The sequence below is a fragment of the Daldinia caldariorum genome, assembly GCF_022478825.1.
Source record: "Daldinia caldariorum strain CBS 122874 unplaced genomic scaffold F4812scaffold_15, whole genome shotgun sequence".
NCBI classification, from domain to species: Eukaryota; Fungi; Ascomycota; class Sordariomycetes; order Xylariales; family Hypoxylaceae; genus Daldinia; species Daldinia caldariorum.
Window position 1 is genome coordinate 348,995 of NW_025953051.1, and position 130,368 is coordinate 479,362.

The window sequence follows — 130,368 nt, forward strand, 5'->3', positions numbered from 1 at the left end:
GTAATAAAATGGGCCATATATTTAAAAATTATAAGGTACTTTATAAATAACTTAAAATATTAAAAGGACGGTCCGAGCCTTAAGTTATAAAAGTAATATCCTTAAAAGTATTTAATATTTAAATTTCTTAAATTGCCCCGAATATTGAGAATTATATTATTATTAATAATTATTATTTTTAAAAAAACATTTATAAGTGTAATAAATGGGACTATTTACATTACTTTAATAATAATAAAAAATAAATAAAAGATTAGCTAATGTTTCAATTATTTTTATTAATTATTAAGGTAAATGTTACGAACCAACAGAACGGGAACCATACCTTGTAGGGAAGCGGGGATCTTGAAACGTACGATCCCAAGAACGGATAAACCTCGGCAATCCTAATGGAGGGAAGTGATCTCAGTGATCTCAGTGATCTCAGTGAGATCACCAAGATCACCAAGATCACGAAGGCTTCAGGCCCAGAGTGGGAGAGCCTACGGGTATTTAAGACCATCATGTATCTAGACACTCATTTACGTTTCCTTAGCTATCAATCTAAGTCTTATATCTAACCCATATAAGGGGAAGGACTCCAAGCCTTCCTGACGAACACTTTCAACGTTTTATTGACACTTGACCCGTATCGCTACTGTTTACCTAAAATCAAGACCCCTGTTACTACACTCTAACGGACCTGAGTGTAGGTTCGTCACAGTAAAGAGGGAATAAAATATAAATGAAGATTGCTTATAAGGGATGCCTAATTACGTTAAAAGATAGTGTGATTATAATTTAAAGGAATAGATACTTATTATAATTATTAAGGATAATTTAAAGAACAAATTTTAGGTAATAACTTAGACGAATAATTATAATCCGGATAAATTTTATAAGATTATAGAACTTATTAATAAATAAGAAATTATAATAAGATAATAAGAATTTGAATAGCTTTTTTACGAACTTAATAAAATGAAATAATAAGTAATAAGTTAATAGATATATAATAATGGTATTATTAATACGGATTTAAAATAATTAATTAAAAATGACTGTGCTTAAATTTAAAAACGAATTACTAAATGAAAAAAAAAAAAGATTAAAAATTTTATATATTCCTAATGGATTAAGTAACCTTAATCCCTTTTATTATGACCTTTATTTAATTATGGAAATTAGAAATATAATGTTTTTCGGTCATTAAAGGATCGTAAGAACAATAAGTAGTATATGCTAAAGGAAAATCTATTGCTACTATTATTAACAAATATTTTAGGATATAAGGAAAAAAAGTACTAGCTATTTGAGCCAACCTTAGGGCTGCGGAAGTCAATATCCCCAGAATAATATATACTTTACGAAAAGCCACTAAGATTGAATGCTCTTTAGACATAAATGAATAGTTTTCCATTTTAAGCATTAGGAAACCCGATCCGAGATTAGAAACCCACGTATATAATTTTTAATAAAATCTAAGATATAAAAAGCATTACGAGTTGTTTTGGATATTATGTCCTTATAATTATTATTAAATATATAATTTAGTCAAAGAAAATATAAGATTTTAACCTAAATTAGTTAAAGGATATTTATTTGTATATTAATATAAAAATATTAGTAAAATTTAAATCAAGTTCAAATTAATTTCTTTAGGAAATATACAAGTAAATAATATGGTTTTTAACATTATTTTTTTAATAAAAAATAGATTTTAAACCTGTATATATTAAAGAAAAACGTAAGAAAATTATAATTAATATAAGTACAAAATATATATAATTTACAAATCTATTACTTTAAGAAAATATATGAATTGATATAAGGATTTAAAAGTATTTAATAAAGGTTTAATGAAATTTGTTAAAGAATAATAAAGGTAATTTAATAAAAAGGACATTAATAAAGAAAATATTCTGCCAAATTTTAATGCGGGTTAAACCATTAATAATTACTTATATATTATAATGGAATAAAAGAATTAAAAGTTTTAAGTATTAGTTAATTATAAATATTTAATAAATATTATTAACCTTAATATAATTAATAAATATTTAATTAATTATTAAGAGAAAGAATTACTGTACTAAGGATTAGCAATTAACGGACGATCGATTAAATATGATAAAAAATAAATTAAGCAAGAAGTTATAAATCTTTTAATCCGGATTTAATAAAAAGACCATTTAATTTCCTTTAATATTATGGATACCTAATATAATATGGTTCTAAGAAAACCTTGGCTAAAAGCTAATAACCCCAAAATAAACTAGTAGAAAAACATTATCGAGTAACTATTATCGGAGCCAAGTACGAAAGGTTATAGACCTGAGCATCGGAAAGAGGCTAACTTAAATAAACTTAATATAGCAGCAAAAAAGCATATATTTGCGGCTTTCGAAAAAGCTTATAAAGTAATACCTTTATACATATTATGATTTATAAAATTAATTAAGGAAATAAAATAATAAAAAATAATTAAAGGAAAAATTAAGGTAGTATATGATAGACTTATTAACGTATCTAAGAAATATCAGAGAAAATACCTGAAATTATTTACCGAAAAACTAAATATCGATATAAGAATCTTAAATTATGGATTTTATAATTATAAAATAGATTTTAAAGAAGAATAATTACCTAAGTTAAATAGGATATACTTATTAAGTGTAAATAAATAAAAGGTATTAATAAAAATTATTAAACAAAAACTCGAAAAAGGATATATACGGAAATTAGACTTATTGATAAAGAGTTTAATCTTTTTAATACTTAAGAAAAATAAAGATGGGATATTAAGATTAAACGATAATAGAAATATAATATATTAAGATATATATGATTATTAATATCTTAATTCTATTATTAAATAAAACAGCTATTTCTTATTTAATATTAATAATTTAATGGAAATAATAAAAAACGTAAAATGGTTTATAACGTTAAACCTTAAAAAAATATTTTATTTAATTTGGATAGTTAAAGGTAATAAATGGAAAATAGTAATATAAATCCTTTTTAGTTATTATAAATATCTGGTTATATTATTTGGATTTATAAATGCGTTAGTAATATTTTAAGGAATGATTGAAATTGTATTACGGAAATTTTTAGGAAAAACAGTTTTCGTTTATTTAAATGATATTTTAATCTTTTCTAAAACCTTTAATTAATACGAAAAACACGTGGATAAAGTGCTAGAAGCTTTAAATAAGGTTAATTTACTTATAAACTTAGAGAAAAGCAAATTTTATATGTAAAAGATTAATTATTTAAAATATACAATTATATTTAAATAAATTAAAATATAAGATTTAAAAATTATAATAGTATAAGATTAATTAACATTAGATAGTATTATTATTGTATAACAATTTTACAACTTTATTAATTATAGTAAATAATTAATAAAAGATTTTAGTAAAATTATAAATTTTATTATGGTTATTATATAAAGAAAAGAAAGAACTTTCCAATAGATGCTAAAAGTAAATAAAGTTTTTAAAGAAATATAAAAAGCTATTACCAGCAATTTAATAATGAGATTACCTAAGCTAGACCGGCCAAAACAAATTTATATAAATAGATTTAACGCAGCTATGGGCGCAATCTTAAAATAATTTAAAGATAATAAAATATAATATCCAGTAATATACTTATTTAAAACCTTTAAAGGAACTTAAATACGATATTAAACCTATAATAAAGAATTATTTATTATAGTTATAACATTTAAAGAATGGAGATATTAATTTAATGGAACTAAAGAACTAATTATAATATTATTTAATTACAATAACCTTAAAACGCTAATAATTACTTAGAAACTGAAATTAAAGGTTTAAAGATGGGTAAAGTACTTTAGCAATTTCAATTTTAAGATAGTTTATGTTATAAGAAAAGTAAATATATAAGTAAATGCGCTTAGCAAACTTAACGGCGTTAGTACAAAAGATATAATAAAGGAAAAAGTAGTATTTATATTAGACAAATAAGGAGCACTTATTTTATTAATATTATATCTTATAGAAAAAGATAATATTTGGATGATATGCATTTAAGAAGCATTATTAGCAGAAGAGTTACCCCCGGATATTAGAACAGGCAAAAGAGTAATTATTTATTTAAGTAAAGTATATATATTAAAGACCTTATAACATAAATTCGTTAAAGAATATTACGAATATTTATTATATAAATATCAAGGAATCTTTCGAATTATGTAATAAATTACGAGAGATTATAACTTCTTAAGCTTACCTAAAGTAGTTAAAGAAGTAATTAACGACTATAATATGTGCAATAAAATAAAAGCAGTTAAACATAAGCCATATGGGCTTACGCAACCTATAAAAATTCCGAATAAAGCTTGGAAAACTATTACATAAGATTTCATTATTAAATTACCGCCATTAAAAGAACTTATAATTAATATACCATATAATAGCATATGGGTAATAGTTAATAAATTAATTAAATATAGATATTTTATATTATATAAAGAGTTTAATACGGTTAAAGATTTAGTTTATGTATTTTTTAAGTACGTAATTAATAAATATGGATTATTAAAATGTATTATTTTAGATAAAGATAAATTATTTATATTTAAGTTTTGAATTAACTTAATAGTAAGAATAAGTATAAAATAGAAATTGTTAATAATATATTACTTATAATTAAACGGATAAATAAAGTATTTAAATTAGATATTAAAATAGTATTTTCGTACGTACATTAATAAAATATAAAATAATTAAGTAAAATTATTACTATAAATAGAAATTATATATAATAATTTTATAAATAAAAATATAAAAATATCCTTATTTAAGGTAAATATTAATTATAATTTTACTATTATAGAATTAATTAGTATAAAAGAAACATTTATCTTTAAGGTAAAGGCTATAACGGAACAAATTATTATTATGTAAAAGTATTTAATAAACGAGCTTAAATTCTTATAAATAAAAATAAAGAAATATAGTAATTAATATAAGATTAAAAGATTAATTTTTAAAAGAAAAGATAAAGTTTATTTATTATAATAAAATATTAAAATTAAAAGATTAAATAATAAATTAAATTATAAGAAATTTAAACTTTTTAAAATTGAAAAAGTTATATTAAAAATTAATTATAAATTATTATTATTAATAAAAATAAAGTTATATCTAATATTTTATATTTTTTTATTAAAAAAAGTATTTAAAAATGTGTTAATATAAATTACTTTAAACGTTAAAATTAATTAAAAATATAAAGTTGAAAAAGTATTAAACTTTAAATAATTTAAAAATTAAATTAAATATTTAATTAAATAAAAAAATTATTTATTAAAGGAAAATATTTGGGAATTAATTAAGTATTTTAAAAATATTTAAAAGTTTATAAAAATATTTTATTAAAAAAATCTTAATTGCTTATAAATAATAATAGATTTATCCTTAAGTTAAAACTATTTTAAAAAGCGGCGGCCCCGCCGGGGTCGTCCCCGGAAGAATTAAACGGTACGAATGGACCAACCTAATCAAAAACAGCCTAATCTTTATCCTCCTCTTTTTCTAAACGTTTAAGCTTAATTTCTTAACGTATAACTTTAATAACCTTAATCTTTAAAGTTTCTTTTTAAGTATAAAGTTAATTAAATTATTTAATATTTGTGGATATGTTATTTTAATATTAATAAATTTTATTAAAATAAGTTTTAATTAATAATTAATAATTTTTAATTTATTTATTTAATAAAAGTAATTCCTTTTTAACTTTATAACGCTTTTTCTATAAGTAAAAAAGTTTTAACAAAATATTATTTAAAGAATTTATTTTTATTACGTTATAATCCGAACAATGGTTATTTTTAATATAATAATAATAAATAAAGAAATCTTTAATTAAAAAATAAAAGGTTTTACTAGTACAAAAATAATAGGAATATGGAAGATTATGAAAATTAAATAACTTAATGAAAATAGCATAAGCTTTATAAGCAGCTTTTTAATTAAGTTAATAATAGGTTTTGGAAATCGCTTTCAATATACGTCCTAATATTATAAAGAAAGTTAATTTTATTAAGTCAAAATAAAATGAGAGGATAAAAAAAAGAATTTATTAGGATCTTTAAGGATAAAAAGACTTAGAAGGAAGGAAATGGTGTTACGAACTAACAGACAACGAAGCCATATTTAATATAAAAGTAAAAATATTAACTAATGCCTTTTCAGTTAAACTTCGGATAATTGGATCTTAAGATTCTTATAAATCTTATGGATCTTATGAGATCCTTTGGATCAATAAGATCCATAAGATCCATAATGCCCTTAAAAGAATATTAAGTAAAAAGGAAATTTATAAGATATTTAAAACTATTATATATTTAAATATTTATTTATATTTTTTTAATTATTAATCTAAATCTTATATCTAACTTATATAAAAAAAAGGACTTTAAGCTTTCTTAATAAATATTTTTAATATTTTATTAACATTTAACCTATATTGCTACTATTAACCTAAAATCAAAACCCCTGTTATTACACTTTAACGGACCTAAGTGTAAGTTCGTTACAATATTAAACATTTTATTATAAAAAATTAAAATTAATTAAAAAGTTAAAATTAAAAATTAAATAAATATTAAAATTAATAAATATAATATAAATAAAATAAAATAAAAAAATAATTTTTATAAAAATAATACATATATATTTATTTTAATTATAAAATATTATAAATTAATATATTAATAAAATTATAATTAAAATATAAAAATAAAGTTATAATTAATAAATAATATAATTAAATATTAAATTAATAAATGCTATTAAAATTTAATAAAATAAAATAATATAATAAAAAAATATTTTATATATTTATTAAATATTTTCTTATATATTTAATTTATGTAAAAAAAAACTTTAAACTTTTTTAATATTTAATTTATATTATTATTATTTATTTAAAAATTAAAATTTATTAATATTATATTTTAATGTATTTAAATATAAATTCGTCATAAGTTTTTAAAAATAATTTTAACATTAAAAAATGCATTTAATAAAATATTTTTTTTATAATACACTTAATAAAAACACTTCAAACGTTACACACGGCCGAGTTGCTTAATCCGGACGAGCTGGGTTAATACAATATCCCGAACAAGTTCGAGCATCATATCGCTACAGTTTTCAAAAGTAGCTCCAAACGGAATGTATACGTATTTTCGAAAAAACTCTCGAAAGACAATTCTAACGCTAAAAGATGTATCTAATGAAACATTTCTTCCTCTGCAATGCACCCAATAAAAACGCTTAAAACGTTGCGCACGGCCGAGTTACTTGATTCGGACGAGCTGGGTCAATACAATATCCCGAACAAGTTCGGGCACAAGTTCGGGCACTTGCTTGCACAATCTCGGTATCATATCATATCACGACGCCGTCCCGCCAGTCCATATTACTTTATCTACCCGCAAAGTAATAACATCCGTACTCCGTACTTATACATGTATCCCTGATACCTACCTCCCCTTTTTTTGCAGACCTCACGACCAAGCCAGCTTAGATAGTTGTAAAGCTTTTTTTCACGTTTACGAAACTAAACCATTCGTTCCGTTGAATCAATTCCCTAGAATACGATGAATGAAATTGCCAGCCTGCTATGTTAGAATCAAATTGTTTGAACAGGTCTTTCCACTGAGCATAACGAAAATAGACAATTCATATTCGTAGCAAGACAACAGATAGAGGGGTATCAAATTGAAGGAGGGCAGCTACGCGGCCGAGCCGTAGCCAGAACCATTGCCGTTCGCACCACTTCCTCGCTTCGGACGGCCCGTAATATCTTGCCAGGTAGCGTTGAGGCGTCGCCCAGTAGTTGCCAGCAGGCCTTCTTCTTCGTCTGCCTCAGCCTCTTCGTCGATCTCGCTGAAATCAAGTCTTGGGGTGCGGAAGAGGCTCGTGAGGAATACAAGCAGAAAGACGCCGAGGAAGGCGAATTGCGCCCAGAAGTCAATGGCGCCGAACACGGGCCAGTTGAGTGTGATGCGGTTGAGGAATGTGGACATGACGGTCGGCGTGCATACAGACTGCGGCTCCGTCGACCACCGCCCGCGCGACGCGCTCCCAGCCCATTCCGAGCACGGCTTAACAGCCTCGGGGACATCCGTACAGTCGGGTCGTCCAAGAGGGTGTTTCGGAGGCAGGTCGCAGAAGGTTTGGGTACCATAGCTCGCGTATTGCGGTGCCACCATCATGACTACGGCATAATTGATGCCTAGCATGATAAGTGCCAGTATAACCGTCGCAATGAGTAAGGCCTGAGGCGATGTGCGACCCTTGCTGATCCGGAAAACGCGTACCCATAAGAACCGGATACCAATGACGGCCAGGCCCGACACGGAGCTACCGAAGAACAGCAGGATCAGGAGCACCATGAGCACGTAGTCTACGGGGAAAGCACGAGCAGTCTGTAAAAAGATCCAGTTGATGGGTTGGAAGACGTTGATGTGCGCCAGGATGTATCCGCAGCGTTCCTTGCAGACCGAGTTGGCGGCCTTGTCGATACCCGTGATTAGCATAGAGACCCAGATGAGTAACGCGAGCACCACAAGGAGCATGCCTCCGACGAGCTTGAGGGGCCTGAATACTGCACAAATCTTCGACCACGCCCTCACGATGAAACCCTTGCCCTCGCCCTGTGCTTCCGCAGCCAATCTCTCGCGCCGCACCAGGGTTCGCTCCTCGCGAACGAGAGCCTCCAGCTCGCGCCTGTCTTTAACCGGTATCCCGTCCGCACGGCCAGCATTGCGCATCTCCAGCTGCCTCTGGCGTTCCCTGTTCTGCTGCAGCTGGGACGCGGTGTTTTCGGAGAGCTCCGGCGCGGAGACGGAGGGGGCAGACTTGATGAAGGAGACGGGGAAAAGAGCCAGACCGGCGCCGGTATATGGGATGTAGAGAAGAGTCCCCAGCGTGACCAGCAAGCCGACGCCAAACGTCAGCGCTTTCTCTCCGTGGTTCTCATCGAGCAGCTTCTTGAAGAAGTCGAGATCGAGGTGTTTGCCGTCGTCGCGGGCGCCGGCAGCGGGCACGAAGAAGCCGACGAGGAATAAGATGACGACCAGGAGTATGAAGGCGATGGTGTACTTGAGGGCTCCCCATAGGCGCGAACCGAAGGTCTGGTTGCCTTCCTGCTCCTCGACCTCGTCGTACTCCTCGTACCAGAAGTACGCAAAGGGGATTACGAGGAGGCAGAGCAGAGCGTCGAAGCTGTAGAGGAAATAATAAACGATCTTAAGCGTAAGGAGGATATTGTTGACGCGTTGGGGGGAAGCCCAGTCCTTCTTGGCTCCGAGGGCCGTGGAGGTGGTGGAGGAGACGAGGGCGATGTCGACGGGAAGGAGGAAGACGGTCGCGAGAAGAGAGGTTAAGCTGACGATGGCGACGGTGGTAACGATCGCGGATCGTTCACGTGGGGTCTGCCATATAAATGTGGTGATACTAGCAGCGACTAGAGCTAATACGACTGCAACGACGTAAGTCACCCAGATTAGGGACGTCTGAACGTAACCTTGGGCAGCCATTTTTCGACGATGCTCGATGGTGCTCGACGGTGCAGAAACAGAACGAAGCTTTTTGTGTATAGTTACCTGTACCTAGTCTTAAAAAGCTGCTAACAAATAGATTGGAATTAGAATGGAAGGTAAAAATAAAGCATTGAAGAAAGGGAAGACAAACGCAGGTAAATTTACCCCGCGTTCCTAGGAGTTTTTAAGGGTTTGGAAATTGGAATGTCGACGTTGTTGATGCTTTAAGTAGAAACTTTACTCTCAAGCTTTCGTCGGAATGACGTACAGTAAAACCCTACCATAACGAATGGGAAAAAACAGCGAATCAGATTCGTTATGGTGTAAATTCGCTCTAGAGAGTAAAATGGAGCTAGTACCAAAAGGGTAAAGGGTAGTAGGTACGTACCTAACGAACTTAATAAGCTTGAAAAAGTTAAAAAGTCTAGCGAAATTAAGGATAATTTTTCCAAAAATAGCTTAGTGTTTATTTTAAAACGGTATAACATTACTTATTTTATAACGAATTTAGTGGTAACTAAGCATAAAATCTAACGAAATTCATTAATAAAAAATATTCGTTAAATTACATATAAAATTCAAGAAGCAGCTATATTAATTCGTTAAGATATAAATTCGCTATATATTAGATTCGTTATGGTACGGTTTTACTGTATTCCCTTTAGGTAAGTTTCGTTGCTCCTCCCTGTTTTTCTGCATAAAGGTTGTAATAATCTGCATAAGTGTCACATGACAACGATGTATATACTCCCACTCAGTGGATCTCAAGTATCGTAACCTTTACATAAAACAACCATTACTATGATTCTTCTTCTGACAATAAGGGTTGTGACAAGGGCTACATTATACCGTTTAATTAACACACCTTTTGACTTTTACATATGTTCAGACAATATCTCAATAAGCACAGTACCTATCGCTACGGATAGTTGCATATAATAGAGTATAACTATAGTCTGAGCACGCACCCAAACTCATCCTAGGTATCGAAGGCGATAGTTACATTTTATTAACTTTAATGCTTTTTGAATTACTCTATAAAATGAGTGTGGTACCCAGTGGTTCAGAAATCCATGTAAAAATGTTCTATGCTATTAATTCAAGTTCCTTTCCTAAAGTCCGTAGACTTTTCCCCTACTCCGTCGTGGTCAACATCTCATCTATTTCAGATGTACTGACAGACTTACACCAACCAGTTTTTCATCATATTATGCTGTTTCTTGCCAATTGGAAATGTCTGACAGCCTTATTCGACAGCGGTCTGGGGACCGTGTTAACCCACAATGTACATCCCTACTATTAAACCAGCCGCGCGACGTATTACTTGAGATACTGGATTACCTTCCACCCGCGGATGCTATATCCTTAGCCCTCACCTGCAAACCGGCATTCCATACACTTTTCGAGGTGGCAACAAAACACCTTGATCACCAGAATAAAAAAAAACCTTCTAATAAAGTTAGAAAGGGACCTTAGCGGAGAGTTTTTCTTTTGCCATAGATGTACGCAGTTACATCGATATTCGCAGTCTTGGGCACCCGGCCTTATAATGCAGAGCCGCCTGGGACCACCATGTAGGTCTAGGATCATAGGCTTGGGGGGTCTGTACATAGGTTTCCACCACGCTCGCCTTGTTATGAACGCGCATTTGTTTGGCCCTGGGCGAGGGCTCAACCTTGAAAAGCTCCAATTCAACTCGTTACGACTTGAAAACAGCTGGGTAACTAGTTCCGCCGCTCGAATCATCGACGGTCAACTGTTCCTGCGTCTCACGCACCAGCTTGTATTAAAACAGCTTAAAAGTGACAATTACCACCCCTTCCGACAACTGCGGCATAACCATTACATCTGTTGTCATTTTTCCACACATCAGCAATCACAACTTTCCTGGATTATGCCGGGCGCGCTACCACCTCGACACGTATATTTTTTACCTGCCATAATCGAGTATAGTCGTTCCAGACCCGCCCCGGAGACTTACGATGAAGTGTCCGGCTCTTGTGAAACTTGCCTGTCAGATTTTGCTGGAATTGTCAAATTGTACAAGTGTGACAATGGGCAAGAGCTGTTGGACGTTAAAATCGAGTCTTACCATCAACTTGGGGATTGCCGCTCACCGTCAGACTGGGAATGGGCCACGTTTTCCCCACGAGTTTCACCACGACCATTACCAGGATTTGTACGTTTACATTTCCTGGCCAATGACCATCCCATCGGCGCGGTCAAGAAGCGGTGGGATATGGCTGGTTCCTGTAGGGCTAGGCGCCGAACTATTTAGAAGGGTAGATCGTGACGATAATAGGAGCAACTAATATTCGATACCTACCTGGTAAAATAGCATACTTATAGCTCAGGTTGCCTGCTTCTTATGCTAGGGATATGTGGGGATACGGATGTTATGGAATTATTTTTATTATGATTGTTGTTGTTTCTATTGGGAGGGGACGGGAGGCTAGCTGTTATTTTAGTTCAAACTACCTAATATATAATATTTGCTAAGGGCATAATTGCATGTACTAGTGCTGTCTACGTAAACTCGACGACGCACCCCAAAGGGGTGCTGCGCTTTAATTAAGGAAACGGGCAAGATTAGGGATTCGATCCGAAATACTTCCGAACAAATGTAATTCCTACGCGTTTTGAAGTATTTCCCAACATTCATAAAATTTCATAAAATGTCATTATTCTTCTTCCGCTTTTAGCAGGTAACAGAGATCGGAATAACCTCTTACTGGTGCTTGAAGTCTGGTACGCTAGCTTAATTACTGCCCGATTTCCTAATTAAAGCGCAGCACCCCTATGGGGTGCGGCGTCGAGTTATACGTAGACAGCACTAGTAAATATTCTCGACTTCCCTTTACAGATGAATAGGGGTACGTATCACGTGACGCCCATCTCCTGGAACTTTTGTTCGACGAAATTGTATTGTTACGAGTTCAAGCTGTATTTTTCTGCCCCTTGGTGTCCATCGCAGCCCCGCTATTAAGCAACCATGTGTCGCTTACCTCGGCGTAATCAACCATACTCCTGAAACTCTTTTGCTTCTGGTTTGGTGGTACGTCACGTCCGGTACGTGGATGATTGGGGTTTTGCCAGGAGTTCGATAGGCCACGTCGGCCATTCAGGCTACTACTGGCTCCTAAAGTCGAGCGGAGGGCATTGAAGATACGCAACTCCAAGATGTGGTGACGCACGAAGCGGACAAATGCAGTCGCGGAGCATATTATGAGCGTCACATTCATTTGAATGAGACTGAGGAAGTTATTGGTAATGCCTTAGCATCTTTGTCTCTTTCCAAATGTAATACAATGGAAGGTAAACAGGACGCTTACCTGCATATCAGCACAACTGCAGTATTATATGTGCTATCATTGTTGTCACTCTGGACTGCCTCGACTCTGTAGACAAGTGACAAGATACTGGCGGCGATGGCCCTGGAGGGTATCAGCTAAGCATACAATTGAAGCAGGCATGTTTTTTCGACGTCGATTGTCTTACAGTAGCGCTATAAAGAATATAGCCGAGACCTGCAACTTTTTCTTCTTGGAGAGGTTTAGCTTAGAGATAATAGGCAATGGCAGTATGAAGATGTAGATGTCGATCAAAGTGTCTAATGCGGCCCCTGCAATCGACAACTGGAACATCCAAAAAGTAATGGTGCCATTAGCATCGCCGGATTGATCTCCGATTCCCACAGCATAGCTATATGTCAAGACTCCCAAGCATCCCACCGTGATTACAATACTAATAACCATACCTATCCATATAGCTATACTCATCGGTCGCGAGACAATAAAGAGCTGATGGAATAATAGTAGAGTGGCTGCTCTGGCGGGGAATATACTGAATGTTACAAGCATCTCCAATATATATGTTATCTGGGGGTTTAGGTATACACATGCATTAGTACCTGGTCTCATGGGCATTTGTTAAGAAATAACTACTCACCTTCCTGTACTGATCATCGATCCAGCATAAAGGTAGATTCCATATGTGCCGGAAGTATTTGGCGTCTGGAGATGGGAAGATGAACAATCCATTGAGTAGGAACGCATGATATGATATTGCATACACATAACCATCAAAACCACTGTGATAACATTCGATATAACGGCGATAAATACAAAAACTGGCAGACATTTATTGGTATCCAGATGAGCTTGTGCGTAGGTATATGATGGATAACTCACAATCGCCCATTGTCAACTTCCGAATATTGACGTAGAGTCTTCCAAGGCCAAATATGACCGCAATCGTCGCCAGTATAACACTCAGGGAAATCGTCAGGGATTTCAGGTCACTGCTGGTAAGGTCGGATGATTGCCCCGGGGGAGGATTACCGGTCGGCAATTGGCAGAGATCTGTCCCAGGCGGTAAGGCATCCAACGGTGAACCCATTTTCAATTTGATATAAAAGGCAAGGATGAGTTAGGTTCCTAAGGCAGCAACGTGCATGGATTCGAAGTAAACGGTTAGGTAATTAAGGGGTTTGGATCGAACTGGAACTCGAAATGCGACACTTAGCGAATATATATCAGACCTCTTACAAGAGCCTTCTATACGCTCCATCACTTTCTAGATTGATGTTGCAAGCATGGAACCCTACGTTATGTATTTTTATTTTTATTTTTTTTTAAAAAAAATCAGCCCCATGAGCATCCAGATCATGCCCCTCCAATAAATCAGGTATCCTTAAATAGCAGCCCCCAATGGAGTATCATATTGCGAGTTACAACGGGATGGGGGGTAGCTTTTGACCTATCAATGGAGGTTCAACGGATAGGATCTTCAAATGTGCGGCTGCAACAAGCGAACGAGTTTTGATGGCCAAGACCACCATAGAATCCTACTACGACTCATAGACGTCTTTTTTGACACAATGTCACTCGATGTGTTGTAGGGATGAATCCTACCTAGGTAGACAGCAGAAAGGTTGTAGGCTTTACACTCATAGGAGGTAATCAACTAGGAGTAATTGATCTTTTCAATTACGTACTGGCTGCAATACCCTATACTCTACCTACCAGGTAGATACATACCTGACGGTAATTATACTAGGGGTAGGCATATGATAGTTGGCTTACTTTGTACGGGACACTAGCCAACGATGCTTTCCATCATAATGACCTAGGTACCTAGCTACCTAGGTAATGGGCGACTTGCTTATAACTTATCAAGTATTGCCAAGCTCTTTCCTCCAATAGAGTCACCAAATTCATCGGGCTTACTTGGAGGTTACGGCCATTACATGGTATATACACGTTAGAGGCAATGGCCTAAACAAGGCTAAGAAGATATCAAAGAAATAGATGCCCCTTATTTAGAGAAAATACCACATACAATCACCAGAAATATCGAGAATGCTAAGACCACTATAATTATCCTGCTACCAGTCTTACATTGTTGTATTGACAGCCCTTGAACGCTCCCAGTTACCAACACTAGCCCAGCCCTCACTAACACCCAAATCTTACGTCGTTCAATCTCTCCCTACTTTCAGGTATATATAGTAATATTCTCACTATCATATTTAGTGAGAGACAAAGGTGTGCCCTTATGAGGACCGGTCCGACGTGCTAGATGCTTTGGCAAAGTTTCAGACAGATCCTAAGAAGGACCCCCATGCGTAATTGAACATCAAGTTTAATGTGACTAAACGACTCTTGGAGTTGTTATTGGCCTCACATACCTCGAGCCTGGGAAAGACCCTGGGGCATTCGCCCCTTTTCTCCGGCTTGACAAAAGATGGACCCCATCGCTTGATACGACTGGCCTTAGAACAATTCATAGCTTAATCAGCAAATATCCCATTCCTTCGGTCCCACGGTATATGCAAGCTTGCTTATAGGAATAATTTGAATTGAATGAGGACTAACAATAACTTCAGAATCGAATGGACCACAACAAGTTTCCAGCCTAGTCGGAGAATCTAATGAGATATTCACCAGATCTTCATGAACGCAGCAAGCATGGATCAGGATGTTCTCAGACGATATGGCGAGGAAAATGTAAAAAGGCTGAGACATGTGCAGCAGAAATATGACAAGGGCGCGGTATTTCAACGACTAAGACCGGGCGGGTTTGAGATACCTCGCCCATGATAAAGTTTCAGTTACCTTTAGGTACTTACAATGATGGAAAATATCGAGCAAAGCCGACAGCCCTATTAAAGAATTGACAAGTGTGTGTGTATTGTCTATGTAAAAGAAAAGATTTTTATTTTTTTTATTATTTTTTTTTTACAAACAATCACTCAACACTGAAGAAGAGCAGAAGGAGCCACGTTCGTGGCTCATGTGTGGCACACTCACAAGAATCATCTCCAGAGATGATCCACGGCCGAGCTTCAAGTCATTTCGTAAAACTATCTTGAGTGCAGAAAAGTCCTTGAAGATCGTCGTCAAAACAAGCTCGTCCCGCATCCTCAGGATTCCTATATCTACCGACATGAGTTACATATCGGTGTGCTTAGCATCCTTGGCAGGCCGGGCTGGACAAGAGATTTCGCTTGGCAATTTGCATTGTCGTGAATCCTGCCAATGCGGCACCCGGCATACAAGGTACATACAATACCACCTTTGGAGGTAGGCACTTGCTCTCTAAGAAGGCATGGTCTCATGTTCAAAAAAAAAAAAAAAAAAAAAGGAAAGTTTCCATGTCAAGTTGTATGGGCATTGTTTATTATTGTAATATGTGACACAGGTATTCAGCTGGTTTATATCGACTTCCTAGCACCATTCTTTTAACTGTTATTAATCTCAATAACCGGCCCGGAATACACTTTCCGCGCCCACACGGCGTAGTATACCACGGACCAGATAAGCGTCGCTCCAACCATCAAAGCACTCATGTTCATACTTTCGGCCGTGGGGTTGACGTGAGTAGGCCAGAAGCTGAAGAACAACATGACCAGGAGGAATGCGCAGCCAAATGCGTTGACGATAGTTCCGAATGGCTCCGGGATCTTCATAGGTCCCCACGACAGGTTCTCGTGGTTCGTGTTGGTCAATGCCCTGTTTTCCCGGTTGTACGGACGGATACCGCCTGTCAATCGGCGCCAGAGGAGAAGACCGTTTCCGATAAGGTACGCGCCGTCCAAACCGTTCACAGTCAAGGAAACGATGTCGTTGAACGCTACCGAGGACCCTAGGGTGATGAGGGCGAGGAGGTAAGAGATGATCGTGGTGAGAACAATTGCAATTACCGGAATAGACGTCTTAGGCTCGACCTAGGAATTCACGTCAGTCTTGCAATGAGTTTGATCGATACCAATGAGGACACCTACCTTGCTAATATAGAACCAACCCGGTAAGCCCCTATCTCGAGCGAAAGACCAAGTCATTCGGGAAGCCGTAGCCATCAGAGAGACCATCGCAAAGAGGTTCAAGACTACAAGGATCGAGGCCATGGTTTGGGCGCCCTTTTGAGACCCCACACCCTGTTGGAATATCTCCATAAAGGGGTATTTAGTGGGCGAGTTGAGAGCCGCATCAATGTCGCCAATGCAGAATAGTAAAGCAAGTAGACTGCCAAACCCTAGAACACCGTTCAGGAGAACCGTGAAAATCATTGCTCGTGGGACGATCACGGACGCGTTCTGAATCTCTTCGGACATCTATAGAAAATCATTAGCGGGTCTGAATTAGGAGGGGATTTCTCTATAAGTGTGCTTACGTGCACAGCACCATCAGCGCCTATCTCTTATTAGCCATGTCATATCTCAGCAGCAAATGAGGTGCGGTAAGAGGTAGGTACATACCAAGAAAGTTGAACACAGCAGCTATCATCCCAAGCATGAAAGAAAGGCCTTGCGTCGGCCACCCTCCTCCGTTCGAGAACTGGGTGAAAACCTCTTCGGCGCTTTTATGCGGGCTCAGATAGACCAGCGGCACGAGGATCGCGAAGAAACCGAGGATGTGAAGGATCAGGACGAGACCTTCCACCTTCGGCAGGGCGCTGCTCACGATCGTGTTGACGAATACCGCCCACGCGACGGACGCGTACAGCAGCAGGAGTTTCTGCCATGGTAGCGGGACGTACTCCGGATTCCCCATCACGGCGACACCTTGGATCAATCCGGCGGCAAGATAGCCCAGACTCGCGACGGCGGCTTGCCACCCGATGACCGTCAACCAGCCTTGTATAAATTCTTAGCCCGAGCCCAAGCCTTTCGGGGAAACAAGAACGTAGGAGGTAGCTATCGAGACGTACCGATGAAGTAACTCATGAACTTGCGCCAATTGTTCGGCGCTAACATGTACACCCAATGGTACTGGCCTCCTGAAGTCGGCGCCCTGTACGTGAAAGTGATGTTAGCTTTTTTGCGCCCCTTGCTATGGGAAGGGGCCGGGACAGCGCGCTGCTCACTCACATGGATGCTAGCTCCCCCATCGTTGCGAAGACACAGAGGGTGCCGATCCAAACGATTATAAACCCATATATAGACCCTGCAGAACCGCCATTCTCGTACGCTTGAAGGAAAAGCCTATAGTTGCATATTGTCAATTTTTGGTATATATATAAAAAACAAGTATGCGCACGGTGAGGGAGGAAAAAAACGTACACCAGCTCTCCCTCCCAGGTGTTCATAACCGTGCAGCTGAAACCGAGAATGGACATGAGGGCAAAATTGCGCTATTATAAGGCAATGTGTTAGTCCCGCTCTCCAGTAGATATTAACAATAGATAGATCGATATCACTCGTTACCTTGAGTACGGGGACTTTGCCGAGGCGAGTAAGAGTCTCATTGTCGCGATCGATAATCGACTTCTTCCCTCCTCCCGTCGTTTCCGTCGGCTCGATATTGAGCTCGGTAGACATCGCCTTATTGTCGTCGCGCTTCGTCGACTTGAGCTCGTAGTCGTTCGACATCTTAACTTAGGGGGCGCTATTGCTTCCTTCACGTCCTACCCGGAGGGCGAGAAGGCTTCGCGGTGGCTCTGAGTTCTTTGCGATTTACGTCCAATGGCAAGAATTAGAGAGCATGGTAATCTACAGCGAGTGGGTAGTAGTATGTAGGAGTAGGAGTAGGAGTAGTAGCAAGTAATAGTAGGATATAATCCAGAAAGATCTACGAGCTTGAGGAGAAGCGAGCCTACATGCATACATATTTCTGTTAGTGGACGGTTTCAGCCCCGAGCTGAAACCGAGGGATTGAAATTATTGAAGCCTTCGAGCAGGGTGCACCCATTACCAGCATGCTTCCAACGTCCTGTTCTAGAATATTTTCGCGAAGTCGGGGGGCCGACGTACCTACATATCACGCAACGCACTCACCCTTTGGTAACGGGTGAAAAGCCAGTGTTTCTCTCTTCAAACAACGCGGATGAGCAAGGGGGGAGGGTTGCGAGATAAGGGATACAACGTCGTTTTTTGAGCAACCTGCCTGCCTGCTAGATTGGTTAAGCTGGTCAAGTAGCGATACATTCGGCCATTAGCCGGAAATACTCCCCGTCGTGGCCCCAGACGAGCTACCAATGTTGATGACCGTGCATTGCATGGAAGGATTTCTTTAGGCATGCTAATCTATTCGACGAACCACAGCCCAAGGACGGCACGCAATACATAGTACACCGCATCCTATCTTAGGTACCTATCATAGGTAATCATATACCTAGCTCGACGTAAACGGGAATGATTTACTCTAGCATATAACTGAGAGACATATTTCTCTCTCGTACTATTTGAGGCATAGGTCGTTAATTCTTTCCAGCTACGGACATCTAAATAACCAGTTATAATTGCACTGAAGAAAATCTTTCATTTGTACAACGGTCCAGTGGCAAATATATATAGAATGTAGTATAGAGGTAGTTTAGGTATAATAAACCGTGAACCTCGCCGCACACAGGCATCGGCATTGACATGGGAATTAAGCCACTTACCGCGGCGGATTTGGCGGGATGTCCCGCCGCTACTGCAGAACAAGAAAACAAAAAAGAAAAAAAAAGGCATTATCATAAAGAAAGACATTACTGCGCAAAGTATCTACGGATTTGTAACCCCTAATATGAAATAACTACTCGGCAGGCGGGGTCGGTGAACTCGTAACTCCCCAGCTCTTGACTTGCTTGATAAGCTTTGTTTGGCTAGAGCGGCTGCTAGCATCCCATTCTGGCGGATTATGTGCTGTCCCAACGGTAACGGAAGTAATTACCTCAGCGTTGGCCATTCCGAGGTTTCCCAGCTCGTGCGACGCAGAATTTGTAGATTTCGATGCGCCGGAGCCGTCTTGTTTCCGCCAGTATCCGTACGATGACTTCCCCGTGGCATTCCCGCGACGACGGAGATCATCGCTTCGGATCATTCCGGATTCCAGACTGTCGAGAAATGGCTTGAGATATGGAGCGCTAGCAGTCATGATACCGAGGTTTTGAGCCAGTGTCATCGCGACACCAATAAGCCAGTATGCGAATGTAGCGTCTTGGTGGTTCGATACCTTTTGCGACTCTATCATCTGCCAAATAAGTGCAGCAATAGTCCTAGAGCATTAGGTATGCATTAGTATACAGGTAGCTTAGGTCGAGGTAGTTATGAACCGCCACTCCGTCGGAGACTTACAAGATTCGAGTCGCAAAACATGATATGACCGCAATCTTGCGCTTTAGATGGGTCTGTAACTTCCACACGACTACGAATGGCAACCATATTAGACAGAAATCAAGTACGATGTCGACGGTGTTGATATAATTCCACATCGCGTTTTGATTTATGCAATTGTCTCCAAGAATTCTCCAGGTCCCCGGCGTATCGCATTGGAATATCAACATCAACACCGAGGACGACGCCCAAGCGAGGGTGGCTACGGTAAGGATCAAGGTCAGAATTCTGTGAAAATCGATGGGCGATATCACTCTTATGAAAAAGATGACGGAGAGTTTAGAGAAGGCCTGGCTCGCCACGAAAAGGACATTCGCGGCATAATAAGACTGGCTAGATTGTTAGCGATTGTAATTGCCAATCTGACATGCGGACGGGCACAGCGGACCTTTTGAAAGAATATGATGTTGTCGTCAGACAGAATATTTTGGTGTCGCCCCAACCCATTTCCAACCGCGATAGACGCCGCTATCGTCTGCGCAATACTAAACACCTATCAAAATTAGAACGCCGTATTAATCAAATGCGATATTGCCAGAGGCGGCTTACAAGCGACACAACAATCATAGTGTCGTCCACATGGAACGACTTGGAGACTCCCCATTTCGTCACGAGCCTAGTGCAAACCAGGAGAAAGCTGCAAATGCCAAGAAACCATGATACCACGTTAACCACCGACCCGTGGTTGTCGGGACTGTCGTGCAGGGAGACGTTTGTGTCGGAGGAGTTCATCGAGCCGTGATCATGGTTTTCCAATGTCGTCTTTCACCTGCTCGACACTAGTAATACTACCATACGGCGGTGGGACCAGATTAGAAAAGAATATATCAGAAAAAAAAATTGGCCGAGGTAGCTATGACTGATATTCGGTGGGCTGGGCGTTGTAATTAACTTGGCGATCTGCCAAGTGAGCGCTGTGCAGGGCGTTGCTACAGAAGGATTCAGGCGATTCCAAAGATGGCGAGCGACCCAAATAGCCTGCCAAATAGTCTGCTAACGCGAGCTGCGGCGTCAGCTCCCGTACCAGAAGCAGATCATATTAGACCTAGGTAGGTAGCTGACATTTCAGAACTACCTATAATACTGGTGGCTTATGTGTGTACGGCTCTATTACAAGAAGAAGGTCCAATCCCGGGAGCAGAGGGGGGGGAAGGACAAAAAGTGTTGCATTGAACACACGTTTTTTTCAATATGCACGCGTGAACAAAATATTACGAGAGGAAGGTTGACTGTTACCTTGTCGTCTTGGCTGCTACCGAAACACAAGCTGAGGGCGCCCGTATAGGCTGCGCTGGGTGCTAAGCATTGTGCTAAGCATTGAACCAAGCATTGAGGATACAACGCTTACCGACTTCTATTTCCCACTGTAATGAGATAATGGTTACCATGTGCCCATGTAGGTACCTCAAGATGTAACCATTCATTAGCCATTCACAACTTTGGACGCAGGTGCTAAGCTTCCCTACTGGTCACATTTGGACCATAACGCTTGACCATTCAACCCATCTCCAAATTCAATTGGACAGCCCGGTCTTAAATCTGTCCGGGTACCTGTACATACATCGCAAACGGAATTACTTGGATACACGTGATAGTATCCTACATCGGATCAACCGTCATTGTGCTCGTTGGAAGGGAGATACACGAGAGATAGCTAGGCTTTGTTCCGAACGTTTGATCTTCAGCTTCAACTAATCCTATCTTTGGTTCTTCGCTCCAAGTCTTCTTGTTGCTTTTCGTTCGCAATGTCTTTGAAGCTCCACGAACTCACCAACGATGAGGACTTCAAGGCGGTAAACGCCGTAGCGCACGAAGCCTACGATAACCCCTTCAATGGCGTCTGGCAACTCACCAAAGGTACCTCGCCGGAGGAAGCTTGTGCCCGCCAATTGGTCTGGCATAAGATGCAGCCTGGTAGTCATTGGGTTTATGCTACCGACGAGGGTACTGGCGAAGTGATCGGTGGCACGCGGTATATCATTTACGAGACAAATCCATACGCCGTAGAACAGCTTCCGCGCAAGGCTTCCTGGTTGCCAGAAGGTCCCCTAAGACAAGTCGGAGATCATCTCCTCGCTTCCTTAGGAAAACATCGCCCAGCCCTTATGAATAAGCCGCACATACGTAGGTCTCACTTTACCCCTCTTAGCTTCGTGCGCCACTTACCAGTCAGAAATACCATATACAGTCGTATCGCTATGTTTTGTGCATTCGGCACACAGGAAGCGGGGAGCCGCAAACTTAATGTTGGAATGGGTGGCTCGAAAAGCGGATGAGCTTGGCCTAGAATCTTTTGTTGAATCTACGGAGATGGCTCGTCGCGCATACGAAAAACAAGGGTACTACATTATCGGCGAATTTAATCTTGACGCGCAGGAGGAGAATCCCAGTAAAGAATTCACGGCGGAGAGAGAAAGGCTCGGGTGTCCGATCCATGGGTTCATTATGAAGCGAGATCCGAGCAGCGCAAGGGATGTAAAATCTACCCAATAGATACAGTTTATACTATGTAAAATATTAGGTCAAGGTACCTATTACCTACATGGATAAACTGGATCCATGTTATGAGGCGCGTCAGCAACTCCCCCAACATCTCGCACATTGAAGGGTCTTGGGAAAATCAAACTACGGAGAATGACCAATCAGAACCCGAGCCGGGTTTAGTGTATACCCCTTTCGGAATGCGACATGACGCATCAGCCAATCAGAGTTCCGCATCGTAAATAAGCAGCCTATCTACTATGTAGAGCCATCAAACATTCTAAAAGCTTACCCTAGGTACCTAGGTATCTATCTACTTGTTAAAGGATACCCTGGTTCGTTTGTTTGAAGATCATTCATTCAACTTCTTTTTTTTTTTTAAAAAAAAAAAACTCGGGTGGCAAGTAAAAGATCGTGAAGACCTTAGGTACCTGTCTTAGCGTTTTGAAACCTCGTTCCGGAGCATCGGGCTCAGTTAGTTTCAGCCATACAATGCTTAGCACCTGGAAGTTCAGTTTCTTATACAATGACCAAAGCCAGAAACTCTACTATATACTTGAATTATAATTTTTAATTCAGTAATAAGACTAGAGTCGCCATGAAGTCCACGGGCTAAAGTAAATGCCTTTGGCGCTGTTTTCAGAGGGGACGAAACGAACAAAAGCGCCATGTAAGGGAGGTTGCGGGGGTCTACGCGGGGTGCTGGAAAGCTGTAAATTCCCGCTGGTTTTGAAGCTTACAGCACAAATATAGAATATTGGGTTATGTCTTCTCGAACTCTACGCTCCAGTTGAGAAGTCTTGCAGTAAATATAACAATTTTTAAATATTCACTTGGAAGCCACTTTAGGTACCTGTTATTAAAAAGGAATAGATTAAGCTACCTCCTAGAAGGTTAGGTACCTTTTAGGTATATACGGTATTTTTGATTTCATCAATCTAACCTTGAAAGTCGTCCCCTTGTATTATTGGCTTTGTCCAAGGTTAGAAATCCTTCATCATCAACAACAGTTTCTCCTACTGAAACTCGACACTCAATCTTTCCTCTTGAGCATATTGATACCTAGGGTACCTACCTAACTTAATGCCAACTTCACTCATTTTATAATGGCCGAATCCAGCGACATATCCCCTGACAATCTTAAATCAACCAATTTCATAGAGGCATCTGACGAAATAGAAAAGGCCCCCTGCCCGCCAATTTTGGCTCGGCCGATGGATAAGGATCGAATAGAATCAGAAACAGCTGTGCAAGGGGGCCTTGTTGACTTTGGCGATGAGACAGATTCATCCAATCCCCAAAATTGGTCCCCGAAGCTCAAATGGACCTTGATTGCTCTGGGCTCCTTGTTGGATTTCACAGTGCGAGTCTTTTCCCGATCTCTGTGCTTTTTTTTCTGCGCTCTATTTTTCTGACATGCATTCATTTCTAAAGATCTCTGGCGACGATCATCTGCGCGCCCGTCGCGCCCCGGATCATGGCCGACTTCAACGAGACGGATGACTTCTACATAACTTTCATCGTCTCCGTCTGGGAGCTCGGCGAGATCTTCGGCCCGCTCATCGTCGCTCCGCTCTCCGAGCTCTACGGCCGGTTGTATATTTACCATGCCGGCAACGTCTTCTGCATCATCTTCTCGATGGCCTGCGCCCTGAGCACTAACATCCAGATGCTGGTAGCGTTCCGCTTCCTCAACGGCCTGGCGAACGTATCCCAGACGCTCAACCCCAGCATCGTCGGCGATCTATTTCGGGTTGAGCAGCGAGGAAGCGCGATGTCCATGGTAGGTCTTGCGACGATGCTAGGCCCCGTCGTCGGTCCTATCATAGGCGGTTATCTCGGCGACGCGATGGGGTGGCGGTGGTGCTTCTGGCTCATCATGATCCTGTCCGGCTTCCTCGAGATATGGTTTCTGTTCTTCTTGCGCGAGACCTATTCCGTGCAGATCCTCAAGAAGAAAGCAGAGCGGCTCCGCAAGGAGACCAATAACCCTAACATCAGGTCCAAGTACGAAACAGACCATACGGCGTCGCAGCTGTTCAAAAATGCTTGCGTACGGCCGATAGTGATGCTTTTCACATCCCCCGTTGTGTTCCTGTTGTCGCTATATGTTGCCGTGGTTTACGGATACTTCTACCTGGTCACGACAACCATCACCACTGTCTTTGAATCCACCTATCACTTCTCGACAAGCGTAGTTGGTCTTAGTTTCCTAGGAATTGGTAAGTGAACTTGGAACTACGTCGCTTTAACTATCCGCTAACTTCTCGGGTGTCAGGCATCGGTTGCGTGCTTGGCGTTTTTTTTTGTCGAGCGACCCTCGATATCTGGGTTCGCCGACAGGCTAAATCCGGACAAGCACGCCCCGAACAGCGTCTCCCGCCCGTGATATTCAGCGGGTTAGTTTTCCCCGTCGGCCTGTTTATGTACGGATGGACGGCCGAAGTTCATACGCATTTCTTGGCGCCAATCATCGCTACCGGGATCATGGGCGTGGCACTCGTTTCCACGACAATCCCGGTGCGAAGCTACCTCGTTGACGCATTCGGTATATACGCCGCAAGCGCAATTGCCGGGTGCGGCGTGTTGAGAAACCTTGGCGCAACATTTTTGCCGCTCGCAGGGCCACCGTTGTATCAGAGATTAGGTCTTGGCTGGGGTAATTCGGTGATGGGCTTTATTTCGCTAGCCTTTATACCCGTCCCATTACTCTTGATGAGATACGGTCAAGCACTAAGATCTAGGGATAAACGGAATTACGAAGCGTAGGAGAGACCATGATATTATTATGACTTTAGTTCAAGCTTTGGATATTTGAAAAAGTGCCTCGATATAGACAGGATCTCTTAGTTTAGTGACAGGTTTGTTAATACCACGAACTGCTATTGAAGATCAGGTATATTTGAGGTATCTAATATACATTTATCCGCCATATAAGTCTGCTTATGGGTTTCGAAAGCCTGCCTATAAGAGACTTAGCATCTAATATACTGCGGTAAATCAAGTCGAAAATCCCATTGCAATGGTTACTTCTAAGAGTCTTCAAACAGACAAGACAGCAAGCTCCAACATAGTCTAACAAAGGTTTGGTTTAACCATAGCATACCTTTCTATGTGCCGGCGCTATTCAATGTCAGGTAGCACATATCGTACATCAATTTCGATAAAAGGTGTCAGAGCATTCCTACAAGGCCTCTAACTGGGCTTCTAGCATGCAGTAAGAGTGGCGTCTGCGGATTACTACGGTGCTGACCTCCTCCCACAGTCAAAATGATTACCGATGTTGCGTTGCATCGCGCCTCTCTGTGGCACGGCCCGGAAGGATCGCGCACAGACATGGATTACATGTACGTACAATACATAGCTCTTCGAGAGGAGCATAGGCTATCACCACTACTTACTTTTTTTGCATAGACCATATGTGTTTTAACTTGCCTCCTGTAACGTCGGCAATTTAATATTTAAACCTGTTGTTAAGATGATTGGACTATTTACACGAGAGAAGATACCACCATACCGCTTCTTGTTACTCGATTAAGCTTATTTGTTTAACCTAGATCTTACTGTATTATTAAGCCTCGGTTCCATTGGGTCAATCAAGAAAAAAAAGAAGATCCCTAACTAGGACAACGATTTGGATTCGTCTTTTAGGAGAACGAACGCGATAGAAAAGAATGATACATCCTACAACATCCCACAATCATGAGAGAAAGTCTTTCCACTCCGACCTGAATGATCGGTGGTATCTCCTCGGTGTTTCCTCGTTGGATGAGTGGCACCTACTGTGGATGCCACAACTAAGAGACAACAACGTATTTCAAGAACTTTAACTACCTGAGATAAAGTTGGTGTAGATACCGAAGAGGTGTTATTCTTCGATGATGTCTTAGACAATATGCCGTACTACCCAACTCAGACGTAGAGCTTAACAGGCTTCGACAAAAGTCCTATGATCGTGCCACTCATGGGTCAGATAGACTGTAATAAGCAATTGTGCCAACAATAAATTTTAGGTAGGTACACTTTTAGTCCAGAACTTTGTTCCCTCACGGCTGAGGTCGCACGGCAGGTTACCATCACAAACTGCGTAGGTATTCAAGTATATGAAATTTATCAACTTTGGAGCAACTTCAAAGTTAGTTACCTGCCATTAGCTTGTTTGAAAGAAGTCTCGAGAAGCGTTCAAACGCCTTGGTTAAATTAATTTAGTGAACATATTCCAGTTAACAACCCCTAACTATATCCAGGCATGCTTATGCTTGCTTAACCCCAATCAACCCAGCTGAACTTCTTCTCCTCAGTCGGCTTCCAGTCCGTTCCCTTTCCGAAATACTTCCGCGCCTTTTCCCACTCGGGGGTGCCCTCCTGGCAGAACCGAAATCTCGGAAGCTGGCTGGGCTGATTATCCTCGAACGTGCCATTTCCGTACCGGTAGCAGCTCGGATAAGTCTGCGTCCACTTCTCCAGGGCGTCCCAGTTGCGACATTTGTGCGTCTGGTATACCGCCGAATTGTGAGGTGTCGAGACATTGGTGGCGCGGAGCGTGTCGTCTGCCTGGCACTTGATATCTGCAAGTAGCTGGTCAAGGCAGTGGACTACGTGCCCGTTCGATATCGACGGTAGGTTCCCCATCCGGTAGTCCCTGAAAGCCCGGTAAACTTGCTTCTGCGATAAATCTTAGCATGTGATTGGTCGGAAAGATCTGGGTAACCCATACGATGCAATGCAGGCTGTGGTAAGCGTTCACAAAGTAGAGGGATTTACTGGAATCCCAGGGAAACGTCGCCGCTTCGTCTAAGCCTTTCTCTGCCGCCCATGACTTAGGTACCGCGACAACACCCGGATCGAAATCTAGGCTATCCCAAAGGCGATCCCGCACTTCATCGTTGGGGTCGGCGTAAGCGCCTTTCTGATTCCAGAACACATCTATTTCTCCTTCTTTCAGTCCAGCTAGAGTAAGATGTGAGTAAGGGTTCTAAAGTGCTCAAGGCAGGTATCAAGCATACCATATTTCGTTCGATATGTCGTAGACTCGCTCTGGGTGGTATGTGACAATAGCACCTTGTAGAGGCTGATCTGTAAGATGTTTAAGGAGAGTAAGAGGGAAACGAGGATTATCAGAACTATATTCAACCGCTGAAGCCGTTTGTTATTTCTTTCTTCTTTTGCGGAATGTGAGATTCTGAGGCCTCGGATGTCTTCGCCTATCTCTTCGCCCATTAAGGGCTTATACTCGTGTTTTTCGGACATTGGAGTTAGAAGAGCACTGGCCTGGACAGTGTTTTTGTTCGATATACCAAACCACGACGAATTCAAGAGAGTGGAGGAGAGTTTTGAACGTGGAGAAAGGGCGACAGAAATGTGTAAAGTCGGTTAGTCCTCTCATGCGAGTATAGACGTGAAGAATCGCCCAATTCAATGGCTATGGATGATCATTCCGTATAAGGCATCCAGGGTGCCATCGGCACTGGACTTGCATAAGGCGGGATCCAGATCTTCGAGGTGTTGAGGAATCACATGGTAGCACAGATATGCGCCGTCGTCACATTAGAAAACAAAATACATAATAATCTCCAACCATAATCCAAGAAAAGGCTCTATCTGTCTACTGAAGATTCCTTTCGATGTGACGGCGGGATTTTCCTCGTAGCGCCTTAGTGTTGCATAAACACGTCTATTCGCCCGAATTCGTCGCAGCCAATAGCTCGATCCAGATGAGAGACGCCCGTGGTTAGAGGAGAAGTTGGCCCGCCTTCGTGGGGACAGCCACATATCACCCTACTTTTGTCCTTTTGGGTCCTACTTTGCGAGATTCTTCAGCATATATTGGCATCCTCCCAAACCAACGGTAGGCCAAGAACTCCAGGGCCACGGATATAGAGACAAGCTTCCACTATAAAGTCATCATCCTAACATAACTTGATTATCATCTTTTCGCCTACACATTGTGTTCGACATCAATATGCTTCTGAGCAAGCCTTTCTTGTTGGCATTTGCCATCATATCAACTGCTACAGCGCTTCCGCGCAGTAAGTAAAACACCTAGCATCTGGGAGAGCAGCGGTCATATTCAACGTACGGAACTAACTCTTCTATAGAAGCGGCCATAGCTGAGGGTTCTCTGTCTACCAGAGGGGAGATGATAGTAAACGAGCCCCCAGTTATTGCAAGGCGAGAAGAAAACATTTTCGACGAGCCGCCTTCCATTGCTAGGCGACATGAAGACGTCGTTAATGAACCTCCATCCATCGCCAAGAGGGAAGATATTGTCAACGAGCCTCCGAGCATAGCTAAGAAGGACGACGTGGTCAACGAACCCCCAAGCATTGCTTAACGGGACATTGTGGCCGGAAGCTCGGTTTAATTCGACAGGTGGGATCTGATAAGGAGGACATGGATATGAATTCTATTTATTGGTACTAAGGTTATGTCTGCCTGAGGTGTTTGCGTTGGGATAGCATATAGAAATGAATGGAAATGAAAACAAGCTATCTCCATGCATGCATGATATCCAATAATAAAATCAAGCTCTATGTGAATTTGGTTCGCTCTGTAAATATAAGCTTTTACATGTTTCCGCTTAAGCCGCGTGGCCACACAGATAATCAGATCCAATATCCTCTCTGATAAACCCGCTCGCGATGGAACCTAAACTACCTAGGTATTTGGGCTTTATAAGGGGTTCAGTCCAGTTCGATGTATACGTATGTTATCTGCTTTTGGTTCAAAGGGTCCGATCATTTCCTTCCAAGAGGATGAAAAGGATAGGAAGGAACGCCTTCAGTTGAGTTGTTCTCCTTTTTATACTGACACGTGGTCCCAACAGGATGGGAGGATCATCCTTTTGCTTGACTAGATTTTAAATGTGAATTGCGACAAGGAGGTGGGCCAAACGAGATAGTTATACACACCGCTACTGGTTAGCAGGGGCACTAGAGCTTACATAGTAACGTATGCTGAAAGATGCATCGTCCCTAATATGGTCAAGCGTGAACCAGATTCGAAGAAACCTCTCGAGCGCCTGTAAATGCTACCTTACTAGTGAGCGGCGAGTAGTATAAGCTAGAACATTGCTCTCAGATGCAGATTCAACATACTATAATGCCATATTTAAGGCAAAATACCACATGTACGATGGTTGCAATAACCCCTCCGAATTAAGTGTCTACCGCACCAAGCTAGGACTAAGATTGGACTACTACAGAGACTCCTTCAGAATAGGCGGTTTCGACTCTGCGTGGAATCTACTATAACTAGCACACCTTAAGCCCGGGTCCAATATTAACTTGCTGAAGTTAGAAGTAGTCTCTAAGCCCGGAGACACATATACTATTAACAGGTACCTATTCTCTAGGTACATATAATGTTTCCCTCCACGCTCGGTTGATCGCCGTCATCAGTCTTAATACCAGACAGAAGCGAGCACCTTAAGACCCTGGGGGTAAAATCGATCGGGAATCTTAGCGCTATCCCTCTCCTTAAACGTACTATAAAATCGTTTGAGATTCATCAGTTCCGGACCCGCCAGCACATCAACTCCATACAGTTCCTTGACGAACTGCAGAAGCGAACACAGGACGCAGTCTGCGATGGTAACCCTCTCAGCATCAAGAGGATCGCCTCCTCTAAACCGGCCTTCGTAATACGCCTCGAAAAGTCTCCTGTTTCTCTCCACAAAGCCCATAGCCAGGCTTGCCGCAACATGATTCGCAGGCTCCATTGGTTGGAAGAGCTTGCTGCCTTTACGACAAGCAAATCCGAACATGGATGCAGCCTCCTCTGTTAGCGCCAGAATCTCTCTTGTTGTTGCCCCCTCGCGCGCATCGCTACCTCGCATATATCCTCGAAGTAGTCCAGAACGCGACGGATTGCTTGATGGAAGTTCCATCTGGCAAGGCTAAAATCGGTACGGTACCCTTTGGCTTTCCCGGAGCTATCATCTCAACAGTAGGAGATATGGTCGCCGGTATAATTTTGATGTGTTGGGAATTAAGGAGCCCCTTTTCGTGAAGATAGATGAGTACGCGGCGAGGATAAATACCCCATGTAAGGACAAAAAGTTCTAGATACGCCATTTCTTTCTTCTGACGTTCAATGCTCGATAGTGTTATATAACTAGATTCTGTACTTCCTTGTAGTCATGTTCCATAAAGTTTTTCTTTTTTTTAAAAAAAAAAGAAAATTTACATCTCTGCTGACCCTTGCTTGGGCCAAAATGCCCGGAAAGTTTCCGAGAGAAGTTTCCGCAAAACACTACCTACCCGGTACCTAGGTAGGTATAAATAAACGCTCAGTCATTTCTATAAACCTTGTTAGCAGTTAAGATGTTCCCGGCACTATACCAAAGACAAAATAGCAGTTTCTAGGCAGCTGAATGCAGTTGGTTCTTGATTCTTCATTCGCGGTTACTATATACCGGAATAGCATCGCTCGACGACATAGCGGGTTCTTATGGGCATGCTAACGGAAATAATATGACGAGTATATACACAATAAAAAAAATCCCACTAACAGGGACGGAATAGGTATGGCCTTAAAAGGGGTGCCTCCTACTATTCATTGGAAGCGGAGAACCTCGGCATAGCTCCGCTCCGTTGGAGTCATCTCGGCTACGGCACCGAGTCCGAGGTCGGATGAAGCTACCTATCTTCCGAATAAGTCAATGCACGGGGTTGGCATACTCGACACCTTAACTTATCTTGGCTACCTGTTATCATCATCACACATTTAATCGTTCTGAATTACCTAGCAATTGACTGATTTCCCACCCTATAACCCTTATTATTATCAACGTACCTACTTGAGGTAACATGGCTGAAACTTCAACAACTCAACCTCCCGCCGACGATAAGATCCTAGTCGAAGCTTCCGAGGCGCGCAAGTTCGTCGAGAACATCCTCGAAGGCAACGGCGTACCAAAGCCCAACGCCGCCATCGTAGCGCGGTGTCTCGTAGCGGCGGACCTGCGGGGCGTCGACACGCATGGCATCAACCGGATCCCGTCGTACATGGCGCGCGTGCGCAGCGGGGTGCTAGACGCGGCCGCGTCCCCGGACGTCGCCAAGGTCACCCCGGCGGTCGCGCGGGTCGACGGGCGCAACGGCTTCGGGTTCCTGGCGGCGGAGGCCGGGATGCGCGCGGCGTGCGAGATGGCGCGCGAGCTCGGCGTCGGGATGGCCGGCGTCCGGCGCTCGAACCACTTCGGCATGAGCGCCTGGGTTGTCCAGCAGGCGATCGACGCCGGCATGATTAGCCTCGTGTTCACCAACTCGAGCCCCGCGCTCCCCGCGTTCGGCGGCCGCAGCAAGCTCCTGGGCGTGTCGCCCATCGCGTGCGGCGCCCCCGGCGGCAATCCGGGGAAGCCGTTTATCCTGGACATGGCGCCGTCGGTGGCGGCGCGGGGCAAGATTTACAAGGCGAAGAGGAGAGGCGAGAAGATACCCCTAGATTGGGCTCTGGATGCGGAAGGGAGACCGACGGATGATCCGGCTGCGGCTTTGGAGGGGGTTATGCTGCCCATGGGAGGGCCTAAAGGGTCGGCGCTGGCGATCATGATGGATGTGTTCTCAGGGGTACTATCAGGTGAGAACTCTCCCACAACCAAAGCTACGTGATGTCGGTCTCTTCTAATCCTAGGTATGTAATACACACAGGCTCTGCATTCGCAGGCGGAGTTACCGGCCCGTACGACCCCAGCAAAGCATCGGATGTCGGCCATTTCCTAGTGGCTATCAAGCCGGACCTATTTATGAGCCTCGACGAGTTCCGGGAGCGCATGGACATTTTGTATCAACGCGTCGTGGGCTCGGATAAGGCCGCTGGGGTCGAGCGTATATACTTCCCGGGAGAGATCGAGCAGCTGACGCAGGAGCAGAGGGAAAAGACAGGAATTCCGTTCGTGCAGGCCGAAATTGATGCGTTGAATGAGGAGGCGAAGAAAGTCGGAAAGCCTCTTCTCGTTGTTAAGGGTCAGTGAAGAGAGTACTAGATGGATGACAAGACGTGGTATTCCAATTACTTATATGTATGTCGTTTTAATCCAAGCCAAAACATAATATATGCGAAGTAGTCTTAGGTAAGGTTAGGTACCTGTCATCCCCTGCCCTAGGGTGAAAAAATATACCATCACGCCGGCCCCTCAGCACGCAAAAAGTCGAAATCCGCCCCCTGATCTGCCTGATTAACTGACCTCATATACAAGCCTCTATACCCTCTCATCTTCTCCCTCGCCTTCCACGGGTATTTCGACAAACCATCCCCCTCCTCCTCCTTCTCCTCCTTCTCCATCTCTTCCCGCCTAGCCTCCCTCCTCCTCTCAATCTCCTCGTCGCTAATCTCCACCTGCAAAAGCCTCCTCTCGACATCGCACGTAACCACGTCCCCGTCCCTCACGATCCCCAGCACGGACCCCGGGCTCGCCGCCTCCGGCGCCACGTGCAGGACGACGGTGCCCCCCGCCGTCCCGCTCATCCGCCCGTCCGACACCCGCAGCATGTCCGCGACCCCGCGCGCCGCCAGCGCCCGCGGTATCGGCACCAGCCCGGCCTCCGGCATCCCCGGGTGGCCCACAGGCCCGATGTTCTGCAGCACGAGCACGCTGTCGGGCGTCGCCGCCAGCTCCTCGCCGTCGATGCGCGCCGCCAGGTCCGCCGCCCCCGCGAAGACTACCGCCGGTCCCGAGTGCTTCAGCAGCCGCCGATCCTTGGACGCGCTCGCCTTCAGGACGGCGCCTCCCGGCGCGAGGTTCCCGCGCAGCACGACGAGCGACGAGGCCGGGTAGAGAGGAGCGTCGAAGGGCTGGATGCAGCGGAGGGCTTGCGGCACCGGCATGGCGCGCTCGCTATCTAGCGCTTCTCCGAGAGTCTTCCCGGAGATTGTCAGCGCGTCGAGGTGTAAGATCGGCCTGAGTTCCCGCAGCAGCGCGGCCATGCCGCCCGAGTTGTGGAAATCGGTCATGTAATTGGAGCCGCTAGGTTTTAGGTCGACGAGGAGAGGAGTGCGGCACCCGATCTCGTCGAAGGTATCGAGAGTGATTGTTCCCGCAACGGCGGGATGCCGGTTGATGATGGCCATTAGATGCACTACGGCATTGGTCGATCCGCCGATCGCCTGCAGCACAGTGATGGCGTTGATAAATGATTCACGCGTTAACAGGGACTGGGGTTTCAACTTGTCGCCGGCAGAGATAACCCTCACGGCGTTGGCACCGGTTTCCTCGGCGATTCGAAGACGAGCTGATGACACGGCTGGTGCTGTTGCCCCTTTAAATGGCATGAGGCCGAGTGCTACCAGGATACATGCCACTAGAGTCTTCAAGTTAATCAGTTGCCATTTAGGTTCGCTATGGGGTTGGATATAATAGTATCTTATCTTGTAATAGCGAGTGAAGCAGATAGCGAAAATGAGTAAATAACGACTCTGAGAAACAATTCTTACTCGTGCTCGCCGTGCCCATAACTCCGCAAGTACCAGCCTATATTTTAATCTTCAGCAAATCCCCAATACATACCTAAGGTACCTAATATCTCCCGGGAAAAGAGGTAGGGTTCCTTTGAAAGAACTTACCGTTGGCGCGAGCTCTTCATTCAGCGCCGCAATGTCTTCGATATCAGTAACGCCAGCACGGAAGTTCGCCCAATTATTCCGGCAGTCGGTGCACGCCCCGATCCGCACTCCCTTATGGCTACCCGGCATCATCGGCCCCGTGACGAGGTGTAGGATCGGCTTGTTCGCCGATATCCCACCCATGAGCTGCGCCGGGGTCGTCTTGTCGCATCCTATTTATTATGCGGTTCAGCATTATAAGAGATATATATATAGTAAGAGGTAGCTACCACGCACCGCCAATCAGCACCACCGCATCAACCGGCTGCGCCCTAATCATCTCCTCGGTGTCCATGCTCATCAGGTTCCTAAGGAACATGCTGGACGGCGCCGCGAACGACTCGTGGAGGCTTATGGTGGGGAAATCTACCGCGAGCCCCCCCGCGAGGTGCACGCCGCGCCGCACGGCGTCCAGCAGCTGCGGCGCGTTGGCGTGGCACGGGTTGAACCCGGACGACGTGTTGGCGATCCCGACGATCGGCCGCGACAGCGCGTCCTCCGAGTACCCCAGCGCCTTGATGAACACCTTCCGCAGGAACAGCGAGAAGTGCGCGTCCCCGTACGACGTCAGCCCCTGCCGCAAACCCCGCCGCGAGTCCATCGCCCGCGAGAGGTCGTAGTCCTTGTTGAGCTGCGCTTCCGCCTCGGCGGCCCCCGCTTCGGACTTGATGTTGTCGTTTGGCGCGCTCGATGACATTGTTCATAGGAATCGAAGGGCCAAAAGGAAATATTCGTAAACGAAATATGTATAAGTTGGAATCTGAATCCAATCCAATAACAGGTAGGGTAACTTGTATATACTACTACCACTAACACTACTATCTTCCCCCTCCCCCTCCTCTCCCTCCAGCAGGTACACTAATATGCGGGACCATGGACCTTGGAGAATCCCGTTAAATGCTACCAAGAACTGCGGGGGGACCACTAGGTTGCATCACGACATATTCTACGAAGCTTACCTAAAGGGCAACCAAGACGATTTAATACAAAATGACACCGACAGAAACAGAAAATCTCCTTAAAGACAGCAAGAATAACAAATGTGAGCATGAGAGACATTAAAATTCATTGAGCAATCATCCCTGTTGGGTCACCTTTTCCCTAGTCTACATGCAAATACGCCGCCAACCAACCGACGGTGGTTGTTTTTTTCGTGAGGGGAAGGGATATAGTGGGTAATAGGATCATGGTAAGTGCAAGACCATCCTGGAAGACTTTTTGTGTTTTCCCTCGTGTCTCGCTATGCCGAATGAACCATCAAGTCCTATTTTTCCCCCTCTGGATACCAATGTCAATCCAGCGCAGATGAGCATCAAAAACACCTATGGGAGACTCTAGGGACCCTAGCCAGCCGCCCATCTATAATCCATGACCTAATTCGCCAAATAATGAGAGACTCCTTTATCGGGAGGACATAGCCTTGGTCACAAGCCTCTTAAGGGCAAGCTCCTTCTTCTTCAGATCATCAGCGCTAGACTCCTCAATCTCAAGCTGAGCCATAGCGTCGCTGAGAGACTGCTCGATCTTATCCTTCTGGCCACGCTTGAACTTGAGGGACATAGTAGGGTCGGAGATGATCTCCTCGACGCGGCTGATGTACGACTCGAGTTGCTGCTTAGCCTCGAATCGCTTGCTGAAGGCCTCATCGCTGTTCTTGAACTTCTCGGCATCTGTAAAATAGGAAGTTTAGTTTAATTTTGCTTTGACGACTCAAGTAACACAGGAGTATAACTTACCGTTGATCATGCTCTCGATCTCAGTCGAAGAGAGCTTACCAACCGAGTTGGAGATGGTGATGTTGGCACTGCGACCAGAGGTCTTCTCGGTAGCAGTAACCTTCAGGATACCGTTAACGTCAACCTCAAAGACGACCTCCAGAACGGCCTCTCCAGCACGCATGGGGGGGATAGGAGCCAGAGTGAACTCTCCGAGGGAAGTGTTGTCTTCACAGTTGACACGTTCACCCTGGTAGACGGGGAACTGCACGGTCTGTTGGTTGTCGGCAACAGTGGTGAAAGTTCGCTTCTTGATCGTGGGGACGGTTTGACCACGGGTAACGACAGGAGCGAAGATGTTACCCTCCATGGCAACACCAAGGGACAGAGGAACGACATCCAGAAGGAGGAGGTCGGAGGTATCGGCAGAAGTTGCCTTGCCAGAGAGGATACCGGCCTGGACGGCGGCACCGTAGGCAACGGCCTCGTCGGGGTTGATGCTCTTCTCGAGCTTCTTGCCATCGAAGAAGTCGCTGAGGAGCTTCTGGATCTTGGGGATACGGGTAGAGCCACCAACAAGCACAATCTCGTCAACAGCGCTCTTCTCAACACCAGAATCCTTGAGGACCTGGGCAACAGGCTCCAAGGTGCCGTTGAAAGCCTTGGCGTTCAGGTCTTCGAAACGAGCACGGGTGATCTGGAGGAAGAAATCCTCGCCATCGAAAAGCGAGTCAATCTCGATGGTAGTTTGGGCACCGTTGGACAGGGTTCGCTTGGCACGCTCACAAGCAGTCCGGAGTCTTCGGAGAGCTCGCGGGTCACCAGAGATGTCCTTCTTGGTCTTGCGCTGGAACTCCTTCTTGCAGTGCTCGAGCAGGTTGGTATCGAAATCTTGTCCACCAAGATGGGTATCACCAGCAGTAGCCTTGACAGTGAAAACACCACCTTGGATGTTAAGGAGAGACACATCGAAAGTACCACCACCAAGATCGTAGATAAGGACGTTACGCTCCTTGTTGGACTTGTTGGAACCCAGGCCGTATGCGATAGCAGCGGCAGTAGGTTCGTTGATGATACGGAGCACGTTCAGTCCCGAAATGGAACCGGCATCCTTGGTGGCCTGACGTTGGTTGTCGTTGAAGTAGGCAGGGACAGTGACGACGGCCTTCTCAACCTTCTTTCCGAGCTTGACCTCGGCAATCTCCTTCATCTGTAAAAAATTTGTTAGTTTATGGCTCAGCAAGATATGCATGGCAGTGTTGGATAATTACCTTGGTGAGAACCATGGCAGAGATCTCCTGAGGGGAGAAAGTCTTGGTCTCTCCCAGGTACTCAACCTGGACAACAGGGTTGGTACCCTGCTCGACGACCTTGAAAGGCCATGATTCAATATCCTTCTTGACGATAGGGTCGTTGAAAGGTCGGCCAATCAGACGCCTGTCGCAAAAAAAAAAAAAAAAAAAAAAAAGAGATTAGCTTTACGGTCCCGCGGTAGAAAGAGAAATTCTAGGACTCGGGGTCAAAGGTCAAAACATACTTGACATCGAAAATGGTGTTTCGCGGGTTCATAGCAGCCTGGTTCTTGGCGGCTTCACCAATTAAACGCTCCTTCTCGTTGAAGGAGACGTAAGAAGGGGTAGTAAAGCTACCCTGCTCGTTGGCAATGATTTCGACATTGTTGCCCTCGTAGACAGCGACGCAGGAGTAGGTCGTACCTGTTATTCACACCAAGGTGATATATGTTAGCCGGTTGCCCATCACAACATGAAAATTTCCCAACGGGTCGCAATGCGCCAGGATGCGGGGTGAAATGTGAAGCGTGAAGTGGGATGTCAGAGAAAACATCGTATAGAATAACAACTCACCCAAATCAATGCCGATGGCACCATCGTAGACTTCTTCCGCCATTGTGAAGGTTCTTTTCAACTGAACAAGTTCACAGATACACTTGGTGATGCGGGAGAAATTGTTCGGGGACGATGGACCAGAAGGTATGGGAGGGAATGAATGTATGGAGGGGGGATTCCACGAATTTTTATGCGGGCGGTGAAAATAATTCCAATTCTCAATTTTTTTTCTTTTCCCCCCCATCCCACCTTTGCCGCCGGAACTAATATAATTCCGGTTTAGCTTCTTAGGGTACGTACTTGGAGGAATGGTTAAAGTTCAGGGTCCAGCCTTTTGGGTTGGTAGAATCCTGCATTATTACTGGACTGCCTAACTTATCTCCACCCCACCAAAAAAGGGTCCTCAAATAAGTTTTTTTTTCTTTCTTTTTTTTTGCCTTGAGCCAGAAAAAAAAAAAAAAAATATTGGTTTCAGCGCACATTCAACAATTTTCAACACTACCTCCTACTTAGGTAGCTCCACTGCCTAGTCGACGATACCTACCTACCTAATTTACCCAAGGTACCTCCTAAACTTGTATATAATTACCTAGGTACCCTCAGGTAAAACTTTTATCAATTTGTAGTAACTCATCAATTTGTAAGAATGGGATTGATTCTTATATCGAGGTAGCTTAAGTTGTTAATGCAACGCAACGCAATTAACTGGGGAATCAACCCCGTAATGCCCTCGGAGGAGCTCCTAGCAAAACTTCCACCGTAACGAATCTCTCTACAACATATAAATACCTAGGTATGTACCTGACTTGTCCCATTCGACAAAATGTACCTGGGTAATCGGATCCCATACCTTCAAGTTCCATCTCCATACAGTGCAACTCCTAAGGTCAACCGCAGAGACGCAAACTAATAAATCCATATAAGACAACATCATACCTAGCTAATTTGTGTTGGTTATTTATACTGTCACTTGAAAAGCCTGCCATCAGTGTCTGAGCACGTTTAAGTGCACCACGAACTTCTCCATTTCCATGGTTAACCCATTCGGTGCCTTCTGGCCTTTCGGAAGGGCTGCCACTAAAGACACTTCGATTCGGTTGAGACCGAACTGTAGAGTAACGTCGAAAACCAATTCACCTGGCTTGTTAGGCTGAATTTGGGGAGGGTATAAGCGCGCACCATTGTGTATCACATTCAACTTCCATTCACGCTGCTCAGCCTCCAAAAAGGATGCCACCTCTGGCTTAAGTCGGAGACGATAGTAGCTGGTGGGAGCATTCAGAACCAATTCCTGCTGGGTTTCAGTTGGACTAGCCGGAATGGTGATTAACATTCGATTCTCAATCTGAAGCTCAGGATGAGACATGATGACGAGACTGGGCATAATAGCTTCAGATTGTTCTGCGGTTTGATCAGTAAATATCCAAGTATACCTTAGGTAGGTAGCAGTCAAGGAGAAAAAAAAGAAGAAAAAAAAAAAACTCTTACTGATTGGACGCGGCCGATACTTCTGAGCTTCGAGGATTTCAGCAGCTGATAACTTTGGAGCTGGTGGCGGCGTAGGAATGTCACCATTTGGCACAACGTTAGGCAGAGTGTTTGGCAGGGCGTTTGGTACAGCATTTGACGCAGGCGGTATCACCGGTGGTGCAAAATGCTGATGAGTTGTAAACGCCGGTGACGGTCGAACGGCGTCCTCAGATTTCGTTAGCGCTGCGGCCGACGGACTAGGAGGGCCTGCAGACGCTGACATGCTTCTGGCCTTCTCAAGTTGACTTAAGCTGACTGGAGTTGCTGTCGAACCACCAAACGGGTTTCTACTAACGGGTGTGCCATTGCGGGTGACCTCTTCTTCTCCAGATTGGCCTGTCGCCGGGGCTGGCGATCCCGTGGCACTGTTTTTACCGCCAACATGGATAGTAATCTTCTTAGGATGTACGGGAGTCTCTGAGTTGGGTGGCATCTTTAACTTAATCTTCGGCTGTGGCTGAGGCGGCTCTGGAACATGCAGCTTAGCTTCTTTCAATTGCTCTTGAAATAGTTTCTGCAACAGTTAGTCAGTGAAATTAGCCATATAGGATAAAAACACTTACCTCAAGCTCCTGGGCCATGAGTGAGATCTCGCTTCCATCTTCGTTGTAATGGTAGGCATTCTTCCAGATTAAGCTGGCCTGATCCTCAAAAGCAAGCCAGCTCTTGAAATCTGTCACGTATGTTGCCCCTCCTCTACCATGCTGACCTCGGACTTGTTTCTGCAGAGCCTTGAGCGATAGAGGCTCCTTGATGATCTCGTAATAGTCTTTAAGCGATCGAGGCGGCAAGTAAATGAACGGCTCGAAGTACGGATATTCGCCACTCCAGGGGTTGTTAGTTGACTGTAGTTTGACGATGTAAAGGATAGACCTACGTATCATCTTTCTTTCGGAGTAATTCCTCTACAATCTTTTCCTGCGCTTGCTGAAACGTCAAGCCCTTGTACGGTACACCTTCATAGTGAGTATCGGCTTTGCCTGGCGTCGGTCCACGATTTGCAATTTTTCGAGCGTGTGCAACAGGATTCTTAGGCGGTCGGCCGGGTCGTCGTCGTTTTCGGACTGCCGGGCTTGGTTCGCCGCCATCTTCTCCATCTTCGTCCTCTTCATCCTCGTTGTCCTCGTCAGCTTCCTCATCCTCGTCATCAATTCCATCAATTTCGTCTTCTTCCTCACCATCCTCACCTTCAGCTTCGTTATTCTCAGCTTCTTCATCCTCTTCTTCTTGATCTTCATCTTCTTGACCTGCTTCATCCGCATCGGTTTCCCGGCTGGCTTGTACATTCTCTACGCTAGCCTCCTTTTCTTTGTCTCCCTCGTCCTCGGCATCTTCATCTCCTTCGTCTCCTCCCCCTTCTCCTTCTTCCTCTTCGTCTCCTTCTGCTTCTCCTTCCTCTCCTTCATCTTCTTCATCTTCTCCTCCTTCTTCTTCATCTTCTGCTTCATCTTCTGCCTCTCCTTCTTCTCCTCCATTATCTTCTTCTCCTTCATTATCTTCGGGCTCGGGCGTCGGGGGTAGTGGAGTAGCAACAGCCGTATAGCTGCCAGTCTTATACGCAGGGTTGTGCTTCGTCATCAAGTTGCTAACAGCTTTACGTACTCGTTCGGCATCGCCAAAAGTTGTCGAATTGCGCTCGCTGACCTCTTTCGAATTTTGAACCATACGCTTGAGGTCACCCTCTAGAGCAGATAGATTGGTATATTCGCCCTTTTTCAGCTTTTGCTCGATCGATTCAAGGGAAAGGGGGAGCCGTATTTTCTTGTAGTATTCTGGGTCCTTGCTTCGAGAAGGTAGTTTCTCGAAATAAGGAGAAACTGGACGGCCACTATAACAGATAAAGAGTCAATTATTTTGTTTGCGAGTTGCATTTTCCCTTGATAGGAAAGACGTAGGGGAAAGAGTAAAAGGGGAACAAAAGGGGTGTGAAGGGGGGGTACATCGCATGCAAACAATAATAGAAAAGACCTGCACATACTTTTTGTCGGTAGTAGCTCTGATTGATTCTAAAATGCTTAATCCGTACGCGGTAGTTGATTCAGTAGTCTCGCCATTCGAAAGGTCACCGAATTCCTAGATTAGCAACAAAATTAGAAATAAATAAATAAGTAAGTAAGTAAATAAGGGGGTATAAGGGAAAATAGGGGGGGAATAGGGGGACAGGATGCCTAATGCTGGAAAATTTGGAGGGTTGATGTTGTGAGCATGCGGATGGACAGGGTGTTGTTTAGAGGACAAGGCGTTGCATCTGAATAGCTGTTTTCGTAGCTTTTGTAGCTTTTGTAGCTTTTGTCATAAACCACCCCCGCCTTCTTCCTCTAGCTTCAACTTCTATCTCTCAAAATAGTCCACACAATAGGCTCACATCGCATCGCATGGCAGCGCATCGCATCACATCGCGGCTGCAATGCACGACCAATGTAAGTAAGCAAGGCAGCCGTGTTGCGGCGAGGCTTACGCGCAATGCTGTGGAATGTAAATAGCGATTCGGAGCAGATGACGCACCTCAACTAGTTTGCGACGCTTAGCAGCTCGGTCATTAGGATCATTTGCCGAGGATTCGATGCCATTTGCACCGGTAGCCTTTCTCTTATTTTCCATTGCTGCGGTAGAAAAAAGATGGCAGACGCATCTGGAAGCGGACCGAGGCGTCACGGCTTAATAGCCTGCTGTATTGCGAAACCAATGGAGAAAGTCAATAAACTTTTAGCTCCTGAGATAATGGGGTTGCAGGGCCTTTGACGCGATGCGATGGTGGTGATGATTTGTGGATTGTCCGACGCGGATTGTTGGTACCGCTACTAACGTAAGACGGGATAAGGGATGGGAACCTTTTTCGATCCTCTTCGGCTACCTTTTTTTAGTCAATTAAATCGTCGAATTTGTCGAATTAGTCAAATTGATCGAATTAACTTAAGCAGACAAGCATCTCTACATTAAAAAAAAGAAAAAGATACGCCAAGAAGAATGGAGGATTGCCGCAATGCAAATAGTTGATATGCTAACTTATGTCAAGTCTTCCTGCGAAAGGCGTCGATGCACACAACGATATTATGGGGAAAGCTTTCTTGCGCAAAAAAAAGGTTGGTTGAAGGTAACGGGGCCACGAGCTGCCAGCTGGCTGGCTTTTGTTATCACGCGACCTTGCCGGCCTTGCCAGTTCGGTCAGTCGGCAAGTCCAGCCCACTTAGCAGGCTAGGTACAAAGTTACCTAATGTAGGTACATAGCACCTGGGAAGCAACCAAAAAAGAAGCCTGGACCCAATCTCTCCTTCCTCTATTACCTCTAGCCGCACGGGCCTAAATATGTCATACCAGGTCGCTAGGTAGGTACCTAGTTGTTCATTCTCAGTCTCCGCAGTTCTGTCAGTGTCGTCCTGCCAAGCCCCCCCTGCCCCTCAGATAAGCTACGGATTTGCTACACAATGTGGCTTATCCTCTACCAAAAAGCCCCCACTTCAAGCACTGTTTACTTCCACCCTGCGCAACCAAAATTTAGGGACCGCAACTTTGACCTTTTAAGAATCGCGCTCTTATCCTCCCAAAATACTTAATAAGCCTACAACCTTCAACCTTCAAGTCGCAACTTCTTTTTCTTTTACGTTTAGGCTACTTTAAAGTTTGCCTGCAAGCCTTCAAAACAATCTACTGTTTGATAAGTCTGTTTCACCTGCGCGCAAAGCCTTACATAATTATTAGAGCACCCATTATCCGTTCCGACAAGCAACAAGCAACCAGAAGCATCTTTTGCTTTTCCTTCTTCCTCACGCGACAGCATAGATTTTTTTCGCCGGTCGACACCTAGTCTCGCGTTCCTTCTTCCTTTCTTCCCAATACGAAGAACCGTCTGAAGTCTGCGCAAGCTCGCGTATTTAATAAGCTGCACGATTGGAAGAAAGCTATCACTTCTTACCTCTACCCTCTACCCTCTACCATAGGAACTTCATCACTTCGTTAGCCACAATGCCGATGGACATTGATATCACTCGTCGCAACAAGACGCCTCGCCCCCTTACCGACGACGAGCGCGCGCGCCTCGAAGAATACATCGACTCGATCCACTACTCTGCTCGGTATGGCTTCACAAGACAATCTAGCGATGCGAAGGGGTTCCATAGTAATTTACTAACAAAAGGGAATAGCTATTCGGACAGCGAATACGAATACCGTCACGTCCAATTGCCGAAAGCCATGTTGAAGGCCATCCCCAAGGACTACCATGACCCGTCTAAAGGCACACTGAAGCTTCTATGGGAAGATGAGTGGCGCGCGATCGGTATTACTCAGGTAGGTCGCCATATGCCATTGATTATAGAAGTAGTCAAGTAAGCTAATAAGGTGTGAAAATCTATAGAGTCTAGGATGGGAGCATTACGAAGTCCATGAACCAGAGCCGCACATCCTGCTTTTCAAGTAAGATCTTCAACCCAAGTTCTAGCCGGCCGAAGAATACTAACCTTGCCAAGGCGACCTCTCAATTATCAAGCTCCTCAGTGATTTTACCAGCAACGCAAAAAAAACTAGAAAAAAAAAAAAAAAAGAAAAACAAAGTGAACGCTGACCTCTCACCGCTTGGGAAAATCGACTATCGTTGTAAACTACTCTTGGTGCGCCCGTCCACTGCATAGCGACATCTGCATTTGTTAGGGGATAATACTTCGCGACGATTTATGGCCGTTCTTAATCAAATCCAACTCTATTCACTCATCTGATTTGGAGCTCGACCCCACCTCGGCGCAAATGGGGCTGTTCTTCCCCGTGGACGGCGTTTATAACAGTAATAAGGTCAAATCATACGGCAGTTCTCGGCGTGGAATACATACGGATGATAATGGTGGTTATTGGTATCTACTCGGAACACGAAGGGAATCTGAGCAGCTCGGTTGTGAAGATAACGGATACTCTAGAATAATAAGGGACTAACCTAGATTCTCTACGAGCCCGCGCTCTGTTCCTATCGGGATATGAATAGCCACACATTGGTCAATTACCTTTGGGTTATTAGAGATCCATAGGGACTAAATGAATAGAGAGAGAGTATCATGACATTTGAAAAGTATTGGGAATTGTGATTTAATTAAAACAAACTGTTGAAGCATACGGCATAAAAAATGCTACCTAGATCTTGGACCTGTCAACTTTATTTACCCTTGATGACTTTGGATATTTTAGCTGCACTTAATATATTGAACATACGACTAATGCTTGCCGAGCCAATAAGTTTGGCATGTATGGTGGTAAATCACGTACGAATATTGAAGTGACAAGCTATCTCAGAGGACATCGAAAATGACGATGTTAGGTAAATGCCCCTGTATGAGTAATGTACTTACGTACTGCGGTGTGCCGAGATGCAAACCAATAAATGTCATCACTCCACTCCGCTCTCTCTTCTGTGCAACCAGGTACGAGGTATCGGCAGGTTACAGACGACGAGTGGAAGCTTCCGGGCTACCGTTTCTAGAACGTCCTTTAATAGATTAGCACATGCAAGGCCGCTTAGGTACACGCTATATGCTACATGTAGGTAAGTATCCAATACATATATGTACTTAAGGTATCAGTACGTAAATGAATTATCATTGCTGAGGGGATGCAAGCTGGCAACATTCCATTATCCGTACCTAACCTAAGGTAAAAAAAGAAAAAGTAAATACGGAATGTTTACAGACCACCATCGTATGACATGTAAAAGTGAACACGTTGACAGGTTTATTGATGAAATATACTTGGCTATAATAAATATATTGAGTCTTGATTTCCCACCTAATACCTCTTGAAGTTTGAACAGCGAGAAATAAAAAGGTTTTAAAAAGATTCAAAAAGGTTAGGTGGCTCTAACTTTACATCATTTACTTACCTAGGTACTATCTGTACTTTATACATCTGATATACCTTAGGTACATAATAATATGTACATATCCCTAGTCGCTACTGGAATTTAACCGCTGCAGCGTATCAGAGCTGCTCTCCTCCAAGTTCCGTTCCTTACAACCTTTATACTACCTACATCATACGTATCCTTTATTTATTTTTATTAATTTAAAACCGAAAGGGGAAGAAAGACCCCAGGCCTTGTCCTGTCTTCTCCTCACACCTCACAATCTAATAATAATTAGGGTGTCCGACCATCCCACCACCTATATACCCGGCACCAGTCCGCCGCTATGAAGTCCGCCAAACTCTTTTACCTATCACTATTTGCGCTTTGGGGGACACCTGGGCAATGTAAGAGCAGAGACGCTCCAGATGATTCATGCGCAGTATGTCGCCTTCGTTGAGAAACGTAGCTACCTATCTATGTCTCGCCGCCGGTTCACTGGCGGCGACGACATCGCAATACCAATTACTTATGTCTAACGAAAATGAAACCGTCCAGATCTCACCCCGCGCCATCGTATCAGATGCTTGTGCTTCTTTTTCCACACTCGAGAAACTCAACCGCAAAGTCAAGCCGGCCTTAGACGAGCTAACTAAAGACACCGACTTCTTCTCCCATTATCGCCTAAACCTATTCCATAAGAAATGTCCCTTCTGGAACGACGAGAATGGCATGTGTGGCAATATAGCCTGTGCCGTGAACACCATAGATAACGAGGAAGACATACCCAAGATATGGAGGGCAAGCGAACTCAGCAAGCTGGAGGGGCCGTCGGCAAAGCATCCCGGGAAGAAGATCCAAAAAGAACGGCCAAAGAAGCCACTACAAGGTCTATTGGGAGAGAACGTGGGCGAGAGCTGTGTAGTAGAGTATGACGATGAATGCGACGAACGAGACTACTGCGTACCAGAAGACGAAAGCGGGAGCGGCAAAGGCGACTACGTCAGTTTGGTCCACAATCCTGAGCGTTTTACTGGGTACGCCGGCGAAGGCGCTAAGATGGTATGGGATGCCATCTACAGGGAGAACTGCTTCCAAAGGTCTTCTTTCCCGCAATCCGCCTCCCTTGGGATCAGCCCTGTGGCTAAGGGACCTGCCGCACAAGATTTCCGCAACGTCCTCCAAGATGCAGAACGGCAGCAGATACTGCAAAAACACCAACAAAACCCGAGCATTAGCTTCGCGCAGACCGGATTAGAGAATGGGGGAGAGTGTCTCGAGAAGCGCGTCTTCTACCGTGTCGTCTCTGGTATGCACGCAAGTATCAGTACACATCTTTGTTGGGATTTCCTAAACCAGACAACCGGCGAGTGGCAGCCCAATCTTGGATGCTACAAGGCTCGGTTGCACAACTACCCCGAACGGATTTCCAACTTGTATTTTAACTATGCTCTTGTCACCCGTGCTGTCGCCAAGATAGGCCCGCACTTACAAAACTACACGTTCTGCACTGGTGACGAGGACCAGGACGCAGCTACGAAATCCAAGGTTCTCGCTGTAACTCAGAGCGCAGCCTCGGTACCTCAGATTTTCGACGAGGGCCTCATGTTTAAGAACGGTGAGGGTCCGTCTTTAAAGGAGGATTTCAAGAATCGATTCCGGAACGTCAGCCGCGTGATGGACTGCGTGGGTTGCGACAAGTGCAGGCTTTGGGGCAAGTTGCAGACGGCAGGGTACGGCGCGGCGTTGAAAATCCTATTCGAGTTCGATAACGACAGCGAGGATATCCCGGAGTTAAAGCGAACCGAACTCGTGGCACTCTTTAACACCTACGCCAGATTGAGCAGCTCTATGAATGCTCTTGTTGGATTCAGGGCCATGGTCGAGGGTGAGGAGAAAGCCACTCAGGGAATACCCGACCGGGCCAAGAAGCCGCACGCGGTAGGTATTTCAAAGAGCACGCCCGAAGCAACATCGGCAGAGGCGGATCTAGAAGAGGAGTGGGATAAGGAAGAGGACGACGTACCACCAAAAAGAGAACGTCGCAAACCAGAAACCGTCAGCGAAATGTTCGATGAAGAATTTTCCAAGGTATTCAAGGCATTTAAGATCGTAATGAAGTCTTGGATAACCTTTCCGAGGACGCTGTAAGTTAAAGAGACACATCTACTATTTCCCCACTGCTGGAATGCTAACATGCGTGTGATAGATTCTATATCGTGATCTCGGAGTTATCACGCCTCTGGGAGTTCTACGTCGGCTTGCCCGTCTCGCCCCGTACCTGGGGGTTTGAACGGCCTAGCCTCGACGAGTTGTAGAATATATACTTTTGTATATTGGAGGATTCACATTAAGGATACCTACCTAACCTAACCTAATGCATAGTGCATAAGGTCAGGCTCACCAGGCGATTTTGTGTAGTGCGCCTAACGTTACTGGCGATAGCATTCCAGATAGCATGCATGCATCCATTGGAGGAGTTTTGGGCGTTTTGTCTTGTGGATAAGGACGGTATACTAGACCGCAGAAAATAAGACGGGTTTTTGTCATCATGTGTAGCATTTCAATCCTTATTGACGTTCGTGAAGGTAAAATGTTATATGTATGTTACATTACTTATTAACCTAGTAGATACATTCACCTCCTTATTATCCCATTGTCCTACTAAAAAAAAGAAAAAAAAAAGCTTAGCAGCCTATCTCTACTCTTCCATGTCTTCCCTGTGCGTAACTAGATTCTACTAAACAACTGGGACTTCGGCATTACATTACCATGACATGACATACAATAGTCATTCGTTCATCCATTCATTTCTCTCAGCCCAAGCATACGCCACCATTCACTCACCTCACCCACCCACACCACCACCCCTCTTCCCGCGCACCGGCAGCTCGACAAACGTGACGGCGTTCCCGATCTTGGCCTTGACGCCGCGCACGGGGACCCGCATGGCGAGTACCTCGGCGCGCGGGCCGGCGGCGGCGGCGAACACGCGCTGCGTGCGCTGCGCGACGTCCGGCGTGGGCGGGGCGAAGGTCCATGCTAGGGAGATGTGGAAGGCGTCGCCGGTGCTGCTGCTACTACTGCTGTTGTTGGTGTTGGTGTTGCTGGAGAAGGCGTAGAGAGGCGGTTGGTCGTGTTCTTGCACCAGGGCGTTGCATCGTTGGAGGAGGGCGGAAAGTTCGCGGTTATGTTGCTGCTGCTGGTGGGTTGGAGGTGGGTTATTGGAGGTAGGTGCATGTTTAGATACCTCCTTTGGACTACTTTCTCCCCCTCCCCCTCCCCCTTTCCCTTTTCCTTTCCTTTTCTTGGTTTCCCCTCCACCTGGCGCAGGAGCAGAAGCCGAAGCCGAAGCAGAATCAGAATCAGCAGTTCCCACCCTAAGCACCAGGAACGAGCGCTCGGACTCGCTCGTGCGGTGCCACTCCAAGCCGCGCGGCGCGAGGTCGAACGGCGCGACGCCGCTGCTCCCGATCCGCGCGACCAGCTGCTCCAGGAAGCGGTCCTTCTCCGCGGTGCTCAGCACGACGGGCCGCGACAGGCTGATGTGCAGCGGCTGCGGAGCGCCCAGGTCCGACGTCAGGAAGGACGTGACGTCTACAGACAGGGGAGTCAGCGCTGTCTGGAGATCCGAGAGCAGTGTGGACAGGATGGTGCGCTGCGAGGCCGTGGGGTGCCCTGGGGTTCTGTCAGCAGCGAGCGTCTGGTGTTGGTGTATGGTTTGGTTTGGAAGACTTACACTCGATGTACAAGTGGCTCGGCCAACTGCCGGCTCGGTGGGGATTCACGCGCTTCCGGCCCTGGTGCAGCGCGGGATCGTCCGATGTGCTTACCCGCACGGTGGACGCGTATAAGTCATGGAAAGAATCAGGGAGAGGCGGGAGTGTAATGGAATCCGTTGATGGCTTTTCGTGAGATTTCTTTTGCCTTTTTGCTGTCAGCAGTAGTAGTGCTGCTGCACTTGCCGACACCGTTTCCCCAGCTCCAGAGTCCGAGTCGGAAGAATAATCTACTAACGCCATTTATATGCTTATAAGCAAGCTGTAGGTATCGCAAGTATTAGTTATTATAACATGTCTTTATTCTTATTATAGCTATTCTTATTATTATGTTTTTGTTGCGGGAGAAGAGAGAAATGTTATCGAGAACGCGTATGGCTGTGAAACTTCGATAGATGCAACCAACGGATATCTGATATATATTTTGATATATCGGGTGGCCCTCGATATTAGACCCTGCTTTGGTGTTACTCGACCCGCATTAGCGCCGCGGCCTGCAGGGCTGAAAGGAAGCATTAGATACCTCTTACATGTATGCAGGTAGCCAGGGTATCCCATAACTCTTAAACATGTCTTTATTCTATAACCCCACCTCATTGATATGGAATACTTGTAAGCGTACACTTACTCCAAAACGCAACAAATTACCTAAATACCTAATGCTACGTAAAAAGCTTTTATATCATTCTCAGCAATAAAACATAGTAGTATTCCTGATTTACCAAACCATATGTAGTTGTTATATCTGTTGCATGTAATCTCTTTTCGGATGATAACCCCTTCTATACTCGAGGTCATCATGGACAGCAGTGTGGAACTCGAGGTGGCAAATACTCGTAGTGTTCGTGATGGACAGTATAGATGTGGCACAAGATGTTTCTATCCATAATCTAGTGCTAAGAACGCTGGGTTATAACTTACTTGGATTAGCAAAAGAATATGCCTACTTATAAGATTGGAAAGAAATTGGAGTGTTTAAGTTAAAGGGTGTTTAATAGGAGATAAGAGCAAGGTAAACAGTCTTGAGGTCAAGGGACTAGCCTAGTAAAGTAGCAATAGAAAACTTGTTTATTTAGGGCTAGAGATGTTAACAGGTACTCAACTGAAGTAGATAAACTATAGGTAGGTAGATAACCTTAGAGACCCTTCCCTTGAGAGTGTGTTAGTACTTCAATGGTATCTACTAACTCTATGTCACTTGCTCTTATTAGGCATTCTCTTCTCATTTTAACACCATAGTATTACACTGCTATACCCGTGCTATACCATTTTGATATGCTATTTATACCGCTAATCATCATCGCCGACCGTTTGCGGTGTCACTTTGGAGCTACCCCTGTCATCTACGTCATGTCTTACGCTAGCATCGGTTAGTGGGACGGGCAGGGGTATGCTCCCATGCAAGAACGAGAGACAAGCTTTAGCTACCCAGGTACACTTTGGATGTACCGGGTCGGCTCTTACCGTTACATCATAATCATGGGTTGAACGCGTGTGTTGCAGGAAGTTGCGGGAGCAGGACTTTCTGAGTTGGCAGTCAGGGCAATTACCTATTAACTAATCTTTCCAAAATATGTAATAGACCAGTTACCTGATTTTTGGTTCCCAGTTTGGACCTAAACCTTACCAACAATTTACTACTACACCAAGAGCCGCACCCAAACCACCTTCACAACCTTCTCACGCAGAAGCTACTTCAAAAGATTAATATTAAACTCGAGTCTCTTAAGAAGGAAAACCTAGTCAAAGATTACAACTCTCCTGCCTCGCCTTCAAACAACCTTATCTCATAGAAAGAGACCCCAAGTCCAAAGCTTAAGCCAAAGTTACGACGACCATTCATTGTTGAAAGGCTAAAGCTTCGCATCGAAACTACCTTTTCACGAATTCTCATTAATTAAAAAACCAAAAAAAGAAAAAAATGTCTGAACGCCCTTTAGACGCCATCAAGCGGGCCACGAAGGCCGCCGATCGTGCTCCTCATCTTCGCAAGAAGAACCGCACGAGTGCCGACATAGTTGACGCCCTAGACACAACCGGCTTCGGCGGCATCTATCACCACGACGGCCCCTATGACGCCACGCTTGCCGCCCGAAACAGAGATAAGAGATACGCTCCCATAGAGGCTGTCAAGTACGGCAATATGGAAGCTCTCAAGGCCACGCCCCGAGAGAATGTCATCGATTCCTTGGAACGTCACGTCCCATTGCAAGGCACAGCCACAATCCCGCCTGGAGGGCTGGACTACAGCGGCCACGTCATGCAGTACGAAGAAGGCCCCGATCTCATGCGGGAAGAGGATGCTCCCGGTGGTCCGTACAAGCGGTGGGATCACATTGTAAGTCTCTAACCTACCTAAAAAACCTACCTAACCTCCTACTATTACCTTCGATTACGGCGATGCTAACCATAGACGCACACGTAATTAGAAGTACCACCCCAACGACCTAAAGGGCAAGGGCGAACCATCCTACACCGTCCAGGAAGACCTCAAGCGCCAGAAGCATCTACAACGCAAATCCCTCAACCGCCGGACCGATGGCGCCTTTGAGATGCAACCCACTACAACTGGTCGCAGCACCGCCGTTGCTGGTAAATCGGGTGGCGTCGCTGCCGTCCGGCCGCGTAGCGCCAGCCTGGAACCTACTGCGGGTCCGTCCGGCAGTAGTCCTAGGGGAAAGCGCCTTGGTGACGGCATCAAGAGACGCATCGGTAGCATTCGGCGAAAGCATGACGACGTCTAGATGCTTCCGTCCTATGTGGGGGCGGGGTGCTCTTGCCGTCGCCGATATCTCACATACTGGCCGTTCGATGGGATTACCCAAAAAGGGTTTTTCTCTTTCTTTTGTCATTATTATCTTGAGGCGTTAGGGTGATATAGAGACAGGATTGCACCGCGACGGACTAGGAATTATCGTGCTCATGTGTGGTTTATTAAGGAGTCCAGATTCTGAAAGTTTTATTGGTGCAGATTGCGGGTGGAACAGACCCGAAGGGCAGGATAGATAGGTATGGCGAGGTCGGGATAGTTACCTACCTCCTGAGTACTGGGTCGGATTTATAAATCTGGGATGCTACGGGGGAAAATATAAGAAAGGCTGTGCCCATATTTCACTGGTACATGGTATTTAAGCCTCAGGGGATATGAACGGTGGATTAGGTTTGGCTTGGTTTAATTTCTCTTCAATTTTTTCTCATGCGTAGCAAGGCCAACGATATCTAATGATTATGAGTTTGGTAGAGATGCATAGCATGGATTAGGATGAGGTCTTACTGGTATAGTGAGAACCTGATTCAAAAGAAAGAGTCGATAGAAGAGGGTCCAAAAAGCTATTCTTTATGCCAATGAAGAAATATAACATCACCTCACGGACAAGCAAGTAATTTATCAGTCACCTAAACAACAAGCACATACTTTAATTCCGCATCAGGGGTTAAAATTCATCGTCCTCTGCCCTACTCATATCGAAAAATGCAAAGCGGATCGATTCTAAGCCAACTTAATTAATAGCCATACATTATCGTAAGATAGAACCGCCACACCGCCTCGAACTTCCGCAAAGGTTGTCTAGGTATCTAACCTAAGGTACCTAACTAAGGTTAAATAGGATATAGGTATGTACCTAAAGTAGGTAGTATCACACGACCAATAAGTACCTAACCTAGGTTCCCTAGTTATACCTACTTGAGTACCCTAAGAGGTACCTACGTAGGTAAGTAAGATTACCTCTCAAAGATATCCCAATCCGTTTGCGCCCAAAACCTCCCTCAAGACATCCCTCACCTCGTCGACGCCGGCGAACCCGACGCGTCCCGCGATCTCGGAGCGGCGGCCGGCGGGGAGCTCGTTCCAGCGGGCGAGCAGGGCGCCGTCGACGACGTTGCGGCCCATGCCCGCGTCGACGCCGGGGGGCAGTCGGCCGACCACGCCCGTGGAGGCGGGGGCGCGGTAGTCCTTGGGGTTGAGGCCGGCGTAGTGCGGCAGGGAGGAGAGGACTTGTCCCGTTAGGAAGGATAGGCGACGGTACTGGGGCTCGGAGAGGGGCGCGAGGGTTGCTAGGGCGCCGGTGGGGGAGGCGAGGAGGAGGATGGAGGGGGGTGGTGCTGGGGAGGAGGAAGAAGGGTCGTTGTTGTAATTGTTGGCCGAGGTACTGTTGACGTGTTGGGAGAGGTAGTCCGAGTCGGGCGGGAGGGTACGGGGGAGGAGCATGCTGCGCGTAGGAGGATTTGCGCCGGCGGAGAACGTGGTTCGGTGAAGGAGGAGGTGGCCTTGTAGAGACTTTGGATCTGTTTCTTCCTGTTAGCGTTTTTGTTTACGACACGGTTAAAAGGATACGAGGGGACGGCCTACGATCGGGATCAAACTGGAGGATGTGAATACCACCATCTGAATCGCAGGCCACTATCAGAAGCTCATCCCCATCGGGTAGGAAGTCTACCGTCAAGACTTCCAGCTTAGTGGAGCTTTTACCAAAGAGAACCATTTTATAAGGCTCCTCCGTATATCCCGTAAACCAGACCCCCTTGACAGCATCAGCCATAAGGCAGAGACCAGTTCCTTTGAGCTCGCGAACTGCGGTTACGTAGCAGCTCATATCCATGAACGCAACGGGTAGAAGTGTGCCGTCCTCCTTCAGACCACGCACCATGCACTTCTGCCCTTGCGCAACAAGCATCAAGCCTTGCGTTCCTATTTCAGAGATAGCTGTGACAGCACCCCTAGGGATGTCCTCGTTGGCTACAAATTTTAGCTTCTTGTTGGTTTCGGGCTTTCCTGGCTCTGGAATAACCGTGACCACATCATAAACAAGAACTCTGCCTCTTATGGGGAGATCTTCTCCGCGGGACACGGCCGTTCCGATGGCAATAAGATGTTTTCGCTCATTAGTCGCCTCGGAGACTTCGAGATTGAGTGTTTCAATACACATTATCATCTCACATGGGTCCATCTCGATAGTATCAATGACGGTCCAGCTGCTAGGGTTTATTAGCTTGACCTGACCTCGCTCTACCACAGGTTTAAATGTGAGGTCTTTCTCATGCTGCCATTCTTTATGGTAGTCATCCTCTTTCGGCAGTTCAAACGGTTCTAAACTATCGCAACCAACAACGAAGGTGCCTGATGGAGGGTGGTAGGAGATGGAGTGTACATCAGCTTCTAAAGGTATTTTCTTGAGAGACATGCCTATCTCGGCGTAAGTGTTGTTGTGAGTTGGGATCTGACAAACACGTGCGATACCCTTCGAGTCTGCGTAGATGAAGCCACGCTCACAGCCCTCGGTATGAAACGGACTCATTCCTCGAACACCATCGCCATGTAGTCTCAGAACCTTGGGTAAGGTCTTTGATGATTTGAGAATAAAACTCGGAGAGCTACCAGGGAGGAAAATAGTTTTATATCCGGCAATGTTTTCACATCGTCTCATCGGCGGTGGTTTTCGCATTTCATCATCTTCATCGTCTACCGGCACAACCGGATCTTCTGCTATGACTGGGTTGGGTAATTTTTGAAAGTGAAGTGTCGCAGAAAGCTCCTGCGTAGTAGTCGAAGGTGTACGGAAGGGTTGATATATCGTCACGTCGTCGTTATCATGACGAACCTAGGCACACATAATAAGCAATGCGTAACAAGCTTTAGGGAACTATAGTTAACTTACAATCAAGTACGGGCTCGAGGAAGTCATGTCTCCAAGGTCAGCCACCAATATCTCCTTGATAATTTCCTTGGCAGTTCCTCGTCTAGCAGCATAATTTGCTGATAGAAGAGGCGGTACAAAGGGTAAGCCTTCTGCAACATATACGGGCTTGGAGAGATCAGGCAATGCATAAGCCTATAAATATTAGCAAAGATATCGAGAATATCCGCAGAGCACTTACATGCAGAGCGCCAGCCTTGCTAAGCAGGAACATTATAATATTTTCGCCAGATTTCGCGCCTTTATCGGTCTGACCTTCGGAGAATACGCCGGATTTGTCTTCGTATAAACAACCAGTTGCCCATTTAGTCGAAGTGAGCGCCGTATCTTCCTTTTCAAGCTCTTCGAGTTCCAAGTTCTTATCTATCTTTGCAATAAATGCGCTCGCATCGTCTCGAACCAGTAGTAGGAAAGGATCGGCTATGCTGGCAAAATCAACCCTCGGTTCCGCACCTGTCTCTTCATCGAGCATTGGCAGAATCTGGGTAAGTCCAAAGCCTGGTCCCGTATTAGTACCTAGATACTTAATTGAGGGTAGGAGATAGCCCTACCTCCGTCATAGCAGTGGACGGCAGTCTTAAGAACTTGAATAATCCTCCTATGATTGCCCATGGTACCGGCTTCGATGGTAAAGCCAGCTGCTGGTTCAAACTCCGTTCCAGTCAACGCCTCAAATCCAGCACCTGTTAAAGCATACACGTCTGAGGTCTCATATCCATCCAAATCTACCTTAGGAACAATCATGAAACGGTCGTATTGGGCAGAGGTCTCATATTCTGCGCCAATCGACGTAATTCCCTTATCACCTTGCAACGACTTTGGTATTGGCTTCTGTGCAGCCATGGTCCAAAATCCTCTTGCTTCTGGGAACTCGAAACGTCCAATAACTTTCGGTTGTATTTCTCGATTGATTATAGCAAGTGAGCCGGCACTGCCTCGGCCGCAGGCGCAAACAAAGCTGAGATCGCTAGTCACACCAACTTGGTTCTTCTGCTCTTCCCCATCAGACGGCATTGCCTGTCCAAGTGTGAAATCGTTAATAGGCGCGATGCTGATAAGGCGATCGTGTATACGGAAGACGAGTTCCCCGGACTTGCCGCCTGGGGTGTTAGTAGAATATGAGGGTTGGGCAGCCGACGCGGTATCTTCACCATATAAATCATCGTCGTCTTCTAAGTCCTCCATATCTTCGTCATCCAAGTCGAGGTCTATAGAGGGATCTTGTATACGAGATTTCCTCTTTCCAGTCTGCGCCTGCTTACGTGTCCAACCGATAACCAACGAGTCGGCGCCATCGCTACCCGCAAATAGAGAGGTCTTGTTCAGTTTGCTCAAAGTCGTAACACCGGTTGGTATGATAGTACCGCCATTCTCCGGTGCGATTAATCGAAGGCTTAGTCCCGACACTATCCTACCGTCGACTCTAAACGTAATGATCACCATTCGGCCATCGTTGAGGATCATCAAGAACTCTCCGTTTTCTGCGGATAAGACCTCGATTTCACATCCTTCGAGCTTTAAGCCGAGCTCGGTTTGATCAACCAAACTAAAAGAAGTAGTGTGCTTTGCAAACGGGTTGACACCCACACCATGTGACTTTCCAGACTGGTCGATATGTATGAGTTCATTGGTACCTACTAAGAGAGCGCCACCAACTGGAACAGGAAGCGCGATGACCCGGAATAAATCTTGTGGGAGGCCTGTCACTGATAGAATAGTGGTGGAAGCCTTTTGCTGGATATCCAAGGTGAATACCATGTACGACAACTGGTCTTTTCGGCCTAGAACCGATGATGGGGACACAGTTGAAGACAATATACCAAACGTTGGTTCTCTATATTCGTGAAGAAAGGCAAGGTGCACAGGGTGGATTAGGCTAGGATCAAGATTTGGCAGTCGAAGGACAAATGAGGTTGAATACGGTGTCTCTTCATTGCTGCTAGTTCCATTTAGTAGCGTAGTGGAAGGCTCTTTCACCGGCCGCGGTCCATCCAAGTCTTCATCCCAGTCCTCCATATCTATACCTTCTTCCTGAATCTTGAATTGGATGATAGCAAGGCTCCGCGCCCCGAACTTCAGAGCAGCACATCGACTACTCGGGTCCGCTGCTAGAAAATTGACATAGTGGCTCAGAGGTGCGGCCCACGGGCTGCCTTGGAGGTCTTCTTGTTCATAGTAATGTATTGAGGTGGTGTTTATCGAATTCTTCTCTGGATCCCACTCGACCATACTAAGCTTCGCATCCTTGAATGCCAACAACAGTGCTTCTCCACCCGACGCACTCGTTTCCGTCTTGATGCGCGCAAGGCCTATGATGGTCCCAGCCAGAGGGAATTCGGCAACGAGCACCAATTTCGTATAATTCGAACGGTCAGACCTGAGCAGAACGGAGTCACCGCCGAGGAAGGAGGCTTCAAGGCCATCATCGTCATTAATTCGGGCATCGTAATGGTCCGTTGGTCTCGAGGATTGCAATTGGCCGTTTTGGGCTTTATCAAGTTCAGCAGATACCGACTTGGTCGCGAAGATCTGAAGTAGAGAAGCTCTTGCGACAACAAGATTATTACTCTGCGCCGTGATGAATGGAAGGCATAAAGAATGTGTGACAGCCGTAGGCGGCGTCAGCTCCGTATAACACTGCATCTTCGACCCTTTTTCCTCATTTCAGACGCGTCTTTAAAAAGAGGTGACGTCGGCAGGGCGCAAAACGTTGGAAAATTGGCGACAATGAAGAATGATGAAAGGGAAAGTTGGAAGCTTCAAGCGCGCTACAAGGCCTAAGCTAGGTACCTAGGTACGGTCGTAAGTACACGACGTGCAGCTACCAGCTAGGTTAGTGATAAGATAGTACATTATGCTGTATATGCATATATACGTGAGCTCAGTCCGGTTGCTTCAGGTTGCTTACCTAACTTTATTTATTCGTATCTTGCATAACATTACGTAGTGTTTTAACCGTGCGCCTCTTCTCACTTAGCAGATAAGGTACAACATCGCTACGTTCACAGTGAACCTTCACCTCATAGGTCAATCACTTCACTTTGAAATTTATACCTTAGGTACCACCTATTGTTAGCATCGTTAGCAACTTCAGAAAGACCTCTACTTCATTCATATTGAATCTTTAATAACTACCACAAATTATAAGCTAATTCAAGATATCCTTTTTTTTTATTCTTAATAACATCTTCTCACCCCTTGTTGCATCGTCCCATTTGATGGATCACTGAAGACCAGAACAACCTTCAATCAGCTAACAGCCGGCCCTTACAATAATCTCATAAACAGTGAAGAGGCAACGGATATGTCTCGCTGTTGATATCGAAAATAAATTCCATACCGTAGTAAGAGGCTCCTCCTGAGTTGAACGGTATAGTCCGGTCATCCTTCGAAGATATCCCCTTATCCCCTTATTTTGACAAACGCCAAATATCGACGTCATCTACACGACATTCTTCACCATATTCAGCTTCAAAAGTGATTGAAGCAATGGCGGTAGAGAACCAAACTTTTCGTTTTCTCGACCTCCCGCCTGAGTTGAGGGATGCTATTCTCTCCCACCTTCTCGTTTCAGACTTCCCCATTATACTTCATAACACAACTCTCTTCGCTCCATCGGCATTAGTCTCCGGTTCTGCATATTTCCTGGACGTGTTCCTAGTTAATATGCAAATGTATCGAGAGGCATCTGCCATCTTCTACTCTCAAAACCGATTCACGCTGAACGCGCAAAGTCACCGACTACCCGTCCATCTCACCAGCCGGGGAGGATTTCTCAGCGAAGAGGGACAGGATGCCCGGAGACGAGTGCGAAACTTAACCCTCCATCTCACCCGGGTAGGTGGAGAGTTCGAGCGTGTCTTGGGACCCGCTCTCTCCGATATGGTTCTTAGCGGAAGCTTGCGAGAGCTTACGCTGCGCATGGGACCACCCAGTTGGCGTGGGGCAAACAGGATGCCCGACCCTGACATGGTGCAACGACCCCCTTTTCAAGCATTACTGAGGTTGCTAGCAGACCCCTATTTGGAAAAAGTCGAGCTGTTAGCCTGGAAGGTTCACCTTACCGTCTTCTGTCCATTTCACCGAAAGGCAACTTTGCCGATGAAGACTGAGATTAGGATGGAAATTAAACCGGACACCGAGTCGATAGATGATCAAGGGCTCGCCATTCTGAGGAATGGTCCCGATTGGGTTTCACTGGATTGGAGAGCTATGGTCGAGATGTATGGCGTTGGTCAGCAGATCGTGAGAGTTGGAGAACGAACCTATTGAGATGGCATCTAGTTGGAGTAAATGAATGCAAATCTCTTCCGCGTTAAGTGATAACATGTTTCTAAAGTCGGTGCTCTAACCTCTTATTGAGTTCCAACCGTGGAGTCACTAGGTAGCCAATAGACACTGGGTCAAGTTAAAGCGGTTTGCTTGTTCAACACCGTTGAATTACGATAGCTTAGGTATCTATTCGCATCAACCATAACATATATATAAGCTCATTTACACTATATTATACAGCTTAGCTAGTATCTGACCATCAGAGCTCAGCCCCTATCAAGTCTCGAGCTTCATTCTCAGTCACCCGTGGACGGGCAATGCGTATCACCATGACTATCTAACCTTAGGTAGGTATTGCCTATCAAGGCTTCGGACTTTCTATAACCTAAATCGTCAACGGAACGTGGCCCGTAAAATAGCGCACAACTGTATATTTCAAATTTGCCAAGCAGATTCGGCGCAGATAAAGGATGCAGCCAAGCTCGCCAAGCTATCGTCTAGTGTCGGTACTCCCTTTGGTAGAAGCTAGAGCAAAGGCCCTGTCGATCACCCGCGCTCAGTATCTGTGAAACCTCATCCTAGCCCTGCCCCGGCACGCCACCGTGCCATGTCTCATCTACTGCAGGACCTAGATGCTGACGGCTTCTCCTATGTGTCAGCTTTTGGGCACTCGGCCTGGCCAGATACATAAGTACCTCAGGCTGGCATGTCAGGACTGAGGGGATGACAAAAACAAACAGTTGATCGTAACGGAGCCTACCTCGTCAACCATCAAGATTTATTCTGAATCCAGGTCCTCAAATTCCCGGACTAGGTGAAGACAAATCGAGGCAAGTTACACAGACCAAAAGCAAAGTTTGTATGACTTGCACGAGCCCGTCTTGTGCGCTCTTGGTGTTCTTGGTATTCTTGGTAACTCTTGGTATCCAACTTGGCGTATTGCTTCCTCGAGCGGTGTATCGCGGGACTCCGCCCCGCCGAGAGAAAGCCTCCTGCCGCCAGCCTTTCTTGCCGCTGCGGTACATAGTATTTCTATCGGCAAGCCAGCCGTACATTAGATAGGAGGTATGTACCTCATATGAGCGGTAGGCATTCCTGATCCGTACCAAGATGTACTTTTTTTGGTGGCTCTCGCATCGCCCGTCGTGAGGACACGTAACACAACTGTCTACCTAAGCATCTCAAACAGAATCTCTGATTACAACAATACGGGCCTTTTAGCTATCGTAATGCTAGGCGGCGTTTGCGTAATCCAAGGTGTTTTTAAATACGTGTAATCGAAAAAGGGGGGTGTGGTGGGGGTATTAAGCCATCCCCATGGCACATTAGCATAACTTAAGAAATGTCACTTCTTGATGTTATTAGTAGATAACAGACATCGACATGTAGATCAGGCATCAAAGGTACCCATCCTGCTAGGTACCTAGATTCCATACATGTAGGTGGTACCTTAGGTACCGGTGACGATTCAGCTTTATTAATGATTACGAGTACAAAATAAAATAAAATAAATGCTTATCAGTAGTGTGCTTTTATTAGATTTGGGGTCTGGGGAATGCCTGCCAATAACGATTTATTAATAATCAGGACATCTACGTCATGTTCTTCCGCGCTATAGGCAAGTACCTAACCAGGTAGGTAGGGTAAGAGTTACCACAGCCTTGGGATTTCATTTCTTTGCCGGATTTGGCGACTTATCTCCATCTCTACATACCTAGTAGAAGCTAACGGTGGTCACACGAGCGCGGGTTTAAGCTTCTATAGGTCGTCTGATGACATACCTTACCTTAGGTTGGGTACCTATTTTACCTATTACTATTGTCCTTTCTTTCATCATAGGTATCTCGTGCGACAAGATCGAAGACCTACAAATCCCACAACCTTGACTCGAAACAAAGTAAAAAAAAAAAACAAAGTGAAGGGTTGGGATCGTCACGTTCCCATTCGCTAAGCTGACAAGCTGATTAAGTTCATGTTACCCTACGCTGCACTCATCTTACATCAATTCATATAAATCCCGCAGGGTCTCAACGAACAGATAGATGAGTGAGTTAGATCCCCCTCGGCCTCGCGCTACGCAGGCGTGTGGCCGGACTTAAGGTGGTTATCCGTATATAGTAATTCCATATATGTCATAGGTGGTGAGGCACAATATAAAGCCGCCCATTATGTGCCCATGGTCAAAGAACTGGATGGATATCGAAGGCAAATCGGAAAGGTAACAGTAACAACGACGAATAGATGTAAGGGACCTAACAATACCTATATGAGCTAGACTATCACGTCTTCCAAAAATTACGTAGGAACGGTTCAATCAATCAATCTATGCATTCGTAAGACAATGTCGCAACCCAGACAGGTCTCGACGCGCATCTCGCCCTCGAATTGCATCACCCGCACCCACGCCCTTACTCTCTCCTCGTCGCATTGATGGCGCACGTGCGAAGAATAATTATAAGAAGTTAAGACCTATCCAAGCCGCTCGCTGGCTCGGTAGGCAAGCCGAGGGGGAAACGTGCAACATAAGCAGCACTGATGGTAGGTGGGCGAAGTGACTTGAGGCTCGATTGGACGGATAGAGAGGAAAAGCAGAAGAAAAGGGTGGGGAGAGGCACAATCTATAATTGCATCAAGCCCCCTCGGATTGGACTTTATTTGTCACATTTCCCCTTCGCTTCTGCGAAAACTATCGTCATTGAAACCTAGAAGTGAGGTAATGGTGTAGAGTTATTGAAGTGGGGTGGCGAAGCGCGTCGACGCGGGGGATGTAAAAGAGAAAGATAAAAGAAAAAGAAAAAGAAAAAGAAAAAGAAAAAGAAAAAGAAAAAGAAAAAGAAAAAGAAAAGAGAGGATGGGCAAAGCGGAAAAGAGGGGGGATGAGGCGAGCAACACCAAGACCGTGGATAAGGTAGCGAGAGCGGGATATAGATGTATAGACCAAGCCGGCATTAATTGCACATGTGTACAATACACTATTATACTACCTAACTATTTTATGTACTACCTATGCTGCTACCATGGTAAGAACATAATATGTGCAGTAGTATTTGCATTAGCGCGTGGACTTGTGTCGTAGCTAAGTGAGTAGTGAGTAGCTGTATGAACGAGTAATAAGTGCATTGCATAGGGACTGCCTGATTGATAAGCTCGCTTGCACGTAGCTTTTGCGCATAGTACTATACTGTATTTATCGTTTATGGTCGTTTCGAAAGTCGGTAAAGTTCCAAGTTGTTATATATCTCAGCCTCTTATGACGATCGGGGACATGCTTTACTACACCGTGTACATCCCATTTATCCATACAACTTATATCAAAAACGGTATTATAAATTATATCATTACACACTATTATGGTATTACCTTATCCACCAAGGCCCTCCGCATAACATGCGGTATACTGGTAACAGTAAGAATAGAAACGAAAGTTTACTATGATAACTTGTTGAAACATTTCGCCCCGTTTCTTCGGCCTTCCGGAAACACAAAGAAACCAGAGACGTCGCAAAGAGGCGCTCGGTAATCTTGGCAGCTTCGGGATATTAGATTATTTTAGATTGCAGATTGCAGATTCGGTTTCGAAGCTTAAAGCATTGTCTATCTTGTCTATACCTTACCTATCAGAATCAAGTCCACACTTATAGGTACTACCTACTCCTGAGTCCTGAGCGAACCTATCCGGCTCTTTTATGTCCGAGCTTCTTTCTCAGCCAAGCAAAGCCAAGATAGCCACCCAGCCACCATCTCATGCCCAGGCTGCCAGGGTTTGAAGCTTACCTAGGTACTTATCTCGGGCCTAAACTAGGATTGGTAATCTCGAAGCTGGCTGGCTGGCTTGGTCAAAAAGGCATTCATTATCAGATCGACGGTGGGGTTTCTAGTCAGTGCTTTAGCGGGTAAGGGGTCCGTCAAGATACGGTATGAGATCGACAAAGATCAACTCCGTATGCCGTCCCCTAAAATGCTACTCATACTACATACTACCTGACTACATTAGGTAGTATGGAACACACTTACATAGTACGCTGCTAATAATACCTATGACATATTGCCTTGGCCCACGGATCCGTACCTTAGCTTACCCACCTAATAAGTGTAAGTGTATCTCTCTCCCACCCTTCCCCCTCTGCCCCTTCACCCTCCCCTTCGCAAATCCCGCCTTGGTTTTCGCTTTGCCGTGGCGTTTGTAAATTATCTTGTTAGTAAGGGGGAAAAGGAAGATCAGTGACCTGAGAATGCGGTCATCGTCGGGTATAGAAATGGGTGCTTGCGTTCTATGACTAGGTTCAATACATAGTGCCTACACCACATGATTTTCTAATTTTCTTTTTTTAAGTTTGTCTAGACTCTTAGAAGCCTTTTGAGCTTATTTCGAAAAGCAAGGGATGCACGCGGGCAAGGAAGCTTGGGTCAAGCTTTAACCAATCAAAGGTTCGCTAAGATTCTGTGGAGAAGCCAAAAAAAAAAATACTACCTAGCCTATGGTATATACGATAGGGAAAAATGGCCGACTTAATCCTCTTACTACTTGTGGATGTTGTATGCGGCCTTCGCCCCAAATCCCGCTATTCTATACAAAGCTAAAGCTAAGAACACGTCAACGGGGGTAAGGGGGCAATGTATGATTAGCTACATTAGGTACCTAACCTACCTAGTACCTACCTACGATGTGACTGATACCTCGGACATGCTCTAGCTAGCACTAGCGCACATGGCTTTCAAGTCCCCTGACTGGCTTAGTATGATACGTATTCGCGCAAATGGAAGTACGTACCTAGGTAGTATGCAGTAGGTTGGTAAAGGAAGCTAGATTTTCGGACATATGATGTTGTTTCCGACATGTGAAAAAAGTCAAAAAGAAAAAAAAATAAACCGTTTTATTTGGGGGTTTCAAAAATTTGCCATTCATAGGTATTAAGCACCAACTGCATACAAACAGTAATGCAAGCTATAAAGGTACCTAGGTACATAATGTATATAGGATGAGGTAGGCATCAATTTGCCGCAGATAACCGCCAAGATCTTCTTTTCTCAGATATTTGCAACCACCAGCAAGGTTTAGGTAGTTGTTTTTTAAGTGTGTGCCGTACCCGTTCGTAACACAACAGGTGTTATGCACTCCAGGAACTAAATTCTATCCAATCCATCCATGTTGATCCTTAACCCATCCCCATCCCCAATCCCCATCCGTCGGAATTCCCTATCCCACAGAACGCCAGCGAAGGAAAACAGAAGAGAAATCAAAACGGGCCAGACGCAACCCTCCTTAATACACCCCGCTCCCGTAGATTGTGCATGCTATGTGTAGATCGTAATGTTGTTTTTGGTTCATGTCGTAAACCTAAGCCATGATGTCGCAATCCGCGACTTTTCTCTAATTTGCGCGGGCAGAGGGGGGGAAAAAACCGAAAAAGATAAGTGATTTTTTTTTTACTCGTCGACAGCGACCTCATGGTAGTCCTCCTGCTGCTCGCCGTAGTGGACGGGGCCCAGCTTCAAGAAGCGCAGGCTGTTTGTGCTGGTGCTGCTGGCGCTGCTCTGGCTGGAGCTGCGGCGGGTGTGGGTGGCGGGCTTGATGCTCTCAGCGGTGGGGTAGGAAGCAGAGGTTGTGGGAACCAGAGATAGGAACATCTGAGGCTGGCTGTCGCGGACACGCTGGGCCATGGTCTGAGTGCCGGTGTTCTGGGCGCCGGTGTTCTGAGTGCTGGAAGACATCTCGATGGTTGTTATTGTTATTGTTGTTGCTGGTGTTGGTAGATTTTATGAAAGTAGTTGTGTTAAGATGGAAGATCCGGCTTGTCCGTAAGTGATATATATATGCTCAGCAAATATATAATTTATTTAAGTCGGTGATGACGATAGAGCTAGGTTTTGAGTAACTGGTGGGGGAAATGGTATTTCCTTTGAGATTCTGGCTTTGTTTGAGAGCTGTTAGTCTGTCTTGAAGAGAGAAAGAACAATTGTGTGAGATGGAGAGAGAGAGAGACAGAGAGATCGGGAGCCCTTGGGAGCATGGCATGCGTCCTTTATAGACCGTGGCCACCCCTTAGAAGAGGTAGGTACATACCTACATAGTAAGTTAGATAGGCAGAGCATTAACCGTAGTCCAACGATAGGTAAGTTCCAAGAGCTGCCAAGGTTTTGCAATTCCCCCCACACACGTTTATACAACCCAATGCCCAGACACATAACCCTCTGGTAGTCCGTAAACTATAATCTCTTGGTATGTCCGGGCGTTTTTAGTAATGAATCGCCAAGACTGGCCATAACTGTCCACTCAAGGTACCTAAACCTTTTATTATTTTTATATTTTCTTTTTCTTTTTCTTTCCCCCCCCCCCCTTATGCCGCAACGTGCCTACGGTTGGTTTCAGCAACGTCAGCACATCCCACTCCCACACCCTTGAAATCCTGAACATCGTACCCCGGTTAGACAAGAGTAATGTTGGCTGGGGTGACAGGCTGGCTAGTCCCTATCTTGCTCCTCCGTATTGCTGTGATTGGGCGCGGCCGGTCGTGTCCCGCGGACGTAAGGTGCGCACCTCCGCGCCATCAGCGCATAGTATGAGAGAAAACGCGCACGTAGCACGTGGGGTGCACAATTGGGCGACGAATTACCTAGGAAGTACCTAATCTAGTAGGTAGCCAAGCATTTTCATAAGGACGGTACCCAGGTAGGTAAGCCATAAAAGTAAAATATAAAAGAAAAATAAATATAGCCTTTTTGTTATCTTATATCCGAGGTCCAGAGGGGAAATGATCCGATTCCTATTGGAAACCAATACGGCTGGTACGCTGATACGCTGGTACGCCCTCGGTTCCACGCTGTTAGCGGGCGAGCGGGTGAGCAGGTGGCAAACGGCCGGTGGTGGTGTGCTCCGAGTCGTTCGAGCATCATCCTGAGGCTCAGATCTAGCCGACGACAATCTAATATTGACGAGAAAGGTGTGGAGAAGCGAGATGCGGCTCCTTTCGACTTTAAATCAACAGCAACTCACCCGGTCCCCCGGGGCATCACGGCGAGAGGGCACTGAGTTCGGGAGGTTAGGCAGACTGCGATTGGGCGGGCCAAGCCGCTAACGGGATTGTTCGGAGGAGGCCTCGAGAAGCCATCGCAGGGGATGGCCGGAGATATCGGGTTTCCCGAAGCGGGAGCTCAGGGACTCGTGAACGGCAACGGCAATTGCTATTGCTATTTCTACCTCATGACACATTTAAACAGTCGCTTCTATTATATCTGATTCCGAATTCCTACAGAATGGCTGCTTGAACCCCGGTGTTTACACACTGCAGGCTTTCATAGAATATAGATGACATACTCACATCACATCACATCAATACCAGGTAACTAATACTACGCTTATGCGCAATAAGAACGACACGAAATATAAGCTTGGTGAACATATTAATGATCATAATGATATAGACGTATGTCTTAATAATGGATGGTTGCCCTTTTTGAGTATCCGTTAAACAGCATATAGAATCTTAGCATTGGTTTACTGAATATTACGATAGTATTAACGAATAGTGAGCCAATCCCCCTTTACGGCCTGACATATAGCGTATAAAAGGTAGGTAGGTACCCGTGTAGTCTACGTAAATATCTCTTTCACACGAGATGTTCTAGCTATCATACGGACTCTAGCTTATTTATCACCCTCTCTGTATACCGAGTTAGGCTGTCACGTCGCAGAGCATGAGGTAGGTAAAACAACTTCGTTGTTCGTTGTTCCGCAAGGAACTCTAACTACAGTTGCTTTGAAGCCAAAGCTATATACAGATTAGCTCCTTTGTTCCGAGGACTCTCAAGTGAGACTCCTGATATAAGCTTTCGTATATGCATAATGGCCCTATTAAGCTTAGGTACGTTTGAAAATACTTAGGACTCTAATGACTATAGGCAGCGACTCTTTGCCCTATTTATATAAGTGGTTTAAGTATCTAACACGCGAGAAAGAAATCTAGTACCTCAAATATCCATGTGAGAAATACGTCGATCAAGTGGCTCGGATAATGTTGGATCTGCTTCGAAATATACCTCGCACGCGATAATAGTCTTTGCTTCATATTCCCCTCCAAGCTTCATGGTAATTATGGCAATGTTATCTCTTGAGTTTCACAAGTGCAAAGGGTCAGTCAGGTGCTTATATTGTATATTTAGACCCCAGACTCTCTACCAGTAAAAGGGGCAGTGCGACTTTATCGAAGCACACAAAGTCATTAATAGGCCAAACAAGACTCGGCTTCTTAAATAACTTAGGTACGAACATATATCCTAGACGTACCAACGGTGTAAAGGCATAGCATCATTCTTAACCATGGTGTTTCGAAGCTCAGAGAAGCTTTATATCACCCTCAAGCTTGAACTCACCTGTTTTCAACGCCTGGTGGTATCCGTTATATATAATGTACGTTACATCTCCTATAGTTTAGTAGAATAAGGGTACTGGGGAGCTAAACGCAGCCAACACTTGCTGCATTACCTAGGTACCTAGGTAGTGTATCCAATCTCTTTCTCTGATCAGCGGGGTTGCCGAAGTTTAGATAGTACCACGAGGTGGAACCAGAAGGTAAGGAAACATCATTCTAGTACCATTTTTCGCACATGTTTTACTTCTATTGTTTGTTTCGTAATGTTTGGCTCTAGTATAGGAACCATCCACACAGAGTCCATCCCAGCTATGGGATGAAAAAGCGTTATACTAGACACCCCAGACAAGTTAGAGATGTTTTTTTTTCCTTTTTTTTTTGAGGGGAGGGGGTTCTGTGGAACGGGGTGGAGAAGTTATCGAGATTGCATTACACAGGCTTGACTCGGGGGCAGTTTCTGAGCGAAACTACCTAAGTGCCTATTGATGCTTACATTGTAGAAGTTGAGTGTGATACCAGGTAATGTGTCAGAGACGTATAGGTCTAGCTGGGATATACTGACTGGAGTAAGAGTTTACTGGCTATATAGGGTAGAGGACCAGCCAGGCCTTATTAGTTCACCTCAATATACTGCATGTACAGCTCCAACACTCACTCTGTATACTATATCCTTCAAGGGCAATCTTTACCTGGCATAGTAAGTATCGTGGGCTTTGCTCATGAGCTTCAGCAATTTCTAAGTCTAATGATGCGAGGTCACGAGCGGATATGCCTTAGTTTCATCGATTTAAGTGTTAATAGTCGTAAAGGTAACCATAATGATGTTAGTTACGTTCAGGGGTCGTAACCAGCCAGGAGAAGGGGGTAATAGGGGTTAACATAGTAACTTCCTCATGCTAGTTGATATGTGTGGCAAATCTCCCCTTAGAGGAGCGAGGCAAGAGGTACTAAGAAAGATAGTGGCGCCGAGAGCAGCCATAGAATAACTTTCGCGGCAACGGGTCAACTTATATTTTCGACTCTCTATCTTTAGGACCTTACTAGATCTGCGCTACCGTTAATTTCATGTTCTCGGCAGTCTCGATACTAAGCTAGATATCTAGGTAGGTACCTAGGTAGGTGTTCTTCATATGTAACCATGTACTATCTTGGTGAAAAAGGCGTGTAGGTAGATTACTTGTCTTCAAGTGTATCGTCAAAGACCCAGGGTAGATCGTAAGCCGTTCGTACCTGGCTCGAGTTATCGACACCTAGCGTCACGGCTGCTATGAGTTCTTCGACCTCTATTCACCCCTTTTCTTCTCCCCTGAGTGTCGAGATAGTTGGTCTAGGAATCGGCCTGAGAAAAGATAGGGTTTATTACTAAAGTCAAGAAAGATTATGCTAGCGGCATTTCGTAGAGCTGAGCTAACTGAGGAAATATAAAGGGTGCTCGACCCGAGATCGATACTAAGGCATGGATGATTGGAGTGGTGGACTACTTCCCAGCTCACTGCAATCTTTAGATGTCGGGGTTAGGGGTTCTCTGATAGAGATCCCTAGATGACGCGAATATCTCTCACCTGATATGCCGTGATTACTTGCCTGTGACCCCTAGCTTTATCGCCCTAGCCTGCCCGGAACGGGGATCATTCGGGTAGAATAGGTAGGTAGGCGTGAAGCTCTGACATCTTGATAGCGTAAGGGGTGCGTGGGGTGCCATACTCCTTGGACGGTACCAGGCAATGAACTTGATTTGCCTCAGTTTGAAATGGAGTGGAGGTAGCTTCGGCCGTAGGTATTATTCAGGGGTGATCAAAAATAACCCCCAACGTCGGGTACCATGCTTGCCTATCACTCTACCCCCCATCCGTTGACCTGTTGACAAATCCTGTCGACATCAGCGTACGCCTTTCACAAACGCCATGCTATCATTAATACCGCAAATTAGGGGGGGCTACGCGTACCTCGGAGTTGTTAGCTTGGTTCCGGTTCATGGGTGACCGGTGTGATTCGCCGGATCAGCTTAAGGAGGTTAGACCGGAGAGAGAGGTAAGTTGGTAGCTTGTCACCTTTAAGGAATCTGCCAGGTGACATACATTATGTAGGTAGATGGCGTGTTCTTGGCCATGCAGGGCAACGAACAAGGACGTGACGACGAATTGGTGTTCACTCCTAAAGTAAGATGGATTTGCATCACATAGAGTTCTTTACGTACCAATCTTGGAGCTTTGGGGCTGTCATGGGTTGCTAGTTGTGTGAGGGTGGGAGCATCCGTAAAGGCGTAGGTGTATCTGAAGGAATAGTAGAGATGTTGGGGTGCTTGTCACGGTTAAGTGCTTATGCTTGCATATGAAGGGGTTAGGTGTGATCGAGATGATTTTATGAACCGAAGCTACACTTTACATATAACTAGTAACTAGGTACCTAGTCATAGGAGTGTTAAACCTCCGTCTTTGAGATAGTCCTTGTCACCGTGCTTCTTTCTCTTGGCATTCTGAAGCTTGTGTAAATCCAGTTGGCTCCGGCTTGACCCCTAGGTAGCAATCATCTATTAGGCATATCATCAAAATGGGCGCACATCGGGGACAAACTGGTATCCAACGCTTCGAAGCAGCGGTGGCGGGTCCAGTACTGTTAAGGTGGATGTGATGAGGATCAACTAACTGCATATAGGAGCATCAACCTTACGACGTGAAGCTGTAAGGTAATGATACTACGCTAGCTATTCATGGCTTTACCGTCGGTCTAAGTCTAATTTGGGTATCATCAGGTCCTAGTGCTCCTGGCGACTTCTTCTTTTGGATGGAGAACTTGTAAGCAAGACGTTATGGATATGTGAAAGGATCGGTCCGAGACCGGTATCAAGGTGATGATGGGCCCAATTTGTGTTAGAAAGAGAATGTAGGTTGGTGGCTAAAGTAACTAAACGAACTTTTGAAGTTATATCTCGGGATTCCTGACGCCACGGGTGACTTGCGCGAGCCGAATTCACACCCCTTTGACTCCACACCGATACCAAAGGGCTCCCAGAGATCCCATGAGGAATACATCCCTTACTGTCCGCCAGCAATAGAGTTAGTTGGAAGCCCGCATATTCACTACCCATGTTACATGTTCGAAAACAGACATAATGTCTTGCGCCGAGGGGCCAAGGGAGTAGGTAGTCTACCAACAATTCCAGGTAAGCTTAACGACACTACGCTTCGAAAAGTAGTAAAACAACCTAAGTTAGGTTAATCTCTCTTCGTATTTTGATCATTTGAGCTTATGATCAACACGTAGAAGGACGTGACCGTATTATCGGCGATGGTGATGACGGTGATAACTTGACCCGACACTCTGGCACGCTACGAGCAGGCGCTTATTTCTGTCAACAGAACAAATCGATTGGCTAGCTTTCCGCGCACAGCCGCCGAGAGCCTGGTTTTTCGACCCCGCCATGAATAGGAAATGTAATTAAAAAAACGTGTAGGTGTCGTGTAATATTTACGACGAGCAGTCTGGGGCGGCTCTTCGGTGTTACACTTATATAAGCGCGTCTAGTGTAAGCGCACGGGTGAAATCAGGGATTTCACTGCCTCCTCTTCAACTGTCAGCTCGAGCTGTATATGGGCAAGGCTTCTTTAGGACTCATATCGTGTCTTCAATAATTTCTGATCTTGCCTGTATGCATAATTAGCTTATAATCCATGACGCTCTTAACCAGGTAGGACATTAGTAGGATATTATAGTTTTGGAAATTACCCGCGATACCCTCTCGTAAACCATTGGATTCTAGGCGCGTAAGTTTACGGTCGTCGTTGGCCGGTTGTGAAGATATGAGGTAGGTATTTATCACCTAGTTGTCAGATTAGTAGTTTTTATTTAGTCTGTTTAGTACCTTACCTACCTTTATGTTAGGTTTGAAATCAATCTGTATGTAGGTCATGTTCAAGGTTTTACTATGTACATCATTGTTTCTTCTCATTTTTCGGTATGGAGGGCCGAGGCCACGGTCGCAGGTCTTCAACACTACAGAAAACTCAGCGCATTGGCAATGCGGCCAGATTTTCGGCAGTGACGTGAGCTATCATTCGAGGCCGTCTGGAGATTAAAGGGTTACTTGACTCAAGGTTTCTGTAAGTCAAACAAGAGCGTGCCATGGCATTGGAGGCGAGGTATGGGGTGAAATCGACTAGGAGAGGTTCATCTCTTGGCCGCAGCTCTGCAAGGCAACTGGGATGGAGTCTTAGATGAGGGATGGCCGCATAACTCGCGGGCCGTAAGGCTGTAATCTTACTATATGTTGGTTGGAACAAAAGTTACACCATCATCTACGCTAGACCTTTGAATTGTGCCTCACCCCCTATTTCTTGAACCGGGGCATCGTCGATATCGTAGAGTCTAAATCTTACCCGCTAGCGGACTTGATATTCGTAAGGTCCCACAACATCGACTGACGTATGTGGAATTAGGAATACCTTTACTTGTACTGTGACCAGGTGCTAGTAAGTGGGAAGCTGTAGAAGTTGACCAGTAGCATCCAGCTGGAATAAGACCGGCACCCGAGTAACACATCGGGTGGCAATAGCCATCACTAGAAAGCCTCGGGATAAGGAACATTCGGTTCATGGTTTAGCCAGGGGAGTGCACGAAATTGTACGTGCCGTAGATTCCCGCTCAACATGATGCTATCCCTTACTTTATGCAGGGCTCTTCTACATCTGGAGAGAAGTTAGAACACCTAGCGCAATGTTAGGCCATGTACCGTGAATCTGGCAGTATCAGTAGGTACGCACTTGTTCTGGAGAATGTCCGTTTTCTTTCTACAACAAGCCCGGCAGATTGAGCTAGCCGGCAGCCGGCCCGTTCCATTCGGCTAGTATAGTCACGGATCGGGATAAGGGACGATGTGAGTATTCCCATAGGTAATATACTTGTCACAGGTTGAAAGAATACATGTAGTTCTGATTCAAGCAGGTGACAATGGAAGTGTAAGTGGCACCCGCACATTCGCCCCTGAGGAAATTACCGACATGAATGCCAATGTGGTCTGTTCGCCTGGAGCGGCCATGTGGCAGTTGGGTCGAGAAGTCTTCTGGAACGAATTCTCTTGAATATGATTACCGTTCTTCTGCGAAGTCGGGCGAGAGAGAATGTTCTTTGCCTAGGACGTGGTGATGACTTGTATGCTGGATGGGGGCCGGGGATTGGGCAATTCAGTACCACGCATCGGGTAATTTTTTTTGTCCCTGACCCTTGATCTCCCGGCTTCTCCTGCAATCGACCTTTTTGGGTGCTACAAAGCGTGGGAAACCATTTGTTTGTATTATTTGCGGTGCAGGCATCATGCCCGGGTAGATGTGTTGGATAGCGTTTGTAGCGTTTGTAGCGTTGAAAAGGTTTGATAGACAACATTGCGATTTAAGCTTGGGGTTACAAGTTACGACTGAATGCGACTTGCTCTTTTTTCTAGGTTCTTAGGTACCTTAGGTAGGTACCTAATTGCCTAATTGCAGGTAGACTACATATCTAAACCTACCATAGTATGGTATTGTACCTGTTCGAAGGTGCATGGCTTAGCTAGGTAGGTACATGTAGTAAGGGTAGGTACCTAGCCAGGTGTTGTATGTACCTATATTAGGTACCTACATCTACTGTAGCGTACCAAATTCCCACGTTACATCTGTACTACCATGTACTGTACCTTAGAGGTAGGTAACTTCAATACCCTAGGTACCTAACCTCTTTCCTTAAGCCTCTCTGCCTCTTTTATTCCTTCCTTGCTATTTCGATGTTCTGAGAATGTCCAATGTTATCAAGGCAAGAGGTAAATAGGTAAGAGGTAATCATGTATGTATACGTACCGAAACTAAAAAAAAAACCTCCTTGCCCCCAGACTTTTCCGTTTTCCCCTCTCATTTATCTCACCTCTTACTTGTTATTTATTCTCATGTAAGTTAGGTCCCGTCAATAAAGCCACTCCGATTTTAAGTAGCACAAACATCACTTCTTTCACTCATGCCAGGGGTATCTATCTGGTGCCTCCTTCTTTGACACATGCCGCAGGCATGCTCGGTACCTACAGCTATGCACGTTGGTCCCAACGGGAAGGATTCAAAAAAAAAAAAAAAAAAAAAAAAAATACACCCGTCAATACAAATTATTATAATTGCCATCATATAAATTTTATTTTATTTTATTTATTTTTGTTATTTTTCCTCTCTTTTCCCTTTTCATCCTAGACGCATTTCCCACTCGACATCTAGAATCTCGCACTTTTTCCCTCTCTCTCAACTAACTTGGCCCACTTGGATGGACCCTTGGAGTTAGTTCAGGGCAAGCAATCAAGACGGGAAAAGATGTACGAACCAAGTACGTAACTCCTTCACCCCAAATAACACCGCAAACATCGAGCTCTGCCTTTGTGGCGCTCCTGGGCTAGCCCTAACACCTCGAACACGCCTCGGGGGCTTTTCGACTAGCCAAGTGCTCTTACGGGATCCTTCGACAGAGGTGACCTTTACTAACTACTATTGTTGGATATTCATGGGTCGTCCGGCCCTTAGCGGCGATGTGGTAACACATGATAGTAGCTTAGTATAATGATGAGATCAACGCAGCCAACGGTTACAATCAAAGGAACAAGCAAACGCAATAGCCCCAGGATCATTCGCGTCTCCTGCCAGACGCCTATTACTATACATGCTAGGGCAGACGTCGTCCATCCCTAATTGCCTAATCGGATCGTCTGAGTGGTGAAGAAGCCCTTGGACAACCTTACGTTTGAACTCCCACACTCGCCTTTCCTACTGGCCCAGCTCGGACTCAGCTCATTTCATATTCCTCTCCACCAGTTTCTATTTTATCTGCTTTCTTGATCGGAACGCCGCAACACCCCTGCTCCGTCCACGGGTAGTTCGACCCTTAGTGCGGGACTGAGCCTTCGACCTGCGTCGTGAAGGCCCTAGAGAGAGATAGACCGGTACTTTACCAGATGACGTTCACGGCCCAATGGTTCGTTCCAAAGTTGACTCCAAACCCTACTTTTTGACCGATCCCGCGGATGCATCGATCGTTGCCGCAGAACCGCGCGTGTCGGCGGCTGCATCCAGAGTTCCAACTGCATAAACTTCATATTCCATTTTCTACTTTCCCCTACAAGCCCTTCGATTGTATAGATACCTTTTCTGTTGGCCATAGGTGGGTGACCTCCATCATGGTCCGGTGACAGCCGCTAGGTAATTTACACACACACACCTGTTACTCTAGTCGAAGAAGATATTCTATCCCCAACAACAGGGGATTCTGTCGAACTTCTGCGGCGGCGAAGACTTCGACGCAGTCTGCCAACCTGAAGCTACCAGGAGCGCTTAATCCGCTTACAGCTCAGATTAGCCGGCTTCTTGTGACAAACAAGGGATCTGACATATATCCATTTTACTCATCCGAAGGTATCTCACGAACCTTCTACGTCTATAAAATCCACCCTTCCGCCCACTACGATGCTCATATCCTGTCCTTCACCATTCCACACATCCTCCAGTCAACAGATCTCAAACAGCTCAAGTCAACACTTAGTAACAGCTTCTATCGTGCTATACTAGATATCCGCTTCATAACGCCACGGTCATTCCATTGGGAAAGCATCTGCTACAAGTCCAACGTATTGGTTCGTATATAAGAAGCGGCATAGTATCGACCCTTATTAACAGAAAAGCTACCAGAGACAATCACTACCATTCCATACTATCAAATCGTTTCATCATGTGCAAGATTTACATCGTCAAGTACACGTGCGGCTGCACCGAGAGGCGCGAGACACCTTGCGCCGAGTCGCCAAATACACTTGGGGCATGCAGCAAGGGAGTCAAAGAAGAACCCGACTATAACCCCGGACCATGCGATAAACATACTTAACGAAAGGTAGGCGTTCGGCTTATACTTGAGCCATAATTATTACCGTTTTTGCTAACTTTTCCTCTTCCCAGGCATGATGATTATGGTTGTCTCAGAAACACAAAAGTATATGAATGGTTAGGGGGCGTGAATGGTACCTAGGATGGAAGAGCGATTTGCGAGCGATCGCATAGATACCTGAATTGTCCTATTTTGTTTCCCGATGTTGTTCAAGATCTGGCCTGGTGTCAGCGTTTGACAGTGCCACAGTCCCTCGAAGTTGTGGCATAGTGGGATTTTCTTTTGTCAACTCCTCTCGTTTTCCTGTTTAGAGATTCTTTGCTTCGAAATCTACGATGTTATGGTGCGGGTTATTAGGGGCCAGGTTTGAAAGGCTATCGGGGTGTTCTATGTGTAGGATAATTTCGGGCAGCCCTTGGTCTCCTTTTAATTAATCACCTTTACTTATATCTAACTGTCTTCTCCGTCCGTCATGGCTTTTTTTTACTGCTACTACTACTGCTACTACTACCACTACCACCACCACTAACTACTCTTTTACGATAGTTGTCTGTCCACCGAAATTTGCATCGAATGGCATGACAGATGGTATATGGGAGATGGCAGAGACGGCTAGCGGCATGCGGTCCAGTTGCGGCCGTAAAACGTGACACAGCTCAACCGAACATACGGAATGGAAGTATGACGGCCAATTCCGCGGTCAGAAGCATCTACCCGAAGGCACAAGTAATCAATGCAGGGTTAGAGTATGTGTCAGTATATTTAGGGAAGCAGAACAGCCTTGTAATGTCGGTTGGGTCGTAATGCGCGGGATCATTTGGTAACCAACAAATGGTGTTGGCGGCCAGCCCGGAACAGCATGAAAGAAAAAAAATAATAAGTCTGAAAAAAGTGATGAGATGGCAAAGCTGACGTTGTGAAGGTAATACGCCTCATTGGAAGAATCCTACGGTGACTATGGGACTGGAATGTAGAAATTGCAAATAATGAAGGACTACTCGCATCTATCTTGTATCATGTGATTAATGAGATGCTAGGGAAGAAGACCAACTAACGGTTTAATATTCTTAATATTCTGTAAAAAGGTAAATGTTTGGTTGATGGGGGGTGGTTTTCTTCTAAGAAGTTGCTGCAAGCTAGAGGAGCTAGACGTAGGCGATTAGTCGCCTAATCCGAATTAGGCATGTATCGCAGCTCTGGTGCTTTGTCCCTTGCGTTACCTTATCTGGCGGCAGCGGCAGTTACGTACGAGATACTTGAGTACATAACCTTAGGTACATGCTTACAACTTCCAATTGGATGCGTGGAATAGGAAAGGTAAATTGAAAAAGATGAATGAATGCATTTAGGAACTTCCTTCTTCTTCATCTTCCTCGGTTAAAACTTTAAAACTCTCTAAAATTGCAGCAAGTAAGGTAGCTACTTCATGGTTTGATTAGTAGGGACTTAAAGCACTCTACCAAGCAGGAACGATAGGGGGGATCTCAGGTACAATACCATATATTACAGCTAAGTAGCTGGTACGTAATGAAGACGCTAGCTTAGCAGGTGGGTCCCAGTTTGAGAATTCTAGAAATGTAATTAAACGAGACTATCAGATCTCACTTTATCCCCATGTCGTTCACATCTCTCTCTTCTTTTTGGGGGGGAGGGTGGAATTGACTTGACTTGCATCCCCCACATAATCAACCACATCCATGATATACACCATATACACATATCAAAATGCGGTCTTGGCCCCCTGGTGCCCAAGAGTATGCCTTGATTAGGTACATGACACTAATAAATCTAGACTTGCCCCGCCTATTTCGGATAAGTTGTTCATACACTATCATTTGACTTGTGGGTCGAAATTGGAATGACCTTCGTTTATTGCGGTTCGTCAACCAATAACGACCCTACACGGGGATTGTCCCTACACGGGGGTTGTCGGATCGGTTGCATCGCGCCTTTCAACATGACTCCGCCCGCACGTATACAGACCGGGCCGACAGCCAGCTGCTGAGTTGGGGTTTAAAGCCATAATCATTTCACATTGGCCATCTGGCGATAGACTCAAAGTTTAGAGCCTACTACCTACCTACCTGGTACTGCCTACAGCCTACATATAGTTACTAGGTTAGGTAGTCACTAACTAACCCTCCCCTTTTACACGGTCTAAGCCGCACGCATTCTCAGATGTGCGTTGGCCCGTTGGGGCGGCCCGGTCCCGGACAGATACGACATCGGATTACACAACGTCTTTACGAGCTTTTAGTCTTGCCCGAGGCAACCTACTTCCCCTTATTTTTCCCTTCCCCCATCTTATCCCATACTACTCTGTCCCGTTACAAGCATTGTGCAACTCAAACGAGCCCTTGCTACCCCCTATGCAACCTGTCGTCGCTACCTATTCGATGACCTTCGATACCAGCCTCAGAGAATGATGGAAAGCTGCGTTTCGGGGCCCAATTGGGAGAATCCCTTTGCCGAATAGAGCGGACAATATCAAATCAACAGTTCACTACCTATCTACCTAGACGGCTTGTCTGCCTAGCCTGGTCCCTAGCCTAGTCAACAATGGATCAGACCGACAAATCACCAGTTGGCCAATAATGATGACTTTTGTCTCCTTGATTCCTTAGCAATACATGATGGATCACATGGATTACACAACTAAGTCGTGCAGCATACGAGTCGGTCGCACTCCTTTTTCGTTATCACCTTCGGGAACAATCGATAATGGCAGACTCAATAAGAGGTAGTTGTATTACGCTAGCAGAGCAAGGGATGCGATATGGTCCATGGAGAACTAGACAACTCAACAACCCACGTAGCAACAGTACGGGTACCTTAGGAGGTATTCATCACTAACACCTATATCGTTACCGTCATAGATCGGCTAGAACGGATTCCTTCCCGTTAAACCTGGTAGGTCATCCCGAACGAGAGTTGTCACCACCCCCGCATCATTCATCGCCTCATGCACGACCTTGCAGCTCTAATGTAAGTCAAATGCATGGCGGTTATGGCGTGTCGGCAGCCAATAAGATTGCCTAGAGCGATTAAAAGCCTTCCAAGGCGTTTACGACTGTGCTAACGCCAAAAAGCGAAAGGGGAAATGGGCTGCCTTCTTCGTCACTAACGTTAGTCCAAGAAAATTAGATTCTCGTCATATAGATCAAACAGACATTTGGCACCCCTGAGTCGTTTTGATTTGATAGACGATCGGACGACTTCTCAGGCTTGGGATTGGCTATACTACAGAATATGAAGTCACATTAGGCTTATCCTATAAGATTAACTCTGTCGAAATCTGTCCTGTCAGCCTTGTGTCAAAATTATAGGGTGCCCAACCCGAAGAGAAGTTTGCGGGTTTCAACTCTAATGGCCCACTGAAGCAGGACCAGGTCACCGGGGAACTTCTTTTCTCGTGCAAGCTGTGCAGGGATCAGCCGAGCAAGGGGAAGTTCCACAATCGCGCGAAGTGCCGCCCCCAACTCTGTTCGCCAATCTTAAAGTGGTTTTAACTTGTGGAGTCAGACGCGATGCGATCAGCGGTTGTCAGTCTCGTTGTTTCGCCTATCAGTAATACTATTACTACTAGCAACGCTACCAAGAAACCATATATCAAATAATCAGATTTCCCGGATTGCTATGTACGAAATAGCATGTGGAAACGTGCAGTAGGATAGCATTGTACAGGGGCATCGCCTCCGACTAACGATTTCGACATCAAAAGCTATTGTGTGCCTACGCTAACCTCTAGAGTACCTACCTACCTAGGTAGTATACCATAGTATCACCTTCGAGGGTTGCCAGTCGCAATATCCTAGCGCGCAATCTGGCTATGCTGCTGTGGTGAAGCGCAAATGCAGGTTGACATCACTCACCGAGGTAATTAGCTCGGCGCAATGTTAGACGAATATAACAGAATCTTGCTTCCTGTCATACAAGACCCATTGGACAACTCTTGTTTTGCTTGACTCCTTTCCGAGGTCGCACTCTAAACTCAGACAGGGTCTTCCTGACAACTCTTTACTTGACTAAAGCTTGGCGAATACCTACCCTCTTCACAAGTTGCAATGTTCTTGTTGATGTGTGTGCGCTAAGCTCGGGAGTTTCCTCGTCGCCAAAAGTCCTTTAGCCAATTATCGAAATTCTCGCAGTTAGCATTGATGCCAGCGTTGGGTTTCGTGGTTTCATTCGTGGATTGTGCCTTTATCGGGCTGCTGAGCCCGAGGTCTACCTATCGTACATTAAAAGAGGTACTCATGTTGGACTACAACAAGACTCTTCAACGTATTGGCTAATTTTTCCTATTCTACCGTCGCTATAGCCAACTAGCGTATGGAAATAGCCGTGTATGCGCCGACCTATGCATAATTAATCTAGTTGGTAAGATTACGAAAACACATTCTGGAGCCTTCATGAAAACACATCCGTACCAGGTAGCCATTTGCTCATTGTTATCGTACTCTTATTGTTCAACTAATCTACTCCAACCAACCTTGGAGGCCGATTTGAACTCAAAAATTAAAAGGTAATTTCGCTAACGATCTTATAGTTCTGAAACTAGATAACTACCAACTACTAAATCCTGAACTAAGATGTTAAAATTACCTGAATGCTGAAACTTGATTTTATGATAATAGGTAGCAAGCCGGGGTCTCTTCAAGGTTTCGTCATAATCACCGTCCGCCAGCATCCGGTCGATTATTTCCAGATGAGAGGTTGAGTTGTCACGAACGAAGCAAATAAGAGGATTCGCATATAGGGTAGTCCTAAAATACACAGCAATCCTATAGCAAATTTAGAGTGAGCAGATCGGGTCTCATCTCGAACTACCTCTTGGATTCAGATAAATTAGACTGGTAACGTTAAAGAATGACTTCATCTATAGTCGCATGAAGATCTGGTGTTTTATAGGCAAGAAGGATTTCGAAAGGAATATCTCATTTTATTCCCGATTCTCTCCTCGGTGTTAACGGATGTAACTTAGGTAGCTAACATATTATTTTTCGAGCAGTCAAATCTATATACACACTCCGAACGCCCGGTAAGAGTTCCGTGCGCCAAATCCTTCGGCACGTGTACTACCGCTGTTGCACAGGTCGATCGGCTTTGCCTATGTGTCGGCCGCACGGGACACGGACACGCATTGGTCGGTTGAATGAAATTGCCCATGATCGGCAGAAAAACAAACCCGAGTCACAACCACCGGACCGGGCCAATATCCTGCATAATTCGGGCACCGTTAATCATGTAAAACAACACGGCAACGGAAACAGTCCCTTGAATAATTGATGGTCGTGGTCAACTTTCAGCGCTCTCTTCTCAACCACTATGATCGACTTGGGCGATACCCAAGACGTGAGTAAAGGAAGGGAGAAGTAAGACTGGGCCGGACGTTGTGCCTGGCGGCCAACAGCCAAAAATTTTACTGCTAAGAAAAGAAGTCTTTTCGTATTGGTAAACTTGCTTACCTAGGTCACGAGGCCCTTTTCACTCCAAATGTCATTCACTGGTAAACTCACCTAAGTCGAGTTGGTTCTTAAGTTCTATAATTACACTAACGTAAACCACAAGTCAGCGGTCCAACACTATATATAACTTAAAACTAACAATTTTCAAAAATTCATAACTTTACGAATTTTACATATTAAAGTCCCAAATTTAAATATATTATATCTAACTATAATTCTACAGCATAGAAAAATTAAAGAAAATTTCAAGTTATTATTATATAAGTTATAATAAAATATAAATATTATGAAATTTTTATTTAGTTTTTTAATTTTAATTAATTTAATAAAATAATATAAAAATTATAAAAAATATTTTTATTATATTAATATAAATAATTATTGAAATTTTAAAACCGAATTTTAATAGGAATTTTTTTTTAAAGTGCACGGTTACGCACAGACGTATTTTGTATGTATTTTCCGTGGACCGCTGACTTGTGGTTTACGTTAACATAAAAGTTGAGATGACTTTTTTACATAGTAAAAGCTCGCCTAATCCCGGGTCGTGGGAATTACGGTATACCTAGCTGGGTACGTGAATGAGGAAAAATGCATTTATGCCTCGTTCCCCCCTAAGCCACCATGCATAGCCCGCCGTAAAATGGGTATACCTACATGTATGTAGGTAGGTAAGTTGCCGTTGGCGGGACTTGGACCCCAAGCCACCCTCATCTCAGCCCTACGGTCCCCGAGATTGCTCCAATCGTATCAATCTTATCGTGTTGGGAAAAGCTTTCCTACGATCGTCCCCGGACCCCAACTAGAATCTTACTCATCTTCGAAAGGGTCATACATGCCATGCATGGTCATTCTTATTGTTTTCTATTCACTGGAGGGGCGGAGGATTCCCATTGTACACGTGGTTCTATACATCGTCTACGTGAGGGTTAGCACACTTACGCGCCGGCCGCCACCACCACCACCACCACCACCACCACCTACTACCACTACTTTCTGACATGTTGACCTGAGAAACATCCAGCAGGTCAATCGAAACTTGAAACAAGGACTTATACAGACGCAACGCAGTTTTACTCTTCACCGCATCCCTTCATCTGCCGGACTTAATGAGACCTTTACGGCTCAGCTGTAGGTGAGAGGCAAAGCTACACGTTCAAACAATCAAGGACGCCCCCATCGAAACCAAGACATGATGACATGGAATCAGCATCGATCTTCAATGTAAGACTGAAGTACCGTGAATTCGCTGCTGCATAGAAGCCGAAGAGACTCTGAAACCGCCCCCATCTCCCGTTCTTCGTCGACTCTTAGTGACCTCCTATACGTAGGTACCTAACCTAACTTAATCTTACCTTATGTAAATTATCCTAGAAACCCGAACCAACATGCTGGGATCTCGGGATGCGACCAACTTTATTAGCATACCCATATACATGCAGGATGTATGCATGCGTTAAGCACGTATAGATTAGGTACCTTGCCTTAGGTTAGGTGCTTGCAAAGGATATCGTAATTAGCAATAGGCAATTGGTGGATTCGCGAATAGCCTAGTTCGTGTTTCCAACGGAAACTAGGCAGATGGTTAACCAGAAGCGATTCGCAGTTCTGCCATGGTGAATACTTCATCATTACAGTTACCAGTTTACATAGATCAATCTAGGTAGGCACCTGGTAGGTATCTTAATTATCAATATAGAGGCATTTGCATTCACTATGGGGGGGTATGATGCTCTTAACTGCCTTATCAACCTTATGTTGGGTACTTAACCACCAGCCAGAAACCGCCACACCTCGTTGGCTCTCCTTCTTCTCATTTCATCGCCGTCGTTTGTTCTTGTTCTTGTTCTTGTTCTTCTTCTTTCCCCTCCCTAAGACAGTCCTTAAAAAAACTAAACTTCGGAATCGAACCTCATACTATTTGGCGGAGAAGGAAAAGAAAAAAAAGAAGCTCAATCTGCCGCCCAAAATCATCTGCCGCTAAGTGATGGCGGACGAGAAGGAGAAAAAGAAGAAAACGAGGAGTAACACAGACTAAATCAAATAATGCCACTTTTTCCCCTCGTGCTACTTGTACAAAAAAACATAGACCTCGAAAGGGGGAAGAGGGAAACCACCCTTTTCTCACCCTGTGTCTAAGGACAACTTTTTTTTGGGATTGATTTCTTTGCGTTTTCATCATTTGGGAGAACCTTTTCTCTTTTCACTCTCTAGTCTTGCAAGGATGTCTGAGATTTCGGTTTGGACGCCCAGAAAGGGAAATTATCTTTCCTCTATGGATATGTTATGATGCATTAGAGCTCGTAGTATCATCTACCAGAGCCGCCAAAAAAAGAATAGAACCGGCGAACAAGAGAACCCCCTAAAATGCAGATGTATAAAGATACGCAAGACGCCTTGGGTGTATATTATGCTTTAGTGACTTAATCACCCTTGGGGGAGGTGGGAGAACTAGAAAATTGGTTAACCTTCATCACGGACCTAGGGGGGAAGATTGTTGACACGTACTACTTGGGGCTGGTGTTCCCGCCGGCGCCAGGAGTTCTAGGAGAATACTGAGGAGACTAGAAAAAGGTTAGCGTGGAATTGAGTCCAGAGGTGAGAGGTAAATGACTAACCGTAGGCGAGTATTTGGGACTCGTTGGAGACTGCTGCGCTCCTGGAGCTCTATGAAGCGGGCTCGTCGGAGAATAACCTGTCGGGGACGTGGGCGAATAATTTGGCGACACCGGAGAATAGCTAGGTGAAGTAGTACCCGCATGATGAGGAGACGTAGGGCTATAAGCCGGACTTGTCGGCGAGTAACTCGGTGACGTGGGCGAGTTCATATTAGGCGAAGATGGAGAGTAATGTCTCGGAGATGTTGGTGACGTAGGAGAGTAGACAGGTGATGTAGGACTGTAGTTCGGGCTCGACGGGCTTGCACCTCTGAACTGCGGTGAACTGGGAGAAAAGGATGGAGACGATGGACTGAAACGTGGTGAGCTATTGTATTGGCCTCCAATCATTGGTGATGCTGGCGAATAGCTACCGCTAGGTGAGCTTGGCGAGTAACCTCCAGCACCATAGCTGCTGAACGGAGAAGATGGAGAAGCACCACCGGAGAACGGACTCGTAGCTCCAGCGCTTCGTCCTCCATACGGGCTTGCACTTCCAAATCCTCCGTATTCCGTTCCGAAGCCCGAAGGCGAGTCGGACCCAGCCCCAACAATCGGTGAGAAATTACCCATGCCCATGGATGGAGACGCAAGGGATATCCCGTAACCAGAATCTGCCATTGGCGAACCTGTATCGTATGGGGTTGCAGCTCCTTCGACCGAACCTCCCTTGACCGTCATTCCAGGCATCAAACCCATCCTGGAGTTATCTGAAATGACAGTTTCAAGCATCTTGGGATCTAGGAAAACGTCAAGGTGGCCTGTGCCCATAGGAGCAAGTTGACCAAGCATAACGTTTTGCGAGATACCCCTGCAGTCATCAACTTCGCCCATGGCAGCAGCCTCCAATAAAATCTCGACGGTCTCCTCAAAGGAACACCTCATCAATGCGCCGGTATCCGCCCTATTAATGCCGTGACGGGTAACCGCAGCAATGCTGCCTCTGTACGTCATTACATCGACTAATAGAGAAAGATGTCGTTCGTTGACATATGAACCGTCAAATGCCAGCACTCGTCGCAATTCGTTGAGAAGGGCAAGTCGAGCAGCCTCGATACCGAAGACTTCAACGGTCTGCCATAGGTCGTTGGTAATAGTACGCTTGGCGTCCACTCCAGGAACCGCCAAAACCTCTCGCAGAGCTGTACCAGTGGTGTCGAGGTACCATTCTTCGCACAAGGGGTTATCTTTGGATTGGATCAGGGCACCGCTCTTGTCAATGGCAATCTTGGTTCCCTTGTTCAAGAAAGCACGTTCAATACCCTTGATTCCGCGGAGCGTAAGATTTTCTAGAAGATGCTCGCCCAGCCGCTTCAGCATCACATCGTCTTCGATACTCTTGTCAGGATCATCCTTATCTTCCGGCATTGGACGAATACGGATCACTTGTTGATCTGCGTTATTGTCACTGCAAATGACAGCCAAGTCGGTAGGGTATTCCTCTCTAAGGCGGATAGCCACATCCTCCACAGTGAGACCCTTGTCTAGCATCTTCTGCCGATCCAAGACGAAACGGAGCAGCCACCGGGACTGCTTTTCAACAGGAGGCTGGCTGTCATCGGGTAGCATGAAGTACGATGTTATAAAATCGTCATCTTGCTCGATCTGTGTCGACTCGATATCCGGATCATAGTAGATCTCAGTCATTGCCGTGACAGAGCGGAGGTTAGTGTGCTCAACCGCGCTACGAAGTTTCTTTGCATGGTCCTGGGAGGTGTTGCCATCGAGATAGACCATCATCGAAGGCGTCTTGATATTGCTAGCAACATTGAGAATTTCCTTGAGACGAGGCACACCCAGTGTGACGTTCTTTGAGGAAATACCCGTGAAGTGGAAGGTGTTCAGGGTCATCTGCGTTGCAGGCTCACCAATTGATTGCGCAGCTAACACACCAACCATCTCACCAGGATTTACCATTGCCCTAGACCATCGGTTTTCTAATTCGCCAATGACGTGACGGAAGGCCAATTTATCTAGGCGGTGGTGCACCGCAAGACGTTTGTATGCCAATCGCGAACGGAGCAACGCCTTGAATAGTCTTGTCGAGTTTTCATCAGCTTCTCTGGACACGTCATCAGACCCGCGAACCACAACCATTCGGGCCAACAAATCCCTCACAGCAGGAATGACGTCCTGTGGAGAAAGATTGCTTCGTCGCGCGTCGTCAACTTTGAGTAGCTTCTTGGATGATTCAATGAGACGGCCAGTGTTCAACGGAAGCTGGAATGATTCTTCGAGCTTCTCAGAACCCTTCTTCAAATCTCGAAGGTACTCGCGGTCTTTGCAGATGGCTTCCCACTCCATATCTAAAAGTTCCTGAACATGTGCATCGCCGATAAGGTCTTGCCCATATTCCAGAGCATCGAGCACACGCGGCTGAAGACCCTCCATGACGTCAATACGATATCGCTCCTCAAAATCGGCGTCCCTGATGACCCAGTGATCCATTGGCTGCTTCTCAATGTGCATAGCATCAAGACCATCTTCGCCGTAAATAAACTGAATAATGTCGCCAAGAGAATTACGAACTGTGCCATCGTATCGGGCAGAAACATCTTCTAGGGCCTTGACGAGACGACGCTGGATATAACCGGTCTCAGCGGTTTTCACAGCGGTATCAATAAGACCTTCACGACCAGCCATGGCGTGGAAGAAAAACTCCGAAGGGGTCAGACCACGTAGATACGAGTTTTCAACGAATCCACGGGCTTCTGGAGAGTAGTCGTCCTTGGTGAAGTGCGGCAAAGTTCGATATTTGAAACCGAAGGGGATACGCTTTCCTTCAACGATCTGTTGACCGACAAGGGCAGTCATTTGTGAGATGTTGATGGAAGAACCCTTCGAACCAGAACGGGCCATGACGACAGCGTTGTTGATATCCTTAAGACTGTTCTCAGTGGTGGTACCCGCCTTATCACGGGCGGAGTTGAGGGCCTTAGAAACCTTGCTTTCGAAAGTTTCTCGGACGTTCATACCAGGAAGAGCTTCGAGCTCATTTGCTGTTGCTTGCGCTGTCAACTGGGCGACCTCCGCCTTCGACTCATCGATATGAACCTGAACCTTCTCGATGGTTGCTTTATCAGGGATTGTGTCACCAATACCGATACTGTGGCCGTTATGCAAGAGCCAGTAGTTCACAACGCGCTGGCACCCGTTAAGAAAAGCCATCGCACCTTCAGGACCAAGCTCATTGTAACAAAGGTGAATAATGCCACCGCTAGAGGCACCGACATTCTTCTTAGTAAGTAGACCAAAGAGCAATTGTCCAGATTGGACAAGCAGTCCATCATCTACTAATGGGAGCCACGGGCCACTTTGGGGCTTGGTATAAAGACTGATCTCTTTCGGGATGATCATGCTGACAATCTGCTTTCCCGTCCAGCGCGGCCTCGGCCTGAGAATCGCAGGCTGGGGAATAACTCCATCCCAGTCAGGCACCCATAACATGGTATTATAGACCTCCTCTTTTGTCAAGAACACGTCTCGGCGGCACATCTTGTATACACCAGCCAATGTGTCCTGGACAATACCCATCAATGGACCATTACGCTGGGGTGAAACAATGTTGAGGGGCACCATGCAAAGCTCGCGAATCTCAGCCCGCGTTTCCTCAGTTTGTGGGACGTGCAGATTCATCTCATCACCATCGAAATCGGCGTTGTAAGGTGAAGTGACGGACAGATTAAGACGGAAAGTGGAATAAGGCATGACCTTGACTCTGTGACCCATCATCGACTCCTTGTGCAGGGATGGTTGACGATTGAATATGATATAATCACCGTCCTGAAGATGCCGCTCAACTTTCCAACCATATTCGAGATTAATTTGACCGGCACGCTTATGATGTCGAAGGTCAATTCGTGACCCATCTGTCCGGACAACGTACTTGGCGCCAGGATGCTCGTTAGGTCCGTTTTGGACAAGCTTGTGGAGGCGAGAGATGTTGTACGGCGTGACAGTCTCGGGATATGTCAGCGTTCGCGCAATACTCTTCGGAACGCCCACTTCATCAAGTGAAATATTCGCGTCGCCGGTAATAACAGTACGGGCCGAGAAATCGACACGCTTTCCCATCAAGTTACCACGCAACCGACCTTCCTTTCCCTTTAAACGTGCTCGGATAGACTTGACTGGACGACCGCTCTTCTGGAGAGCTTGAGGCTGACCAGCTATGTCATTATCCATCATAGTAGCAACATGGTACTGAAGGAGTTGTTGAAATTCTTCGAGGATATGAGCAGGTGCAGCTGTCTGAATTGCCTGGCGGACGTTGCCGTTGGCACGGATAATATCACCCAGCTTGTAGGTCAAGTCATCTTCATTTCGTAGGCCCTGGCCGGTACCGTCCATAGAAATACTAGGACGAACTGGAGGTGGTGGGACAGGCAACACGGTAAGAATCATGTTTTCAGGACGGGCATACTCTGTGTTCAAGCCCATGTCCCAACAGTCTTCGTCGGTGATACGCTTTAGGATATTAAGAACCTCTGTAGCTTTGAGTTCCTTCTTCTCGTTGGCCTTGACGCCATCTTCGTTCACCGTCTTTTGGTGGGACCACAGCTGAAGAGCTGTTTGTCGAATTGCAGGCTGGAGACTTCCGCAACCACCGTGGCCTTCTGCCCTTGGTCTGGTACCTGGCTCGTATTCTTTGTCCTCATCTTTAGGCGTCTCATTACTGCAAATTCTCTTGCCTTTGCAGACGACCCAAACGGCCTGGAAGCGTTTCTTGGGGTCTCGAATATTCACTGCAGCCTGGAATTCTGGGTTGCTCTAGGTAGTGTCAGCATCAATAAAATTCTGGTCAGCCAGGAAGTAAGAAGATACTAACTCTGTCCTCCAGAACTTTACTACAGTATGGGCAGACAATCTCTAGTATCTTCTTGACTTTCTTGATATAACCCGGGTGATATACGGCCGTTGCCAATTCGATGTGGCCAAAATGCCCATTGCATTCGGCCATAGGCTCTAAACAAGTGGCACATTTAAACTGGCGGTCTACCGAGCCAAGGCGGGGGTCGTTTAGACCATTCATACGTGGCTTTGTCCGGGTTTCATCCATAGTCTCCGGGTAAGTGATTGCCGCCACACTCGCACCTTTGATCTCCTCGGGCGAGAGAAGACTGAATTGAATCTCCTTAATCTCCTTGAGAGGCGCATCGGAATGCGCGAAATGAAGATTTGCCATCTTGACTGATTTGTTGATGGAGTCGTTGATGGATAAAAATTAATTTTTGAAATGGTTATTTGATGAAAAATTTTGATGATCGCGTTGAAAGAGTGGTCCCTAGTTGATGCGCGAGGTATGCAAAGGCGTAAGTCGAAATGAAGGTATGGTGAATAGAAGGGGAAAAAAAAATCAAGTGAGTTTATATTATTCCGTCGGATCGTGACTCGTAAGCGGGATGGCAATGTCGGCGTAACAGGTGAATTATTTTACGACGGACGACAAAAGGCGAGATAGTATTGCTTGTTAATACAGAAAAAAAAAAAAGGAATGGCGCTGGAGGGCCGTTTTCCAACCAGGCCAGAGGCCAAAGGCCCGAGGAACACGATTAAAACCGTTCCAGCGCGCGCGCAGGTCAAAAGGACACCGCGATGGTCGAAAAATCACCGTGCGAACGCGATGGCTAGTTTCGGACAGTCGCAGGAAGGGGTATCATGCGATATCCGGAGCGCGTCGTGATGTTTCGTCAATCGTAAGATTGTTGTTGTGGTTTGCGAGAGAAGCCTTTCTTGGAAGGAGTTGAGAGGACTAAGGAATAATGAGGCAGAAGCCCGCCACGGGTATGCGCTAAGCCAAATATGGAACAATGGGGCTTCGGAAGCAAATTTCTCCATGCGGCTGATGGAGTGGGCTTCACTGACTTACAATCAGTTAAGTACATATCTACAGGTATCTACATTAGGTACGTACCCACCTACCTCAGGTACAGGTAACACCGTTAGGTACATACATACCACTTGAGACTGGAATTGCCCTGTCCAATCCCATTACCTAGGGTACCTAACTACTTCCCCCACACAGAACCTTACGTTAATGTAATCGACGCCAGAGGCTTGGTGTAGCTTCAAAGTCACAGGTGGTAACTAACCTAAAACTTTAAAACGTTCAGGTACGTTTCGTCCATACTTAGAATTTTGTTGAAGTTTTGGTTGTGTCACAGTACCAGCAAGAAAAATCGCAAGTGCCGGATGAGTCAGCTGGTCAAACAACTGCCAACAAGTACATGCATTCCATCAAGGATCAGTGCAACGTATTCGCTTTATCATTTGTCAATGCTAACCTACAAGATTCATTGAATGAGGAAGCCTAGTTACTTGAAGCTATCATTCATTATCTTATTTCTTCCTACCCCTTGTACCTTTCGCAGCCGTTTTCTTGCCTCCAGCTGCTTTCTCTTCGTCCGGAGCTTCACCTTCGTGACCTTCGCCCAAGCTTCTTCGTCGTACCGTCCCCGTTGATACCGCCACGAACTCTTCCTCGCTATCGCTCTCGCCAAGGTTAAACAGCACAGGCATCCGAAATTCCTCACCCTCTACATCGTCGTGGTACCCCTTGCTCGGGTCTGAAGTCAACACGTCAATATCCTCGTCCTCCCTGTCTAGCCTGCGCTTATTGATTTCCTCTTGCGGATGGATATCGAATTCGTCCTCCCTCTCTATGTACTCCACGTTCTCCTCGACCTCGACGAAATCCGGTGCAAGGGCCGACCAGCGCTGCGGGGTAGTTACCGACCAGATATAGATACGGCCGGTTTCGAGTCCACAGGCTGCTAGTAGGGCTCTGTGCGGATGCCACTCGATTACCCCTTGTTCCTCCTTCGGCCCCTCTAGCATTCGCACTAAGCTACCGTGATTTCGCTCCCATATATATAGTTCGTGATTGTTATACGTAGATGCCGCCACATATTCTCCGGTAGCACTGAATGTGACATGATTCCAAGAAAGTCTGTTAACAACATCTTGGAACTTATGCTCCAATGGCATCTGTATTGTATCGGGATCAAGGTCCTCTGCTACCAGATTTGGCACATGGAAGGTCCTGATAATGCGGTCCTGCGAATTTACGAGTAATTCGCGGCCGGATCCTGTCAGCCGTAGTGTAGTCACTACCGAACTGCATATCTTTTCTGACCATATTATTTCGCGGGTAGTCGCGTCTATGATGTTGAGACGACCCTTGTTTGTACCCGCTAGAATATGGTCACCCGAGGCTGTCCACACAGTAACGGTCGTCATCTGTTTCGCGTCCTCTTTAGCCTGTTTCTCCTTTGTTGCTGCATCGGCATCGGTATTAGTTCGTTTCGGCGCCGAGGGGAGTGTGTGTTTGACATCGCTCGGGCTAGTCACGTCAACGATACAGGGGGCCTCGTCGAATACGGACGCAACGAATAGGTTGCTATAATATTTCTACGGTCAGCATAGATAGATACTAAACGTAAATGTAGGTAAATGTAGGACAATCCTCACTGATTCCAAGGGTGTAAATCTGCCGTGTAGATGGGTGCTCGAAACCGAACCTCTCGATATCTCGTACCATCTTGAAGATCCCAAAGAACAGCTCTCCAACCTTGGCAAGCCGAGAGCAAATAGCGCCCACATCTGGACCAACTAAGGGAAGTAATTGCCGCTCTATGACCTCTTAACTTCCGTGCCACGCCCATCGTCTCGAGATCCCAAACGACTACGGTGCCATCGACGCGACCCGAGGCCAAATAGTCGCCTCTGCGATTGAAGCGAAGACATGTCGTATGACCGGACCGGATCGTATTCGTAATGTTCTCAGGATAGTCCTGGAGCAGGTAGTCGTCGGAAAGCAGTAGATTCATATCGGCGGGTGGTTCATATTTTGTAGCTCGAGGAAAGATGTTGGTTTGTGTTAATAATAAAAAAGTGTTGGCTGTATACGTGTCGAGGGACACACATGAAACCGCAAAACAATTGTTAAAGGGACATTTCAATTTAACGTTTTGGTTACATGTGATACTTTTTACTTTTTTACTGTTCACTTTTCACATGCTGCTTCACCTTCGTAGCCTTGCAGTTCGTGGACGGGATTAGGTTAGGTACCTGTTTGCAAGGGTCTTGACAGGTCCTTACATTAGATACCTTAGGTACCTCGTAAGGTAGTACGGATGTCCCCACTGAATTTCCACTCTGAGACAATCCTAGCAGCGGCAGATCGATCATCAAGCAACATTAAACTAAACTACTAGTACCAAGGTACTTTTTTTTTATTGGCATTGTTGGTACCTTGTGTACAATATTCTTCCAGCATCTAAACGTAAAGCATTTATTATATATTCACAATAAAATAGGCATATATACTACGACCCCCTAGAATGGCTAACTCAAGGCAAGTTTTTTTTTTTTTTTCCTTCTATACCCTTAACCTTGGTTGCTTAAATACCACATAACTAACGTGGCCCTTAACCCTAGATTTGAATATGTCAAACAATTTGAGCAGGTGGACAACTTGCTGCCAAATACCTGGATTGTGGTTAGACTAGACGGTAGAGGATTCACCAAGTAATATTCCCAAGCTATCAATATCTTTGTCATAGTCTTATTCTGATCCGTAATTTCTTTTCGAGTTAGATTATGTGCCAAATACAATTTCGAGAAGCCTAATGACCGTAGAGCTCTTGATCTAATGAATGCTGCTGCTAAAGCGGTCGTTACTGAACTCCACGATATCACCATCGCTTATGGTGTTAGCGATGAGTTCAGGTATTATCAACTCTTAGTTGCTGTAGGGGGGTGTATATCTGGCACTAATATTTGACTAGTTTTGTCTTTCATAAGACTTGCACCCTTTTCGAAAGGAGGGCGAGGTGAGCCATTTAAGAGAATGACAGCATTTTTGAGTCTATCTGACTCCAAGTGTGTCTGTAGCAAGATCGTCTCGACCATAGTCTCGACTTTCACCGCATACTACGTCCACCTATGGTCAACCTACTTTCCAGATACGCCCTTATCGCCTCCGCTTCCTAGCTTTGACGGCCGAGCTGTTTGCTACCCCAGCGTACAGAACTTACGAGATTATATGAGTTGGCGCCAAGTCGATTGTAAATCCCCCTTCCATATCCTGCCAAGTAGATGCTAACAAACACTAGGCCACATCAACAATTTGTATAACACCACGTTTTGGTCGCTCGTCCAGCTGCCCCCCAAGATGGATGCCAAGGATGCTGAACAGCTCTTATCCGTAAGTCGTTTTATTCTCGCGGCCGACTTATTCTAACCGATATCCAGGGCACACTCGCCGCTGACAAGCACGAGATTCTTTTCTCAAGGTTCAAGATTAATTACAATAATGAGCCCGAGATGTTCAAGAAAGGGAGTGTCATATACCGAGACGTCAGTTATGCTCCCTCTGTCAAACAATTTGAACAAAATTTTAACGTATATAGTACGAACTCGTCGAACCTGGCACCCACGACGTAGCTAAGACCGCCGATGAGCTGGCAGAAGCAGTGCAGCAATCTAAGACTCAGAATGAGAAAGACAGAAAACGGAGGGCGAAGGCGAAAGTGTTGGTTGACCATGTTGACATTATAAAAGACGAGTTCTGGCAGAGAAGACCTTGGATATTATCAAATAAACCAGGAAATATCCCCAAGGAAACACAATAAATCATACTCAAACGAACTTGAAAAGCCTTCTATCCCAAGCTAGGTCGTACACAGGTCTTTTACGCTTCAAGATATAACGCCATTCCAACACGGCTCGAAACAAGATGAAACACAATCTACGAGAACCCGAAGATGAGATTGTCGCGCAATTGGAGAGCAGGGACATTGCCGGAATACTCTTGATTGTAGTTATCATTCTCGCCATCGTCGCCGCTATGAGCGCTGTATCATGGGAACGTCACCGTGGGACTCAACAGAGAGAGTGCAGGCAGCCTGCTCAAGATGAGCATGAGCCATAACGGTAAGCAGAGTGCCTATCCCTGATAACAAGTCTTGTCCCAAGAAATGAGCTGATTCACCAGCCTCTCGGCACAGATGCACGAGTGAGCCTCAAGGCTAGTATCTCCTAGCTCTCTAGCATCCCCCGCATTCAGGATCTGAGTAGCGGCACTCGGTTTAAGAAATTCTAAGATTGAATAACGCCTCTCCCTTATCCTCTTGAAGTCATCCACCAGACGCCGCTTTGAGTCTCCTCTTCTCCTCTTTCCGCTTCCTCCTCGCCTCTCTCCTCGCGCGACGCTCCTCCTTAGTCTCTCCGGCCTTTATCCGTTCTCGCTCCGCCTTCTTCGCCTTTTTCTTTTCGACCTTTCTAGCGGCCCGTTCCTCTGCCTCTTTCTTCGCTTGCTTCTCTGCTTTCCGCAACTTCTTGGCTTCTCTTCTCGCCCTCCTCTCCGCCTTCGTCTCTTTTCCGTCGACGCTAGCACAAGCCTCCGGCGTGCCGGCGCCGCTATCTGGGGGCGTCGGGAGCGCCGTCACCATATTCAAGCCCACGGTCCCTTCCATAACACCGCCGCGTACAAAAGAAGAGTATAGGCCTCTGGTACCTGTGTATTTTCCAGCTGCGCCGCGGGCAGTGATTTTCTCGAGCGCGCCACCTTTCAGAGTCTGTTTCATAGTACCGCTCTTAGTGTCGATACCCTTCAGAGCCTGGTCGAAGGCGTTCAACCACCAGGCTTCGGCCTTGTGATCGCCTTTCTTGCTACCGAGGCCGCTACCGTCATCGTTTCGCTTTATTAACAGGTGGTGCGCCAATCCGGTGCTGTCGCTCGTCGGGTGTAATGTGTGCCCTTTGCCCCGCCACCCTTGGGCGGTTAAAAGGGCGTGGGCGTTCATTATAAGGGTGGTTGGATTGGCTGTGGGTTAGTCGAAAGGGAGTTTTACGGGCTTAATTTCTGTGTGCCCTTTTCGAAAGTTGTCTCAAGGATACATGTTGTGATTTTGCAATGGCGACCTTTTATGAGTGTTGGATTGAACTTCGATTCGGCTCTAGATCAAAGATAAGAAAATTTTAGTGGATCCAATTTGTGCTACACGTATCGGTTAATTGCATTAGACCAATATGGTAGTCAGTTTTCAGGTATTATTCCAATTTACAAACCGAGGGCCCCCCGTGTAGGGGACCGCAAGAGCCCGACTTTAGGAGGATGTCATAGGTAGTCAGTACATTAGGTAAGTACCAATGTATCTTTCCATTTTCTTTCATTTTTCTAATTGGTTAAGTTTTACTCCACTTTTAGTCTTTCCAATTCGTTAAGCGAGAATTTCCTATTTGAGTAATCCTTCTTACTACACTCCGACACAACATCCCTCCTAAAGTCGGGCATATGCTGGTATCCATTCTGTAGCGATACAAATCAATTTGAATATAAAGCTACCTACCTCTATAATAATTAGGCTCAGTTACTATGTTGTGGATGGAGGTATAATGTATTATTGTCAACATGACCTATATGTATCATTGTAATAACTTGTAAGTAGGCCATGTGTCTTGATCTCAATCTAGAAGATCTCAGTTACCATACTGCGTTAGTCGGCTAAAATTCTTCGAATGGCACGATGGTATACCGCTACGACGGATCAAATCAATCGCTGGATGGTGACGAATTCCGGAAACCATATCCTTGGGTTGGTCAATACCTACATACCGGATTGCCCCAGTGGAGGTCGGATCCTCATCCTTAGATCCGTAACGGTATACTAAAGATAAAGATAAAGATAAAGAGACAAGTTAAAAGTTAAAGTAATGGAAGTCATCACGTTGCAGTACCTTAGGTATGTGCTAGGTATCTAGGTACCTAACTTAATGCAATAAGAAAACTGCAGGTGGTATCTACAACCTTGGAAGTTACCATGTGAGTGCCTGCCAGATGCGTACCTACCTAAATCTCGTACCTGCTGTCCCTGCATCAATGATGGAAGTCGCTACCTAAATGTTTTAGTTTGCTGGGCAGGTACGGTACCCCGCTGCTAGGGCTGAAAGAATTAAGCGTGCAGGCGCGGGATGTTCCACTAAAAAGAGGAAGGTACGCAACTTGTTGCCATAGAAATTTTAGAAATATAAATTTACGTCCCGTCCTCAACCCTCCACAACTTTTCACTCTGCAACATTCGGCACATTCATTCTATCCTGCATCTTTCTTGCTCAGCATCTCTAGATCAATTTTTATTACTCATTAGAAAAACAAAACATATATCTTTCATTTGTATCACTATCTTTTCTTGAGCGTCAACCCTCAAATCAGCGAACACTGCAAGCAAAACAAACAAACAAAGACAGAGCTTACCTTGTAGCTTCCAGAGCTGACATTAATTCTTTTTTTTTCCAATCAATTAATCAATTAATCAATCGATTAAACCAAAACAAACGCAATGCTTCGTCGCCCACCAACGACGCTTACACTCACCGCCGAAGATGTTGCTGCCTACGAAGACCGTCGCTTCGCAGCCATGCAAGCACAGTCGGAAAACCAGGCACCCACACGCGCTTCTTCCCACCCATTGCAACAGCAATCCACTGCAATGGACACCTCCTCTTCGTCCTTAACACCGTCACCACCACAAGCTGAAGATGACGAAGATATGCAAGATGTAGATGTAGACGAAGAAGACGAAGAAGAAGAAGAAGCGGACGCGGACGAAGCCGACACAAGCGACCCTTTCATAACTGCACCCCGCCGCGCTGCCCGCGAACAATTCAACAGGCGCGAACAATCGCCCGGCCAAGCGCGCGCTGCCTATCTCCAGCAAGTGCGAGCGTCACGGAACCAGCACGCAACTCCCACGGCGCCGGCTTCCTCGACGCGAACGCAACGAATTACTGGTGCGGGTGCGAGCACAGCACAAAGCACAAGAACAACTACTCGATCTGCGACTAGCAGACAAGGCAGCACGGAGCCAACAAACGCAGCAGCACCACCACCAGCTCCAGCGCGCATGATGACGCGGAGTAGAGAGGAGCGGATAGGCATCACGGGATCGACGACAGGAACGGGGTCGAGACGGCGGTAGAACCCTGTCACTGTGATCATCCGTTGAATTTTACGTTTAAGTTGATACCTATGTTTCAATGATATGGGCTTGGCGTTATCTTGCTCCTGCTTCTGCCTTAAGAAGCTAGATCATTTGGAAATGGGATAAAGGCAATAGCTTCGGAGACACCTGCTATGGTATGCTGGCAATGCTGAAAAGACAGCGAGATAGTAAGTACACCCCATCTCCCATTGAATTATATCCCGTGACCCTTTAGTCATGAGACATTGATTACCTTTACTCCAATGTGATCCTTATTTCACAATCTCGGCAGGCTGTTGCTAACATTGATTTCAAAGTGAAGCTTTTCAATATATATGATGCACACATATATTCGCCGAGACCTACTCCTCAAGTGTCTGTCATTACAAGCTCTACCAGTGCAAGACTGCCACCATTACCTACCACCAAAGGGAACATACGTAGTCCACAGCAACACCAGCACCCTCCTATCTACTTCACTCATTTCACCTCCCTTTCCCAACACAACACATCATGAACCAGCACCCCCCACCCACGTCCCAACCTATTAAAGTACGGCGAAGCGTCTTCTAGAAGAAGTTCCCATCCTGTCACAAGCTCGCTTGCACAGAATCCCAGCGTCTCTCCGCTCCCATGCGCGAGACAGCCTATGGCTCTTCTGTGCCCCCAAGAGCGACTTCGTCTCTGCTTGTCAGCCAAGCGTTACCCCCCAAAGCTCATTCGGGGTATATGGGTAACTGCATATTGCGTAGCAGGTCGATTTAATGTGACAAAGGATGGGACTTTCGAATGGAGATGTGGAGACCAGGAAATAATGGACTTGGGTTATGGGTTCGGGAATTGTTGTGTTCTCTGATTGTTATGCGTGGGCGGGAAGGGCAGGTGCGGCGATGAGGTAAGATATCTAGGTAAGGGTGCGTGTCTGCTTGTTGATATAAGCTTGCTTGCTTGTGTCATGCTACGGGAGGACTAGACATGACAAGGAGAAATACCACCCCCCTCACCCTTCTGAGGGAATACTGATGGCCATCAAGATCTAAAGTAAGCTTATTCTAACCCGCTCCTACCCTTGAACTTGCTCGAAAGGCCTGTCTTCTCTCAATATTTTCGACGAACCATACGAATTAATCCTAGCTGTTTCTAGCGCTGCGAAGCCAGCTCAGGTGAAGAGAAAGAAAGGAGGATATGTCTTCGGGAACTAGGATTTCTGGTTTGGATAGGAAGCTTGGTGGAAATTGTGGCTAGATTCTATTTCTAGCGTGGATGGCAGAGGATATACGGAATGATTTGATTGATGGTTCAAAAAAGCAACGATTAACCAGAGCTGAAGCTACCTTGTATATTCGCCAATGGCAACTACGTCAACATATCCCAATAACTTGACAAAGAGGGAGGGAGAGAGAGAGAGCAATGCATGAATGCAAGCTATAGCTATATTGGCCGTGCTTAGAGAATTACATCTACCTTGAGAACTTGGAGATTAGGCTATCAGCATACCAGACAAATGAAAAGTACCTTGGTAGCTGCTATGACTTACCTAGTACACGCACACATTACATATAATTGAACATGACTCCCTTCTTTCTTCCCTTTGCTCACTCATGCTTGCTTGCTTGCTTGCCACGGCCGCAACGTCAATGCTAGCAAGTAGCAGCAGCAACAGGAGTCCCTTGATGCAAGTCTCGAGGAATTAAATCCACCTGTCTGTCCACTGTGCTTCCCCGTCCACCGCCGAAACCATCGTTTCCAGGGCGGAGACGCACACGTACGAAAACCAAAGAAACTAACCACATTTTTGTTTTGGCCTTGAGTCATTTTGCTCTCGTTCCCAACAACACCAACGCCTTGCCATGCCATGCAAGAGAGACATAATCAACAAAAAAACAAAAAACAAAAAACCGAAAATACCGTGAACAAAAGGAGCCGAGGTAAATCCAGCAAGAACAGTAAGGTAACCCTGCCGTGCCGTATACTCAAGCAAGAGAAAATCATGATATATTTCGTCAACGCACCAGGTCTATGGCTTCCTGATGTATGTATGTGTGGTTTTTTTTTTATAGAATCTTAACCCGACGACCCTGACGTAGGCGTCTTTAGTTTGATCTTGAGCTTAGTGGCGGTGGTGCCCTTGGGTGCGGGGGGAGACGAAGGTGGATGATGTTGCTTCGACTGTGCGGGATTGCTAGTCGGTGCTGCTGACGGAAGCGGTTTGCGCATCTCTGGAAGAGGTTTTCGCGGCTTTCCAATGCTTCCGCTCGACTGAGAGGAATGTGACGGTGCCTTAAAGGGAGAATTGGGTCCAGTAGGAGGGTTCTGAGAGGAGGATTGTGCTGCAGGGGATGATCTCATGGGAGCAGAGTCGGAAAATCTAGCCGCAGGAGAAGCTGGACGAGCGGTGGGACGCTGACTTAAATTGCTTAGCCTGTCCTCGGGTCTGCGATGCTTGGGCGCTGCTCGGATTGAACCGGTTTGGGGTACATGATCTTTTCGTCTGCGTAATCTATCCCAGCGGTTGAACTTCACAGTGACTAACATCTTAGGCTTTGGTCGCTTTCCAAGTTTCTCTAACTCCGTTCTAGGGATTTTAGATGTGTCAAGTTTGACAATCTTTGTAGGTCGCGGACCATCGCCTTCGGCGCTTGCTCTTTTCAGGGGCTTTGAATGCTTCAATGGAGCTAAATGGTTATTTACATTAGCCTTTGAAGGTGCTACTCTTGGCTCAGATTGCGCAAGTTCAACCGTAGGTCGTAGAGGAGCCTGGACAGAAATATTGTCTCTATGCGAATTACTTATTTTGGGTATTTTGGGTTTCTCCTGGGACGAACTCGATACGGCCCCCCCTTGAGATGTATTAGTGGTCATGGGTTGCTTGGGCTCTTTCTGAACATTCTTTTCTTTTGGCTGTTGAGCAGTGGTGTGTTTTGCGGGAGGAGCAAGATCTTTTGCTTTCGCTGGAAGTGTCGGCTTCAGAGAAGGGAGAGTAGTAGGCTTGGGTGTGGGGGCAGCTTCTGCAGGTTTGGAAACAGGGCCAGCTGGTGAAGGTAGTGGAGGAGCTTGGGTGGCTGAAGGGGTTTCAGCTTTCGAGCTGAAGCTGGTGTTTCGGTTCAGGTTTAGGGTGATGGTTCGTCTAGGTTCTGGTCTGGGCGGTAGCGGTGCTGCAGGGTATACTTTACGTGGTTTTCTTCTAAAATGCCGCTTGAATGTGACCAAGCATCTAGACCTGCTCTTTTCACCACGCTCGATGGTCCAGTAGGTAGGGTATTTGAAAGTCAAAACTAGGGATGGATCATCTTCAACCAGTATTGAGCATAGTTCGAGGAGGTTAATTCGCTCCGGCACTGTCAGGACGGGCGAATCTATCGCGTCCCAGATAGCTTCCTGCAAGTTCTCATCCTCGGCAGTTTCTTTTTTCAACGCCGCAAGCGCTACTGATAGATCTTCCTTGCGAGCTTTCGCTTTTTTCCTCGCCTCCATCGTTTCGTCATCACGCTCAACGATAAGATCGTCTCCCGCTGGCTGATCTGGTACTCGCTCCTCTGGCCGTTCGGTTTCTCCAATAGCAATACCGGCAAAGCCACGACAGAGGGCTCTGAATAGTCGGTCCCGAACGAACGGCGAAGGGTCTGTACTGACCAAATTCAGGTAAAGCCGTAGGAACTTAGGATTTTGTAACATTCCTATCTCGATAAGTGATTCGCTGGCTGCAATGCGGACAAGATCATAAATCTGGTCCTGTAGGTACTGAAGAAACATGACGGGGTCCTTTTCGATGACTCCCGCCTTCATTAGACGGCAGTAGGCGTCAAGTGCGGCCCTAGTAAAGCAGTTCTGGTACGAAGGAGAATATTCATCCATCCTACGGTATCGCTCAATCTCCTCCATTGCCAACTTCTGGAATTCCTCCGGCTCCGAATCAATAGGGTCCGTCATTACCTCATCACCATCGGCGTCCTCAAAGGCGAATGACATTGATTTTTGTTGTTTAGCTTTCTTCTCATCTGGAATCTGGCAAATAGCTAAGGCTTTGATCAGCCTGCAGATATATAGCTGGTCAGAATAGACGTTGGCCGAGTTGTCATTGGCTTGAATTTGTTCAAGGATGAACATACGCGCATCCTTAGGACACCTGCCATCTTCGCCGCGTATGCGAGCTACGGCCTCAGGGATGGTGCGTTGAACAAGGTACTGTCGCTTGTCTGAGAAGTCATTCGGCAAAGGTGTATATGTTCCCGGCTGACAAAAGAAGTGTTGGTAGATTTTCATCAGGTGCCGAAGCCCTACCCAATTCACATGCTCATTTGCTGCATGGCGGGGAAGTTCATCGGCCGCCATGATGCGTATTCCATAGTAATATCGAGGATCCAATACAGTACGAGCGAGTATAGTTGAGACGAGAGGATGTGGCCCGGTCTTAGAAAAGCTCCTGTGAAGGAACAGCATAGAATCTTGTTGAGCAACAACATCCCTATCTTGTTGCAGTTGAGACGCATACATGTAAGCCGGGAGATTCGTTTGCATTTCACAGATCCACTCGAAGTCGGCGTCCATGCGTATCCATTCGTACGACTCTTGATCCATTTTTGCTTCAGTTTCTTCATCCCACTCACGGAAATCCCACTCCTCCATCTCATCCTGGTGTTGCATAACGTCTCCTAAATAATAGAGATCCCTATGCCCATCCTCATTCCCCTTTGTACTGCTAGCCAATGCCCTTTCACGTTGCCGTCGGTTCCTCTTAAGCCGCTTGTACTTCGTATTGTAAGGGATCTCAAACTTCACAGACTTGGCAGCATCTTCGCGTATTTCAACTATATGTTCGTAGGGTGTGCCATCTGCCTCGTGGATTCGAATAGTCATAGGTCCAGTGAAAGACTGTTGCAACTCGGCCGCGTAAACAGCGTGATTTTCCTCCATAACATCCCTCCAGAAATCATTCTTGTCGAGCGGCCTAGCCTTGAGAAAAGCTATATCCTGAATTTGTCGAATCGTCATCTCAACGCACAATCTTTTTTTATTAAAACGTTGGAAGACGTCGAACCTTGGGCAGCCAGACATGAGTACCCATTGGTTCCAGAAGTTCTCTAACCTCGTATTCCCAGCCTTTTCGCAAGCCCTGCGGAACGCGCTGGATTCCAAAACCTCATCAGAAGCCTGACCGGACGTATTCGCTTTACTCACCATTCGAGATATTATCTTGGAGATGCCCGTAGAGCTAGAGGATTTGGAGAGGCGTCGATCTAGGATGAACAGCACAAGCGGCGCCTTGAGATTCATAAAGTCAACCTCAAAGCTGCCCAAGTAGAGGTGTTCGCCGATGTCTTGTAGAGACGGCCGCTTGATATCGACCTCGACGAGCCGATCTGACATCGACTTCATCCGGAACCGGTATTCATTATTGCCACATAGCATCTTCATAAAATGGTCGGTTAAGAACCATGCTATCCCAACGACGAGCCAGATATCTCCCTTTGTGTTAGGAACAATATTGACGCCAAACCACTGGCTTGCCAAGGAGTATACTAGCGTCCTTGTAGTTTCCACTTCGGTGTCAACGATATCTGAGGGATAGAGTAACCTGGTGCTGCAAAGCGAAAAGGCGCATAAGGGTATGGTATCCTCAATCATGTCGTCTACGAAGCAGACTTTATAGCTCTCGAACGGATATCGACCGAAAGTGAGTACAAAGTAATCCACGGCGGTAACCAGAGTAGAACAGGTATTCCTAACTTCCTCCGCACGACCTGGGAGGCAGTATCCGTGAACCTTGACGGCGTTTGGACCAAGCTTAGTGTCATCCTCCTCGCTACGGAATTCTGACCATAAGTCGACGTGCTCAAAAGGTCCAACGGCAAAGCCGATATGCTTTGCGGCCTTGTTACGGTCAATCTCAAAGGTCATGGTTTTCTTGGTGTCATCGTCTTTGTGAACCATCTCGCCAGTCAGATACCCCGAGCAAACGACCGTCATATCCAGCATCTTGTCTTCTTCCGTAAGAGGGATATCTACTATCCTAGGCTCCTCCTCACCGTGTCTCCTTTTGCGGCTTCCATCAGGTCCCTTGGGTTGCTGCGTCACCGGTGGCTTGCGGAAAGCGTCGCCAAGCGTCCGAGGGCAGGTAATAGAAATTTTCCAAGAATTTCGCGAACCCGGGTCATCGACACACGGAAAGATGGCGGACGCCGTACCGGGTTCGATGGAATGACGAGTATAGACATGAGGATATCGGTTATCCGCCTCGTCAACGCCGACAAATTGGAGTCCATCGCAAACATTTTTCAGCTTGAAGGGAATACGGATTCTGTAGCCACCTATGGTGCCGTCTGGGTGTAGGAGAATGTCTTGCTGGTCGGATTTCTGAGAGTCTTTATTCTTTTGTAGCACCTCGTCTACACTAGGAAGCTTCACCCTGATAGATCCATCGAGGGGAGTGCAGCACTTCAAGTCGTGGTCCAGCGCCGATACTTCCTTGCGCTTGTGGTGCAACAAGGGTTGCATACGGCGTTTTTTGATCGGCCACTGAGCTGCTGACCATTGGTAGTGTTCGGGCGTTTGTATTGAATCGCAAGGATCTACATATGAAGCCTCCACTTCACAATTACTGACGGTGATCTTAGTAACGTCGATGTCGCACTGGCGGGCGTCAATAAAGACTTCGGAAACGTCAATGGTAGGAACGATTAGGATGTCGGATCGGCCGTGAACGCGCTTTCGGGCAAAATCGATTTCGATATCAACATTCTGATTGAAGACGACGTAAGGACGAGGAGGGGTATCATCGACAGGAAGCTCGACGGGAGGAGTATCACCGGCCTCAACGACTTCTGGCTCTACTATGCTAGGCATGTTGAGCGTCTGCGAAGCCGCTATGCTACGAAATGATGGTGCTCATCGGTAAGTCTTATAGGATGGTATTGTTGAAGAAGGTGGAATATATCCTAACGGGTAGTAATTTTGGTTGGCTTTGTACGCGATTATGAAAGATGTTGGTTTAATCGTGGTTGTGATACGCGTAATCCGACGAGGAAATATTACTGGCTGCTGCGCTAAACGATGAGGTCCCCAACGTTTGATCTTTTGATGCGCAAGCAAAGATGCGAACGAAGATATGGCTATTGAAAAGGTGAGTACCTAAAGCCTCGCGGGTATGTAGTTTTTTTTTATAGTAGAAAAGCTCCGGCCTCGATCTACCACTTACCTACATACCTCCTAATGTACCTACTAGCTTACGTACCTGACATACGTAGCAGCGTACTTAAGCTTCTACTTAGGTACCTACCTAGGTACCTATGTATAATGAGATTACCTTAGTAATGTACCTAAGTATTTAGTTACGTACTACCTACAACCTGACCAACCCAAGGGTCCGAGCAAGCGGCACGCAGAATCTTACCTTTACCCTACACTTGGGCATACATTGAATACGGGCAGTACTGATTGAATACTTAATATTAGGTACATGTATGCAAGTCTTGTAGGTATTTAAGTACCTACAGGCTACTCCTAACATTTCACAGGTTCTAACCGAATGTACTACACTTCAACGTAAGAATAGTTTTTAATGAAGAGGCACCGCATACAAACCAAACTTTGGGACATATCTAGTTGCATTCAATTGGAGAAGTAGAATGAACCGGAAGTCCATATCAAATAGGTTAGGTTAGGTTAGGTATGTATTTACGCTTCGGTGTTGGCATATATTCCCATGGCAGATGTGATGCATGACCTTGGCACCCCGATTCAATGAATTAATGTTGACGCTGACGCCTTTCACGCCTCTTTTGCCTCTCGTGAGCTTTCAATATTTCGACGTCCCGGTATTCCTCGGGTAATTCGAAATCCTCTTCCATCATGTCTGGGACGGGATGACCCCAGGCTACAACAGTTCTTCCTCTTCGCCGGCTCTTGTTGAGAGCTGCATCACGTTGGTGTTTCTTATTGAAGAACGACGTGAACTCTTTTGCCACGTACGGTTCTGGAGACTTTGGCGGTGGCTCACCCCGAGATCTCTTAGAGCTCGATGCGGTGTACTTGGCCCGTGCTAACGCTTCGTTAAGAAGCTGCCTTGCAGATGCATCGGCGTCACTGTAGTCAGGTGGATCACCGTCGCTAACATCATCCAGGATGTCGTCTGCTTCAACGTCCCGCATTTCTTCATCCTCGTCCGAGACCGCTTCTTGATTCGACGGCTCGTTGTCGTTATCCTCTACCTCTGTTTCTTTTTCTTCTGCCTCTTCTGCTAATGCACGTTCCTTCATAAGCTTCCGCTTTTTCTCTTCTTGACTCCATACACGGAACTTGTCCAAAATAGCTTCGCAACCCTTGATAAAGTGATCTCGGGCAGGTTCGAAGGTTTTCTTACGGCTTTCAGTCACACCACTGACACCCATTGTTCTTAGCCAGTCATGGCCTTGGAGCTCATTGAGCAACCGAATGATTTGGTCCTTTTCATGTTGCGCGCGACCCTTTTCCGTATTTCGGATCGACTTTTCTAACCTTTCGGCTTTTTTATGAGCTGGCCAGAAATAAGTATCTGGTAGGGCATCCTCCACGTCTTTGCCGTGATATCGTGCTTCGAGGAAGTTAAAGTCGATGCGTTGAGAGTCGTACAAATTAGTGAACAAGTTGTCACCGTAAGTTCGCACTGTATTATATATAGTGTGGGGTCGTTCTCCAACATCGGGCGCTGTATCTGGAGGGGGTACGGGGGGTCGTGATTGATGAGTATTAGGGAGGGGATCGGGATCGGTATTGGGATTGGTATCGACGAGGGCAATGGGGGTATCAAGATTAAGAACGTCTGTTTTTTTTCTAACATCAGCAATTGACCGAATGCATCCCGAGGAAAATTGTGATATTTGATGCTCAATTGGGAATTATATTAGTTGCACTCACGTTGTTCCTTAGGATCATTGCCGATTACTTCGTCATAGTCGGGGAAATATGCTGACAATTCACTCTTGAAGCGAGTCGCCTCCTGTGACCGCAACTTGCGACCAGGTCGTTCTGTTGCCGAATTGGCGTCGGTTGCACTTGGTTGCAGTCTATCAAGTTCATGTTTTATTCCATTGATAGCCTTTTCCTTGTGCTTTTTTAAACCGGGTTCTATTACTGTCGCCGTCTTGGTAATTTCCTGTTGAGCAGGACGAATTTGTTTTGACGCGACGGTAGGCTCGTTCGTATGAATTTCGGTTTGAAGTTGGGGTTGGGATTGGGATTGGGATTGGAACTCGGACTGGGTCTGAGTCTGAGTCTGAGTCTGAGTCTGAGTTTGGGACTGGGTCTGGGACTGGGTCTGGGATTGGGGCTTCGCAGTGTTCACAGTGATTGACTTGGAATGATTGGTAGCAGGAGAAATGGATCTCGCCAGAATTTCGACAGTAATTCGGGCTCTTTTCGTCTTGGAAGGGTCGTAATTATTAGCAATGGGATCTAGAGGGCGCTTCATTCGCGAAGGACTGGTCTGTTGAAGGATATTTTGCGAGTTTCGCGTCTTGATATGTGTCGCGATGGCATGAGCATGAGCATGTTTAGCAGCCACGCTATTAGCGTTAAGACTTGCGGTAGCTGGGTTAGCTGAGTTAATATTCTTAATATTGGTATTAGAATTGGTTGTGTGATTAATTGTGTGCTGCTGATGGGCGCGTCGCTGGTAGTGCTTCTGTGGGCGCTGGAGCGCATCAGGTCGTCGCGAAGAGGTAGCCATCAATCCGAGGTGTAGGAATTGACATAATGATCGCTGGTTGTACAGGTTGAGATTGCTTATGGTATTTTACCAAATGCGCATTGACGTACCAAAGGCAAATTAACTTCTGGGACTTTTGGGACTCTGTCATCAATTGATCACTTCTGTGTATAATTATTACAGATGCAACGCGGCTATAATAATGGACAGTACAGTGCGCGTCTTTAGGTAGGTTAGGTACCTCTACCTATCTGCCAGGCTGTTCAGGTCACTCCCGTCCTGACTCCTGAGTCCTTTAGTGCTTTGCAGTTTTGCCATTGCACCTATGGCTCTTATATTACAGGAGGTTAGTATGTACAATAGAATTAAGTACTTCCCCTTTCCCCCAGATCCCGAGGCCTAGATAAACCTTAGGTACTTAGTCCCTGGTTTTGGTTCAGTGCCAATGGTTTCAAAAAAGAGAACTGCAGGTCAAAGTTGTATTGTACATACAAGGAAGTACCTGTATATGCATGTACGATGTAGTTACCAAATGTTAGGTACTTTAACAACAAAATTATGTCTTTTAAGTGCAAGCTAGGTAAGGTCAGATACGCTAAATGCCAAATCGATTACACCCATTGTATAATTTCCAAGCAAGACATAAAACAGATCCTTCCTAACAGACCCACGTTAGGTTAGGTTAAGTACCTCATGTTACCTGTAGATATAAATATTGAAACACATAGGTAGGCCAGGTATGGGTTTAAGCTCGCTAATGTCACACCGTAGGGCTATTAAGGCTTGATATGCTGGGAAACGGTAGATACCTAACCTACCATGGTGGCTCATCTGCAGGTCCTATCTTTCCGGAGCCCATCTGATCTTGGTGGCATCGCTGCTATTGTAGACGGTCGATTACATGAAGCCATTGATCCAAGCCGACGGTGATAGGTGAGAGTTACCTAAAGCCGCAGTCTAACAGGTTTAAATCCCGAAAATACTTAATCTAAGTAATAAAAGGGTCGTGTCTTAATTTCAACCTCTGGACTCTGATTCGACGTTACATTAGGTCGGTAACTTCCAGAAGGTTGATGTCTTAGGTTGAAGATACAAAAAAAAAGATGTAGTTAAGCAAGTTCGAAGCCACAACCCAGGTTGGAACTATATAATGTATATAATGTACATAGGCAGAGACCTATAATAGGTATTTATGTAAGGTACAATCAAGTACACTAGGTTCTATGCAACTCGAGATTGCCACCTGCAGTTTATCTACCAGTCTATCTACTTCGCACCTTCGTATAGGATGTGGGCTTACGTAGGCGCCTATGTACTAGAAATACATAGGAGGTACCTTACCTACGGAAGGTATTAGCACCCCCCCCTGAGGTGACCTCCCTTCCTTTACAGATCTGTCGTACAAAACAGATAGGTATTTAAATACCTATAACACATCAATATGCCGCTTAACCGGCCGACATAAAGGCAATTGCGTCATTTTTCCCCTACTCACCTGCAGTTACACGCTTTACAACGCTTATTCTTCATTTTTTGGACTTGAATATGCGTAGTCCACGGCGGGATATCTCCCAACTATCGACAATTTCAACTTATCAATAGCCTTATTAAAAGCCGCACATGGCATTACGGTAATAATACAACTTCAAGCTTCATATTCATATATAGTGGTGAGCTTTCGGCTTTTTCTGCTATGACGATCTAAGTGGCAAGATGGTCCATAATGTCACGCCAATACCGCAGCCCGCAACTGGACGATCATCATCCCTATCCTCATCAGACTCACTAGCCCCGCAGCTTGCCGCCGCTACGCCGGGGTCACGTCCGCTAACCCCACTGTCATCACCCGGTCCGTACAGGGAGGCTAATAATTCACCGAATACTACTACCACATCGCAGCAGAGTCATCAGGAATACTTAGATTCTCTACATCCACCGTCCGAGGGAGAGTTCCAACGTCTAGCAAAACTGCAGGAAAATCGTGAGAAAGAACATAAGCACCGCGGTCAAGAGCTACGTCGCCAAAGCCTAGCAATCGCCCACGGAAGTATGAAAGCAAGGCGAGACTTTATGCGATCCAAGGTAGCTAAGGAAGACGAGCGCCTGACGAATTCTCACCCTGGGCCAAGTGGTAAGAATGGGGGAGAAGAAGATGCCACAGATGATAGTATCAGGTCGAAGGCAGCAACCGTAATCCAGAGGATTTATCGCGGATATCGGGTGCGCAGGGAGATGCAAGGGCTGGGTTTAGATGCGAGTACAAGATGGACGCATGCAATCAGAGACGCACAATGGAAAAACTTAAACACACCTCGTGCTAGACAGAATAACTCGTTCAGCATCGGGAACGGCGACGCAAGTAATCAAGGAAGACCTAGCAGCAGCCGATCCGCAGCACGGAGGAACTGGATGAAAGTGGCCCAAATAGCCCGCCGCGCTGGGGGAGATGAGGATTCCGATCACGCCCAGGACAGTTCTTCGTCGTCATTCGACGAGGAGGAGTTACAGAATATGAGTGCTGAAAGGAGGGCGGAGATGAGAAAGAAACGAATGAAAGCTCAAGCGAAGAGACGGAAACGCGCTCGAATGATGGGGCTACAGTACTTCTTAGAAATGGTGGACCTAAAGCACCGGTACGGCTCAAACTTGAGAGCATATCACGAAGAATGGAAGAAGTCCAATACAAACGAGAACTTCTTTTACTGGCTTGACTACGGTGAGGGAAGAAAAGTCAACCTTGCATCCTGTCCAAGGGAGAGGTTGGATCGCGAGCAGGTGCGATATCTGAGCCGAGAGGAGAGACAGTACTATTTAGTGAAAGTTGATGTGGAAGGACGTCTGGTTTGGGCCAAAGATGGCATGCGTATTGACACTACGGAAAAGTGGAAGGACAGTATTCACGGTATCGTACCTATTGACGATCCCACACCGTCGTTCTCACCAGGTGTCGAGTCGCATATACAAGCCAAACCTAAGGTAGAGTCACCGCCACAGCCGCACGATCATTCAGGCTCGTCTTCTTCCAAATCGGAGCGAGAGTCGGAGCTAGAAGCTGCAATGGCGGCAAAGTATGCAGATCCTGATTTTGATGGCACAAAGGGTGTTAAAAAAGTCCGACATGTGTCAGCCGCAACAATATTCAACAAATTGCTCCGCAAGACCGTTCGTAAAAATACGTGGATCTTTGTTGCCGACACATCGTTCCGTTTGTATGTTGGGGTCAAAAACAGCGGCGCGTTCCAGCACAGCTCGTTCCTACAAGGATCGCGGATATCTGCAGCCGGACTGATCAAGATAAAAAACGGGCGTCTATCAAGTCTCTCGCCACTCTCGTACGTAACATTAAATTTTTACCCCTTTTTTAGCCTCTCCCAAGCGTTAGAACAGCTTCTTAATATTAAGCTGATTGCGAAAATCATGGCTCTAAACCTGCCAGTATCCTTACTTAAACGGATCTTTATTAATTCGTTGATAGGGGTCACTACCGACCGCCAGCTTCCAATTTCCGCGCCTTTGTGCATAGCTTAGAGGAAGAAGGCGTTGATATGTCGCACGTGAGCATCAGCAAAAGTTACGCTGTCCTAGTCGGATTAGAAGCATACGTCAAAACGAAGAAAAAGGGTAAGGAAGCGATGCGGTCGGTTACGCGCCAGAAGCAGAAACTACTGGACCCCGAAGAAGCCCGAAAGGAGGAAGAGGCCGAGCTTGATACCAGCCAAAGTGCGGCAAAGGAACGCAAATTCCTCGAGAAGGAACGAGAAGAGGAACAGGTCCGCCGCGTTGAGAATAAGGCAACTTTCAAATTTATGCAGAAACTGCAGAGGTTTAGTTTTCAACCGAAAACTCCCTCTAGCCAGAAAAACAGCGATACGACACATAATTCAAATAAGCATTAACGATGTGATGAAGGGAATTGGGTTGTTAGGGTTCCACAGGCATTCGATTGCAGTCATTGGTTATTAGCGTTCTACTATGATATCCCTTATTAACATGGGCAGGTAATTAACGGGAGTTCGAACAGCGTATAGTAATTATCCATTGTTTTTTATCCACACCAAAGTACGATTATATTTGTTGGAGTTAAGGAATGTATTGGTATCCCCTTTACTGGTCCCATATTCTCTATCCAGCATATCTTCCATATTACAATCCTTCAAGGGGGACTTACCATCCATAATATGACTAGAACTTGGACGTTATGAGGGATATAAGCGTTTATTGTTTACCCTATAAAGGGATAACCAGCTCTTTCGTAAGAGGACAGAAGGCCAGACATGACTAGTTTAACTCCATCTGTATCCTGTTTATTTAATAGCGGCGATATGGTTTGTAACCAAGCAAGTCCACTCCGACGAGCCGGTGTAGATGGTATACCCGTCATTATGCGTCTGCCCCGTGCTCAGCGTAGTCCCCAGCTGCCAGAACAGGTCGGCCGCTAGGCCCTTGGTCGAGAGCGCGGTCTTCTGCCACTTGCCCTCCACGCCGCAGTGGTCGGTCGCGGATCCATCTGTGTAGCTCACATGGTTAGATTTTGATCGAAACGAGCCGGTCCTAGGGTAGCGTAGGTGTGGTAACTCACATTCTTCAAACAAGCAGGGCTTCCCAGCCGCCGCGCACGCCGCGCCATGAGCCTCGATCCACTTGTTCCCCCATTCGTCGAGGGTCCCCCAGCTGCTGGGGTACAAGTGAAAAGTCCCGAAGTCGAGCGTGTCGATCGCGAGGTTCGCCGCGAAGTCGAGGCCCTCGGCGAGCTGGTACGGGTAGCTGGCGTCGCCGCCGCCACCGCCGAGGCCGAAGCCCTCGTCGCCCAGCGTCACCATGTGACCCGGGTCGAGGCTCTTGACGTACGCCGAGGTCGTCCGCGCCCAGCCCGTCAGCACGCTCGTCGCGCACGACTTGCAGCGCGGCTCGTTGGCTAGCTCCCACGCGAATATCGCGGACGAGTTGGCGTACCGCGGTACCACGGCGCGGATGTACGCCCGGTACTGGTTCTGTGCTGCGGCGTTCGTGTACCATGTCTGTTGGGTGCCGCCGAAGGCGGTTACGTACTGGGCGCGAGGTTAGTTTCTTTTGTCTTTCTTTCTTTTCCCTTCCTTTTGATCTCAAATATAGGGGATCGTCTCCGATGGAAATACGCAACGCAACATAAGAGGCCTTTTGATGGTAACGATTTCCACTTACAGCCGGGATTCCACCGTAATCGCTCCAATTGTTAACGAAGTTAATAATCAGCTTGATACCGCGCTTCTCGGCAGACGAGACCACGTAGTCGAGGCGCTGCAGGCCGTTGGGTCCCGTGTTGATGGTCGAGCCCCTGGCGGACAGATGCTGGAAGTAGACTGTGCCGGACCCGGGCTGAGACGTCACGTCGTTGAAGCCCCAAATACGTAGGATCTTGTGGCCCGCGGCCTTGAGCTGGTCGAGCGTCTTGTCGACGTCGGCGTTGTTCGTCAGGAAGCTGATCCAGTAGCTGTTTGTGCCCGCGTAGTATTTGGTCTCGCCGTCGATGTTGAATAGCAGTCCGTCCGTCTTTGCGAAGCTAGTCGCCGCGGGGGGGACTACGGCGGTGGTGCTGGCGGTTTCTTGCGATGCACTGCTTGCCGAGTTGCTGGCTGAAAGGAATTACGAGGTAATATTAGCCTTGCACGCGTGACGCTCGTTTCTCTCTGTTCTTACAAGGGACGCATTGCGAATACCACTGGTTAGAGACTCGGCAAGTAGAGCCCGAGGGACAAGTGGTCTGTCCCGTGAAGCCTTGGCCACCGCACTGTGCCCAGAGCTGTCCTTCGGCGGAGACTGCGCCGAGAAGCGAAAGAAGGCCTGCTACGAGATACTTCATCTTAGCTGCGAGTGATGCTAGAAAATAAATATAACCTAGCTGCCAACAGCAGCAAGTGGCACAAGACTCTAAACAGACGAGCGACAGCGAAATATTTATGTGCAGTCCGCCCAGCTGATGTCCAAGCATCACAGGCGAAGCCCGCGGCGGCGAGCTATCGATCAAGGCGGATCGACGTGCCCCATTCATACAATTGGAGAATGGCTATTTCCACTATATCGACTGCACCTCCAATGATCGCGCGGGGCTGGGAACCATATCCTCTTCTGCGGATGCAATGCAACATGAGATCGAGACACCATGAACATCGCACCATAGATTCCCCACACGGTAGAGTCAGGTACGGGATTATAAAAAGCCAGGTGCGTAGTAGGGACCCGTGCGACTGATATATCTGTTTAAAGAGAGGCTTACATTTGAGTAGGAGGGGGCATGTCTCAAAATCCTTACTGCACCTCTCTGGTGAATGGGAATGGTCTAGACTTGGAAAGGGTAGAATAGCAAGTTCTTTTCATTGCGGGACACCGCTCTAGAGGCTCACGGGGGTCTTCCTAATCTGGGTGAGATGAGGTCGGCGCGACGCTCTCCGAAATTCCTGTTCTGAGTATGAGCTGTAGCCTAAACCTGCAAGCTAATTCTATTTGTGGTTACGAGACTGTAAACGCAACGGGTGATCTTTTTGAATTATTGAAGGTATTCTGAGGAGTTTATGCATCATCCAATACGTTTCTACCTAGATACCTAGGTGGGTATTATCGTAATTCTTGAGACTGAAGCTTCACGGACGTGGCGCCTGTAAGTAAGGGGCTCGAGCCAATAATGGTTCACATAACCTTTTCCATCCCTCTGCCATTTTTTTTAATCCTTCAAGCACCCTAATGCGGCTTGGCAATCAGTTATTTAATCGCCTCAGTTATTTATCGACGCATTGGACTTCTCAACCACACCCGGACCGTCCGCGGGGGCTGAATCATCATGAATGTATAATTTCATCACTTTGGGTCCCGGGTAATGGCGTGTTCCGTGTGCAATCCACCAAATCGCTGAGATCGCGATGGTTCCAACAAGGATCACGCTATTGTAGTTCATCGCTTCAACAGTAGTGGGTATCTCGTATGCTATGAAAAGGGGATTAGCATTTCTAACCCATTCAGGAGAGGGAGACAGCTTACGGAAGCAGAATAATATGTCAAACATCGCTATAAGCAAAACAGCTACCAGATTCACTGCATAGCCAAGCTTCCCCATGTGGAAAGGCCCGGCTGGGAAATATTTCCTCCTGGTGATCATATTGGCAGTAAAAGGGATTGCATATGATACTGTCGTTAGAACGATGAAAGAGCCCGTTAGAGCCAGGAAAGCGCTCGAGCTTCCCAAGGGAATTGCACCGAGACCTGTGGCAATGATAGATACGAACAAGGTAGCGTAGATGGGGCAGCTAAGCCCTTCATTAACTCGACCAAAAAGACCAGAGAATGGCACGGCATTGTCTCTAGCCAGCGCCCAGTAAGTGCGGGAGTTCGTTAGCACCGTCCCGACACAGCAACACATGCTGCTGAGAAACAATATAAGCAAGAGGCCGAACGTCGCGCCGGAGCTGCCTGTGGCTTGCTGGTATATGACGGCAAGGGGGTAAGTGTTGATACCACCTTGCAAAGCTGAGAGGTCCGTGATCGCATAGCTAAGCGCAATAGCGAAAACAAACGCATACGAGAAACCTAGACCAATTTGAAGTCCCATGGCCTTCGGAAGGTCCCTTCTTGGGTGCGGCAGCTCTTCTGCTATATGAGTGATGGCATCAGGAGTACCGATAGTAAACGCGCCGTTTAGCACGCCTAAAAGAAACGCAACGCCGCCTTGCCAACCCGTCACTGCCATGGTAAGTTAGCAAGTTATGATGGGTATGTTATGGGGAAGATCCTGAAGCGAAGCTGAGATCTATGAGTTCGGACACTTCAAGGGGGTTTAAAGAGAATAGACTTTGGCATGCCAAGTGTAAAATGCGATGCCGAGTCATGTATAATACTCACAGTTGTTTTCCTGAAATGAACCCCATACGAAATGATTTGAGGCATGGGAACCTGGTTTCATTGCCGAAATCACGATGATCGTGATAACACCGCCAACCATGACGAAGAACATCCCACAGTTTTGCGTGTACGGGATGAGCCTATTTGCAAATATAACGAACAGAGTCGAAATCCATAGGACACCCACATACGTGACGTATACGTGCCATGAATCGGGGACGTAAGTATCCTGGTGGTAGATTGCATACATTTGGACGAGGATGTTGGCAGTGATTTGGACAAGAGCTGCCAGATCAAACATCCAGCCATAAAAGTTGATCCAGCCGGTGAAGAAACCGACGGCTCGCCCCCAGTTGGGGCCGGCGGCAATAGTTGCCCAATGGTACACGCCCCCGGCAGTGGGAACAGACGAGGCGAGCTTTGAAAAGGAATTAATATTTAGCTCTGGTCCCTGGTCTTCATGGATCTGACAGATCTCTATTATAGGGCGAAGTTGGAGGAGGGGCGGCATACCTCAGCCAGACTCATGCCTACGAAGGAATACCAAAACAATGCAACAAGAAGACCAAATATAAGACCTGGTGGGCCCCCATTGACTGGTAATAACCAAAGCCGTATTAGCACGGCATTTAAAGACTATCTTGTGTAGGTTATCTATTCGGAACGAATATTTTACTCACGAATTGAAACAGATATGGAAGATCCCAGAGCTGCCCAGGCGTTATCAACCGTCAGAGCAATGCCGACAATTCCGAGAAGACCGTATTGGCGTTTCAGTTGATCCCTATACCCGGCAGCGTTGACTTGTACGCCGTGGTCGACGGCGGCGACTGTGTCGTCGTCCAGGCCTCCGAGTTCGGGTTTCTTTTCGTCAAAAGTAGGTGGCGTGTTCTCCGCCATGATTGCACTCTGTAACTTTGGTACCCTAGACTCTCCAGCAGGCATATAAACTCTTTAACTTGTAAGAAAAACAACGGCAAGTCGTTGCCATATATACCTAATGTAGGAGGTACGTAAGGTAAGGATCGCAATATGGCACACATGCAGAAAACAATGCGGTTGAAGTTAAATATAAGTCGGGGAAGGTTACTCGAAATCAGAAAAGCGACATCGAACCGTCCATTACGGGCATATGCAAGCCCTGTATCTTGCATGTACTGATTCTTGCAGAGAGACCTGTCAGCCATAATCCTGATCCCTGGCCGAAGCACGAATAGGAGAGATAAGTCAGATAAGACAATCTCTTTCCAGTTGATACGATTTGCCCACTCGATGCGCTGCATAGAGCTGGGGTACGTCGCCCAATCAGATCGGGCGGCTCACGTCCAGGCCTTGTATTCCGTCGACATTCATCCTCGACTGCGATGCGACTGCGATGCGACGAAGGTGAATTGTTGGTGTGAGTTGTACGTAAAAGTACTTCTGCATCATAACGTCTCTTCGGTGAGTAGTTGGAGAGTAGATGATCATAACTGTTCTGCGCGTCGCAACAATGATGGGGCCTTGGGTTGCTTCGATGTAACATGCGACAGGGTCTTCCGGGTATCAATACCTACATAAGGTAGGTTAGGAAAAGAGAGGTCCTATCTTATCAAGAGTTATAAGTAAAGAGTATTTATAAAAGCCAAGCTAAAGTCAGAGATAGTATCTCTGATAGCCATCGAGTTTGAAGTTGTCAAGATTGCGTTTGTCATTTCTACCTAATCTTTTACATTTTATAATTTTTAAAGTTCATACGACTCGATTATTGGATGCTGAGTATGAGGTACCTAACCTAACCTACCTCTTAAACAGTATTGCATTTATGCGAAATAATTATTATGGAGTTGGACCTGACATGAGATACGAAGTAATGTAAGCATCAAATTGGTCCTTTCTGAGAGAAACTTGAAATTATTATATGATCGTAAGATATTCCATCGAATATTCCAGCATATAAGCTAAACTCGCGTCACACGGTGATTCCGACTCCCTGATTACGAAATCCGAGATCACGAGACGCTTCAGCTACACTTCACGGGCAGTTTCACGGAACTCCACGGACATGATGACTAAGATCTCAATTGCGTGCGCCTTATACAGCATCGTTCAGCCCCTTAACAGATTGTGGATATGAAAGGTATATATATTAAGCACGGGTTGGCCGTCGTGTTGACCCTTAAGTTAGTCTGGTGTATATAGGTATAAATAACACATAGAGGTAGGTGCTTATCTTAATATTTCACAATGACTCAGTCCATTCCGACGACTACGAAGCAATGGAATGTTGCAAGTTACAACGGCATCGAATCTCTGGTATACTCAGAACAGCCAGTGTCCGAACTAGGCGACACCGAAGTCTTAGTGAGGAGTAAGTCCGATAACCCCAGATGATGTATGTACCTACATGTTTATGTTATTAATTCACCATTGCAGTCCATGGCGCTTCCCTTAATGTAAGTTCTCGGTAATATCTGTCTTGATCTTCACGAGACTGACGTCAACATCACCTAGTTCCGAGATATCGTCGTCACTCAGGGGAAATTTCCCTATGGCTCGAAACCTAACGTGGTCCCCGGTTCCGACGGCGCGGGAATCGTCGTAGCCGTCGGCAAGCGCGTGAGCCGCTTCAAGCCCGGCGACAAGGTCGTCACGATGCTCAACCCGCGGGTCATCGCCGGCTCGTTCACCAAAGAGCTATCGAAATTCGGCCTCGGCGCCTCGCTGGACGGCACGCTGCGCACGCTGGGCGCGTTCGACGAGCAGGGGCTCGTCTCGATGCCCGAGGGCCTGAGCTTTCTGGAGGCCGCGACGCTGAGCTGCGCGGGGCTCACGGCCTGGAACGCGCTGTTCGGGCTCGCGGGGAAACCCGTCGCCGCGGGCCACTGGGTCCTGACGCAGGGCACCGGCGGCGTGAGCGTGTTCGCCGTCCAGTTCGCGAAGCTGGTCGGCGCCAGGGTTATCGCGACGACGAGCTCGGCCCGCAAGGCGAAGCTCCTCGAGAAGCTGGGCGCTGATCACATCATAAACTACCGAGAGACGCCCGACTGGGGCTCTGCGGCCAGAGCGCTAACTGGGGGAGTAGGCGTCGACTACGTCATTGATGTTGTAGGGCCGACTTCGCTGAAGCAGAGCGTCGAGGCCGTGAAGCACGACGGCGTGATTAGTGTTCTGGGAGGCGTCGGTGGTGGAGACTCGACAGCGGAGATGCCGGTCTTGTTGGATTGCTGGATGAAGTTGTTCACGGCTCGTGGTCTATGGGTCGGCAGCAGGATGCAGATGGACGACATGTGTCGCGCTATCGAGGCCAACCTGGATAAATTGCGCCCTGTCGTCGATCCTAATATCTTTACGCTCGAACGGACAAAGGAGGCATACGAGTACCTAGCGTCGGGAAAGCACCAGGGGAAAGTTTGCATAGAAATTGCGTAATTTTAGAGGTATAAGGGGGGTATATTGAAATTTCCGGGGTAAATATTACATGTAAAAGTTTGTTAGTTTGTTCTCTACCTACGAAGTCGTTATCTGTTAAATTGTCTCGAACAACATTTCTTTAAACAAATCTTCTTGCTCTCTTTAGTTATGTGCACCGAAACCCTGTAGCACTGCGCAGTCTTGTGTGTACGAATTTCCCTCATCATTTTATATCATACTGGAATGGGTCAATCTGGTAAGCGGCCTTTTATTGACTTGCTGCAAACAAACATGGATCCAGCGCCCGAGGCCAAAAAATCGTCGGTCCCGCTCATCCGCCAACGACTGTGCGCGTTTCTCCGCCCAAGCGCACTGATCTCTCAGGCTCCTTGCCTTGGCGTCGGGGTCAAAATATTCTGTCAGGAATTAGTTTAAGAACCGTGAAGGGCACGAGTCTACGGGTGTTCTCATGGGCGTACCTTTACAGCTTGGGCAATGATACTGCCATCTCGGGGCCCTTTCCATCCATCCTTCGTGATCCACAAACATCGGGTAGAGCCCGGACTCTGTCTCGGGCCGATTGTCAACGCAAGAACATCATTGCCTAGAGTTGGCTGTCAGACTACATCCGCTCTCCGACCAGTGGCTGCAAGGTGGGTGGTCTTGGTTATCCATTTCATTTAGGCAAGTGTTCGGTTTGTCACTTGTAGGCTTTTTATCCTTCTGATAGCTCTTCTCGGACCACTCACCCCCCACAGCTTCTCGGTATGACGGTAGGTCATTTTTTGCCTTGTCTGACTGGGATTTCCTTGATTGATACGCTGGTGGCTCATCGTTGGTATCGTCCCGCCACGTCTTCTCTGCTGAATTTGAAAGTGGTCCTGCCATGTTTATAGTTATATGAAACCTACAATTTACACTTTACTAACAGCAAGGTGATCATAAAAAAGGTTTAATTAGCGAAGCTTGATATATATATATCGAGAGTAAGGCGGAACTTTTAGGTGGTTGTGACTTAATATTGAAGTGGCGTGAGTGAGGCCTTGTGAGGCTGTGTCCAAGGATACGATACATTTTTGCGGCGGAGTAAATACTAGAGCTCCATAGTATGTGTTGATCATGATACAAATGGAATTATTACGATTAAGTAAGGAACCTTTCAGAGAAATAATACATGTTGCATCACGATACTTTCCATGCCTTAGAGAAATACCCACATTTACCGGGTTTCCGACCGATTCGCTCCCGCTTTTGTGGATCCCGGATCTTTTGCGGCGGTTTGGATTCGAAAACGCGGCTACGCGAATACGGCTTTATGTTCCACATCACCTGGGGCTCAACTTTAAATGCTATTTATTTCAGCAAATTTAGAGTTTATTAATTGTATCGAGGATATATTCCTGTAGGCATCAACATACCTAGGCATTCGAATTCATATGCTTATGCGTTTTGTATCTAGGCTGTAAGGCTGGTATTGGGCTAAGCTGATCATTGACACGCCGTATCATACTGGTGAGAATCGTAATATCACATATACCTAAAAATAATAAAGGACGAAAGTTTGCATATTTTTCTATGTGCGTGTTTTTAACTCAGGTATCAAGAAATGTGATGTGGGTGGTTGAAGGAAATCATCGTGTCATGTTGTCTAGATGCATTCGCAAAAGTAGTTCGAATCGAAAGGTTGGGAGATGTTGAGCAAGAAAAGGGGTTTAAAAAATAGGGCCACTGCAAGGGCAATGTGAATAATTCAAAATATCATTTGTTGGATAAAAAAAAACAAGTGAAAGAATTGCAAAAAAAGCTCAGTCCGGGGGTTGAACCCAGGACCTACGAAAAACCACTTTGTAAATGTCATACTATCGAGTCACGGGCATACCGGTCTAGCATATGACACCACGGTGCAGTTTTCTCTAGCCTCCAGTCACCCAGGGATACTTCCTTTTTGCGGGGTCGGCTGAAAGTTGGTTTGCAATTTGACCTTATAACCTTCCTGTCGGAATTCTTCTCAGAGCCCCAGATAACCCGGCTGACCGACCAGCTTATTGACCGGCAGAATAAACCGGTCAAGCACTTGGATGTACAGCAGGAAGGTACAGCTTTAAGTAGTCCCACGCTACTTGAACCGATTTCTAGAGGCTGGCGGCGATGTAGGATGTAGACCACACTGATACCTTAGGTACCTACCTACCTACCTACTAGGTACACCTCTGCACCTAACAATAATTTCACGCGTAAACAGAGTGATATAGGAAAGTTTTCCATAGCAATAATGTCCAAGTAAACTCTCGCCTCTGATACGCCTCTGGCCCACGATGCCTTAGCTCATGATCATACTTGAATATGTCTTTACTTGGGACTAGGCCATGGACCTAATTAAATAATGCTGGATATGGACCGAGATATATTAAATTCAAGTACCTAACCTACGTCATCCCTTACTTGACACAGCAGACAGAGGATCTTTACGGGGATTTAGTATTTACAGAAAGGACCTTGAACTGCAAAACATGGGCTAGCCTAGCCCTTGGAGGTATTGCATTTCTGAGCTCTGGCATGTTACGCCGTAACACAAACTCTTTCTCAGTGCTTATAAATAGGGCCAGTCTGTTTTGAAGCTGTGTATAAGAACTTACAATATATCTTTCATATGGCCAAGATGATACATGCCGTCATTTACGACCAACGCGCCAGCCAACACCCTGACTTCACCATTTCAAAAACTTGCGCTACGTCAAACCCTAATATCACATATAACGACGATGATACAGGCTGATGATGCACCAGATTGGATAGTAACAACAACATAGTTATACATAGCATCGTACATGAACGTCGTGATCTTGGAAGACTACATCGCTAGCTACGCCTCACCCTTTTCAGGTTCGGGCTCGGCAGTATTTTCTTCAACATAAGGAGGCGGGTCCAGAGAAGCGTCGCCCTCAACCAATACCTGCGAGAGTTCCTTCTCGATCTCTTCGCGGCGCTGCTTCCACTGCTCGACCTGAGACAGCCTCTCTCGGAGCTCCTGTAGTTCCCGTTCCACCTGCATCTTCTCCCTCTCCGTGCCGATTCGCTCGAACTCCCATTCTTTGCCGTTCTCGCCAATCCCGAGGACGAGGTTGAATGTGTGGTATTTCTTCAAGGAGGCACGTGTTGAGATGGTAATTAAGGCTGTGTTATGTTAGTCACCTTCACTGGACGTCAACGGACTTGTCACGTGACTTACTAATACCCCTTTCCTTGCATGTTTCGTACAAGAGACCCTCAACATCGGTGGAAACGGCACTGGTGGCCTCGTCGATCACGGCGTAATGCGGCTCGTGGTATAACAATCGGGCAATACCGATTCTCTGCTTCTCGCCGCCACTCAAAACATCCTTCCACTCCTTCCGAGTATCCCAGCCACCCTCTCGATCGGGTAGGTAGCCGAGTTTGGCGTCATCCAAAGCGCGCTTCAGGTCGTCCTCGGACTTACGCTTAAGGCGCATGTCCAACTCGCCGTCTGGGTAGATAACTTGGTCGCGTAGAGTACCCACGCTCAAGTACGACCGCTGAGGTATGAACATGATGCCATCCTGACCAATTGTCTTAGGCCGGCTTACCAAGCCTCGGTAGACTGGCCAAAGTCCAGCAAGAATCCTAGCAATGGCACTCTTGCCGACGCCGTTCGGACCTGATATCAACAGATGCTCTCCTCTGCGAATGATCATGGACAACGACTCTATCAATTCCTCGCCGCCTTGAGGCCAAAGTCCGGGCGCGACGATAGGCACATGCTCGAACCGCACGCCGTCGAAGCCCAACTGCATGGTACCCTGAACGTCGGAAAGCGAGTATAGCTCGTTGCCACTCGGGCGCGGGAAGTATGCGTTGGCGTGTACGCGGTGTAGCGTCGAAATCAGAGTGTAGACGCGACTAGTGTAACCAGCCAATTCGGATAAATCCTTGATGGAGTACATCATGCGGCCACCCGCATCTGCAAGTGAGAGCATAAGCCGCTTGTTCGTGATGAAGTCCTTCATACGATTGCGTTCCTGACCACGCTTTTCGGCGCTGTCGGCCTTCTCCATCGTCCCTCCTACGCCACCCCAAGCTGGAAGGAAGACTGGCAAAGATGACAATAGATAGCCATAAGCACTCCAGCTGTATTTTAAGATAAAGTCTTCGAGGATATTATAGCGAATCTTGAGTAGGTAGATTCCTTCCATCCAACTCTTTAGAGACTTGAACTCCTTGTTCAAAAAGGTCTTCTCCATTTCAGCACCACCGTAAAAGGCGACTTCTTCGGCGTTAGCGATCAAACGAGCATGAAGACTTCTGAAGTCTCCCTCTTTGCGTCCTTCCACTGCCTTGAGTTTTCCAAAAGGCGGCGACATCTTTCGCAGAATGCTTGCTGTTAAGAAATAGTTGCTCATAAGACCAGTTAACGCCAGCGGACCCAAAGACCGATACAGTTGATAGTTGAAAACACAAAGATCGATAAATGGTTTCCCAAGTGATGAGTATAGATTGGCAGCCGAAGCACAGAATATGGTTAGGTCTTGAGTGATATATTGATCGGCTCCTTGTCCAACACCACCGTCTAAGTTGGATAGCTTGTAGTAGTTGAGATTGTCATTAAGATATAGATCGTGGATATATCTTGTTAACCGAGTCCGGAACGCGATAGAAACTTTGGATTCGAGGAATTTGATCATAGAATTGGTGTAAGATGCAAACGCACCAAGACCGCACCACTTTGTTTACCTGTAGTTAGCGACACATTTGCCCATGAATTTTAGTGTAGAATTGTAACATACCTTCGCTATACCCCATAGAAATAACCGTCCATTCCCTTCGACCAAGTCTCGGACAATCTCACCGTCTAGGCGCGCAACCACCAACGAAAGATAGGTACGGAGCATTAGAAACGCGCCGTGGCTGATTAATAATCCAGCCTCTTTGCTGGTCCATCGCGGTATCATGATGCTCATTAGACTAAGAAACTGATGTAAGAAAGCAAGATTCAGTCCTGGTTTAGTCTGAGCTGAAGGAACGGTTCCGTCGCCAAGTCCCGAGACCTTGGGCGGGTTGAGGAAGAGCCGACGATGTGCTTCGAACGTCAAAGGCTTCGTCCGGTTAATGACGACCTTCGAAGTTCCATCCTTGTAGGGGACGTATATCGTTCGCGAGCCATCCTTATTGAACAACCACGAATTGGTTCGTAAAAGCTTCCGTCCTTGCTCTTTTTCCTGTGCTCTCCGTTTCCACCATCTCCGACCACCTTCAGCACTGAGTATTATGGATGCGGCAAGTAGGATGGCTGCAAAGAGCTTGGAACGTCTGGATGTTTTCCGCAGGCGGTCTCGAAACAGATTTGTATACTTGTTGATGAATTCTACTAGTACGTCTTCGGATGCCGAATGGCGAAGGGTTGATTGCACCGGCATGGTGACATGACATCAATAAGGACCGGCCTGTAATCAGTCTATTCCGAATGCCATTTACGTTGATGGGATATCGTTAACCGTTAACTTCTAGATAGCGCGTGGATATAATCGTTTGAATATAATGTGTAGAAGAAGCAAATGTGACCGACATGTCTTTGGGAGGTGGTCGGGATAAGAGGAGAAGAGCTTAGGATCGCTCGTAACTCCGTCATTGGTGACGACTGAAAGCGACCAAAAGCTGAGGCATGTGATGACCCGAGGTTGATCCTCTAAAGTTTGGGAACCCGTCTAAGCTGCCATTTATGCCTCAATATTATTGGCTAAAACAGTGTTAAGCTATGGGTATCACGTGGCCGAAGCCCCCAGGTATGAGCCACTTTCCCCCACGATTTACGGAAGGTACCTACCATACATACATAATGTACCTACATACATGCAGCCTGGAAGCCCCGTGGACCTGCGCGAAGTTGTGGCTTGATTTGCAGCTTAGACTTTAGAGCATTCAAAAAGTCCGGGGAAAGAAATTTGGGGCATTTTTTCCCTTGCTCTTCTTTTCTGCTCATATTAAAGGAGGTACCTAACCTAAGGTTACGTATTTTTCCTCTTCTCTTTTTAGATCCGAATCTGATATTTTGAGGTGTCATCTAAACCTACCTCATACATAGTAATTGATCTAATAAAATATCAGATGCTTACGCTTATACTTTAGGTACCTATGCTTATGATTTGATTCCAGAGACGTAATAGGTTAATATTATACGAGGTGTAATACCCAACTGGCTGGATCTCGCGAGGTTAAAAACAAGAACAAAAAAAATAACCATTTGTTCGGGACAACAGAGGCTGATTTCAGAACAACGTCTCGGTGGTATCATAAGGAAAAAAGCCTTCCACATTATATCATTCGTACTTGAGTAATTACCTACCTGTATTACTGAGATACTACTATGTATTGTACAATACGGAATACTTAGTACATAGTATGCATTCATTCGTGCTGAACGTTATTTGTGTAAATGAAATGATGAAATGATCGAATGTCGGTTGGCTGTAGCTTGTGTCTCGAAAAGGTAAGTGAACAAATAGTTTGGCTCCATTTCTCAACCATCACTTCTCAACGGGCGCCAACGGAACCAATCAGAATCGGGTCCCGGAGACTTGCATGCCTCGTTCTCCACGACACTCTTATTTTCGGTCCAAAGGTCCTAAATGTTCATGTAGCTACCCTAGCCTTCCTGTCCTCCTTGCCGCCTTACGCATAGTACATAGTACGTACGACTGCAGCAGAACAACTGAGACCCTCTCTCGCCATAACGCCGCATGGATGTGACGGGCGATACAGAGGTCATGCAAACAGATGGATCTCGTGGATCTTACGGATCTCTGGGTTCTCTATGGCCCGTTCGTCCCGCTTGGTGCTTCGAGATAATAGCGGGCGTGTCTAACTGGATACTTTCCAACGATTGCAGCGGTTCATCTGTCTGACATCTAATAAAGATCGAGGATGCCTTCGAGAAGGACGACAGGGTAGAACCAACGTATTAATATATATAATATATTTACAATGCAATTGCTATTAATTAATACTATAATTAATTAGTCCATACCTCATAAAATAGAAGATGACGAAATTACGCTACAAAAAGGAATGAGAGAGGGTTCTTTTAGTGCAACGGAGGAAATATAATATAATAATACAGAACTGAAATTACAGAGATAGGGGGGGAGAAGAGCTCAGGAAGCTGAGAAGCTGGGAAGCTAGGAAAGTGGATGGGAACATATTAGTGAAATACCAAAACGGGATGGTTTCTGTTTCGAAGATATGGGGAACTTCCCATACTATAGTATATCTTTCCTATATGTTAATAGATTTAATATGCACCTGTTTCGGTGACAGTGTGTGATAATCAAACGGGATGCACATGCACATGTATTGTACCTTTTTTTTACCTTGTACATATCCAAACCCACTAGAGTACCTGAGATTGCCTTTATACATTTTGCATTTGGTGGTAATAAGCAACTGCAATCCTACTGGACCACATTAACCTAGCCTAGCCGCCTAGTGTGGGCTACCTAAACTGACTAGAGTAACTAGTAGACACATAGACAGACACATGTACATGGTACATGTAGCAATAAAGGTGTAAAGATGTACCTAAACTGGGCAGCGTAGCAATCAAAAATGACTGGGGCAGATGTCCTCTCAGTGCCTCTCTACACTTACCACACCCCTGTCAACGCCCTTTCTTCACTGATTTCCAAGTGATTTTAAGCAGGCAAGGCAGGCACGCTAGCAGCTTTCTACCCCCCCTGGTCAAATTGCTCCGTGCCCTCCTCTGCTCCCCCCCCTTCCACCCCTGCCCTCCTCCAAATGTAGTTCAGTTAGGTTCAATTTCTCAAGAGTAAATCATTTCGCTTGCGATTCCAGACTTCTTCAGCCTCCACGCAACAATCCTCCCCCAGAGCCAGTGGACGAAGACAAGTCTTCACTTTCCTTTTTACAGCCAGCTCTCTGTTTGTACGTATTTGTACGTATGTACCTTAAGCTTACTTTTACCTACTACCTTACCTTAGGTATCATTTCCAGCGTTGTACTTGTTCAATCCATTTTCATTCTCCCTTTCACCTAGGTCCTAGGTTTCTTCGACGGGGACATCTTGGACTCTTTTGTGCCATTACTTTATTTATTTTTTATTTCCATTCTTATTGTTATTATTATTTTTTTTTTTACTTCTTCTTACAGCTAGGATTTGGAGTTATTTTGTTCAGATACCCGCCCTTTCCCCCTCAGGTACCTCGAGGCTCGTCATCTGTCTACCTACATACAACAACTGCAACCAAGGTTCACCCAATTTTCCTCATTCACCAGTCAGCCAGCCCAAGTCCCCGAGCGACTGACCCACTTCATCAACCCCCGAATTATCTCAACAGGGTTTCTTGTCACGACGCGCCGTTTTTCCTCGACATCTCCATCGCATCACCTCTTATTTCCTTCGCCAGCCTCGTGGCTACAGGAATTTTCATCTGCATTCTCCATTCAGCTGCTTCTGCTAGCCTATTCTCCCGGTCGCGGTTGCCGACACGGCCATAATAGCAGGTAGCTGGCCGTTCGAGGTCGCCAATTGCTGCATCAGGGGTTTGGGCTGCTTTCCAAGGTGAACGACCGTTAGATACCGAGGTGAGTAATCATTAACTAGCTTTTCTACCTCGAGATAGAGCTTTTTTTCTGTCAAGAGTTTCCCTCATTCTAGAAGCGCCGTTCGTTTTTAATTGATCCACGCGATTTTATGCGCCGGTTCATTTACCTCATTCCTGAAAAAGAAAAGAAAAGAAAAGAAGAAGAGACCTGGAAGCAAGTTTTCAGCACATCCCCAAAGCTGATCTTACCTTTACAGGGCGATAGCTTGCTGTTCCCTATAATTTGCAAGCATCGACTTTTAATTGGAAAAGATGTCCAAAGGTGTTAACGAGAAAGCATCGACGGAGCACGAAAACTCGAGGGAAAAAGAGACTGTCGCGGCCGAAGACGAATTCGGTTCAAGAAAAGGACGTGGCCTCCTAAACGTACCGTCGAGATCTTCATCGCAAAAAATACAGCCGTCGCCAGCAACAACGGGTCTGAGCGGGACAACTGCTGAGGATCCACGAGATAGTATTGGTGGCAATTCTAAGGAATCAAAGCACAGTATGCTTGGCCGGCGTCGGAACGGTAGTGCGTCCAGCAATCACTCTGGGGCTGCCACGAATCCTACGACTACACCAAACACATCGCAACCAACATCTCCAGCTGGGGCTCCGCAGCGGCGAAAAAAGGGCGGGCTACTGGCCCTTCTTGGATGCTGTGTTGTCCCGAATCATGCCAACACGCTTGAAGGTGGTGAAGATCCACTTCCTTCTCACAAACTCGATAAGCTTCCTCAAAGACCACTGACATCTAGCCGACGGACTACAACACCTTCGGAACAGACAGGCGGCAGTAAGACTCAAGTCTACGAGAAAGAGAAGGAGTCTTTGTCTCAAGCAAATACTGGTGCCCAGGACGCATCCAAGTCCGCGAAACGGGTTTCGGGCTCAACAGCTCAAGACCAGTCTACGGTCGGCGAACGTGAGAGCGATTCGAAACAGACTACCCTGGTCGGTGTACCAGGTCCCAGCATCACGGTTAACCCTCCGGTTGCAGAAGATCATGAAGCCGAAGCGGATGCTGTCGAAGGGCCATCCACCAGGGACGTTGACGGCGATGTTGAGATGGCAGATACGGAACCAGCTGTAGCCGAGCCAGTTAAGCAACCTGGTACGGACGACGAATCTCAATATGCGAAGGCAGTTCCGCCACCTCCTCCTGGACCGGTTCCCGTCGCCAATACTGTCTCCGTTGCGCCAGAGGAGAAGCCAGTGGATGGGGAAGACGGCGAACCGAAATATCTTCTACCACCTATTGAACCGCATCTTAAGGGCAGAAAGTGTCTCGTACTAGATTTGGATGAGACTTTGGTACATAGCTCATTTAAGGTACGTTTTAGGAATATTCAGCCAGCATAGATAATAAGCTAATTGTCGCAGATACTGCACCAAGCTGATTTCACGATACCAGTTGAAATAGAAGGCAACTATCACAACGTGTATGTCATCAAGCGACCGGGTGTAGACCAGTTCATGAAGCGCGTGGGCGAGCTCTACGAAGTTGTAGTGTTCACAGCCTCCGTTTCTAAGGTACGTCGGATATGTTACCAGCACTTCATCACTTTTCTAATTCAAAAAAAAAAACAGTACGGCGACCCGTTGCTGGACCAGCTCGACATTCACAAGGTTGTCCACCACCGGCTGTTCCGAGAAAGCTGCTATAATCACCAAGGAAATTACGTCAAGGACCTGTCTCAGGTGGGCAGGGACCTTAAGGACACCATTATCATTGACAACTCGCCCACCTCATATATCTTCCACCCCCAACACGCCGTACCTATCAGCAGTTGGTTTTCGGACGCTCACGACAATGAATTATTAGACTTGATACCCGTTCTCGAGGACCTGGCTGGGCCTAATGTTCAGGACGTCAGCCTAGTTCTCGATGTCACTCTTTAAACTTCAATTAATTTCTATTCTATGAGAAGAGCAATCGAACCAAACACTTCCCAGGGTAGCTACCATAGCGGCGGGCGTTCGGTGACAATAACTTCGATTTTTTTGGTGTATATGTACTGTTTAATCTTATATACCGAGTTTGGCCGCGTGGGCTCGCGCCGCCCTTCTTCTGCCTCCTTTCTTCAATCCTGAGGACGAACCCGAAGTTGATCAGCTACATGAATGCAAACTTGTTCTGATAAGAGGAGCTTGCCATTTCGAGATACAGCGAGAACGCGAATGGGCTGGATGAGATCCCGGGTTAGCACATAGGTGTCATAAAATATTGGTACATGAAAAGAGGAGGCATTTTTCTTTCAGCGGCCTACGTCTTGCTCGGGTAGAGTTGAGTGATGCGGCTACCGCCGTCTTCAAGCGATACACATTATTCTTTTTCTGTTTCTTTTGTTGATATTCTTTTTATCGTTACCGGCGATACCTCATGCGCTTCACAAGGCCGAGGAGGGTGAAAGGGGAGAGCTGAGTCTGCGAGCAGACATATTTAGGTCGAAGCAAAAAAAGGGGGGATGTAGAAAACAAAGCGGATAGCTGGACATTCGGTTACGAGCAGCATTACTATGGGTTTGATCACATCTTGCATTTTCTTTCTTGGTAGCAGCCAGAAGAAGAGCTTGCATGTAAGCTTTATTCGGGTCGGTTCGACGGGGCCTGAAAAGGGATGATGGGATGACGGGAATTTGTCCGCTTCCAATCAAAACCCGACCGAGGCAGATTCTCAAATTGATATATAAAACCCTTGAAATAGAAGACCAATCTCAATTATGCGCAGAAGTAGTATCCTGCTATCCCTTTTAAATATTCAAAGACAAGTAAGCTTTGTATTGTTATCTGTTTGTAATCATCCAACATCCATATCCGTTATGCCAATAAGTTGACCTCACCTCACAGTTTGAGGTGGGTAAAGATCACGTGCATACCAACCCGGCCAGACTCTTTTTGGACTTGGAAGGATCCTTGAGGCTCTGCTAACAATCCAATGAAGTCCTTCCGATACATATTGGATGTATTCCTCTTTACGAATGCCCTGAGACCACATTCTGTCGGCTGAGAACACATAACCAACCGCCCGCGGGAACAAAAAGAAATGACGGGGGGAAATGCCATTTTCCCCTCCTTGGCCCTTACCTGCTTTCTAGTACTCGAGGCACACGTCTAGGAACCTATACAAACTAGGTAGGTACCTTAGTTTCTTAGATGTACGGTTGTCCCTTGCATTTCGGGTCCGTAAACCGACAAGTCAGCTTCGGGCGACAAATCGGTGGCTTTCGCTGACGCAGTGGTACTACGTACCTCTACTACCTACTTGCTGCCCTGTGAGACACCAAAAACATCCGCGGGCGCTTACTACCTAACCTAGGTTTGTGTAGAAGAGCCCCTCGTGTGCTGTGTTTAGCCGTTCCGTGTGTACCTTGCATATAGCCTCTTTTTCTTATACGAGCGTGTGGCGTTATGTATGCGGTAGGTTAGTTATGTGCCTACACAACTACCTACCTACCTGTGTAATACTTACCTGATGGACCTCGTAATGGATATAGGCACCGAGGTAAGGCGGGTAGGCAGGTATAGGTAAGCCGGCGCAGCTCGGATGTGTTTGTTTCTTCTTCCTCTTGCAGGTAAAATATGCGCAAATATGATCCGAGGCGGAAAGTCGAGCGGCGTCGTGTGGGTGAGTTGCCAAGTGCCTGTGCACAGCTCCTACCGGATACACTAGGTAAACTTACCTTCGATGTATGCTCTCTCCACTTCTATCGTCGACCTTTTATTTACTATGTTTTGAGATAAACATGCCTATGCGGAGTTCAGTAAGTTCGAATTATGCGTTCTCGCCGATGCCCGCTCGATTGCTATTTGTAGCCTCATTGTTGAGATATCTTTAACCGGCAGGTCATTAGTTGGACTTAGTATCTTCTTCCGTTGCGATAACTTATATATCATCGATCGTAGTTCCTGGATCTCATGTCTGTAAGTGTAGTGATGGCATATGCTGGGTAGTCTTATAATAGTATCAGTGTAAGATGGTAATGTAGATAGGTAGTGTATAATGTTGTGAATGAAGGTATGATATCAGTGTTAGGAAGATGGCCTAGACTTGACAAGGCAAATTGGGGAAGGATGGGCACAATTTATGCTTCGTGCTTGGTGAATGACAACGTTATGGTAGAGATTTATTTATATATATCTAAGTGTGAAACTAGATAGATGCAGAAAGTGAAGCAGTGCTATAGGTGCATGCAGTTCTGTGATACCCATAATAAGGTAATGTGTATTTGGATATCCTTGCATGTGAGTTGTGCATAGCTTTATTGTACAACGCGATTTTTGTAGAGGGAAAAAGGAGGCTGGTCTGACGACTGCCTGTACACATCTACCTGTGGACGTGCATGCAGTCCAAGTAAACAGAATATTTCAAAATAGTAACAGGTACCTACTTAAGCAGATGTGTACCTGACTTGATCACCATGTAGCCATATTTCATGACGGCAAAATCTAGGCAAAGAAAACAAGAGGAACAGTGCGAAAAGAAATCAGCACAGTGGTTTTGCATTACTTTTAACTGAATAGACCATTTATTC

At 45.9% G+C, this 130,368-nt stretch overlaps 37 protein-coding genes across 37 annotated transcripts in view; 15 read left to right on the forward strand and 22 right to left on the reverse strand.

Moving 5' to 3' along the window:
- Positions 1 to 7,631: 7,631 nt before the first annotated feature.
- On the reverse strand, positions 7,632 to 9,661 carry F4812DRAFT_119608 (uncharacterized protein). Its single transcript, XM_047929451.1, has one exon. The coding sequence runs from the start codon at positions 9,566 to 9,568 to the stop codon at positions 7,760 to 7,762; it is 1,809 nt and encodes a 602-aa protein (XP_047787692.1). The 5' UTR covers positions 9,569 to 9,661; the 3' UTR covers positions 7,632 to 7,759.
- Positions 9,662 to 11,008: 1,347 nt separating this feature from the next.
- Positions 11,009 to 12,046, forward strand: F4812DRAFT_438488 (uncharacterized protein). Its single transcript, XM_047935001.1, has 4 exons — positions 11,009 to 11,419; positions 11,553 to 11,636; positions 11,689 to 11,829; positions 11,898 to 12,046. Exons 1-3 carry the CDS (start codon positions 11,121 to 11,123, stop codon positions 11,774 to 11,776), a joined length of 471 nt encoding a protein of 156 aa, XP_047787693.1. The 5' UTR covers positions 11,009 to 11,120; the 3' UTR covers positions 11,777 to 11,829; positions 11,898 to 12,046.
- A 188-nt stretch (positions 12,047 to 12,234) lies between these two features.
- Positions 12,235 to 14,145, reverse strand: F4812DRAFT_438491 (uncharacterized protein). Its single transcript, XM_047935002.1, has 6 exons — positions 13,762 to 14,145; positions 13,644 to 13,700; positions 13,520 to 13,584; positions 13,070 to 13,449; positions 12,904 to 13,005; positions 12,235 to 12,823 (listed from the first exon to the last, which is right to left on the reverse strand). Exons 1-6 carry the CDS (start codon positions 13,967 to 13,969, stop codon positions 12,508 to 12,510), a joined length of 1,128 nt encoding a protein of 375 aa, XP_047787694.1. The 5' UTR covers positions 13,970 to 14,145; the 3' UTR covers positions 12,235 to 12,507.
- Positions 14,146 to 16,194: 2,049 nt separating this feature from the next.
- Positions 16,195 to 19,057, reverse strand: F4812DRAFT_438495 (amino acid transporter). Its single transcript, XM_047935003.1, has 8 exons — positions 18,279 to 19,057; positions 18,135 to 18,205; positions 17,943 to 18,056; positions 17,783 to 17,865; positions 17,331 to 17,708; positions 17,246 to 17,265; positions 16,857 to 17,186; positions 16,195 to 16,799 (listed from the first exon to the last, which is right to left on the reverse strand). Exons 1-8 carry the CDS (start codon positions 18,441 to 18,443, stop codon positions 16,314 to 16,316), a joined length of 1,647 nt encoding a protein of 548 aa, XP_047787695.1. The 5' UTR covers positions 18,444 to 19,057; the 3' UTR covers positions 16,195 to 16,313.
- A 131-nt stretch (positions 19,058 to 19,188) lies between these two features.
- F4812DRAFT_438498 (uncharacterized protein) lies at positions 19,189 to 21,389 on the reverse strand. The gene is made up of 4 exons (XM_047935004.1): positions 20,721 to 21,389; positions 20,560 to 20,664; positions 20,133 to 20,500; positions 19,189 to 20,053 (listed from the first exon to the last, which is right to left on the reverse strand). The coding sequence occupies exons 1-4, from the start codon at positions 20,901 to 20,903 to the stop codon at positions 19,591 to 19,593; spliced, it is 1,119 nt and encodes a 372-aa protein (XP_047787696.1). The 5' UTR covers positions 20,904 to 21,389; the 3' UTR covers positions 19,189 to 19,590.
- A 156-nt stretch (positions 21,390 to 21,545) lies between these two features.
- F4812DRAFT_438500 (uncharacterized protein) lies at positions 21,546 to 23,002 on the forward strand. The gene is made up of 2 exons (XM_047935005.1): positions 21,546 to 22,295; positions 22,360 to 23,002. Exons 1-2 carry the CDS (start codon positions 21,917 to 21,919, stop codon positions 22,662 to 22,664), a joined length of 684 nt encoding a protein of 227 aa, XP_047787697.1. The 5' UTR covers positions 21,546 to 21,916; the 3' UTR covers positions 22,665 to 23,002.
- A 756-nt stretch (positions 23,003 to 23,758) lies between these two features.
- On the forward strand, positions 23,759 to 25,421 carry F4812DRAFT_461694 (MFS multidrug transporter; the record flags this gene model as incomplete). The annotated part of the gene is made up of 3 exons (XM_047937911.1): positions 23,759 to 24,000; positions 24,087 to 24,874; positions 24,931 to 25,421. 3 exons carry the CDS (start codon positions 23,759 to 23,761, stop codon positions 25,419 to 25,421), a joined length of 1,521 nt encoding a protein of 506 aa, XP_047787698.1.
- A 1,494-nt stretch (positions 25,422 to 26,915) lies between these two features.
- F4812DRAFT_452353 (uncharacterized protein) lies at positions 26,916 to 27,902 on the reverse strand (the record flags this gene model as incomplete). The annotated part of the gene is made up of 3 exons (XM_047936336.1): positions 26,916 to 27,317; positions 27,370 to 27,602; positions 27,659 to 27,902. 3 exons carry the CDS (start codon positions 27,900 to 27,902, stop codon positions 26,916 to 26,918), a joined length of 879 nt encoding a protein of 292 aa, XP_047787699.1.
- Positions 27,903 to 28,461: 559 nt separating this feature from the next.
- On the forward strand, positions 28,462 to 29,164 carry F4812DRAFT_119941 (uncharacterized protein). The gene is made up of 2 exons (XM_047929452.1): positions 28,462 to 28,681; positions 28,751 to 29,164. Exons 1-2 carry the CDS (start codon positions 28,615 to 28,617, stop codon positions 28,984 to 28,986), a joined length of 303 nt encoding a protein of 100 aa, XP_047787700.1. The 5' UTR covers positions 28,462 to 28,614; the 3' UTR covers positions 28,987 to 29,164.
- A 681-nt stretch (positions 29,165 to 29,845) lies between these two features.
- On the reverse strand, positions 29,846 to 31,164 carry F4812DRAFT_438509 (uncharacterized protein). The gene has a single exon (XM_047935006.1). The coding sequence runs from the start codon at positions 30,725 to 30,727 to the stop codon at positions 30,479 to 30,481; it is 249 nt and encodes an 82-aa protein (XP_047787701.1). The 5' UTR covers positions 30,728 to 31,164; the 3' UTR covers positions 29,846 to 30,478.
- Positions 31,165 to 31,221: 57 nt separating this feature from the next.
- On the forward strand, positions 31,222 to 32,649 carry F4812DRAFT_119971 (putative malate/L-lactate dehydrogenase). The gene is made up of 2 exons (XM_047929454.1): positions 31,222 to 32,234; positions 32,306 to 32,649. The coding sequence occupies exons 1-2, from the start codon at positions 31,463 to 31,465 to the stop codon at positions 32,626 to 32,628; spliced, it is 1,095 nt and encodes a 364-aa protein (XP_047787702.1). The 5' UTR covers positions 31,222 to 31,462; the 3' UTR covers positions 32,629 to 32,649.
- Positions 32,522 to 35,459, reverse strand: F4812DRAFT_119947 (dihydroxy-acid and 6-phosphogluconate dehydratase). The gene is made up of 4 exons (XM_047929453.1): positions 34,494 to 35,459; positions 34,218 to 34,429; positions 34,089 to 34,125; positions 32,522 to 33,955 (listed from the first exon to the last, which is right to left on the reverse strand). Exons 1-4 carry the CDS (start codon positions 34,951 to 34,953, stop codon positions 32,778 to 32,780), a joined length of 1,887 nt encoding a protein of 628 aa, XP_047787703.1. The 5' UTR covers positions 34,954 to 35,459; the 3' UTR covers positions 32,522 to 32,777.
- Positions 35,460 to 35,657: 198 nt separating this feature from the next.
- On the reverse strand, positions 35,658 to 37,879 carry F4812DRAFT_461700 (hsp70-like protein; the record flags this gene model as incomplete). Its single annotated transcript, XM_047937912.1, has 5 exons — positions 35,658 to 35,926; positions 35,993 to 37,181; positions 37,243 to 37,408; positions 37,509 to 37,686; positions 37,837 to 37,879. 5 exons carry the CDS (start codon positions 37,877 to 37,879, stop codon positions 35,658 to 35,660), a joined length of 1,845 nt encoding a protein of 614 aa, XP_047787704.1.
- Positions 37,880 to 38,803: 924 nt separating this feature from the next.
- On the reverse strand, positions 38,804 to 41,949 carry F4812DRAFT_452357 (Bromodomain-containing protein; the record flags this gene model as incomplete). The annotated part of the gene is made up of 6 exons (XM_047936337.1): positions 38,804 to 39,219; positions 39,307 to 39,862; positions 39,912 to 40,173; positions 40,226 to 41,176; positions 41,327 to 41,421; positions 41,854 to 41,949. The coding sequence occupies 6 exons, from the start codon at positions 41,947 to 41,949 to the stop codon at positions 38,804 to 38,806; spliced, it is 2,376 nt and encodes a 791-aa protein (XP_047787705.1).
- An 895-nt stretch (positions 41,950 to 42,844) lies between these two features.
- Positions 42,845 to 44,593, forward strand: F4812DRAFT_438523 (regulatory subunit of cyclin-dependent kinase). Its single transcript, XM_047935007.1, has 4 exons — positions 42,845 to 43,421; positions 43,491 to 43,635; positions 43,703 to 43,761; positions 43,815 to 44,593. The coding sequence occupies exons 1-4, from the start codon at positions 43,312 to 43,314 to the stop codon at positions 43,843 to 43,845; spliced, it is 345 nt and encodes a 114-aa protein (XP_047787706.1). The 5' UTR covers positions 42,845 to 43,311; the 3' UTR covers positions 43,846 to 44,593.
- Positions 44,594 to 45,049: 456 nt separating this feature from the next.
- Positions 45,050 to 47,920, forward strand: F4812DRAFT_438527 (endoplasmic oxidoreductin). The gene is made up of 3 exons (XM_047935008.1): positions 45,050 to 45,611; positions 45,728 to 47,316; positions 47,379 to 47,920. Exons 1-3 carry the CDS (start codon positions 45,516 to 45,518, stop codon positions 47,485 to 47,487), a joined length of 1,794 nt encoding a protein of 597 aa, XP_047787707.1. The 5' UTR covers positions 45,050 to 45,515; the 3' UTR covers positions 47,488 to 47,920.
- On the reverse strand, positions 47,875 to 49,329 carry F4812DRAFT_120117 (uncharacterized protein). The gene is made up of 2 exons (XM_047929455.1): positions 48,909 to 49,329; positions 47,875 to 48,847 (listed from the first exon to the last, which is right to left on the reverse strand). The coding sequence occupies exons 1-2, from the start codon at positions 49,189 to 49,191 to the stop codon at positions 48,018 to 48,020; spliced, it is 1,113 nt and encodes a 370-aa protein (XP_047787708.1). The 5' UTR covers positions 49,192 to 49,329; the 3' UTR covers positions 47,875 to 48,017.
- Positions 49,330 to 50,308: 979 nt separating this feature from the next.
- On the forward strand, positions 50,309 to 52,345 carry F4812DRAFT_438531 (uncharacterized protein). The gene is made up of 2 exons (XM_047935009.1): positions 50,309 to 51,286; positions 51,378 to 52,345. The coding sequence occupies exons 1-2, from the start codon at positions 50,870 to 50,872 to the stop codon at positions 51,690 to 51,692; spliced, it is 732 nt and encodes a 243-aa protein (XP_047787709.1). The 5' UTR covers positions 50,309 to 50,869; the 3' UTR covers positions 51,693 to 52,345.
- Positions 52,346 to 52,350: 5 nt separating this feature from the next.
- Positions 52,351 to 57,490, reverse strand: F4812DRAFT_120131 (CPSF A subunit region-domain-containing protein). Its single transcript, XM_047929456.1, has 5 exons — positions 55,196 to 57,490; positions 54,826 to 55,142; positions 54,606 to 54,779; positions 53,300 to 54,548; positions 52,351 to 53,235 (listed from the first exon to the last, which is right to left on the reverse strand). The coding sequence occupies exons 1-5, from the start codon at positions 57,285 to 57,287 to the stop codon at positions 52,679 to 52,681; spliced, it is 4,389 nt and encodes a 1,462-aa protein (XP_047787710.1). The 5' UTR covers positions 57,288 to 57,490; the 3' UTR covers positions 52,351 to 52,678.
- Positions 57,491 to 57,622: 132 nt separating this feature from the next.
- F4812DRAFT_438534 (uncharacterized protein) lies at positions 57,623 to 59,091 on the forward strand. The gene has a single exon (XM_047935010.1). It carries the CDS (start codon positions 58,134 to 58,136, stop codon positions 58,914 to 58,916), a length of 783 nt encoding a protein of 260 aa, XP_047787711.1. The 5' UTR covers positions 57,623 to 58,133; the 3' UTR covers positions 58,917 to 59,091.
- Positions 59,092 to 64,241: 5,150 nt separating this feature from the next.
- On the reverse strand, positions 64,242 to 64,628 carry F4812DRAFT_461708 (uncharacterized protein; the record flags this gene model as incomplete). Its single annotated transcript, XM_047937913.1, has 2 exons — positions 64,242 to 64,287; positions 64,348 to 64,628. The coding sequence occupies 2 exons, from the start codon at positions 64,626 to 64,628 to the stop codon at positions 64,242 to 64,244; spliced, it is 327 nt and encodes a 108-aa protein (XP_047787712.1).
- Positions 64,629 to 74,002: 9,374 nt separating this feature from the next.
- F4812DRAFT_120327 (uncharacterized protein) lies at positions 74,003 to 75,529 on the forward strand. Its single transcript, XM_047929457.1, has 5 exons — positions 74,003 to 74,449; positions 74,519 to 74,700; positions 74,842 to 74,918; positions 74,976 to 75,172; positions 75,238 to 75,529. The coding sequence occupies exons 1-5, from the start codon at positions 74,313 to 74,315 to the stop codon at positions 75,305 to 75,307; spliced, it is 663 nt and encodes a 220-aa protein (XP_047787713.1). The 5' UTR covers positions 74,003 to 74,312; the 3' UTR covers positions 75,308 to 75,529.
- A 7,404-nt stretch (positions 75,530 to 82,933) lies between these two features.
- Positions 82,934 to 88,627, reverse strand: F4812DRAFT_120417 (beta and beta-prime subunits of DNA dependent RNA-polymerase). The gene is made up of 4 exons (XM_047929458.1): positions 88,117 to 88,627; positions 83,250 to 88,058; positions 83,140 to 83,195; positions 82,934 to 83,082 (listed from the first exon to the last, which is right to left on the reverse strand). Exons 1-4 carry the CDS (start codon positions 88,471 to 88,473, stop codon positions 83,055 to 83,057), a joined length of 5,250 nt encoding a protein of 1,749 aa, XP_047787714.1. The 5' UTR covers positions 88,474 to 88,627; the 3' UTR covers positions 82,934 to 83,054.
- Positions 88,628 to 89,386: 759 nt separating this feature from the next.
- Positions 89,387 to 91,384, reverse strand: F4812DRAFT_438567 (WD40 repeat-like protein). Its single transcript, XM_047935011.1, has 2 exons — positions 90,759 to 91,384; positions 89,387 to 90,687 (listed from the first exon to the last, which is right to left on the reverse strand). The coding sequence occupies exons 1-2, from the start codon at positions 91,115 to 91,117 to the stop codon at positions 89,628 to 89,630; spliced, it is 1,419 nt and encodes a 472-aa protein (XP_047787715.1). The 5' UTR covers positions 91,118 to 91,384; the 3' UTR covers positions 89,387 to 89,627.
- Positions 91,385 to 91,500: 116 nt separating this feature from the next.
- F4812DRAFT_120475 (tRNA guanylyltransferase) lies at positions 91,501 to 93,145 on the forward strand. The gene is made up of 8 exons (XM_047929460.1): positions 91,501 to 91,644; positions 91,728 to 91,817; positions 91,887 to 92,018; positions 92,078 to 92,122; positions 92,184 to 92,356; positions 92,405 to 92,496; positions 92,544 to 92,648; positions 92,702 to 93,145. Exons 1-8 carry the CDS (start codon positions 91,631 to 91,633, stop codon positions 92,921 to 92,923), a joined length of 873 nt encoding a protein of 290 aa, XP_047787716.1. The 5' UTR covers positions 91,501 to 91,630; the 3' UTR covers positions 92,924 to 93,145.
- Positions 93,146 to 93,175: 30 nt separating this feature from the next.
- F4812DRAFT_120468 (uncharacterized protein) lies at positions 93,176 to 94,813 on the reverse strand. The gene has a single exon (XM_047929459.1). It carries the CDS (start codon positions 94,094 to 94,096, stop codon positions 93,428 to 93,430), a length of 669 nt encoding a protein of 222 aa, XP_047787717.1. The 5' UTR covers positions 94,097 to 94,813; the 3' UTR covers positions 93,176 to 93,427.
- Positions 94,814 to 95,319: 506 nt separating this feature from the next.
- Positions 95,320 to 96,619, forward strand: F4812DRAFT_438572 (uncharacterized protein). The gene is made up of 2 exons (XM_047935012.1): positions 95,320 to 96,462; positions 96,597 to 96,619. Exon 1 carries the CDS (start codon positions 95,633 to 95,635, stop codon positions 96,269 to 96,271), a length of 639 nt encoding a protein of 212 aa, XP_047787718.1. The 5' UTR covers positions 95,320 to 95,632; the 3' UTR covers positions 96,272 to 96,462; positions 96,597 to 96,619.
- Positions 96,620 to 98,338: 1,719 nt separating this feature from the next.
- F4812DRAFT_461715 (uncharacterized protein) lies at positions 98,339 to 103,117 on the reverse strand (the record flags this gene model as incomplete). The annotated part of the gene is made up of 1 exon (XM_047937914.1): positions 98,339 to 103,117. One exon carries the CDS (start codon positions 103,115 to 103,117, stop codon positions 98,339 to 98,341), a length of 4,779 nt encoding a protein of 1,592 aa, XP_047787719.1.
- Positions 103,118 to 103,651: 534 nt separating this feature from the next.
- Positions 103,652 to 106,342, reverse strand: F4812DRAFT_120529 (something about silencing, SAS, complex subunit 4-domain-containing protein). The gene is made up of 2 exons (XM_047929461.1): positions 105,167 to 106,342; positions 103,652 to 105,071 (listed from the first exon to the last, which is right to left on the reverse strand). The coding sequence occupies exons 1-2, from the start codon at positions 105,975 to 105,977 to the stop codon at positions 104,020 to 104,022; spliced, it is 1,863 nt and encodes a 620-aa protein (XP_047787720.1). The 5' UTR covers positions 105,978 to 106,342; the 3' UTR covers positions 103,652 to 104,019.
- Positions 106,343 to 109,431: 3,089 nt separating this feature from the next.
- Positions 109,432 to 110,558, forward strand: F4812DRAFT_438587 (uncharacterized protein). Its single transcript, XM_047935013.1, has one exon. The coding sequence runs from the start codon at positions 109,502 to 109,504 to the stop codon at positions 109,850 to 109,852; it is 351 nt and encodes a 116-aa protein (XP_047787721.1). The 5' UTR covers positions 109,432 to 109,501; the 3' UTR covers positions 109,853 to 110,558.
- Positions 110,261 to 111,795, reverse strand: F4812DRAFT_461718 (carbohydrate-binding module family 1; the record flags this gene model as incomplete). Its single annotated transcript, XM_047937915.1, has 4 exons — positions 110,261 to 110,463; positions 110,536 to 111,004; positions 111,138 to 111,568; positions 111,633 to 111,795. 4 exons carry the CDS (start codon positions 111,793 to 111,795, stop codon positions 110,261 to 110,263), a joined length of 1,266 nt encoding a protein of 421 aa, XP_047787722.1.
- A 909-nt stretch (positions 111,796 to 112,704) lies between these two features.
- F4812DRAFT_461719 (putative choline transport protein) lies at positions 112,705 to 114,725 on the reverse strand (the record flags this gene model as incomplete). Its single annotated transcript, XM_047937916.1, has 5 exons — positions 112,705 to 112,913; positions 112,968 to 113,666; positions 113,826 to 114,243; positions 114,339 to 114,421; positions 114,506 to 114,725. 5 exons carry the CDS (start codon positions 114,723 to 114,725, stop codon positions 112,705 to 112,707), a joined length of 1,629 nt encoding a protein of 542 aa, XP_047787723.1.
- Positions 114,726 to 116,051: 1,326 nt separating this feature from the next.
- On the forward strand, positions 116,052 to 117,236 carry F4812DRAFT_452371 (putative alcohol dehydrogenase; the record flags this gene model as incomplete). Its single annotated transcript, XM_047936338.1, has 4 exons — positions 116,052 to 116,175; positions 116,241 to 116,260; positions 116,319 to 116,423; positions 116,502 to 117,236. 4 exons carry the CDS (start codon positions 116,052 to 116,054, stop codon positions 117,234 to 117,236), a joined length of 984 nt encoding a protein of 327 aa, XP_047787724.1.
- Positions 117,237 to 117,689: 453 nt separating this feature from the next.
- Positions 117,690 to 118,222, reverse strand: F4812DRAFT_120559 (uncharacterized protein). Its single transcript, XM_047929462.1, has one exon. The coding sequence runs from the start codon at positions 118,104 to 118,106 to the stop codon at positions 117,816 to 117,818; it is 291 nt and encodes a 96-aa protein (XP_047787725.1). The 5' UTR covers positions 118,107 to 118,222; the 3' UTR covers positions 117,690 to 117,815.
- Positions 118,223 to 119,756: 1,534 nt separating this feature from the next.
- Positions 119,757 to 122,963, reverse strand: F4812DRAFT_438604 (ABC transporter transmembrane region 2-domain-containing protein). The gene is made up of 3 exons (XM_047935015.1): positions 122,021 to 122,963; positions 120,448 to 121,957; positions 119,757 to 120,392 (listed from the first exon to the last, which is right to left on the reverse strand). The coding sequence occupies exons 1-3, from the start codon at positions 122,648 to 122,650 to the stop codon at positions 120,082 to 120,084; spliced, it is 2,451 nt and encodes an 816-aa protein (XP_047787726.1). The 5' UTR covers positions 122,651 to 122,963; the 3' UTR covers positions 119,757 to 120,081.
- Positions 122,964 to 125,924: 2,961 nt separating this feature from the next.
- On the forward strand, positions 125,925 to 128,206 carry F4812DRAFT_121183 (NIF-domain-containing protein). The gene is made up of 3 exons (XM_047929463.1): positions 125,925 to 127,165; positions 127,217 to 127,366; positions 127,424 to 128,206. The coding sequence occupies exons 1-3, from the start codon at positions 126,104 to 126,106 to the stop codon at positions 127,733 to 127,735; spliced, it is 1,524 nt and encodes a 507-aa protein (XP_047787727.1). The 5' UTR covers positions 125,925 to 126,103; the 3' UTR covers positions 127,736 to 128,206.
- A 2,102-nt stretch (positions 128,207 to 130,308) lies between these two features.
- Positions 130,309 to 130,368, reverse strand: part of F4812DRAFT_438619 (uncharacterized protein) — a 1,692-nt gene continuing 1,632 nt past the window's right edge. Inside the window, exon 2 of the mRNA XM_047935016.1 lies at positions 130,309 to 130,368. This exon is cut by the window's right edge and continues 516 nt beyond it. The gene's annotated coding sequence lies outside the window, so the exon portion shown is untranslated.

What these genes read in the sequence shown, in the direction of transcription:
- F4812DRAFT_119947 (XM_047929453.1), bottom strand. Translation starts at nt 34,953, where the DNA reads ATGTCATCGAGCGCGCCAAACGACAACATCAAGTCCGAAGCGGGGGCC. An exon ending in TGCGGTGGTGCTGATTGGCG is followed by an intron (nt 34,430 to 34,493) that starts GTGCGTGGTAGC and finishes CATAATAAATAG; the next exon opens with GATGCGACAAGACGACCCCG. An exon ending in TATGGGCACGGCGAGCACGA is followed by an intron (nt 33,956 to 34,088) that starts GTAAGAATTGTT and finishes TGAAGACTCTAG; the next exon opens with TGGCATGTATCCTGGTAGCA.
- F4812DRAFT_120117 (XM_047929455.1), bottom strand. Translation starts at nt 49,191, where the DNA reads ATGGCGTTAGTAGATTATTCTTCCGACTCGGACTCTGGAGCTGGGGAA. An exon ending in GAGCCACTTGTACATCGAGT is followed by an intron (nt 48,848 to 48,908) that starts GTAAGTCTTCCA and finishes ACAGAACCCCAG; the next exon opens with GGCACCCCACGGCCTCGCAG.
- F4812DRAFT_438534 (XM_047935010.1), top strand. Translation starts at nt 58,134, where the DNA reads ATGGCGGTAGAGAACCAAACTTTTCGTTTTCTCGACCTCCCGCCTGAG.
- F4812DRAFT_120529 (XM_047929461.1), bottom strand. Translation starts at nt 105,977, where the DNA reads ATGGCTACCTCTTCGCGACGACCTGATGCGCTCCAGCGCCCACAGAAG. An exon ending in CAATGATCCTAAGGAACAAC is followed by an intron (nt 105,072 to 105,166) that starts GTGAGTGCAACT and finishes GAAAAAAAACAG; the next exon opens with ACGTTCTTAATCTTGATACC.
- F4812DRAFT_120475 (XM_047929460.1), top strand. An exon ending in GAGTTGGCGCCAAGTCGATT is followed by an intron (nt 92,357 to 92,404) that starts GTAAATCCCCCT and finishes AACAAACACTAG; the next exon opens with GCCACATCAACAATTTGTAT. An exon ending in GGAGTGTCATATACCGAGAC is followed by an intron (nt 92,649 to 92,701) that starts GTCAGTTATGCT and finishes TAACGTATATAG; the next exon opens with TACGAACTCGTCGAACCTGG.
- F4812DRAFT_438523 (XM_047935007.1), top strand. Translation starts at nt 43,312, where the DNA reads ATGCCGATGGACATTGATATCACTCGTCGCAACAAGACGCCTCGCCCC. An exon ending in TCGATCCACTACTCTGCTCG is followed by an intron (nt 43,422 to 43,490) that starts GTATGGCTTCAC and finishes AAAAGGGAATAG; the next exon opens with CTATTCGGACAGCGAATACG. An exon ending in GCGCGATCGGTATTACTCAG is followed by an intron (nt 43,636 to 43,702) that starts GTAGGTCGCCAT and finishes GAAAATCTATAG; the next exon opens with AGTCTAGGATGGGAGCATTA.
- F4812DRAFT_438491 (XM_047935002.1), bottom strand. Translation starts at nt 13,969, where the DNA reads ATGGGTTCACCGTTGGATGCCTTACCGCCTGGGACAGATCTCTGCCAA. An exon ending in GAAGTTGACAATGGGCGATT is followed by an intron (nt 13,701 to 13,761) that starts GTGAGTTATCCA and finishes AATGTCTGCCAG; the next exon opens with TTTTTGTATTTATCGCCGTT. An exon ending in AGTGGTTTTGATGGTTATGT is followed by an intron (nt 13,585 to 13,643) that starts GTATGCAATATC and finishes TCCCATCTCCAG; the next exon opens with ACGCCAAATACTTCCGGCAC.
- F4812DRAFT_438567 (XM_047935011.1), bottom strand. Translation starts at nt 91,117, where the DNA reads ATGAATCTACTGCTTTCCGACGACTACCTGCTCCAGGACTATCCTGAG. An exon ending in GATTTACACCCTTGGAATCA is followed by an intron (nt 90,688 to 90,758) that starts GTGAGGATTGTC and finishes GAAATATTATAG; the next exon opens with CAACCTATTCGTTGCGTCCG.
- F4812DRAFT_119608 (XM_047929451.1), bottom strand. Translation starts at nt 9,568, where the DNA reads ATGGCTGCCCAAGGTTACGTTCAGACGTCCCTAATCTGGGTGACTTAC.
- F4812DRAFT_438527 (XM_047935008.1), top strand. Translation starts at nt 45,516, where the DNA reads ATGAAGTCCGCCAAACTCTTTTACCTATCACTATTTGCGCTTTGGGGG. An exon ending in CTCCAGATGATTCATGCGCA is followed by an intron (nt 45,612 to 45,727) that starts GTATGTCGCCTT and finishes GAAACCGTCCAG; the next exon opens with ATCTCACCCCGCGCCATCGT. An exon ending in ATAACCTTTCCGAGGACGCT is followed by an intron (nt 47,317 to 47,378) that starts GTAAGTTAAAGA and finishes TGCGTGTGATAG; the next exon opens with ATTCTATATCGTGATCTCGG.
- F4812DRAFT_120417 (XM_047929458.1), bottom strand. Translation starts at nt 88,473, where the DNA reads ATGGCAAATCTTCATTTCGCGCATTCCGATGCGCCTCTCAAGGAGATT. An exon ending in GTAAAGTTCTGGAGGACAGA is followed by an intron (nt 88,059 to 88,116) that starts GTTAGTATCTTC and finishes GACACTACCTAG; the next exon opens with AGCAACCCAGAATTCCAGGC. An exon ending in GTCCCAAATACTCGCCTACG is followed by an intron (nt 83,196 to 83,249) that starts GTTAGTCATTTA and finishes ACCTTTTTCTAG; the next exon opens with TCTCCTCAGTATTCTCCTAG.
- F4812DRAFT_438531 (XM_047935009.1), top strand. Translation starts at nt 50,870, where the DNA reads ATGTCTGAACGCCCTTTAGACGCCATCAAGCGGGCCACGAAGGCCGCC. An exon ending in ACAAGCGGTGGGATCACATT is followed by an intron (nt 51,287 to 51,377) that starts GTAAGTCTCTAA and finishes ACACGTAATTAG; the next exon opens with AAGTACCACCCCAACGACCT.
- F4812DRAFT_438572 (XM_047935012.1), top strand. Translation starts at nt 95,633, where the DNA reads ATGCTTCGTCGCCCACCAACGACGCTTACACTCACCGCCGAAGATGTT.
- F4812DRAFT_438509 (XM_047935006.1), bottom strand. Translation starts at nt 30,727, where the DNA reads ATGGCGTATCTAGAACTTTTTGTCCTTACATGGGGTATTTATCCTCGC.
- F4812DRAFT_438604 (XM_047935015.1), bottom strand. Translation starts at nt 122,650, where the DNA reads ATGCCGGTGCAATCAACCCTTCGCCATTCGGCATCCGAAGACGTACTA. An exon ending in TTCTATGGGGTATAGCGAAG is followed by an intron (nt 121,958 to 122,020) that starts GTATGTTACAAT and finishes AGGTAAACAAAG; the next exon opens with TGGTGCGGTCTTGGTGCGTT. An exon ending in ATGCAAGGAAAGGGGTATTA is followed by an intron (nt 120,393 to 120,447) that starts GTAAGTCACGTG and finishes AACATAACACAG; the next exon opens with CCTTAATTACCATCTCAACA.
- F4812DRAFT_438498 (XM_047935004.1), bottom strand. Translation starts at nt 20,903, where the DNA reads ATGAACTCCTCCGACACAAACGTCTCCCTGCACGACAGTCCCGACAAC. An exon ending in CTATGATTGTTGTGTCGCTT is followed by an intron (nt 20,665 to 20,720) that starts GTAAGCCGCCTC and finishes TAATTTTGATAG; the next exon opens with GTGTTTAGTATTGCGCAGAC. An exon ending in ACATCATATTCTTTCAAAAG is followed by an intron (nt 20,501 to 20,559) that starts GTCCGCTGTGCC and finishes CAATCTAGCCAG; the next exon opens with TCTTATTATGCCGCGAATGT.
- F4812DRAFT_119941 (XM_047929452.1), top strand. Translation starts at nt 28,615, where the DNA reads ATGCTTCTGAGCAAGCCTTTCTTGTTGGCATTTGCCATCATATCAACT. An exon ending in TGCTACAGCGCTTCCGCGCA is followed by an intron (nt 28,682 to 28,750) that starts GTAAGTAAAACA and finishes ACTCTTCTATAG; the next exon opens with AAGCGGCCATAGCTGAGGGT.
- F4812DRAFT_120131 (XM_047929456.1), bottom strand. Translation starts at nt 57,287, where the DNA reads ATGCAGTGTTATACGGAGCTGACGCCGCCTACGGCTGTCACACATTCT. An exon ending in CGTCCACTGCTATGACGGAG is followed by an intron (nt 55,143 to 55,195) that starts GTAGGGCTATCT and finishes ATACGGGACCAG; the next exon opens with GCTTTGGACTTACCCAGATT. An exon ending in GCAAGGCTGGCGCTCTGCAT is followed by an intron (nt 54,780 to 54,825) that starts GTAAGTGCTCTG and finishes TAATATTTATAG; the next exon opens with GCTTATGCATTGCCTGATCT.
- F4812DRAFT_438587 (XM_047935013.1), top strand. Translation starts at nt 109,502, where the DNA reads ATGTCGCACGTGAGCATCAGCAAAAGTTACGCTGTCCTAGTCGGATTA.
- F4812DRAFT_438488 (XM_047935001.1), top strand. Translation starts at nt 11,121, where the DNA reads ATGCAGAGCCGCCTGGGACCACCATGTAGGTCTAGGATCATAGGCTTG. An exon ending in CTGCGGCATAACCATTACAT is followed by an intron (nt 11,420 to 11,552) that starts CTGTTGTCATTT and finishes CCGGAGACTTAC; the next exon opens with GATGAAGTGTCCGGCTCTTG. An exon ending in AGTGTGACAATGGGCAAGAG is followed by an intron (nt 11,637 to 11,688) that starts CTGTTGGACGTT and finishes ATTGCCGCTCAC; the next exon opens with CGTCAGACTGGGAATGGGCC.
- F4812DRAFT_120559 (XM_047929462.1), bottom strand. Translation starts at nt 118,106, where the DNA reads ATGGCAGGACCACTTTCAAATTCAGCAGAGAAGACGTGGCGGGACGAT.
- F4812DRAFT_121183 (XM_047929463.1), top strand. Translation starts at nt 126,104, where the DNA reads ATGTCCAAAGGTGTTAACGAGAAAGCATCGACGGAGCACGAAAACTCG. An exon ending in TGGTACATAGCTCATTTAAG is followed by an intron (nt 127,166 to 127,216) that starts GTACGTTTTAGG and finishes TAATTGTCGCAG; the next exon opens with ATACTGCACCAAGCTGATTT. An exon ending in TCACAGCCTCCGTTTCTAAG is followed by an intron (nt 127,367 to 127,423) that starts GTACGTCGGATA and finishes AAAAAAAAACAG; the next exon opens with TACGGCGACCCGTTGCTGGA.
- F4812DRAFT_120468 (XM_047929459.1), bottom strand. Translation starts at nt 94,096, where the DNA reads ATGAACGCCCACGCCCTTTTAACCGCCCAAGGGTGGCGGGGCAAAGGG.
- F4812DRAFT_438495 (XM_047935003.1), bottom strand. Translation starts at nt 18,443, where the DNA reads ATGTCGAACGACTACGAGCTCAAGTCGACGAAGCGCGACGACAATAAG. An exon ending in GCAAAGTCCCCGTACTCAAG is followed by an intron (nt 18,206 to 18,278) that starts GTAACGAGTGAT and finishes GCCTTATAATAG; the next exon opens with CGCAATTTTGCCCTCATGTC. An exon ending in GCGCTGATGGTGCTGTGCAC is followed by an intron (nt 17,187 to 17,245) that starts GTAAGCACACTT and finishes GATTTTCTATAG; the next exon opens with ATGTCCGAAGAGATTCAGAA.
- F4812DRAFT_438500 (XM_047935005.1), top strand. Translation starts at nt 21,917, where the DNA reads ATGTCTTTGAAGCTCCACGAACTCACCAACGATGAGGACTTCAAGGCG. An exon ending in TATGAATAAGCCGCACATAC is followed by an intron (nt 22,296 to 22,359) that starts GTAGGTCTCACT and finishes TACCATATACAG; the next exon opens with TCGTATCGCTATGTTTTGTG.
- F4812DRAFT_119971 (XM_047929454.1), top strand. Translation starts at nt 31,463, where the DNA reads ATGGCTGAAACTTCAACAACTCAACCTCCCGCCGACGATAAGATCCTA. An exon ending in GTTCTCAGGGGTACTATCAG is followed by an intron (nt 32,235 to 32,305) that starts GTGAGAACTCTC and finishes TAATACACACAG; the next exon opens with GCTCTGCATTCGCAGGCGGA.
- F4812DRAFT_120327 (XM_047929457.1), top strand. Translation starts at nt 74,313, where the DNA reads ATGCATCGATCGTTGCCGCAGAACCGCGCGTGTCGGCGGCTGCATCCA. An exon ending in GCTACAAGTCCAACGTATTG is followed by an intron (nt 74,919 to 74,975) that starts GTTCGTATATAA and finishes AAGCTACCAGAG; the next exon opens with ACAATCACTACCATTCCATA. An exon ending in ATAAACATACTTAACGAAAG is followed by an intron (nt 75,173 to 75,237) that starts GTAGGCGTTCGG and finishes TCCTCTTCCCAG; the next exon opens with GCATGATGATTATGGTTGTC.